General features: G+C 41.6%; 1 protein-coding gene across 1 annotated transcript; it reads left to right on the top strand.

Annotated features, from left to right (window-relative positions):
- Window positions 1-59,841: 59,841 nt before the first annotated feature.
- LOC140197213 (interleukin-6 receptor subunit beta) lies at window positions 59,842-141,852 on the top strand. The gene is made up of 15 exons (XM_072257140.1): window positions 59,842-60,143; window positions 60,234-60,287; window positions 72,195-72,321; window positions 84,087-84,241; window positions 89,496-89,626; window positions 95,650-95,782; window positions 98,800-98,882; window positions 111,072-111,297; window positions 111,393-111,569; window positions 113,824-113,943; window positions 114,034-114,177; window positions 115,478-115,633; window positions 129,717-129,813; window positions 130,365-130,446; window positions 140,593-141,852. The coding sequence occupies exons 1-15, from the start codon at window positions 60,095-60,097 to the stop codon at window positions 141,079-141,081; spliced, it is 2,223 nt and encodes a 740-aa protein (XP_072113241.1). The 5' UTR covers window positions 59,842-60,094; the 3' UTR covers window positions 141,082-141,852.
- Window positions 141,853-144,179: the final 2,327 nt, after the last annotated feature.

Here is a 144,179-nt window from a genome sequence, read left to right as displayed (position 1 = left end):
GAAAGCATATACTTCAGGCTCAAAGATGGCTTGTATCTGCTATTATAAGATTATTGGACATACCTGTTGTATGATAAGATAGACCCTTGACCTCAATCTACCTCGTCATCTTATTTGTCTGCCTGCGCTGCAATCTCTCTGTAAATTTAACACTGTATTCTGCATTCCGCCATCGATTTCCCTTGTACCACCTCAATGTAATGATGTGATTAAATCATCTGTAATGGACGGCATACAAAACAAAGTTTTTCACTCTACCTCAGTATCTGTGACAATAATAAACCTACATGTCAATTTGGAGCTCACTCACTCACTTATTCATAGTCCTACACTGTCAAAAAGAAAAGTCAGAAGTCAAACTGTTGTCTACGGTTGAAACCTAGACAGTGAGAGGTGACTTGACACAGGTGTACAAGATGATAAGAGGCATCAATAGAGTGGACCGTCAGTAACTTTTTCGCAGGGTGGAAATGGCTGATGTGAGTGGGCATAATTTTAAGGATAGTTTAGGGGGATGTCAAAGGTAGTCAGAGAGAGTAGCGGGTGTTTGGAATGCCCTGCTGGGGTGTTGGTAGAGGCAGACGTTGTACAAACCTTTAAGATAGGCTCATTAATCATAGGAAAATGGAACATTATATGGGAGGGAAGGTTAGATTGATATTGGAGTAGGTTAAAAGCTCGGCACAACATCGTAGGCTGAAGGTTCTGTACTGTGCAGCAATCTTCTATGTTTTAATCCAAAAAATCTCTCTCAGGCTGCACTAATTGAATGCTTAATTTTATGTTCAAATGAAACAGTGAAATTTACTCCAGTTTAGATAGATCAAGGATCAAAATTCAAAGTTACCACGTGCATACATTTACACGTATTAGGAATTTGCTGTGGTATGCAATAAAGAAGAACATTCAACAATTCTAAGCAGTAAAAAGTATATAAAAGTAAGTTAGAATTTAAAGTACAGATATGGAATAAATTGTGCATAAATACCAGCATGTATTTACAACGTAATCAACATTATAAAAAGTGGTTTAAGCTGCTTACAGTGCAGTGCAGATGGTGGTAATAGATAGAGGGGGTGGGGGGGCTAGAAGAATGGTTGATTATATCAACTGCCTGGGGGAAAAACTTCTACACTGTGCAAATAAGGAAAAACGAAACAAAGGTAATTTCTCACTATAACAAAATTAAGACAATTTTCTTTTTACCATGTGCAGATACCACCGTAGTGGGCTGAATCTCAGATAACACTGAACCTGAATACAGGAAGGAGATAGAGAACCTGGTGGGATGGTGTCAAAACAAGAACCTCTTGCTCAATGTCGGCAAAGCAAAAGAGCTGATCATTGACTTCAGGAATCAGGGCAGAGCATACAGCTCTGTTATCTATATCAATGCTGCTAAGGTGGAGATGGTTGTGAATTTCAAGGTCCTATGTGTAACTGTCACCAACAGCTTGTTCTGGTCCAGCCACGTAAACACTATGCCCAAGAAAGCACAACCGCACCTCTACATTCTTCAGAAATTCGGCACATCCCCAATGACCTCTCAAGTACAGATGCATCCTATCCAGATACTTCAGAACTTGGTATAGCGACTGTTCTGCTCAAAACAGCAAGAAATTGCAGCAGAGAGTTGAGAACACAGCCCAGTCTATCACAAAGGCCAGCCTCCTTCCACTGAATTTGTTTGTTTGAGTTGCCTTGGGAAAACAGTCACCATAGTCAAGCACCACCCACCCACCACCCAAACCCTGGTCATTCTTTCCTTTCCCACCTTCCATGAGGCAGAAGATACAAAAGGTTGAGAACATGTACCACTAGGCTTCTACCCAACTGTTATAAGACTTCTGAATGGACACCTTATACAATAAAGATCAACACTTGATCTCTCAATATACCTCATCATGACCCTAGCATCTTATTTGTTTACCTGCAAGGCACTTTCTCTGAAACAGTAACAAAGATCAAAATAAATTTAATATTGAAATATCTATACCATATACGACCTTGAGATTCATCTTCTTGTCGGCTCCCACAAAACAAAGAAACCACACACACCAAAGACTGTCAACCATCCAATATGCAAAAGAGGATAAATAATAAAAAAAGTAAACAAATAACACATAGTATATGAGCTGTAGAGGCGCCAAAAGAGAGCCCATAGGTGTGGAGTCAGTTCAGCACTGATATGTGTGAAGCCTGATAGCGGCAGGGCAACAACCTCTCCCGAACCTGACGGCATGGGACCTGAGACTCCTGCACCTTCCACCTGATGGTAATAGTGAGAAGAGGGGGAGATGATCAAACACAGGCAGATGGCACTGAACACAGGCTCATTTTCCGCTTGCAGGCCTTGAAGCTTTAACCTGGCTCGAAGCTTTAATCAGCACTGAGTAATGGGGCTGAGCATTGGTTTCGTTTTACACTCTTGGGCCTAGACTCTTTAATCTAGCTTGAAGTCCACACCAGTGACGGCCGCCCTTCATCCTCAAGGCACTGTGCTTGTATTATTGAGCTTCAAGTTCGCCAAATCCCTCAGGTGAACGTAAAATCACTTTTTCATTTAGCAGGTTCAAAAGTATATTTCTTAAAGGGAAATTACAGATTGCAGATTGCTGTGATCGTAGTTCAGAAGAAAAATATCTATTAGTTCTGTGAGCTGCCCACAAACCATCGCCATATATTGTCACAGAGTTACAGAGTCTCTGCATTCTGTTACTGATTTCTCTTTTGTACCGTTCTGATATACTTGTGTATGGATTGGCCTGCCTAGATGGCATACAAATAAAAACTTTTCAATGTATCTTCTTGCATGTGACATTAATAAACCAATTAACAATTGAGTTTTCAGGTCAAAGCTACATCTAATGTTTAATTCTCTTCCTCTCTATTCCACAAGAGATCAAATACTAACACTCCATCCTCAACAGTTCTCATCCAAAATCTATCAATTTGTATCCTTTCACATCCAACTTAAAATTTGCCAAGTCTTATGCAACATTTAGCTGCATCAATTCTGGTGCAGGAACTGCAAGGCATCTGACCGCCAATCCCTACAAAGAATTGCGAGGACTGCTGAGATGATTATCGGGGTCTCTTTTCCACCGAGATATTTATCAGGAGCGCCGCAAATGCAGGTCCCTTGGCATCGTCAATGGTCCCTCCCACCTGTCCAACAATCTGCCTGACCCCCTCCCATCAGGCAGGAGGTACCACAGCATTAGGGCAAGGACTGTTATGATGGGAAACAGCTTCTTCCCCCAGGACATGAGACTACTGAACTCTCTGCCACCACCCAGGTTTCATCACTTATTGAAGTGCCATTAGCGTTTAACTTGTTCACTTCTGTCGTACATGCACATTATGCTAAATGTCAATCTTCTGGAATACATGTTATTATTTGTGGTAATACTAGTTCCTGTGTTGTGAGAGAGCTTTGTATACTGTGTTGTGCACCTTGATCCAGAGGAATGTTGTTTCTTTTGTCGGAATACATGTACAGCGTTGACTGACAATAAACTTCAACTTGACATGGACATAGAACCATAGAAACTACAGCACAGAAACAGGCCTTTTGGCCCTTCTTGGCTGTGCCGAACCATCTTCTGCCTAGTCTCACTGACCTGCACACGGACCATATCCCTCCATACACCTCCTATCCATGTATCTGTCCAATTTATTTTTAAATGTTAAAAAGGAACCCGCATTTACCACCTCATCTGGCAGCTCATTCCATACTCCCACCACTCTCTGTGTGAAGAAGCCCCCCCAATGTTCCCTTTAAACTTTTCCCCCCTCACCCTTAACACATGTCCTCTGGTTTTCTTCTCCCCTTGCCTCAGTGGTAAAAGCCTGCTTGCATTCACTCTATCTATACCCATCATAATTTCATATACCTCTGTCAAATCTCCCCTCATTCTTCTACGCTGCAGGGAATAAAATCCTAACCTAGTCAACCTTTCTCTGTAACTGAGTTTCTCAAGTCCCGGCAACATCCTTGTAAACCTTCTCTGCACTCTTTCAACCTTATTTATATCCTTCCTGTAATTTGGTGACCAAAACTGAACACAATACTCCAGATTCGACCTCACCAATGCCTTATACAACCTCATCATAACATTCCAGCTCTTATACTCAATACTTCGATTAATAAAGGCCAATGTACCAAAAGCTCTCTTTACGACCCTATCTACCTGTGACGCCACTTTTAGGGAATTTTGTATCTGTATTCCCAGATCCCTCTGTTCCACTGCACTCCTCAGTGCCTTATCATTAACCCTGTATGTTCTACCTTGGTTTGTCCTTCCAACATGCAATACTTCACACTTGTCTGCATTAAACTCCATCTGCCATTTTTCAGCCCATTTTTCCAGCTGGTCCAAGTCCCTCTGCAGGTTCTGAAAACCTTCCTCGCTGTCTACTACACCTCCAATCTTTGTATCATCAGCAAATTTGCTGATCCAATTTACCACATTATCATCCAGATCATTGATATAGATGACAAATAACAATGGACCCAGCACTGATCCCTGTGGCACACCACTAGTCACAGGCCTCCACTCAGAGAAGCAATTCTCTACTACCACTCTTTGGCTTCTTCCATTGAGCCAATGTCTGATCCAATTTACCACCTCTCCATGTATACCTAGCGACTGAATTTTCCTAACTAACCTCTCATGCAGGACCTTGTCAAAGACCTTACTGAAGTCTATGTAGACAATATCCACTGCCTTCCCATCATCCACTTTCCTGGTAACCTCCTCGAAAAACTCCAATAGATTTGGTCAAACATGACCTGCCACGCACAAAGCCATGTTGACTCTCCCTATTAAGTCCCTGTCTATCCAAATGCTTGTAGGTTCTGCCTCTTAGTACTCCCTCCGATAACTTACCTACTACTGACGTTAAACTTACTGGCCTATAATTTCCCGGATTACCTTTCGATCCTTTTTTAAACAACGGAACAACATGAGCCACTCTCCAATCCTCCGGCACGTCACCTGTAGACAGCCACTTTTTAAATATTTCAGCCAGGGCCCCTGCAATTTCAACACCAGTCTCCTTCAAGGTCCGAGGGAACACCCTGTCAGGTCATGGGGATTTATCCACTTTAAATCCACATGACTCAGAAGTCTTTGGGAGTTCTATACCGGAAGGATATTCACAATAACCAAGTGCTGTTTGTCTATATCCCAGTGCGTTCAGGCCTGCTCTGCTCCCCAACAAGTTTGATTCTCACCTTTGCTTTTCAGGCCTTCCATGGGCTCATCCTCTTTGTTTGCAGTCTCCCCCAGTATGAATGACCTTCAACACCAGCTTTTGCTGCATCCTCATGCATGCCCTCTGGTTTGGAATTCCCTCCTTAAACCTCTTTACCTCTCACAGCATTACCTTGCTGATGCCCAAAGTGTCCATATATGCTGAAGTTCTTGCGACATCTGTGCCTCCTGCCTCTTGCTTATCCACAAATTTAACAGGTTTCTGCTAACATCGTCAAGGTAATCTTCTGCAAACCATATGCATTCTGATCTCCCTTCTCCACAACACACTATGCTTCTTCTGCATAGTCTGCAATTATTCTTATGTTCAATAATTTCAAGATGAGTGTTGGCTAAACCAGAAATTAACACATTCTGTAGATTGGTTAGGGTTACTGTAATGAGGTGACATCCAGCACCATCTTTTCTCACTCATAGCACAAAACTGATGTCATGTCACCCTGCTAGCAAGTTACTTAAACAGCACCCACGTGCTTCTTGGAACGTTATCAAGTGGATCAGTTCCATCAAATATTAAAATGTTGCATTTAGTTTAAACCTTACTTGTTAGAGTTGAGACAAAGCTCATTCAATAAACTTTCAAATCTATTATCAGGCACTGGGGTCATGACATGCAGTCAGCAGCATCCTCTAATACTGTTGCTCAATTCACCACACCTCAATTGCTCCCTTATGAATAGCCAAAGTTGAGTTTATTGTCAAATGCACAGTATAGGTATGTGCTGGTACAATTATGCCTTACTTGCAGCAGCATCACAGGAACGGAGCATCATATAAGCAGCATTTGCAAGAAAAACAAACTAAACGTAGTATCTTCAATATTCAGAGGCCAGCACCTCTCTCCCCTCCAAATGCAGTTGGCATTGCAGCATTTTGAACAAACTGATAGATATTCAGTCATGGGAGGTACTCTTTAAGATTAATATTAGCTTTATTTGTCACATGTACACCAAAACATAACAGAGAAATTTATCATTTGCATCAGATCAAATCAGCAAGGATTGTTCTAGACAGACTGCAAGTGTCACCACACCTCTGGCACCAACACGGCATGCCCAAAACTTACCAACTCTAAACACAAATCTTTGGAACGTGGGTGGAAGCTGGAATGCCTGGTAGAAACCCTTGCGGCCACAAAAACATATAAGCTCCTGCCAGATGGCAGCACGAACTGAATCCCGATCAGTGTTTGGTGGTCCTGTAAAGCAATGCATTAACTTGCTACGCTACAGTGTAACTTCACTCAGACATACTGCATAACACTCAAAGACATACTTCACTCTCTCCAGTAGGAAAACGACCATTGGGAAGCGAGCACCGCTACATGACAGAGTCTCATTGGAGAATATGGTGCTCACTGCATTGGAGCAGCCATTGCTGCTACTGAAGACAGTGGTACATCTGAAAAGTTGGAAGAATCGGTCTGCTCATGCTTAAACCTCTTGCTCACTTCCCACATCCCAGTGATTTCCAAGACTCAGATGGTTTAACAGTGTGTTTCACCTTCTCATTATGACTACATCTTTGTGCTGTCAGAGGGCTAAGTACTGCAGCTATCACAGAAGACAGCAGTAATGAAGAAAGCATTCACAGCCACAGATCGCATGCTGATATTGCACATAATTTAGAGGGTAGCACTGAGCTGACACCGATTGCTAATAGGACACCAGAGGCTTGCAGGAGTAGCCTTCAATTCAGGCAAAGTACCGTGCTAGCCCTTGTACCAGATCTCCAGAAGGCAAGGTCACACTCTGAATCTGGTGCAAAGGAATCCGATGAGAAATCACATAAAGCAGCCCAATGAAGAATGAAGTGACTGGTACATTGCAAAGCCTGTCTTAAAGCAAGCATCACATTTTAAGGAACGTGGAGAAGACTGGCATCATTTCTGCACAGGTTTCGGAGCTCATCCTTTCCTGCATGGAAGTACTTGGCAGCTCCACACACATGCTTGTGGACATCGCTGTGGTCCAGCATTCAATGGTCTCATTTTCCAGTGGAAGTTTGGTCAATTTCCAACATAAGTATGGCAACCAGTGTTAAAAACAGATAGTTTGGAGTAAGAGAAATCTAGTCATGTGTCCTCATACAGGATGACAATATTTATCCTTCCAACACCACCGGGTCACCAGTACCCCTCCTGCACTTTACCATCCTTCCCCTTTCATTGTAATCACCTTCTTCCCAGTTTTGCCTCTGATTGCTTCTCTCATTTCCTCTCCCCTATCTAATCCTTCCTAATCACAGTCCCATCCTTTATGTACACTGTCACCCTTTTTCTATTTTTCTGAGACTCTTAACAGGGCAAAGTGGAATTGGTGTTAAATTGGTGTTAAATCATTTCTGTCTTGCTGTATGTTAATGTGGATTTTATCAATGAAATCATCAGACGAAGTCAGCATGGATTTGTGAAAGGAAAATCATGTCTCACGAATCTCATAGAATTTTTTGAGGATGTAACTAGTAGTGTGGATAGGGGAGAACCAGTGGATGTGGTATATTTGGATTTTCAAAAGGCTTTTGACAAGGTCCCACACAGGAGATTAGTGTGCAAACTTAAAGCACACGGTATTGGGGGTAAGGTAGTGATGTGGATGGGGAATTGGTTGGCAGACAGGAAGCAAAGAGTGGGAATAAACGGGACCTTTTCAGAATGGCAGGCGGTGACTAGTGGGGTACTGCAAGGCTCAGTTCTGGGACCCCAGTTGTTTACAATATATATTAATGACTTGGATGAGGGAATTAAATGCAGCATCTCCAAGTTTGCGGATGACACGAAGCTGGGTGGCAGTGTTAGCTGTGAGGAGGATGCTAAGAGGATGCAGGGTGACTTGGATAGGTTGGGTGAGTGGGCAAATTCATGGCAGATGCAATTTAATGTGGATAAATATGAGGTTATCCACTTTGGTGGCAAGAACAGGAAAACAGATTATTATCTGAATGGTGGCCGATTAGGAAAAGGGGAGGTGCAATGAGACCTGGGTGTCATTGTACACCAGTCATTGAAAGTGGGCACTCAGGTACAGCAGGTGGTGAAAAAGGCAAATGGTAAATTGGCATTCATGGCAAGAGGATTCGAGTACAGGAGCAGTTGTACAAGGCCTTGGTGAGACCACACCTAGAGTATTGTGTGCAGTTTTGGTCCCCTAATCTGAGGAAAGACATTCTTGCCATAGAGGGAGTACAAAGAAGGTTCACCAGATTGATTCCTGGGATGGCAGGACTTTCATATGATGAAAGACTGGATTGGCTAGGCTTATACTCTCTGGAATTTAGAAGATTGAGGGGGGATCTTATTGAAACGTATAAAATTCTAAAGGGATTGGACAGGCTAGATGCAGGAAGATTGTTTCCGATGTTGGGGAAGTCCAGAACGAGGGGTCACAGTTTGAGGATAAAGGGGAAGCTTTTTAGGACTGAGATGAGGAAAAACTTCTTCACATAGAGAGTGGTGAATCTGTGGAATTCTCTGCCACAGGAAACAGTTGAGGCCAGTTCATTGGCTATATTTAAGAGGGAGTTAGATAAGGCCCTTGTGACTAAAGGGATCAGGGGGCATGGAGAGAAGGTAGGTACAGGGTTCTGAGTTGGATGATCAGCCATGATCGTACTGAATGGCGGTGCAGGCTCGAAGGGCCGAAAGGCCTACTCCTGCACCTATTTTCTATGTTTCTATGAAATAAAAATGTGTTTTCTGAAAGAGCTTAAAAATAATGTCCTATTTATGAATAGATTTCTCTGTTATACAAGGCTGTGTACTCATCCCCCTGCTGTACTCACTGTACACCCATGATTGTGTAGACAAGTTTCCATCAAACTCAATATATAAGTTTGTTGATGACACAACAATTGTTGGCCGTATCTTGGGTAATGATAAGTTTGAGTACAGAGAGGAAATTAAGAACTTGGTGGCATGGTGCAAAGACAATAACCTCTCCCTCAACGTCAGCAAGACGAAGGAATTGGTTGTTGACTTCAGAAGGAGTAGCGGACCACACGACCCAATTTACATCAGTGGTGCACAAGTGGAACAGGTCAAAAGCTTTAAGATCCTCGGGGTGAATATCACAAATGACCTGACTTGGACCAACCAAGCAGAGTTCACTGCCAAGAAGGCCCACCAGTGCCTTTACTTCCTGAGAAAACTAAAGAAATTTGGCCTGTCCCCTAAAACCCTCACTAATTTTTATAGATGCACCGTAGAAAGCATTCTTCTAGGGTGCATCACAACCTGGTATGGAAGCTGTCCTGTCCAAGACTGAAAGAAGTTGCAGAAGATCATGAACACGGCACAGCACATCACACAGATGTCACAGTGGCGGAGCATTGGGAGCAAGGGGGGACCCAAATGCAAGACACATCTTGAGAGGTTACTTAGATTTAGTTTATTGTTCAATACCATGAGAGCTAGGCAGGAGCAGGAGTAGCGAACTGGACAAGGACTCAGGACTACTACTAGGCTGGGACTAGGGGTCTGGGCTAGGACACGGAATCGGCTCCCAGAACTAGAGGAGACATGAAGAGGGTAGGGTATGGACTCCGAGCCCGAGACTGGGCAAGGACCCAGTACCTGGGTATTGCCTCGGGCTCGGACCCCAGAACCAGGCATGGATATGACATGGGCTAGGGAGAGGAGGAACATGGAAAACAGAGCCTCGGTCTTGGGAGAGCAGGTACATGGAAGCTTGGACACATACACAGAACAGAGAGCCAGGACCCCTCCTTGGGTACAGGACTTAGGGCCAGGACTCATGACCCTCCGCGGGGCAACGGCAGGACGGCCTGACTTACCCCACGGAGGCAAGGACAAGACAAGACAAGACAAGACCAACACGAATGAACACCGGACAGTACCTATCTAGCTCCGGTGATGGAACTAGACTGAAGTGCAGGCAGGGGCTGCAGACGAGGGCTAGAGGCGAGAGGGGCAGAGAAGGGATTCAGACAAGGGGGTAGGACAGGAATCACAGACTGCCAGGGCCAGGACTTGATTCAGAACTGGGAAGCCACCAGGCCCAGGACTTGATGTGGTACTTGGATGCCACCGGGGCCAGGATGTGGACGTGGTACTTGGATGCCGCCAGAGCCAGGACGTGGACGTGGTACTTGGATGCCGCCAGGGCCAGGACGTGGTGCTTGGGACCTCCGGGTAGTGCCGAGCTCTCGACTCGGCCCACGAACAGTAGACAGCGGCTCTTGATTCTCTCCGGCTTGTTAACTGACGGACCCACCTTGATGAGGAAACTTTACAGGTTCACTTCGGCGAGGTAACTGGACAGGGTTGCTCCGGTGAGGAAAGGTGAATTACCGGCACTCGCTTCGGGCAGAGACAAGGCTTGCTCCACCAGATGACATCGGCACGCCGTGACTTTGCAGACGCTCCCGCGCCGAACGGCTGAAAGCCGGAGACTAAAAATTACCGGTTCAGCCGAGTGTTAATTGCCTCTAATCACCAAAGTCAAGGAACACGGGAAAACAGGGAATCAACGGTCCAGATCGTAACATAAACACTAAATTTAAAGGGACCCCGATCCAGACCATGACAACAAAACAATTTTCCATCCTTGGACTCACTTTACACACCCCATGCTGTTGGAACAGTGCTGCCAGGATAATCAAGGACACGACCCACCCAGCCAACATACTTTTCATCCCTCTTCCCTCCGGGAGAAGGCTCAGGAACTTGAAGACCTATACGGCCAGATTTGGGAACAGCTTCTTTCCAACTGTGATAAGACTGCTGAACAGATCCTGACCCGGATCTGGGCCGTACCCTCCAAATATCTGGACCTGCCTCTCGGTTTTTTTGCACTACCTTACTTTCCATTTTTCTATTTTCTATTTATGATTTATAATTTAAAATTTTAATATTTACTAATTTTTACTATTTTTAATATTTAATATTTGTAATCCAGGGAGTGAGAAGCGCAGAATCAAATATCGCTGCGATGATTGTATGTTCTGGTATCAATTGTTTGGCGACAATAAAGTATAAGTATACAAGTACCTGCTCTTGCCCCAGTGGGATTATTTCTTAATGCTGATGCATTGACAAGGTTATGTGCTCAACTGTTGTCACATTTTGATATTATTTAGAATCAATTTGCACATTAGCTGATTTTACATTTCCTGAAGATAACAAGAAATTTTATTACGTATGTGGGAAATCTGAGGTTTTTATTTCTAAACGAATTGCATTGTGCTTATCACAACTGAATCAAATACTGGTTGCGAATGTAGTTCAAAATCAACACTTTGAATCTGGCACAGCACTCTTTATTTGCTCTCCCTTGTCCCATTTACTCTGCTAAATGCCCTGAGACATAACTGTATTTTGAATCTCACTCCAAAAAATAGCAACCAAGCCAATTTCATTGAATGAAAGATCATCACACAGCACAAGTCAATAATATTAAAAAAGCTGAAGTACAGAGACTCACCCTTACCAAACATCAGCATCATTGGGTGTTTCACAATGTCTTTGTCTCTGGTTGAAATAATGATGATCAGACTATGTGTTTCTGCTGCTGAGATGTTGGATACTCAGGGAAGGGGTAATATGGACTGTTTTATGCCCTCTTCTTTCAGCAACAACATAGACGTTATCTCCCGTGGCAAGAAAGGCAACCACAGCCATCAAGTGGCACACCATATAATAGCCACTGTTGTGCAAAACTGACCAGCCTTTCCCTGTCAATTCAAAACATAGCTCCCTTTTTAGCAAAACGACACCTCTTTGCAATAAACAAATGTTCTGAGATGAACATTTCTGGTTTATGTTGGAAATACCAATCATGTAGCAACCTATTCCTCTAATTCAGAGGATAAATTCAGAGCAAATACTAAGAATTTTGAAAAGTTAATTAAGCAAGGTTAAAAATATTTTACATAATTATTGGTAATTTCTGTCAATGACAATTGGAGGGATACATGCTTAACAAAGAACATAGAACATAGAATAGTATAGCACAGTACAGGCCCTTCGGCCCACAATGTTGTGCCGACCCTCAAATCCTGCCTCCCATATAAGCACCCACCTTAGATTCCTCCATATACCTGTCTAGTAGTCTCTTAAACTTCACTAGTTTATCTGCCTCCACCACTGACTCAGGCAGTGCATTCCACGCACCAACCACTCTCTGAGTAAAAAACCTTCCTCTAATATTCCCCTTGAACTTCTCACCCCTTACCTTAAAGCCATGTCCTCTTGTATTGAGCAGTGGTGCCCTGGGGAAGAGGCGCTGGCTAGCCACTCAATCTATTCCTCTTATTATCTTGTACACCTCTATCATGTCTCCTCTCATCCTCCTCCTCTCCAAAGAGTAAAGCCCTAGCTCCCTTAATCTCCGATCATAATGCATACTTTCTAAACCAGGCAGCATCCTGGTAAATCTCCTCTGTACCCTTTCCAATGCTTCCACATCCTTCCTATAGTGAGGTGACCAGAACTGGGCACAGTACTCCAAGTGTGGCCTAACCAGAGTTTTATAGAGCTGCATCATTACATCGCGACTCTTAAACTCTATCCCTCGACTTATGGAAGCTAACACCCCATAAGCTTTCTTAACTACCTTATCCACCTGTGAGGCAACTTTCAGGGATCTGTGAACATGTACCCCGAGATCCCTCTGCTCCTCCACACTACCAAGTATCCTGCCATTTACTTTGTACTCTGCCTTGGAGTTTGTCCTTCCAAAGTGCACCACCTCACAGTTCTCCAGGTTGAACTCCATCTGCCACTTCTCAGCCCACTTCTGCAACCTATCAATGTCTCTCTGCAATCTTTGACAATCCTCTACACTATCTACAACACCACCAACCTTTGTGTCATCTGCAAAATTGCCAACCCACCCTTCTACCCCCACATCCAGGTTATTAATAAAAATCACGAAAAGTAGAGGTCCCAGAACAGATCCTTGTGGGACACCACTAGTCACAATCCTCCAATCTGAATGTACTCCGTCCACCAGCACGCTCTGTCTTCTGCAGGCAAGCCAATTCTGAATCCACGTGGCCAAACTTCCCTGGATCCCATGCCTTCTGACTTCCTGAATAAGCCTACCATGTGGAACCTTGTCAAATGCCTTACTAAAATCCATATAGATCACATCCACTACACTACCCTCATCTATATGCCTGGTCACCTCCTCAAAGAACTCTATCAGGCTTGTTAGACACCATCTGCCCTTCACAAAGCCATGCTGACTGTCCCTGATCAGACCATGATTCCTATAGATGCCTATAGATCCTATAAATGCCATAAATGCCTATAGATCCTATCTCTAAGAATCTTTTCCAACAGCTTTCCCACCACAGACGTAAGGCTCAGTGGTCTATAATTGCCCGGACTATCCCTACTACCTTTTTTGAACAAGGGAACAACATTCGCCTCCCTCCAATCCTCTGGTACCATTCCCGTGGACAACGAGGACATAAAGATCCTAGCCAGAGGCTCAGCAATCTCTTCTCTCGCCTCGTGGAGCAGCCTGGGGAATATTCCATCAGGCCCCGAGGACTTATCTGTCCTAATGTATTTTAACAACTCCAACACCTCCTCTCCCTTAATATCAACATGCTCCAGAACATCAACCTCACTCATATTGTCCTCAACATCATCAAGTTCCCTCTCATTGGTGAATACCGAAGAGAAGTATTCATTGAGGACCTCGCTCATTTCCACAGCCTCCAGGCACATCTTCCCACCTTTATCTCTAATCGGTCTTACCTTCACTTCTGTCATCCTTTTTTTCTTCACATAATTGAAGAATGCCTTGGGGTTTTCCTTTACCCTACTCGCCAAGGCCTTCTCATGCCCCCTTCTTGCTCTTCTCAGCCCCTTCTTAAGCTCCTTTCTTGCTACCCTATATTTCTCAATAGACCCATCTGATCCTTGCTTCCTAAACCTCATGTATGCTGCCTTCTTCCTCCTGACTAGATTTTCCACCTCACTTGTCACCCATGGTTCCTTCACCCTACCATTCTTTATCTTCCTCATTGGGACAAATTTATCCCTAACATCCCGCAAGAGATCTCTAAACATCGACCACATGCCCATAGTACGTTTCCCTGCAAAAACATCATCCCAATTCACACCAGCAAGTTCTAGCCTTATAGCCTCATAATTTGCCTTTCCCCAATTAAAAATTTTCCTGTCCTCTTTGATTCTATCCTTTTCCATGATAATTATAAAGGCCAGGGAGCAATGGTCACTGTCCCCCAGATGCTCACACACTGAGAGATCTGTGACCTGGTTAATTACCTAGTACTAGATCTAGTATGGCATTCTCCCGGTCGGCTTGTCCACATAGTGTGACAGGAACCCATCCTGGACACACTTAACAAATTCTGCCCCATCTAAACCCTTGGAACTAATCAGGTGCCAATCAATATAAGGGAAGTTAAAGTCACCCATGATAACAACCCTGTTATTTTTGCACCTTTCCAAAATCTGCCTCCCAATCTGCTCCTCTGTATCTCTGCTGCTACCAGGGAGCCTATAGAATACCCCCAGTAGAGTAACTGCTCCCTTCCTGTTCCTGACTTCCACCCATATTGACTCAAAAGAGGATCCTGCTACATTACTCACCCTTTCTGTAGCTGTAATAGTATCCCTTACCAGTAATGCCACCCCTCCTCCCCTTTTTCCACCCTCTCTATCCCTTTTAAAGCACTGAAATCCAGGAATATTGAGAATCCATTCCTACACTGGTGCCAGCCAAGTCTCTGTAATGGCCACTACATCATAATTCCATGTATGTATCCAAGCTCTCAGTTCATCATCTTTGTTCCTGATGCTTCTTGCATTGAGGTACACACATTTCAGCCCTTCTACCTTACTGTCTTTACACTGTTTATTCTGCTTCCCTTTCCTCAAAGCCTCTCTATATGTTAGATCTGGCTTTACTCCATGCACTTTTTTCACTGCTCTATCGCTCTGCGTCCCATCCCCCTTGCAAATTAGCTTAACCTTCCCGAACCATGCTAGCAAACCTACCTGCAAGGATATTGCTCCCCCTCGAGTTCAGGTGCAACCCATCCAATCTGTATAGGTCCCACCTTCCCCAGAAGAGATTCCAATGATCTAAAAATCTAAAACCCTGCTCCCTGCACCAACTCCTCAGCCATGCATTCAACTGCCATCTCCTCCATTTTTTACCATCTCTGTCACGTAGCACTGGCAGCAATCCTGAGAATGTCACCCTTGAGGTCCTGTTCTTCAGCCTTCTGCCTAGTTCCCGAAATTCACACTTCAGGACCTCATCCCTCTTCCTGCCTATGTCGTTGGTCCCAGCATGTATCACAACTTCTGGTTGCTTTCCCTCTCATACCAGGATGTCGTGCACCCAGTCAGAGACATCCCGGACCCTGGCACCCGGGAGGCAACAAACCATGCGGGTGTCCTTCTCACGTCCACAAAATCTCCTGTCTGCTCCCCTGACTATAGAGGTAAGTTGGATGAGCATAGAAAGACGTCACATGCCTGGATGAGCATAGAAAGGCATCACATCACATGGATGATTTGGGCTGAGGGGCCCGATTCTATGCCAGATCTATGTGTCTGTGACTGCAGCAAGACAGAGAAAAACACCAAGATTTTTCTTCTTTTCCATCAGCATATCATGTTTTATTTAACTCAAACTTTCTGAGATGCAACTACAACATTCGAACAAATGTGTAATACACATTAAGAGATATATAGAAGGAACAACTACAGTAAGAATGCAAATTGTTTGGATATTTCTCATCTGTTTCATAAGCTAGCGTTGGAGCTTCTTTTAAAAAGTAGAGTGGTTTCAGATCATTCCAAAATCAAAATCATTTGAGTTCATCTTAGTAACTTCTTAAGATAGGTCACTTTTCAATGAGCCAAAAGAAAAGATTATGTAAAATCCAGCTGCTGCAACTTCCTTCAATGAATGAAAACAAAAATGAAAATAAGTAATCCAGGCAACATTCTAGCACAGTGGCAATTTGATATGCCCCCAAATTTCCTCACCAATATTAACAGCTGCACCATAGAAAAGATCCTACCCAGATATAATATAGCTTGGTAGGGCAACTGGTCTGCAACTGGTCAAATTCAAGAAATGGCAGAAAGCTGTGAACATCAGCCAATCTATCACTCTCCTCAATTTGCACTTATGGCTACATCAGGAACACAGCCAACATAATCAATCTATTCTCTCCCCAGTCATTCTTCTTCTCCCCCCTTCCATTGGACAGAAGGAAGATAGCACCAGCCTCAAGGACAGCTTCTATTTCACTGTTACAAGGCTCTTAAATGAATTTCTTGTAACCGATTTCACAAATGGTATCGTATCTGTTAAATAGGGGCTGTGGACAATTCTGATTTGATGGAGAATGGACGTGAAAGCACAGAGGAACATCTGGAGAAATTTCTGAAACGCTCGTTCACTGCTGTCGTTACTGTGTGGTCGGGAATCTTTTAGAGGGTAGGCCTCAAAATCCCCGGCCTTGCCTGCTTTTGGCGACCGAGAAGGAGGTCGAATCATTTGGACAGAGATGGCGTTCAGTACTCGGTGCCGGAGTGCCGATCAGAGCTCGAAGTTTTCGGATGACTCAGAGTCGGATTGTGGTCGGCATGGCAGGGAGAGTTTTTCTTCCTTCTCCCGTCTGTGTGAGATGTGGGACATTTGAGAGACTTTGAACTTTTACTGTGCTCATGGACTTCTTCATCAAGTTATGGTATTGTTGCACTGTTGTAACCTTATGTTATAATTATGTGGTTTTGTCAGGTTTTTTTAGTCTTGGTCTGTCCTGTGTTTTGTGATATCACACCGGAGGAAATATTGTATTATTTCTTAATGCATGCATTACTAAATGACAACAAAAGAGGACTACGTGTCTTCATAATCTAAAATCTACCTCATCACAGCCCTTACACTTTCTCTGTAACTCTAACAAGATATTTTGCATTATTATTTTTCCTTTTATACTATGTAAATGTACTTACATTTGGAATGATCTGTATTCACCGTATCTCAGTCTATGTGACCACAATAAACCAATTACCAATATCAAAAGGGGCTGCATTGTTGCGGTTAAAAACAGCAAGTGCTGGAAATACTCAGCAAGTTAGGTGAGATTCACGGACAAAGACATTGAGCTAACGTTACAGATCAGTGACCCTTCATCCCAAAGACTATAAGGAGTACCTGACCTTCAGATGAAATATTAAGCTTGCAGTATTTCATACTAATGTACTATAGTTTGTTACTTATGTGTGATTCATCTGTAGGCTTTATTCTTACCTTCATAGCTATTGTGTGTTATGTTTTCTACTGTGTCCTACACTCTCGGTCAGAGAAAAGTTGTCTCATTTATATATACATTATATGGTTATATAGACATATATAGGTACAGTGCCTATAAAGTAATCACTTCCCTTGGAAGTTTTCATGTTTTATTGTTTTACAACATTGAATCAGTCGATATAATTTGGCTTTTTTGACACTGATCAACAGAAAAGACTTTTTCATGTCAAAATGGAAACAAATTTCTACAAAATAATTGATTGCATAATTACTCAACACCTTCAAGTCAGTATTTATTAGATGCAATTACAGCCTTCAGTCTGTGTGGATAGGTCTCCATCAGCTATACACATCTGGACACTGCAATTTTGCCCCATTCTTCTTTACAAAACTGCTCAAGCTCTGTCAGATTGCATGGGGATCATGAGAGACAGCCCTTTTCAAGTCCAGCCACAAAGTCTCACTTGGATTCTGGACTCTGACATGGCCACTTGAGTATATTAATGTTAAGCCATTCCTGTGTAACTTTGGCTTTATGCTTTGGGGGTCATTGTCTTGCTGAAACAAATCTTCTCCCAAGTCGTAGTTCTTTTGCAGACTGCATGAGGTTTTCCTCCAAGATTTCCCTGTATTTTGTTGCATTCATTTTACCCTCTAACTTTACAGTAAAGCATCCCCACAGCATGATGCAGCCACCACCAGGCTTCACAGTAGGGATGGTGTGTTTTTGATGATGTGTGGTGTTTTGCTTATATCAAACATAGCATTTAGTCTGATGACCAAAAAGCTTAATTTTGGTTTCATTAGACCATAGAACCTTCTTCCAGCTGACTTCAGAATCTCCCACGTACCTTCGGGAAAACTCTAGTCAAGACTTCATGTGATTTTTTTTTCCAACAGTGGCTTTCTCTTTGCCACTCTCCCATAAAGCTGTGACTGGTGAAGCACTCGGGCAACAGTTGTATGCGTAGTCTCTCCCATCTCAGCCACTTGTGACTCCTCCAGAGTTGTCACAGGGCTCTTGGCGGCCTCCCTCACTGGTCACCTTCTTGTACAGTCACTCAGTTTTTGAGGACAACTGTGCCATATTCTTTCTATTTCTTGATGATTGACTTAACTGTACTCCAAGGGATATTCAGTGACTTGGAAATTTTCTTGTAACCATCTCCTGTCTTGTGCTTTTCAATAATACTTTTGCAGAGTTGCTTTGAATGTTATTTTTTCATCATAGTGTAGGTTTTGCCAGGATACTGACTCGCCAGATGTTAGACCTTCCAGATACAGGCGTATTTTTACTACTATCAGTTGAAACACCGTGACTGCACACAGGTGATCCCCATTTAACTAATGATGTGACTTCTAAAACCAACTGGCTACACCATTGATGAATTGCTGTGTCATATTAAAGGAGGAGGGTGAAATACTTATGCAATCGATTATTTTGTGTTTTATATTTGTAATTAATTTAGATCACTTTCTAGAGATTTGTTTTCACTTTGACAGGAACGTCTTTTTCCGTTGATCAGTGTCAAAAAAAGCCAAAATAAATCAACTGTGATTCAATGTTGTAAAACAATAAAACATGAAAACTTCATGGGTGGGTGAATACATTTTATAGGCACTGTAAGTGATAATAAACTTAATTTGACTTGACTTGAATCTTTTTGTTAGCATAGTGTTGAAGTCACTGGATCCTGAAGCCTGGCCTGTCAGATGGAAATTTAAAGCAATGGGATTGAAATCTAGCAAATTAAATAAACCTGGGGTCAAAGCCAAATATCAGGAATAATGATTTTGAAGCTACCAGTAATACCCTTTGGGAAAAGTGATTTGCCCTCTTTTCCTCTGTTATACTGGCTATCTCACCTCTTTCTTTCAGTCCAGATGGAGTACCTTGACCCAAGACATCGACTGTACATTTACCTCTACAGATGCTGCCTGACATGCTGAATTCCTCCATCATTTCATGTGTTATTCCAGGTACCAGTATCTGCAGTTTCTCATGTCTGCCTTCTTTATCCCATCTGGTCTGTATCTAACTCCAATGTAGTTGATCATTAACTGCCTATTAAAATGGATTGGCATGCCACTTACTTCAAGGGAATTAAGGAAAAACATTAAATGCCATCTCAACTGATGACACCCATATCCTGAATAATGAACAAACAAAATATTTACAAAAATTCCAAGGCAATTTTTAAAGACAAGGGAGGGAGTTCTCTCTCATTGACATGTTAACAATGATCCCTCATCTATCAACTAAAACAAAAGGCATAAAGCATCATAGAACATGCGGAGCTGAAATTATGAGGAAATTGGAAAGACAAACAGAGGGTATGGAAAGCTGATGGCTCAGTAAACAAAGCATGAGAAAATAAAGGAAAGGGCGTGAGGAGATAAAAGAAAGAGTGTGATCGATTCAAGATTCAATATTTGCTGAATGTTATTTCCTGTACACAAGTGTAAACGAGAACAAGATAATTGTTACCCTGAATCTGATGTGGCAAAAAGCACAAAAGAACACAATAGTAATGAAAAATGAAATAAATATAAAAACATAAGATAGGTTTTCTATATAAATTGATTGTATGTCCATAAAGTGATGCTAGGTATAGGTGTGTCTGTACTTGATAGGAAATAATAAAGTAGTGGTGGTTGGGGGCATGGAGGGGTGTGTTAGTGGGTGTGGGGGTTGATCAGCCTTACTGCTTGGGGAACATAACTGTTTTGGAGACCAAAGAAGGTAACCTAAGCCTGGAGGTGGTAAACATGGTATATTTCTAAACATATGTGACAAATTGGATGTACAAGTTGAGTACGACTTACCTGAAATTCCAAAATCCAAAAACCTCTGAAATCTAGAATTTTTTTGAGCACTGACATGATGTCACAAATGGAAAATTCCACAAGGTGCTGGGACCTGTATTAAAAATATAAAAATTATTAAAGGGACCAAGCATCTTTAAAATAATTCAGTCTAGACATAGTGTATCCTAGACTGCTAAGGGAGGAAATTGAAAAAAGGTTCAAAGGTTCATTTATTACCCATATATTATCCATATGCAACTCTGAAATTCATCTTCTCCAGATAGCCACAAAACAGAGAGAGAATGTGAAAGTTACTCAGAGAGAAACATTAAACCCAACCCACCCCCGCACAAAACAAGGAATGGCATTCCAATGACCCCTCAAAATCCCCCCCCCGCACAAAATGGAATGGGAACATTGATCCCCCCCACCCAAAAAAAATCACTCCCCCACACAAAAAAACTAAAAGAACACAACAGAACATCAACTCCCAAAGACCCTCCCCTCGCACAACAAAATGGAAAAGGAAGGGGTGATAAAAAACTCAGAATACAGGTGTCTCCCGCTTTTCGAACATTCGCTTTACGAAACCTCACTGTTACGAAAGACCTACATTAGTACCCTGTTTTCGCTTTCAGAAGGTGTTTTCACTGTTACGACAAAAAGCAGTGCACGATAAAAGACAGCGCGCCCCGAGCAGCTGCTCTCCCCCGGATTCTAGCTGGCATTGCTTAAACACATGCCTGTGAGCAGTCGTTTGCAAGATGAGTTCTATGGTATCGGAAAAGCTTAAAAGAGCTCGTAAGGGTGTTATACTTAGCGTAAAACTAGACATAATTAAGTGTTTCGACCGTGGTGAACGAAGTAAGGACAAAGTGAGTTTGGCTTGTGGAAGCTGATGAACATGATGTTGAAGAGGTTTTGGCATCCCATGACCAAGATTTGATAGATGAAGAGCTGATGCAATTGGAAGAAAAAAGGATAACAATCGAAACCGAATGAGTAATGATAAAGTACGACTTTAATTTTGAAAGGGTACGTAGGTTTAGGGGATATTTGCAAAATGGTTTGAGTCCTTACAAAGAACTGTGTGATAGAAAAATGCGTGAGGCTCAGTCGTCAAACAAGCCTTCCACATCAGCCACAGCAGACGACGAACCTCGACCTTCGACATCCAGGCGGGCAGATATAGAAGATGACCTGCCTGCCCTAATGGAAACAGACGATGACCAGATGACACTCCAGTGTCCCACCACCCCAACTCCCAGGCCACAGACAGATACCGATTCTCAGAGAATGCAACGGTAACCAGGAGGCACACAGCACATCATTAAGAAAAAAGCCGAAATAAACATGCTAATTAATTAGATGCCGCCGACAATTACGTGCTGGGCAGCACCTAATTAATTAGCATGTTTGTTTCAGCTTTTTTCTTAAAGATGTGCTGTGTGCCTCCCAGCTACCGCTGCATTCCTGCATGCCTCGCGGGAATGTATCGGCCGGCGGCCTGAAGGGTGGGGGCCACTGCACCAGCCAACCTGCGCCGACTCAGTCTAACACACCATCAGTGTGCTCAGCGCTGAACCAATTCCGGTAAGTGATACTACACTGTACATACATTATTTCTACTTTATATGGGCTGTGTATTTTTACGTGTTATTTGATATGATTTGACAGCTTCATAGTTTAAAGGTTACTGGAGAGCGCTCGTGCTGTGTTTTTGCCAACAGCGATTGCGTGAAATTTTCGCTATGGAGAACAGTGCAGTAATGATTGTGGAAAAGTATTTCTACTTTATATAGGCTGTGTATTTATTGTATCATTCCTGCTTTTACTATATGTTACTGTTATTTTAGGTTTTATATGTTATTTGGCATGATTTGGTAGGTTATTTTTGGGGCTGCGAATGCTCACAAAATTTTCCCATATAAATAAATGGTAATTGCTTCTTCGCTTTACAACATTTCGGCTTACGAACTGTTTCATAGGAACGCTCTACCTTCGGATAGCGGGGGAAACCTGTATAAGAACCATAAGTCTGCAAAAGTTCATAGTCCATGAATGCAATAGTCCAATACAGTGTTGGGAAATGTATGATAATGCATTTTGGTAAAAGGAAGAACAGTGCAGACTATTATCTAAATGGTGAGAAGGTTTAAAATTCAGAGGTGCAGAGGGATTTAGGAGATGCAAAGATGGCAAGTGCAATGTCGGCCTTTATTTCAAGGAGAATAAATATAAAAGCAAGGAGATAATGCTGAGCCTTTATAAGACACTAGCTAAAAAGGATGTGTTGTTATTGGACAGAGGTTCACAAGGATGATTCCGGTAATGAAGGGGTTGACATACAAGGAAGGTTTGGCAGCTTTGAGCTTGTACTCGCTGGAATTTAGAAGAATGCGAGAGAGCACATTGAAAGCCAACGAATGTTGAAAGGACAAGATAGGGTGGATATGGAGAGGATGTTTCCTATGGGGGGGCATCCAGAACTAGAGTGCACAGCCTCAAAATTGAGGGGCGACCTTTCAGAATAGAAGTATGGATGATTTTTTTTTTAGCCAGAGAGTAGTGAATCTGTGGAATGCTCTGCCACAGACTGCGGTGGAGGCCAAGTCCATGTGTATACTTAGGGTGGAAGTTGATCATTTCTTGCTCGGTCAGGGCATCAAAGGATATGGCAAGAAGGCAGGTGTAGGGGGTTGAGTGGGATCTGAGATCAGCTATGATGGAATGATGGAGCAGACTCAATGAGCTGAATGGCCTAATCCTGGTCCCATGCCTTATGGTCTTATGGTCCAGTATTTTCTATTCCTCTGGGGCTATAAGCTTTATACCAAAGGACTGGAAGGCTACAAAAATGGTCCTTCATTTAAAGAGGGGAAAGGAACAGTCCTGGAATTTAAAGGCAGTTTGCCCAACATCAGTGGTGGAAGAACTAGCAGAAGCAGTTTCTGAAAGAATCAGTTTTGAAATTAGGCTGAAGGGGCTACCTCTACGCGGCATAACTCTAACACAATTTAAATCATTATTAAAAGAGGAATGGCCAACCAACAGTAGTCATGGCTTTCTTAAAGTGAACATCATATTTGTTTGAGTAATAGCAGCAGAGATACAGAGGAGCAGATTTTGGAAAGGTGCAAAAATAATAGGGTTGTTATCATGGGTGACTTTAACTTCCCTAATATTGATTGGCACCTGATTAGTTCCAAGGGTTTAGATGGGGCAGAGTTTGTTAAGTGTGTCCAGGATGGATTCCTGTCACAGTATGTGGACAGGCCAACCAGGGTGAATGCCATACTAGATCTAGCACTAGGTAATGAACCGGGTCAGGTCCCAGATCTCTCAGTGGGTGAGCATCTGGGGGACAGTGACCACCGCTCCCTGGCCTTTAGCATTATCATGGAAAAGGATAGAATCAGAGAGGACAGGAAAATTTTTAATTGGGGAAAGACAAATTATGAGGCTATAAGGCTAGAACTTGTGGGTGTGAATTGGGATGATGTTTTTGCAGGGAAATGTACTATGGACATGTGATCGATGTTTAGAGATCTCTTGCGGAATGTTAGGGATAAATTTGTCCCAATGAGGAAGATAAAGAATGGTAGGGTGAAGGAACCATGGGTGACAAGTGAGGTGGAAAATCTAGTCAGGAGGAAGAAGGCAGCATACATGAGGTTTAGGAAGCAAGGATCAGATGGATCTATTGAGGAATATAGGGAAGCAAGAAAGGAGCTTAAGAAGGGGCCGAGAAGAGCAAGAAGGGGGGCATGAGAAGGCCTTGGCGAGTAGGGTAAAGGAAAACCCCAAGGCATTCTTCAATTATGTGAAGAAAAAAAAGGATGACAGGAGTGAAGGTAGGACCAATTAGAGATAAAGGTGGGAAGATGTGCCTGGAGGCTGTGAAAGTGAGCGAAGTCCTCAATGAATACTTCTCTTCGGTATTCACCAATGAGAGGGAACTTGATGATGTTGAGGACAATATGAGTGAGGTTGATGTTCTGGAGCATGTTGATATTAAGGGAGAGGAGGTGTTGGAGTTGTTAAAATACATTAGGACAGATAAGTCCCCGGGGCCCGATGGAATATTCCCCAGGATGCTCCACGAGGCGAGAGAAGAGATTGCTGAGCCTCTGGCTAGGATCTTTATGTCCTTGTTGTCCACGGGAATGGTACCAGAGGATTGGAGGGAGGCGAATGTTGTTCCCTTGTTCAAAAAAGGTAGTAGGGATAGTCCGGGCAATTATAGACCAGTGAGCCTTACGTCTGTGGTGGGAAAGCTGTTGGAAAAGATTCTTAGAGATAGGATCTATAGGCATTTAGAGAATCATGGTCTGATCAGGGACAGTCAGCATGGCTTTGTGAAGGGCAGATCGTGTCTAACAAGCCTGATAGAGTTCTTTGAAGAGGTGACCAGGCATATAGATAAGGGTAGTGCAGTGGATGTGATCTATATGGACTTTAGTAAGGCATTCAACACGGTTCCACACGGTAGGCTTATTCAGAAAGTTAGAAGGCATGGGATCCAGGGAAGTTTGGCCAGGTGCATTCAGAATTGGCTTGCCTGCAGAAGGCAGAGGGTGGTGGTGGAGGGAGTACATTCAGATTGGGGGGTTGTGACTAGTGGTGTCCCACAAGGATCTGTTCTGGGACCTCTATTTTTCGTGATTTTTATTAACGACCTGGATGTGGGGGTAGAAGGGTGGGTTGGCAAGTTTGCAGAAGACACAAGGGCTGGTGGTGTTGTAGATAGTGTAGAGGATTGTCAAAGATTGCAGAGAGACATTGATGGGAAGCAGGAGTGGGCTGAGAAGTGGCAGATGGAGTTCAACCCGGAGAACTGTGAGGTGGTACACTTTGGAAGGACAAACTCCAAGGCAGAGTACAAAGCAAACGGCAGGATACTTGGTAGTGTGGAGGAGCAGAGGGATCTTGGGGTACATGTCCACAGATCCCTGAAAGTTGCGTCACAGGTGGATAGGGTAGTTAAGAAAGCTTATGGGGTGTTAGCTTTCATAAGTCGAGGGATAGAGTTTAAGAGACGTGATGTAATGATGCAGCTCTATAAAACTCTGGTTAGGCCACACTTGGAGTACTGTGTCCAGTTCTGGTCACCTCACTATAGGAAGGATGTGGAAGCATTGGAAAGGGTACAGAGGAGATTTACCAGGATGCTGCCTGGTTTAGAAAGTATGCATTATGATCAGAGATTAAGGGAGCTAGGGCTTTACTCTTTGGAGAGGAGGAGGATGAGAGGAGACATGATAGAGGTGTACAAGATAATAAGAGGAATAGATAGAGTGGATAGCCAGCGCCTCTTCCCCAGGGCACCACTGCTCAATACAAGAGGACATGGCTTTAAGGTAAGGGGTGGGAAGTTCAAGGGGAATATTAGAGGAAGGTTTTTTACTCAGAGAGTGGTTGGTGCGTGGAATGCACTGTCTGAGTCAGTGGTGGAGGCCGATACACTAGTGAAATTTAAGAGACTACTAGACAGGTAATATGGAGGAATTTAAGGTGGGTGCTTGTATGGGAGGCAGGGTTTGAGGGTCGGCACAACATTGTGGGCCGAAGGGCCTGTACTGTGCTGTACTATTCTATGTTCTATGTTCTATGTTAATATGACTGAAATTTTTGTGAAAGCATGGAAGATAATTGATGAATTGGAATTTCATCTAATCTAGTTGGATTTTGGAGGATATTTGACTGTCCCACATAGCTGATTAATCAGAAAATCAAAAGACAGTGGGACTGGATCAAAAAATGGCTTAAATGGATTGAAGCAAATAATCAATGGGCCTTTTAGTTATTAAGCTATTTGTAGTTTGTTTTGCAAAGCTTTTCATGATTTATAGATTTAGATATAGGCAGAACAAAAAGGATTAATAATCGGTGATATGCAAGATAGTGAAGAAAGGTACCTAATGTATTATGTAGAATGCTGGTCACCACATTACAGAATAGTTGTGATGTTATTAAAGATGCTTCTGGATAAGTTTACAGGGACATTGCAAGGGATGGAGAAAATAATTATGTGGAAAGCTTAGCTAATGCTGGGATTTTCATCAGAACAGGTGGCTACAAGGGAATTATGTGAGACCTATTTAGGGTCACTCCAAAGGAACTTTTCCTTTGGTAATCAATAATTAGTTGACATGAATTATAGGTAACTGGTGGAAGGAGTAAGAGTGACGTGGTTTCACAGCAGTTAGCGGTGTCCTGAAACAGCATCCAAGACCCAGGCTGCATCCTGATCTCGGTCTCTTATCTGTGTATTCCCCATGATGGCATGGATTTCCAATAGCACCCCTAGTTTCCTCTTGTATGCCAAAGATATTCTGATAGGTTAAGTGGCTGTTGTTGATTAGACATCAGTGTAGCCAAAAAAAAAAACTAAAGGGATGGATATGTGGCACAGTTAAGGAAATATCCTTCCACATAATGAGCAGTGAGACCCAGGCCTACTGCCTGAAAATTCAACAGAGACAGAAATCATCCTCAATTTTGGAGGAAACATGCATGTGCTTGAACTGACTGGTGGACCGGAATTGATCTCAATGGCTCTTTCTCAGCTAGTGATTCTTTATGAAACCAAGTTTCTGTCATTTATATCATTTCTATTCTCTTGAGGAAAGAGTGACAAATGTGACTTGAATTTATTTGAAGAACTTGTGAAGCGTGGTTGATGTGTACAGATGTTCCTTTTCAATGAAATAAGCAATGGTCCCTGATACCAATGTTTGGTAACTTGGTAACAAAACCGTAAACTCACTGAGTACCTTCTCTGTATTAACTGTTTTAAAGATTTTAAAGTAAATCGTTCTTTTTCTCTTCATCCTAGATCATTCTTCTACATCTTCAATAATAGTTAATTGAATTAATCTCGCAACAGAGAAATAATGGGATATCTTGGATAAAGAGAACTGCTATTTGGAAATAGGTCTATTACTTTGTCCTGGGTGGTCTTTTCATTACAACAGAAACAGCTATATTTGCATCTTGCAGAGTTAACCTCAACCTACTTACTTCTGTATAACGTTTCTACAAATGACACAATGTGCTATGATGATCTGATAAGATTAACACCAATGATGCTTTGTAAGGAATATATTTGTCGGACTACGCTAACAGTTACAGCAGGGTGTGATTATATTCATTGCAATGGGTTAAGATTAAACTCTGTGGCAAGCCTCAGAATATCTAAGATGATGCACTTACAAAATGCTACAATGTACCAAAATGCAGCAAGGCATTATTTTCAAAAGGTTACAGGAGCATTTTAATCAATGTTTTCATATTAATAGTCAGCCATTGGAAAATTCCATGGGGATTACCCTGATAGTCTTTCTCATTATATTTTGGGTTGGAGGCACTGACCATAATTGCTCCTGTAAAGGGTGTTTACTCCTCCAAGTTCAAGCTTATTGTCATCTGACTGTTCATATATACCAACAAATGAAACAATGTTCCTCCAGACCATGGTGCACTCCAAAGCACACATCACGCACAGCATATGCAACAAAATATTGCCACAAATAAGTTAATACACAATAATTCAAAGTGCATGCAGTTCACAGCACAGGTAAACAGTAAACAGCCCACTGCCCTAGTGACGAGACCTTGGTGGTGGCAGGGTATTCATTAGTCTCACAGCCTGAGGGAAGAGGCTGTTTACCCAGCCTGGCAGTCCTACTCTTGATGCTCCTGTACCTCCTTCTTGACCATAGTGGGTCGAAGAGATTGTGGGATGGGTGGTAGGGATCCTCAACTATGCTTCAGGCCCTTTGTCTACGATGCTCTTGGCAAATGTCACAAATAAAGGGGAGGGAAACTTTGGTAATCCTCTCAACAGTTTTTACTATCCTATGTAGGGTCCTGGGGTCCAATGCCTTGTAGGCTCCGTACCATACAATGATGCAGCCAGCCAGGACACACCTGATGGTGCTCCTGTAGAAAGTTATTAAAATGGGGCAGGGTGTCTTACAAACTTTAATCTCCTCGGAAAATATCAATGCTGCTGTACCTTCTTGACTAATGAGGAGTGTTGTGGGTCCAGGTTAGATTACCCATTATGTGCACACCAAGGAACTTTGTGCTCTTCATTCTCTCCACGGTAGAACCATTGACGTGCAATGGAGAGTCGTCACCCGCACTTTCCTAAAGTCCGCAATTTTCTGTCTTATCTATGCTGAGCCTCAGGTTGTTCTCACGCCATTTGACAAGCCACTCTACCCGCTCTCTGTGGTTATCGTTATTGTTGATGAGGCCAGCCACTATTGTATCATTGGCAAACTTAATAATGTGGTTTGAGCTGGATCTGGCAGTGCAGTTGTGAGTCAGCACCATGAACAGCAAAAGTCTGAGCACGAGCACCAGTGTACAGCATGATGGAGCTTGAGGTTTTGCTGCCAACTTGAGCTGACTGGGGTCTTTCCATCAAGAAGTCCAAGATCTAGTTACGGAAAGGGGTGTTGAGTTCCAACAAGGACAGTTTACCCACCAGCCTCTGAGGGATGATCTTATTAAACGCCGAGCTGAAGTCGACGAACAGCAACCTTGCATTGTTTTCTAGGTGGAGGGCTGAGGCTATGGCATCATCAGTGAATGTTGGGTGAACTGGAAAGGGTCCAATATAGCTGGAAGGTGGGGTTTTATATGATCCATTAACAGCTGCTCAAAGCACTTCATGATTGCTGAGGTCAGTGGCACTGTGCAGTAATCATTTAGGCCATTTCCCATCACTCTTGGTCATTGGAATGATGGTGGCTACGTTGAAGCCTACAAAGACATTGGACTGTTGCAGAGAGATACAGTCCTGATTTGATGGAGACAGCCGTGAGAAGCATGGAGGAACACCTGGAGAAACTTCTGAAATGCCCGCTTCGCTGCCGCTGCTACTGTGTGATCGAGAATCTCTGGAGGGGAAGGCCCCAAATCCTTAGCTTTTCCAATTGCCTGTTGCCGGGGCCGGGGTTGAAGTGCTCGGCAGAGATGGTGCTTGGTGCTCGGTGTCGGAGGGCTGGTCGGAGGCTCAAAGTTTTTGGACAGACTCAAGAGTTGGCTGTGGTCAGGTGCTTCCAGGGTGCTGCATCGGCAAGTTTGCGGCGCTGGAAGCTCATGGCAGGAAGAGTTTTTTTCTTCCTTCTACTGTCTGCGTGAAATGATGGGACTTTCGAGAGACTTTGAGACTTTTTTTTACCATGCCCACGGTCTGTTCTTCATCAAATTACGGTATTGCTTTGCACTGTTATAACTATACATTATAATTACATGATTTTTGTCAGTTTTTCAGTCGGTTTGTCTTGTGTTTCTGTGATATCATTCTGGAGAAACATTGTATCATTTCTTAATGCATGCATTACTAAATGACAATAAAAGAGGACTGCATGTCCTCATAATCTAATCTAATCTAAGATGTCCGTTAAACTGAGCTGCATGATCCCTCAGCACACGACCAGGTATTTTGTCTGGCCCCACAGCGTTGTGTGGGTTTACACTGGTTAGGATCCTCCTCATGTCGGCTACAGCCAGTCAGGAAGCCCGTTGCTCAGGAGTAGAGGGGGCCTTCCTCGATGTCACATCATTCATTGTATCAAATTCAGGAAGAGAGGTGTCTCTGTCGATGATGAGCAGGGGGGACTTGTAATCTGTTGTGGTTTGTATACCTTGCCACATGCAGCGCCAGCTCCTGGTGTCACAAAGGTGCCAATTAATTTTCTGTGAGTACTCTTGGTTTGGCTTTCCAATGGCATGGGAGAGCATGGCCCCTGTTGACCTTAAATTCATCTTATACCTCGTTCTGAAGGCAGTGTCCTGATCCCTATGCAGTGCATGAACCTCTACAGTCAAACATGGTATATGATTTGCCCTAGTAGTGTAGTGGTTAACTTCAGTTATATCCTCAATCATCAATCACCGATCCCACATATTCATCAATGTTGACATGATGATTGTAGATAGCCACCTCCCTGAATACGCTCCAATCCATGCTTTGGAAACAGTCCTTGCAGTGTTGTGATGGCACCTTCTGGCCAGGTCCTGATCTCCCTATAAATTGGTTTGACTCGTTTAGCCAGGGATTTGCAAAATGGATATGTGGTCTGAGTATCCATGTAGCCTTGTAGGCTCCACAAGCATTGTATGTTCTCTCCTCCAGTTGTGAAATTAGCATGCTGGAAATTGGTATGATTGAAGTCATCAGCAACAATGAAGAAACCATTGGGGTGAGTGGGTCCTGCAATGCTCCCTCGGTACTAGCACAGGAGGGAAGGAGATGTAATCAGCAACAATCTCAATAGCAGTGAACTCACTTGTTAAGTAGAAGAGCCATTAAAAACTATGTGTGGTGAGCAGTGGGTCATTACTGCAGTGGCATTCACCCAGCAGTTCTTATTGATGTAGACACAGAGACCTCCTCCATGAGTCTTGCTGGAGGTCACAGCATTTCAGTCTGCCTGAAAGGAGATTTGGTCCTCTAACTGGATAGCCAAGTCTGGAGTGGTGTCTTGAAGCCACGTTTCTGTCTGGACCACTGAGCAGCAGTCCCTCATCTCTCTCTGGTTCATTCCCAGACACAGGTAATCCACCATATTTTCTAGCAATTGGTTGTTAGCAAGTAGATTCTTCAGGAGGCAAGTCTTGCCTGAATATTAGCGAGCTTACCACACTTCTGTGTCCTCACGCACCGGTCTGATGTCCACTTCCCAGAGTAGCTGTAGTAGGCCATGTAGTGCCATGGTTCGAGGTCTGGTCCATCTGTTAAACCATAACTGCATAGGATTTTCATTATGCCACTCGCTGGTAAGATAGACTTACAGATCTTTCTACCGCTCTTCTGATGAAATTACTCCCAAATAGCTGCTAAATAAGAAGTGCCAGTATTTAAACCCGGTGATGGCAAACAAATAGCACTGTATTTCCCGGCTAGGATGGTGTGTGACTTGAAAGTGGTCGTGTTCCCATGCACCCATTGCACTGGTCCTTCTTGACAGTAGAGATCGTGGGTTTGGGAGGTGCTAAGTAGAATTTCTTGCAGTGCATTTTGTAGATGGAACACACAACAGTCATTCTGAGCTGCTAATGGAGGAAATAACCTCAAGAGTTGGAGATACACTCACCTTGTCAAGTAGTGAATGTTACACCACACTCCTGGCTTATGCTTTGCAGATAGGGCGAAAGAATTTGGGGTGATAGGATGCAAGTTGCTTGCTGCAGAATGCCCAGCCTCTGACCCACACTTGTGGCCATGGTCATTATGTTGGCTGCTCTGGCTGAGTTTCTGGTCAAAGGCAAACCCCCAGGACTTTGAGGGTGTGAGACTTGACAACTGAAGTTCCTTTGAATGTGAAGGTTTGGTGGACTCTCCCAGATGGAAGTGGTCATCACATGGCAATTTTGTGCTGCAGATGTTACTTGCCATTTATCAGCCCATGCCTGACAATTATCTAGGTTTGTTTGCAAGTGAACTGTGAAGGGAACTGAGCATTGTGTAATAATCAGCAAATACTCCCACATATCTTATGATGGAAGGAAGTTTTCTGATGAAACAGCTAAAAATTCTTAAGTCTAGAAAATTGCCCTGAGAATATGTATCCTGAGGCTGGAATGATTGACCTCTACAAATGGAAGCATTTGTGGTTTTTGAAAAATCATTTCTCCATGTTACATACCCCGTAACTGGGTTGCCATACCAGCAGAAATGGATCACTCAGTTGGAGTCTGGATTACCAGAACTAAGAAAGTTTTATTAAAGAAACAAGCAACACAGTAATCGAAAGGATAATAAATGTAACAGTTCAGCAATGATAAACACACATGTGCACAGAATTAAGATAACAGCATCAATCAAGCTCTATCGTTGTCTAGGGGTAAATGACCAATTTCAAAGTGACACAAAAGTCCAGTTCGATTTAGTTCAGTTCGCAGTAATCGTTGCCATGGCGATGGACAACATGGGGGGAGGGAGAGAGAGAACGAGAACGACTGATCATTCAGAAACGGCTTCCACTCACAGACCGGCGATATTGCTCACAAGCAGCTTTCGGGCGGGTCCTTTGTGATGTCACCTGAGGTCACCGACTGTGACCCCTCCTCCAGATGCGGTCGATCCTCTGCAGTGAACCCGGCACCCAAGCGAGGGTGGACACACACCGGGTTCCCGCTGATCGTACCTTTCCACCCTGTGCATTTGTGGTCCGGTACTTCCCACCGACTCGTGAGAGGCGCACCGCTTCCAGGGTCTCGTTACCTCGGGTGTCGTGTGTGTGCCTTAACGAACCTGTCCCTTTTTATCCCCCTGCTGGGGTATCGCCCATCCATCACTTCAAACAGTTCAGGGTTCAAAGGGGGAGCCGCTCTAGACAGCTCTCTCTCCCGTCCCTTTATTACACATCTCCAGATCGCCTGTCCATCACTTCAAACAGTTCAGGGTTCAAAGGGGGAGCTGCTCTAGACAGCTCTCTCTCCCGTCCCTTCATTACACATCTCCAGATCGCCTGTCCATCACTTCAAACAGTTCAGGGTTCAAAGGGGGAGCTGCTCTAGACAGCTCTCTCTCCCGTCCCTTCATTACACATCTCCAGATGCTGCTTCATTGTTCCTTATCTCTCCTTCCCCTGAGGACAGGTGGCAGACCAACTGCTGATGCCACTGGTGCAAGCCCAGGCCAGCAAATATCTTAATTTATGTGTATTCTCGTCACACCAACAATTGGAATGTCTTTCTCTTGATATCCATTGACAGTTTAATCAGGGCTTTTTAGACCACACTCAGTCAAATTCTGTCTTAATGTCAAGACAGTTAACTTTCACCACATCAAATTCAGCTCCTTCGTGCATTTCTGCCAGAACCTCAAAATGACAAATTGATCAAAATATTGGAGATTTGCAAATATTCACAAATCCTCTTCCAAAGCCTTGGGTGAGAGATCAGAAAAACCTTCCAAGAATTCTAATCTAGAAAGACCAGGACAAAGGAGACAATTTTAAAAAGATGAAATCCATTAAGAACAAAAAATAATGTTCATTATTTTTCCACAATTTTCACTCCTAAGAGCATAGAGGCCTCCAACTACAAAGATTTTCACTACAATTTTGATAGCAGCTCTCTAAACATGGTTATGTTGGGATTGTTGATTTTTTTTCTCTCTATTGGAATGAATCGACAGCAACTATGCTGCTCTCATTTCATTGTTGCTCTCAGGCTGAAAATTACTTTGATAATTCTATAATTTGCTGCTCATTCCTGGGACAGATTATTAAAATTTCACTTCAAATTCATACTTCAGCAGCAATTTACACAGTAATCATTATAATGCACGCATTGCTCGACCGTCCAAATGCATACTGGAAATTAAGATCACTGCATCTAGAAGTTTGGTAAAGTGTTTTTTTCACTAAACCTGACCGGATCCTATCAACAGGGTCATTTAAGTCTTATTGACAGGGAGCCAACATTTAGACATTACAACACATACGCACCCAAATTGTTCAACAAGTTATTGGATTGTTTTTCCAATGGGGGATGCCAGAGGTTCACACAGGTCAAACAAAAGACTGTGGAGGAAACTAATCAGTACTGAGAGGAAATTCAACTCTCTCAATGATTCATGCACTGATGCATATTAAATTCATCTGGAAGGCCAAGAACAGAACTTGGGCCTAAAAGTGGCCCACTGAATTTAGGCCGTTTCAGCGCATCCTCAGAAATTCACTGGCAGGAGGAGGTAACTGAAAGCAAATCATTTTCAATGTTGCTCAACTGTGATGGAGACATTCAGGTACAAAATCTGCCAGGAAATCACCTGAGGCCAAGGGTGACCATATGGAGGTATAAATGATCACGCTCACAGTCTTACTCCCAGAGTAGGACAGTCTAAAGGGGTTTGAAGGGGGCACATAGGTAAAAAGACTGGTAGGTATGTGGAATGAACTGCCAGGAGAAGTGGTAGAGGTGGGTACAGTTACCTTTAAAAGACATTTGGATAGGAAAGATTTAGAGCAATATGGAACAAAACGAGGTAAATAGGATAGGGTCAGGAAGGCAACTTGGTCAGCTTGGACGTGTTAGGCTACAGGGCCTGTTTCCATGTTGTATAATTTTATGACTCAATGGCTCTTCCAGTTTGGAACGTTTCTGATTATGGTTTCCAGCATTTGTAGAAGGGTTAAGTAAGCAGTGGGAAACTGCTGGATCCAACCAAATACATTGTTGCCTAATGTTTAAGCAGACTATGCTGGGTGCTAACAATCTATATCATAACAAGGAACCGTTCAAAGAGCAGAGGAATAGGGCACTAACACCAGTACACGGTGAAAGAGAGGGCTGTTCCATTTGGGCAAATTCTCTTGAATCCGAGAAGGTTCCATGAATCAAATAATAGGGCTGCAGATGAAAGTCTAAGCTAAACAGTGGGGAGGAGAGTGACGAGGGGAGACTTAGAAAGTTAAAGGAAAGGGGTTTTGTTGTAGTACACCACAGCAAATAAGTAAACATAAATGCTATCAGGTTAGGACGAACAATACAAACATAACGCATTTGCCATCAATTGGAATAAGTGCACAGAAACATGGTTTAAAAAAAGGGCTAGAACAGTGTACAGCAGTTCTCCCCGTGATTGCATGAGATCCCACCCTCCCCCCCAGGCACTACTGGAAAATGCAAATGCACACGTTGTAGTTTCTATAGTATTACGGTATTTACTCAAATGTATTACAGTATTTACTCAACAGTATTCACTCAAATGCACACATTGTATTTTCTACAATATTTACTATGTAACCACTGTTAGCTCATTAGAAGGTATTCACTATGTAGCCATGACTTTTGACCTGTTCACTGGTAATTCATGAAGAGAACTAGAATGAAATCAAGTAGAAAGATAACGGTGGCCGGTAAGATGATGAAATATGTGGCAGTATGTCGATACAAGACTAATTAAGAAATAACTGTGGTTAGGGATGAAAGACATATGGTCTAAAATGTAAACTAGGACATAATTAAGTTGGGGAGTAAAACAATAGTGGAAAGTCAAGAGCAGATATATTGATGATATGTAATCGCAGGCTGATTGGATATGATAATGTAGCTAAGATAGGAGAATTGCTATAAAAAATGCTATGTACAAGGTTCATCGGGCAGTCAGCGACTAGCTTTCTGATTGTCTCAGCTTTGATTTGCAAATTAAAGTTTAAAACATCTTGAAGCATTTTCTGCATCTCCTTGTCGTTTGTGAGAAACGAGAAACCACGACAAAATTGGCGTCACGAACAGGATCGGATAGAGACCCGCAAGGAAGGGAACAGAAAATTGAGACGCTTCCCGGTCCCTCGGGGACCCTCACGGGGCTAACAGAATTAAGGGTGCACCCAAAAAAAAAGGTGAGTGCTTTTTGCGATAATTCGGACTAATAATTCTATTGGTTTTGGGGGTCTCGGGGACTCAGAAGTGTGAAGCAACTGCCGAAGGGTCTCTCCCGATCTAAAGAATCTGGCAGAATTGGGGATAAAAGGAGGCTCAGAGGATTGGTCAAGAGCACTGCAGTGGGGGTAAGTACGAATAAAGTAATAAGAAGTTAAGTAAGAAAAAATTCCACGTGGTGTTGGTAAGTCCCTGTGGATACCGCTTCGCATGAAACGAAGGTCTGAACAGGCAGGGAAAGAAAGAAAGAGAAAATCCTCGTGAATACCACCTTAAGAAGTATAAGGGTCTGAATAGGCGAGGTGCAAAAGGAAAAGATCTGTGGATACCGCCCTAAGAAGGGGTCTGCACTGGCAGAACGTAATAGGGGATAAAGATAGTTTAATAGATAATTCAGACGCTACTAAGATAAACCATAAGGCTAGGCACAGAAATAGAATTAGAGAAATAGTATTATTAAAAAGGTAAGTCTTGAGATTCTAAGAATACCATAATAGAAAAAGGAAAAAAAGAGGACAACATGACAGAGAAAGGAACGGCAGTAGAAATATTGAGCAGAAAATTCCCAGTAAGTCAGGATGAGATCATAGAAACGTCAGAGAAATGGGAAAAAAGAACCAAAAATTTGGTCACGAAATGGCCAAGAGAAGGAACATTTGATGTAAGCTTATGTGAGGAAATGGAAGCGCTAATTAAAAATCACAAACCCAAAGATAAATCCAAGAAAAGAGAGTAAAAAAGAAAACAAGAAATGGAAGTGTTAAAACTCTTTAGGATGGAGGGAGAAAGGTTAAGAAAGACGGGAAGTATATTAATAGTGAGTAAAAAGGACACTGAGAAACGAAAGGAGCAGTCTGATAAAGAAAAGGAAAAGCATAACAGGGAGCCGGCTTCGGCTCTATACCCAGACCTGAAAGACGTAGAAAAACCTCCTCCCTATTATGAGAAAGAAACCCTTAAGCAGTGTCCGATGATAACCGGAAGAGTGGATCTAAATGGAGAAATTAACGTCTGGGATACCGAGGAGGAAAGAAAGAATCACGAAAAGGATCAGGAGGAACTATGGAAGGTAATAGAAGAAGACCGGGCAAAGACAGAACAAGTAAAAAGGAAAATAGAAGAAGAGATCAAAGGGTTACAGGAATTAAGAGCGAAAAGGGATGAAGAGAAATCTCTGTTATATGAGCACGGAACTGAACAGGCCAGAACAGAAGGTGACTTGTCCGGAGAGCAAGAGTTAAGTGGCGAAAGAGAGGGTGCAAGAGAGTGTAGGCAGAGGATAGGAGATAGGAGCCTTGAAGGGGAAAAAGAGAGAGTGAAAAGGCAGATATTAGAAACAAAGGAAGAGATTAGGAAATTACAGCAGAGAATGAATTTCCAACGGGAGTTTGAGGAATTCGCATGGGCCTGAGCAAATGCTAGCTCAAGGCAGAAAGGAAGAACTCCACGAGGAGGCCAAGGGAGAAAGGAAACCCCGGAAAGAATCATGTGGCAGCCAGTAAAAACATGCTCAGAAACAGATGGGGAGTCAGGCGAGGAGGAGAGTCAGGAGATGTGGGAAAGGAAAGGGAGAATGATGCCGTTGTTAGTAAAAGGATTGGGACAAGTACAGTATATTCCTTGGGGATCCCAGGACCTGGAAGGGCTGAAAAACACCCTGCCCAGCCTACATGAGGGTGCAGGGAAGTAGATTAGGGCCTTTGAGGAAGAAACCGCGTGACGAATGTTGGCTATGGGAGATTTGAAGGCGCTGCTGATAAGGCTGATGGGAACCTCCAAACTACAAGAGTTGATGGAAGTGGCTGGCATACAGAATGCGGACAGCACACTGATTGATGGGGCCAGATTTGACACAGTGAGGCAGAGGGTATGGGGGGCCCTCAGGGAGCTCTATCCACGCAAAATGGACCCCAAAGCCATGAAAGGGGATCCACTGGGAGACACTGAAAATCCAGCAGCCTATATAGAAAATCAGTTGAAAAGTTGGAGACTGGAAACTGAACAAGAAGTGGAAGGCAACCCATTTATGACCTTACTGTTCTGAAATACTGTCTCGGATGCAATGCCTCCCCAAGTTAAGTTTAAACTTGAGGAAGTGGTTGGACTGATGTCAATGACCCCACAGGAGTTCAGGGACCACGCAGTCCATGCCGACTAGAAATATCGAAAAGACAAATGAAAGTTGACTGAGCAGCAAGAAGTGCAAAGAAAGCTGATACAAATGCAGCTTGAAGAACTTAAAAAGAAGGAAAAAGAAAAAGGCAAGAAGATGCTGCCAGTAGTGACCGATTTAAGCACAGCCTTTGAAATGAATGAAATGCCATTACATGGAGGGACCAGTTGTGCCGTAAGACAGGGCCCAGAAAACCCCATGCCAATAATAAACGTCTTTGGGGTGCTTTTCCACAAATGCCCTATCAGGGACAGGATAAATTTAAACAGCAGCCCAGACAGGACTGGAAATCCCAAGGAGGGGGACAGAGAGGTTATGGGCAGAAAGGACCAGTGAGGAAACAAGGGGACAGAGAGATAGAGAGATTGTGCTGGGGATGTAACCAGCCAGGACACATGAGAAGGGACTGCCCACTTAAGCCATGGGCCGTCACGTACCAGGGGGAACCAAAGAGATGGGAACCACAGTCTAGCCAAGGACCAGTCCCCGCAGGGCCGAGTGGACCCATGAACCCCTATGCAAGACATTAGGGGTGTCCAGAGAAGCCAGGTGGGAAGGGACACTACCCAGTGATAACAAGGGAGGCAGAAGAGGAACCCATTGTTCAGGTTGTGTTAGAAGGGCAGCTGACACCAATGATGATAGATACAGGAGCCACATATACTTGCGTACAGCCGCAGTATGCCCTTCACCTTCCCGTGTCAGGAAAATTTATTAAGACTGTAGGGTTCTCGGGAAAAACACAGTTGACACAATGTACAGCTCCAGTGCGATTAAGGATGGGCAGCAAAGGAATAGTTTTGCTGATATTAGTGTCCAAAGGAACTCCGATTAATTTGCTAGGCAGAGATGTCCTATTAAAACTAGAATTAAAATTAGAATGTACCAGAAGTGGGTTGAGTGTGGGAAGAGTAAATGCTCAATTACTAGTGCGGGAAGTCAAGAAAGCTAATGTCTTTTGGATAGGAGACATAGAAGATCAGATCTGGGAAACCTGGGAAAAATGGAAAAAGGGCGTTCAGGCTATATTGCCCCAGGCCGTAGCGCCCAAATCCAAGTTACATTGCACAGTGATTTTTGACGAGACCCAGAACAAAGAGTTAGAGGAGAGATGGCACAAGGAGGCATGTACTCAGCAGCACCTAAGAGGAGAAGCTATAATAATTGGGAGACAAGGGAGACAAGGTGGAATACCTTCTTGGAAAAATGGTACAGGATACTGGAAGCTGAGCTCTGCATAACGCTGCTGGTAAATGAGGGACATCAGTCTGAAGACCTAGGATCCTTAGTAAAGCGCGCTGGAACCGTAGTGGTGTGGAGGAAAATCATGCCAAAGGTGTGGGTATCGGGAGACAACAACTACTTTAAAATAGAGGTAGATATAGATATGGTAGGAACAACAAAGGAGGTCGAAGTGACCCTCAACCACACATGACGTTATTGGGAAAGGAGGAAGGCCAGCAGAAAGATAACGGGCTGGATAGGTTACCATCTATTTTGTGGTCACAACATGACATGGACGTAGGGAGAATAAGAACAGCCAGTCTGGTGGAAATAAAGCTGAAAAAGGGAGCAGTTCCACCCAGGAGACCACAGTATCCCCTGAGACCAGAGGCAGAAGAAGGAATAGCGCCAATGATACAGGGGCTGCTGGAGGCAGGAGTACTTAAAAGGATAGACAGCCCATGTAATACCCCACTGTTACCTGTCCTTAAAGCGGATAAATCTAAATGGAGACTGGTGCATGACTTGCGAGCAGTGAATGAGGTAGTGGCCAGCGGTAGTTCCCAACCCACACACGCTTTTGACTAATGTTCCGCTGGAAGCAGGCTATTTTTCAGTGATTGATTTGTGTCCGGCTTTTTTCAGCGTTCCCCTGGCAGATCAGTGTCAGTACCTATTTGCGTTTACATACAGAGGCAACTAGTATACCTGCACTAGAATGCCGCAAGGATTTAACAGAAGTGTTAAAGGCGGACCTAGAGCACATATCGTTGGAAAGTACGTTGATGCAGTATGTGGATGATTTGTTGATTTGCTCCGAAAGTGAGGGACAGTGTGAACAGGATACCATAACCCTTTTAGAGAGACTGGCGCATGGAGGGCATAAGGTATCTAGAAAGAAGCTGCAATTTTGCAAGCAACAGGTAGAATACCTAGGTACAGTGATATCCAAGGGAGTGAAGGCGATAGCGCCGGATCAAATTGAGGCTATAACTAAAGTTCCCAAGCCCCAGACGGTGGGGCAGATGATGACATTTCTGGGACTAACAGGATATAGTTCAGATTGGATTGGGGAATATGCTGAAATTGTAACGCCACTAAGGAAAATAATGAAGGAAGCGGGACATACAAGCTTGAGGAGTAGACTACGGTGGAATGAGGAGGCGGAAGTTGCTTTCAATACTATTAAACAGGAATTGCAGTCAGCCCCAGCATTAGCTTTGCCTGACTATGAGAAGGCCTTTCATCTGTACGTATCCAACCGACAGGAAGGTTATGTCGCAGCAGACTGGCACAGGTAAAGCAAAACAATTGATAGCATACTACAGTGCGAAACTGGATGAGGTGGCTCAGGGGTACCAACCTTGTTATCGGGGATTGGCAGCACTTTACTATGCATATGAAAAGGCATCATCCATAACCATGGGCTATCCTGTGATTCTGTACACGCAACACAAGGTAGCAGAATTACTGGAAAAAAAGGAAATTCGTGTTGACACCAGCCAGGATAGCAACATATCAGATGCTACTGACATTTCCAGATATAACTATACAGAGATGCACCACCAGTAACATAGCTGATATGTCCCTTTAGGGTATGAAGGAGAACCCCATGATTGTGTAGGGAAAACAATGACATTCGCTAAATTGAGAGCAGATTTACGATCAGAACCGTTAGAGGACGAAGATAAAAAGGTCCTGTTCGTAGATGGCTCTTGTTACAGGGATCACGATGGGAATCACGCAGGGTTCTCAGTAGTGCAACAGGATCAGGCAGACTTCAAGGTCATCAGAATAGAGGCTTGCCCCCAACCGTGCTTTGCCTAGCTAGCGGAAATCAAAACTTTGACAGCAGCGTGTGAAATGATGGAAGGAGAGAAAGTAGATATCTATACAGATTCAGCATATGCTCATGAAGTATGACATTTGTTTGGGGCAGTGTGGAAACAGAGAGGTTTTAAAAAGAGCAATGGAGATCCCATCCAGCACTGTCAGCAGATTTTAGATCTAATAAAAGCACTGATGAAACCTAAAGCACTGGCTATAGTAAAATGCCAGGCACATAGAAAAGGAAACGATATAGTAACAAAGGGAAACCAAGCTGCAGATGAAGCAGCCAGGAAAGCGTCTGGGTGTACATCCGCTGTTATCGCACCGCAGGTAAGTCTAGAGCAGGAACCTATGGTACAGGACCTAATTGAAATACAGGGAAAGGCAAATTTGGCAGAGCAAACACTGTGGAGACAAAGGGGAGCCAATCAGAACCCAGAAGGCCTATGGACCACGGAAGATGGCCTACTGGTAGCTCCCATCCCTTTACTGACTATCCTGATCTCAGAAGCACATGGGATGGATCATTGTGCAAGGGGGGGAAGTAATAAGGAAAATAAAAAAGGATGGATTTTGGTCGCCTTATTTACAGGCTTCAGTAGACCATGTATAGTCACTGTGCAAGGTATGCATGCAGAATAATGTTCAGAAAGGATTTACAACCCCAATAGGTCATATTTCCGTACCTGAAGGGCCTTTTAAACATCTAGTAATTGACTATGTAGACATGATAAAAACAGTAAGAGGGAAAAGATACATGTTGATGGTAATCGACAGATTCAGCAGATGGGTAGAGGCAGTACCCTCGAAAGATCAAGGGGCAGGAACAGTGGTGAAATTCCTGACAAACGAAGTGATCCCAAGATTTGGGATACTGACAGAAATTAGCTCAGACAATGGTTCAGCTTTCATCCAGAAAGTGGTCAAGTTAGTATTGCAAGCACTAAGAATAAAGCAAAGATTTGGATATGTGTATCATCGTCAGTCGCAGGGTATGGTGGAAAGAATTAACAGGACCTTAAAAACCAAACTAAACAAAATCTGTGCAGATATTAAACTCAACTGGGTTGATGCACTACCGTTAGCGTTAATGAGTTACCGCATGCAGACTAATCGGATGACGTGTCTAACACCGCATGAAATGCTAACCGGAAGGCCCATGCCAGTGCCCCAGTGGAGAGGACCATATAAAGGGCCTAGTTTAGAACAACTGGAATTGGAATTAAAACAATACATGTGGCAATTAACTATGATACAATAAGACTATTTATGCACAGGAAAAACAGAAAGAGCCAGAGATCGATCAAGGGGAAGGACCAATCAAGCCAGGCGATCAGGTCTATGTGCGAGCGTTTCGAAGAAAGTGGAATGAACCAAGAAGGGAAGGGCCCTTTACAGTAACCAAAGCATCACCCACTGCAGTTCAAGTGGAAGGACGCTCCACCTGGTATCATCTCAATCACTGCACTAGAGCAATCCCGCAGGTACAATCAGGTGGGCCACCCGAGGTAAGTGGTGAAGAGGAACAAACAGTAGGGGACAGACAGGAGCAACAAGAAGCTGACGCTGAACCGCAGGAACTTGACCAAGTAATAAGGGAAATTTTTGGTCCTGAGAACAGGCCCGAAGACCCTAAGGATGGGGTTATGGGTGGTAGTACTCTTTCAGATAATGGGGACGACTTGGGGGCGACCAGTCTCGCCCCCCGGGATTATACACTCAGGTACTCTTGTGCAGATTTGGAGACCATTAATTTGGCAGATGTGGCATGGGACTGTTAGGATCCCACAAAACCTGAGAGAAAGGAGTAAGAGGAGCACAATGCTTACCTCCATACCATGGTACCAGAACACGTGGTACCAATGGGCAAACTATACAGCAGGGATGATGAAGAGGCAGAATAATTACCTATGCTCAAGGGCAAGCCCTGCGCAGCATGTAGTCCCCATGTCCTACAACTCCTCCACTTGTGCGCAATGGCGAGGGGAGCATAGGGAACGGTGTGAACGGCAGTGCCCGAGTGCGACCAAGGCTTGTTTCATGAGGTTTTGCATTAAGGTAAATCCCTGTTATCAGAAGCGTGTGGCCAACACACCAATGTGCCCTTATTGGTGTATGTTATACCAAGCTTCCTCGCAGTTTGATCAAAACAAGCTTGCCTCTAACTGTAATTACAGCAGACCGTGGGCTATAAATAAAGGAAGCCAGACACCCACATTGGGAAAGCCTAAAATGCAGGAACATTTGAGTTATGAATGTTTCACGCGGATGGGTGATCTCTCGGTTGGGCATTTCAGCAGCAAGACTTGGGATATAACCCCAGGCCGAAGATACAAGACAGGTACCCCTCCGCCCAATGGTGCACTGGATGCCCAGACCATCCCGTTAGCAGATACCTGGTGGCTGTGTGGACAGGAGGGAGGTCTGAGATCCGCGCTCCCCCTCGGTTGGACAGGTACATGCACGCGTGTTATGCTGATTCAAGAAGTTGTAGTATCTCCTGAAATACAGTTTGACACCTCGAAGCAACAGACACTAAAACGGAGGAAGAGAAAATATGAGCCTGACCTGACAATTTGGATCGACAGTATAGGACAGCCGAGGGGTATACCTAATGAGTTTAAGGCAAGAAATGAGATTGCTGCGGGCTGGGAAGCACTTATACCCGTGATAGGGGTTAGCAAAAATGTTGAATGGATAAATTATACATATATATAATGTTCCCTGGGACCTTGAAGGAGACTAGTGTTGAAGTTGCAGGGGCCCTGGCTGAAATATTTAAAATGTCGCTGTCTACAGATGAGGTGCCGGAGGATTGGAGAGTGGCTCATGTTGTTCCGTTGTTTAAAAAAGGATCGAAAAGTAATCCGGGAAATTATAGGCCAGTAAGTTTAACGTCGGTAGTAGGTAAGTTATTGGAGGGAGTACTAAGAGGCAGAATCTACAAGCATTCAGATAGACAGGGACTTATTAGGGAGAGTCAACATGGCTTTGTGCGTGGTAGGTCATGTTTGACCAATCTATTGGAGTTTTTCGAGGAGGTTACCAGGAAAGTGGATGAAGGGAAGGCAGTGGATATTGTCAACATGGACTTCAGTAAGGCCTTTGACAAGGTCCCGCATTCAGTCGCTAGGTATACATGGAGAGGTGATAAATTGGATTAGACATTGGCTCAATGGAAGAAGCCAAAGAGTGGTAGTGCAGGATTGCTTCTCAGAGTGGAGGCCTGTGACTAGTGGTGTGCCACAGGGATCAGTGCTGGGTCCATTGTTATTTGTCATCTATATCAATGATCTGGGTGATAATGTGGTAAATTGGATCAGCAAGTTTGCTGATGATACAAAGATTGGAGGTGTAGTAGACAGTGAGGAAGGTTTTCAGAGCCTGCAGAGGGACTTGGACCAGCTGGAAAAATGGGCGAAAAGTGGCAGATGGAGTTTAATACTGACAAGTGTGAGGTATTGCACATTGGAAGGACAAACCAAGGTAGAACATACAGGGTTAATGGTAAGGCACTGAGGAGTGCAGTGGAACAGAGGGATCTGGGAATACAGATACAAAATATCCTAAAAGTGGCGTCACAGGTAGATAGGGTCGTAAAGAGAGCTTTTGGTACATTGGCCTTTATTAATCAAAGTATTGAGTATAAGAGCTGGAATGTTATGATGAGGTTGTATAAGGCATTGGTGAGGCCGAATCTGGAGTATTGTGTTCAGTTTTGGTCACCAAATTACAGGAAGGGTATAAATAAGGTTGAAAGAGTGCAGAGAAGGTTTACAAGAATGTTGCCAGGACTTGAGAAACTCAGTTACAGAGAAAGGTTGAATAGGTTAGGACTTTATTCCCTGGAGCGTAGAAGAATGAGGGGAGATTTGATAGAGGTATATAAAATTATGATGGGTATAGATAGAGTGAATGCAAGCAGGCTTTTACCACTGAGGCAAGGGGAGAAAAAAACCAGAGAACATGGGTTAAGGGTAAGGGGGGAAAAGTTTAAAGGGAACATTAGTGGGGGCTTCTTCACACAGAGAGTGGTGAGAGTATGGAATGAGCTGCCAGACGAGGTGGTAAATGCGGGTTCTTTTTTAACATTTAAGAATAAATTGGACAGGTACATGGATGGGAGGTGTATGGAGGGATATGGTCCGTGTGCAGGTTGGTGGGACTAGGCAGAAAATGGTTTGGCACAGCCAAGAAGGGCCAAAAGGCCTGTTTCTGTGCTGTAGTTTCTATGGTTTCTATGGTTTCTATTATAATCAACAGAGATTCATTAACTACACCGATGATGCACTAGAGGCCTTGGGGCAGCAGCTAGATGCAACCAGTAGAGTGCCGTGGCAAAATAGACAGGTACTAGACTGGCATTTGGTGGAGAAAGGAGGGGTTTGTGTAATGTTTGGGGAACAGTGCTGTACTTTTATACCGAATAACACTAGTCCGGAGGGATCGTTTACCAGAGCAATGAATAAACTGAAAAATCTAAGAAAGGAAGTTAAACAAAATGCAGGGTTCGGACACCAGTTCTTTGACTGGTTAAATAGTAAACTAGGAGGATGGGGAGCATGGCTGACCAAGATTGCAGTAACCATCGGTATTGTATTGCTAAGCTGTGCGGTCATTCTGTGCTGTTTTCTTCCATGCCTCAAGTCGCTTGTAGTGCGTGCTGCAATGAGACGGTTTCCGATGCTCCTGGAAATTATTGTGTCCAGCCCTACGGAGAAAGAAGCACCGATGATGTATTCGTACAGATTACAAGTCCCGCAAGACGAACAAGAGAGAGATGAAATATGTGAGGCTTAGGCTGTGAAGGCTGCTGAGTCTTTTTCCCTGTCTCAGATACGAAGGGACGGGTTTTTGGCTCAGCGGCCTAAGGAGCTAGGCAGAGAACACTTCCGAGTCCTAAGCGCAGGAAATTATAGTTTAACCCAAATTTGGAAGTAAAATGCTGGGCTTTATTTGAGCTTTTTGTGCATAGACTCTCAGTCCTCTCTCTCTGTATGAAACCCTGTGGGTCTCAGAGGGTGGTTTATATTGGAAAATGCAAATGCACACATTGTATTTTCTACAATATTTACTATGTAACCACTGTTAGCTCATTAGAAGGTATTCACTATGTAGCCATGACTTTTGACCTGTTCACTAGTAATTCATGAAGAGAACTAGAATGAAATCAAGTAGAAAGATAATGGTGGCGGGTAAGATGATGAAATATGTGGCAGTATGTCGATACAAGACTAATTAAGAAATAACTGTGGTTAGGGATGAGAAGACATATGGTCTAAAATGTAAACTAGGACATAATTAAGTTGGGGGAAAAACAATAGTGGAAAGTCAAGAGCGGATATATTGATGGTATGTAATCACAGGCTGATTGGATATGATAACGTAGCTAGGATAGGAGAATTGTTATAAAAATGCTATGTACAAGGTTCATCGGGCAGTCAGCGACTAGCTTTCTGATTGTCTCAGCTTTGATTTGCAAATTAAAGTTTAAAACGTCTTGAAGGATTTTCTGCGTCTCCTTGTCGTTTGTGAGAAACGAGAAACCACAACAGCACCCTCATTGCCTCACACATAATGTGCTAGTTGTAATGTTAACTGGCTACTGTAAATAATGCATTGTCAATGTAGGTGAGTGGTAGGAGAATTCAGGAGGGGGGGGTGTTGAATACCGTTTGAGAGAGAATTGGTTACAGATAATTAAGTGGGGAATGGGACTGATCAGAATACTCCAAAGGCTAGCATAGATTAATGGGGTGAAGAGCCTCCCTCTATGTGCAAGAAAACAAGAAATACAATATCAACATTGAAGAACTGACGACACCCAGCATTCGTATCAAGGAAGGGAAGAAAATTAAATAACATAAGGAGATGCTGGGATGCTGATGCTGGGATCTGGAGCAACAGAAACAAGCTGCTGGAGGAACTCAGCATGTCAGGCATGTCTGTGGAGGCACTGGGATGGTCTAAACTTTCAGCTGAGACCCTGTATTTGAATTGAGAATGTAAAGGGGAGGGATAGCTTATGTAAAGAAGTGAAGGGAAGGGGTGAGATAAGGGCTGGCAAGGAATAGTGGTAACTCCAACAAGGACACAGAAACAGAACATATGGGCCTGGCATAATATGTTGGTATGGATTGATTAATGGACATAAAGTAAGAGTATAAGTAAGTACGTTTCTTTCACCTTGGTAGGTGGTGAATAATAGGGTGTTAAATGAAATACTGCTGAGGTCAGAGTTCCTAACATGGCAATGACATGGATGAGATGACCAAGATCAATATATCCAACTTTTCTGATTATATAAATCTGGGAAGAACCATGGGACAATGTGGATGTGAAGAAAAACTGGGGCGGGGTGGGGGGAAGGGATATAAATAGGCTAAGTAAATGGGCAAGAATTTATCAGATTAAATTTACTGTGGAAAAATGTAAATTCATCCATTTCAGTAGGGAAATATTTTATATACAAGCACTTTTGTTTTACAGTTTCTGCTCTATTGTTCCTGCTATGGAACACTGTTTTTCCTAGCTGGAGTGCCTGGAACAGTCATAACCTGAAAGTAACGAGTCAGTCATTCCATATAACCATATAACAATTACAGCACAGAAACAGGCCATCTCGGCCCTTCTAGTCCGTGCCGAACGCTGACTCTCACCTAGGCCCATCTACCTGCACTCAGCCCATAACGCTCCATTCCTTTCCTGTCCATATACCTATCCAATTTTTTTTTAAATGACAAAATCAAACCTGCCTCTACCACTTCTACTGGAAGTTCGTTCCACACAGCTACCACTCTCTGAGTAAAGAAATTCCCCCTCGCGTTACCCCTAAACTTTTGCCCTTTAATTCTCAACTCATGTCCCCTTGTTTGAATCTGCCCCACTCTCAAAGGAAAAAGCCTATCCACGTCAACTCTATCTATCCTCCTCATATAATGAGACGCGTTTATCAAGTCCCCCCTCAACCTTCTACGCTCCAAAGAATAAAGACCTAACTTGTTCAACCTTTCTCTGTAACTTAGGTGATGAAACCCAGGTAACATTCTAGTAAATCTCCTCTCTACTCTCTCTATTTTGTTGACATCTTTCCTATAATTCAGTGACCAGAACTGTACACAATACTCCAAATTTGGCCTCACCAATGCCTTGTACAATTTTAACATTACATCCCAACTCCTATACTCAATGCTCTGATTTATAAAGGCCAGCATACCAAAAGCATTTTTCACCACCCTATCCACATGAGATTCCACCTTCAGGGGACTATGCACCATTATTCCTAGATCCCTCTGTTCTACAGCATTCTTCAATGCCCTACCATTTACCATGTATGTCCTATTTTGATTAGTCCTACCAAAATGTAGCACCTCACACTTATCAGCATTAAACTCCATCTACCATCTTTCAGCCCGCTCTTCTAACTGGCCTAAATCTCTCTGCAAGCTTTGAAAACCTACTTCATTATCTACAACTCCACCTATCTTAGTATCATCTGCATACTTACTAATCCAATTTACCACCCCATCATCCAGATCATTAATGTATATGACAAACAACATTGGACCCAGTACAGATCCCTGAGGCACACCACTAGTCACCGGCCTCCAACCTGACAAACAGTTATCCACCAGTACTCTCTGGCATCTCCCATCCAGCCACTGTTGAATCCATTTTACTACCTCAATATTAATACCTAACGATTGATCCTTCCTAACTAACCTTCCATGTGGAACCTTGTCAAAGGCCTTACTGAAGTTCATATCCACCGCTTTACCCTCGTCAATTTTCCTCGTAACCTCCTCAAAAAATTCAATAAGATTTGTCAAACATCTTCCACGTACAGGTCCATGTTGACTGTTCCTAATCAGACCCTGTCTATCCAGATAATTATATATACCATCTCTAAGAATACTTTCCATTAATTTACCCACCACTGACATTAAACTTACAGGCCGATAATTGCTAGCTTTACTCTTAGAACCCTTTTTAAACAATGGAACCACATGAGCAATATGCCAATCCTCCGGCACCATCCCCATTTCTAATAACATTTAAAATATTTCTGTCAGAGCCCCTGCTGTTTCTACACTAACTTCCCTCAAGGTCCTAAGGAATATCCTGTCAGGACCCGGAGACCTATCCACTTTTATATTCCTTAAAAGTGCCAGTACTTACTCTTCTTTAATCATCATAGTTCCCATAACTACTCTACTTGTTTCCCTTACCTTACACAATTCAATATCCTTCTCCTTAGTGAATACCGAAGAAAATAAATTGTTCAAAATCTCTCCCATCTCTTTTGGCTCCACACATAGCTGTCCACTCTGATTCTCTAAGGGACCAATTTTATCCCTCACTATCCTTTTGCTATTTATATAATGGTAGAAACCCTTGGGATTTATTTTCACCTTACTTGCCAAAGCAACCTCATATCTTCTTTTAGCTTTTCTGATTTCTTTCTTAAGATTCTTTTTACGTTCTTTATATTCCTTGAGCACCTCATTTACTCCAAGCTGCCTGTATTTATTGTAGATATCTCTCTTTTTCCGAACCAAGTTTCCAATATCCCTTGAAAACCATGGCTCTCTCAAACTTTTAACCTTTCCTTTCAATCTAACAGGAACATAAAGATCCTGTACCCTCAAAATTTCACTTTTAAATGACCTCCATTTTTCTATTACATCCTTCCCATAAAACAAATTGTCCCAATCCACTCCTTCTAAATCCTTTCGCATCTCCTCAATGTTAACCTTTCTCCAATCAAAAATCTCAACCCTGGGTCCAGTCCTATCCTTCTCCATAGTTTTATTGAAACTAATAGCATTGTGATCACTGAACCCGAAGTGCTCCCCAACACATACCTCTGTCACCTGCCCTATCTCAGTCCCTAACAGGAGATCCAACACTGCCCCTTCTCTAGTTGGTACCTCTATGTATTGCTGCAGAAAACTATCTTGCACACATTTTACAAACTCCAAACTATCCAGCCCTTTTACAGAATGAGCTTCCCAGTCTATGTGTAGAAAATTAAAATCTCCCACAATCACAACCTTGTGCTCACTACAAATATCTGCTATCTCCTTACAAATTTGCTTCTCCAATTCTTGCTCCCCATTAGGTGGTCTATAATACACCCCGATAAGTGTTACTACACCTTTCCCATTCTTCAATTCAAGTCACAGATACAAGAGGTTTCTTCACTCTGATGGTAGCTTAACCTTATCATTCCCTGATCAAATGATCTGTGGGAGCTTAGTCACTTTGTGTGTTCAAGATAGATTTTTGGTTGTTGAGGGAGTCGAGGAGTACAAGGAAGTGACACTGAGACAAGGCAACTATCATGAATTCACTTAGTGAGGTGGACACAGCATCCAAAGCCCTATTCTAGCTTCTCTGTCTTATGGTATCTAAAATATAGTATATTTCATTCAGTACAAAAAAAATCAAACCACATTTGCAAATGTGCCCTCTGATCCTAGACTCACCCAATATAGGAAACAGTCACTCCCCATCCACTGTATCTAGGCCTTTCAATATACGTGTTGTGTGGGGCTGTGGCTTATTTGCCAGTCAAAAGCCACTTCCACCATGTTGCCCTTGATTGGTCCTTTTGAAAACTATAGAAGATCTTTCTCATTGGTTGCCTTGTGTGCCAAAGCTCTGGTGACTGGTTTTAAACAACACCCCAGGTATAAAGAATGGCACATTGTGGGGGGAGGGTTCTCTCTTTCCTTTGTCCCTAGGGCATGTTTCACAGAATCATTGGGATGGTATGTTCCGCAAGCACTTTTAGCTAAATATCTTCTTGTTGCATATTTAGTTCTGTAGTTTGTGTAACCTGGGGGAAATTAAATGTTTGGTCAATTTTTTTGCTGTTTGTAAATAAGTGATTAATACGAATAAACTCTTCTTGGGCTTCCAGCCAGGTACAGGTATTGATTTTAATGGACATTTTGATGAAAAACTCTTCTATCTTCATCAGGGATGATGTCTAGGCATGTCTAGTCTGGTGGTATTTATACCCCTGTCGTCTATCCCTCCTGATTGATTAGTCCTCATCCAATCAGATTTCTGCTGTCCTACCTTGTTTACAATCAAATTCCAGTCCTTAAATGATCAACATGCTTATTCGTAGTCAGTGTTTTCTGTCTCACTCACCAAACCCACGAACCTGCTTCCATGTTACACTTGGCGCTACTTTGGCAGAGTTTGCTGAATAGGAATGAAAGTGCATTTCTTTAGAAGGGTATTTAAGAGAGAGAACCTCCTCCCCGCCACCTCCCATATGAGCAAAGCTGAGTCCCAGGGTGGATCGATAACAGTGAGGGCTTTGGAAGTCTCGTTGGCCTTACTGGGTTACAGGACGCCCATAGATTGGTCAGACCAGTTAGATTTCATTGGGGTTGAAATTAGACATCATATTGTGTCCATACTTAAAACACTGGGATTTCCCAAGAGAAAGGATATTTGGAAGGATGCTATCTGGCTGTTTGCAGCCATTGTAAGACACGAGCACAAGCCGATGATGGAACCTTAATAATGAGGTGGAAGAGCTAAATCAGCACTGTTCCATTACAGGAGAAGCACTGTGGCTGACCCAGACATGGGCTGCAAATTTAGAAGTTAAGAATACAGAGATACTGTAGCTTGTTGGCTAATGAATGTACAGCAATTAGATGAAAATGAGGAAGAGAGGGTAGAGTGGACTCCTAGGTTTATTCCTCAAAGTGATTGCCCTTTCCCCTATGTACCTGAAATAGTACAGGCCAGGCCAGTGATCATGTGCTCCCAGACCCGCCATGGGGGATGGGGGGTATCGGCCCACAGCTTCTTCTTCCAGGATGGGGAGGGAGGAGGATCAGAAATGTGTGAGGGATGGTACAATTAGAGACAACAGAGATCAGGGAGTTCTCCGCTAAGGAATTGACAAGCTTAGGGGGTAGGTACAGACAGACCAGTGAGTCTTACTTCAGTGGTAGGTAAGTTGATGGAGATGATTCTGAGTGGCAGGATTGATGAACATTTGGAGAGGCATAATATGATTAGGAATAGTCAGCATGGCTTTGTCAAAGGCAGGTCGTGCCTTATGAGCCTGATTGCATTTTTTGAGGATCTGACTAAACACATTGATGAAGATAGAGTAGTATATATATGGATTTCAGCAAGGCATTTGATAAGGTACCCCATGCCAGGCTTATTGATAAAGTAACGAGGCATGGGACCCAAGGGGACCTTGCTTTGTGGATCCAGAATTGACTTGCCCACAGAAGGCAAAGAGTGGTTGTAGACGCATCATATTCTGCATGGAGACCAGTGACCAGTGGTGTGCCTCAGGGATCTGTTTTGGGACCTCTTCTCTTTGTGATTTTCACAAATGACCTGGATGAGGAAGTGGAGGGATGGATTAGTAAATTTGCTGATGACACAAAGGTTGGGGGTGTTGTGGATAGTGTGGAGGGCTGTCAGAGGTTACAGTGGGACATCAATAGGATGCAAAACTAGGCTGAGAAGTGGCAGATGAGTTCAACCCAGATAAGTGTGAGGTTGTTCATTTTGGTAGGTCAAATATGATGGCAGAATATTGTATTAATGGTAAGACTCTTGGCAGTGTGGAGGATCAGAGGGAACTTGGGTTCCGAGTCCATAGGACACTCAAAGCTGCTGCGCAGGTTGACTCTGTGGTTAAGAAGGCATATGGTGCATTGGCCTTCATCAACCATGGGATTGAGTTTAAGAACTGAGAGGTAATGCTACAGCTATATAAGACACTGATCAGACCCCACTTGGAGTACTGTGCTCAATTGTGGTCACTTCACTGCAGGAAGGATGTGGAAACCATAGAAAGGGTGCAGAGGAGATTTACAAGGATGTTGCCTGGATTGGGGAGCATGCCTTATGAGAATAGGTTGAGTGAACTTGGCCTCTTCTCTTTGGAGCAATGGAGGATGAGAGGTGACCTGACAGAGGTGTATAAGATGATGAGAGGCATTGATAGTATGGATAGTCAGAGGCTTTTTCCCAGGGCTGAAATGGCTAGCAGGAGCTGGCACAGTTTTAAGGTGCTTGGAAGTAGGTACAGAGGAGATGTCAGGGGTAAGTTTTTTTCGCAGAGAGTGGTGAGTGCGTGAAATGGGCTGCCTGTGATGGTGGTGGAGGTAGACACAATAGGGTCTTTTAAGAGACTCCTGGATAGGTACATGGAGCTTAGAAAAATAGAGGGCTATGGGTACCCCGAGGTAATTTCTAAACTAAGTACATGTTCAGCACAGCATTGTGGGCAGAAGGGCCTGTGTTGTGCTGTAGGCTTTCTAAGTTTCTATGTTTCCAGAAACCTAGAGAGTATCTGGCCACAAACTTGCTTAGGATATGGGATGAGGGGGGTACTGGAGTGAGCCTATCTAATAGAGAGATAGGTACATTAGGGAGCCTATTGTCCCAACACGTAACCACTGCTTACTTCCTCTGAGCATAATGCATCATTATGGTATCAAGTGGCAGCAGCAATAAGATTTAAGGAACCTTCTCTCCCTGAATGGGATTTAAAACCCTAAACAGAATACAGTACAGTAAAGGGGAGGCACTAAAGCCCTTCGTCAGTGGGCTCTTATTACATAATTATACAGTGGAAGTAATAACCTGCCAGAGGATGTTGACCTAACTCTGTCATGACAGGACATTTGGTTATGGCAGCGGCTTCCCATTTAAAAGGAGTACAGCTGTCTTTAATAGGACCAGCAGTGGGTCATCCTATAAGTACAGCGATTCAGTTGTTACAGGGTTTGCAGTGTGTAGAAGAAAGTGCGCATAGCCAGGTATAAAAGTTGAATAAGCAGATGGGGAGTGGGAGATCCAGCATGACCCATAAGGAAATGTTTTTGGCGTTGCTCAAAGCTGGGGTCCTGAAGGAGCAAATAAATGGGGGTTCCCACCTCCACCCTCTAGGAAATGTGGAGGGAGTACTGCCAAAGGAAGTGAGGGAAGGAGGCCATTAATGAGGGTGGGTCATTCTTCAAGCCCTCTCCTGATAGGGCTCCTTTTGTCTTCTACTGGATTCATCACATTCCATTCAGGATTCTCTATATCCTGCACTGGAGGCATCACAAAGGGCCATAGCTGACCTCCGAGGAAGTGGGTGACAGGTGGTGGCTCATGTCTTTATGCCTCATTCCCATAGGGCAGGGGTCCCCAACCTTTTTTGCACTGCGGACTGGTTTAATATTGACAATATTCTTGCAGACCGGCCGACCCGGGGTGGGGGGGGGGGGTGTTAATCACGACCGGAATATAGGTGACGTCAACTATAAGTCACTTACAAGTGGCTAATACACTCAATTTCATTTCTAAAAGGGTTTATCTATGAATTTAATATTAAACACACAGCGCATATTTTCCGTGCATGAAAATAGTGATAAGTCACTTATAAGTCAATAGCATCATTACATTTTAAGTACCGTTTGGATATTAAACACACAGCACATATTTTCCCCGTATAAACATATAAAATCATTGCAACACACCAATATCGCCGAATCAATGGGAGCCCTGGGCTGAATACTTGTTCCCTGCAGCAAGATGGTCCCATCGAGGGGTGGTGGGAGACAGCGATACTCGAAGGGGGTTCCTTATGTCCAGTCTATTCCGCAATTTAGTTTTTGTTGCATTCATTGCAGAATACTCCACTTCGCAACGATATGATGTTGGAAATGGAAGCAACGTTTTCAGTGCTTTCGTGGCTATCTCAGGATGTTCAACCTTGACTTTGATCCAGAATGCCAGCAGAGATGTTATGTCAAACATACTTTTCAACCCACCGTCATTTGCAAGCTCGAGGAGTTGATCTTTTTCCCGCGCTGACATGGATGATTCACCGGGGACATTCACAAATGGGGCACGGACCCATTCCTTTGTAGGTCTTGGATCATTTGCATCTTGGGTCACTGATGACCTCGCTTGCGTTCAAGTTCAACAGTGCGTGACAGGGAATGAGGAAAGGTGCAGCTGACTCATATTGTTTCATATTGCCAAATCATATTGTTTCCTCACGGCCCGGTAGCACATGCTTTGCGGCCCGTTACTGGTCTGCGGCCTGGTGGTTGGGGACCACTGCCCTAAGGAAGGGGTCATTTGGCATGCATCACTTTTCCCTGTTGAGTGTGAATGCTTGAATGTGTGTTTTTGTGTGTGTGTGTGTGTGTGTGTGTGTGTGTGTGTGTTTTGTTTTTAACAGACTGTGTGAAGTTGTTGTTTTCTTTTCTTTTGTTCTTTGGTAAGTGTTTTTATTCCCCTGGGAGAATTAACTGTTTGAAGTTTGCAGTTCCATGCAGCTTTTTAAAAAAGTTAAGTGCAAGCCTGGATTTTTTTTTTGTTTGACCTGCCTGTGTTTTCAGTCTGTTATTTATGTGATTCCCGTTCAATTGGTTTTAGGAATAAACCCACATTTCATACTGGCCATGTGAAATTTGGGTTAATGGGGTAGAAAACGGAAATATTTGTTCTCAATATGAAGTGCCCACCTTTATGAGGGACATCGGCATTTAGGGAGCAATTCTAGAAGATGTTTTTGTTGTTGTGTCTAAATACCCCAGTGACTAATCAGGAGTGAGTGTATTTGTATCTCCCTCTATTACAAAATGGCAAGATGGCGGATGCTGACTTGTAGTGGAAGACCCTATAATGTACTCCCGAGGATGGCATTTGAATTTGTACACTTGACCAATGAGTCAGATTGCTGGATTTGTGTGAGGACTCCTTGTACATCGTGGAAGGGATGCCAGTAATATCAATCCATTTGATAACAAGGAAAAAGACTGTTGGTAGAAATTATCTGGCTTCTCAGATTTTGGCATTCTGCTTTGGAGGATCTGGGAGGGAGTATTCTATTCCAGCCAACCTTGACCCACAGTATGGCAGCATTAATAGCCCCCAATAGAGTAAGTGCTTTAGGGCTAGTATTTCCCTACATACCATTTGTTTAACTGGAAGGTCTCAACTCATAAAGTGATTTCCCCACCTGACAGGGAATGTTGGTGTAGGTGGTATGTTGAGTACAGGTACAAGTCAGTGAAATGGCCAGTGTGAGCAGGAACAGTATCCTGGGATGGCTGTGTCTACGCCAAATGGCGAGGTGAAGGTGGGCACCCACTGGATGCAGAATGGCACTTAATGGATATGCAGTTTTTAGGGCTATCAATTGCCCCACAGGGTGGTGCAACTGATATGTGGTGCCATATGTATACCACCCCCTGGACGAGCATCTATCCCTTACCGGTCGGTTTGTAAGAGGGTATTACAGAGGAAGGAATGATAGCCTTTCCCAACATGGTATGGCCAGACTGTCCAGGAACCGCTATCAATGGTCTTCGATTACCTGCTCACAAGGAAAGGAGGCACTTGTGCTGTTATTAGTCAAGAATGCTACACCTACATTCCTGATGAGCTGGGGAACATCACTCACCTGGCTAGTCACATCTGAGATCAGTGCATAAGATTAAGTGGGGGGCCACTCATTGGCTATCACATTTTGGGGAAAGGCTGGTGCCTACTTGAGGCACAGTGAAGCTGGTAGACTAATATAGTACACTAGGAGGGGGTGACTATTGGGTTTACATTATTGGATTTTGTATAGCTTCGTGTTTTATATATATCTTAGTGGGGATTTGCGAGGGTCATTCTAGTTTGAGGGTCAAATTGTCATAGTGTCGCTACTTTTGAAGGGTAGCATGTTGTGTGGAGGTGAGGCTAGTAGAAAGTCGCTATTGACATCTGCATGTAGCTCATTCCCATTGGTTGCCTTGTGTACCACAGATCTGGTGTCTGGTTTCAAATACCCCTGGTATAAAGAATAGCACATTGGGGAGGCATTCTCTCTTTCCTTTGTCCCTATTGAGGGGCAGAGCAAAGTGCTGATGCTGCTAAATGGCCACTCCTTTGCTTGCATCTTTGTAAACAGCTCTATTTCTTTCTTTGATATCTCCGATATCCGGCTTCAGGATGCTGGATTTTCGTTGCTCTGGAGATGGGCTGATCCAAGGCTGGTACCCCTGACTGATGGAACATCAGGGAGCAGCAGGCTAGCTGCCGTGGGCTGTGTGTCCAGAGACTTGAGATCTCTGGGCACAGAGCTCAGAAAAAGCGACGCTACAGTCATAAATGCCATAAATCAGTAAATTGTTTGTTATGCCTTCCCTCTCACTGTGAAACGGAGACATCTCTTTTTCCCTTATTAGGGAGAGAGAGAGAGCCTGTGGTATGTCGAATACCAGGTGAACAAGTTGTCTTTGGGGTACTGCAAGTCTGTTTGTTTATTGATGTTTTGCTGCACGCTTGAGTGCTCGGTGGGGGCGGGGGGTGCATTGATGCTTTCTTGCTGGTGAGGCTTTGAGGTTCTAAGGTTTAACTGCCATTCATTCATTCTTTGGGGCACTCCTCTGTTTTCATGGATGTTTGTGAAGGAAAAGAATTTCAGGATGTATATTGTATAGATTTCTCTGACATTAAATGTACTTATTGAAACCTAGGGCATGCTTCACAGAACCATTGGAAAGGTATGCTCTACGCGCACTTTCAGCTAAGTATCTGTTTGTTGAATATTTAGTTTTGGAGTTTGTGTAACTTGGGAAGACGAATGTTTGGTTGAATTTTTTACCATTTGTTAATAAATTATTAATGTGCTTATTCACAGTCAGTGTCTTCTGTCTCACTCACCAAACCTGCGAATCCACTTCCATGTTACAATAGCACTGGGGTCTCTCTTCCCACCATTACAGACATTTACACCACATGCTGCATCCGTAAAGCAAACAGCATTATGAAGGACCCTACGCACCCCTCATACAAACTCTTCTCCCTTCTGCCATCTGGCAAAAGGCACCTAAGTATTCGGACTCTTATGACCAGACTATGTAACAGTTTCTTCCCCGAAGCCATCAGGCTCCTCAATACCCAGAGCCTGGACTGACACCAGCCTACTGCTCTCTACTGTGCATATTGTCTTGTTTATTATTTATTGTAATGCCTGCACTGTTTTGTGCACTTTATGCAGTCCTGGGTAGATCTGTAGTCTGGTGTAGCTTTGTGTTGTTTTACGTAGTTCAGTGTAGTTTTTGTATCATTCATGCAGCACCATGGTCCTGAAAAACATCTCGTTTTTTACTGTGTACCGTACCCTCAGTTATGGTCGAAATGACAATAAAAAGTGACTTGACTTGACTTGAGATACTCCTCATTCTTCTAAACTCCAGTGAGTACAGACCCAGAGCCATCAAACCCTCCTCCTATGTTAACCCTTTAATTCTCAGAATCATTCTCATGCACCTCTTCTGGACCCTCTCCAATGCCAGCACATCCTTTCTTAGTTAAGGGGCCCAAAACTGCTCACAATATTCCAAGTGCAGTGTGGCAAATGCCTTTTAAAGCCTCAGCATTACATCCTTGTTTTTATATTCTAGTCTCTTGAACTGAATGATAACATTGCAACTGCCTCCCTTGCCACTAACTCAACCTGCAAGTTTACCTCCAGGGAAATCCTGCATGAGGATTCCCAAGTCCCGTTGCACCTCTGTTTTTGAATTCTCTTCCTGTTTAGAAAATACCCTTTATTCCTTCCACTAAAGTGCATGAGCGCACACTTCCCTACCTCATATTGCATCTGCCACTTCCTTGCCCATCCTCCATATCCACCTAAGTCTTTCTGTAGACTCCCTGCTTCCTCAACACTATCTGCTGCACCATCTTTCTTTGAATTGTCCACAGACTTGGCCATAAAACCATCAATTCCACCATCCAAATCATTAATGTATAGTGTGAACAGAAGTGGACCCAACACCAACCACTGCGGAACACAAGTCACCAGCAGTCAACCAGATGACAGAAATGCAATATGTTACATTGTTAGTGGTAAAGTGAGTAGAGGTGCTATTGCTGATGGATGGAAGCCATGACTTGTCATTATTCTCACTTTTTAATCGCACCTCCAGAATCTCTCAAGATTGTGTCCATGTTCTTAATGGCACTGTGTGTGCGTGTGCGTGTGTGTGTGTGTGTGTGTGTGTGTGTGTATGTGTGTGTGCACTGTTACAAACACAGCTGTGTTATACAGTTAGTCACTAATAGGAACATCAGAATTAGAAGTAGGCCATCAGCCCCACAGAGCCGTATCTGCTACTTACCAGGATCATCTTTTACTCAACTCCATCTCCCTGCAGTATACCATGGTCTGTAAAAAGAACAGTTAGATCGCCCCCTCTCAAAACGGGCTGAACCCTGCACACCCAAAGAACACAAGCCTGTTCTGTGCAACTCATCCTTGTAGCTTAACTGTTTTAGCAGGTGTTTTCCTGGTGAATCTGCAGAATGATCATTGACTCTTGTTATGAGACCAATGTTCTGTCACTTTCAAAATAATAATCTTTTTACTGAAAAACACCTAGTAAAATGGCAACCATTCAATACCTGGAATTGTGAGCAAGGACAAGGATGTAATGAGGCCTCAATGGGAGATATATATATTTGCAGGTTGCTGTAGATCTGAATAAGAAACTATTGGAACTACACAGCTGGGCAGATAGTGTCAGATAAGTAAGAATTTTCTTAAGAAACGTGGATAGGCTCACAATATATATTTCTGAAGCTGCATTCTGAAGCAACAATCTGCCGGTGGAACTCAGCGAGTCGAGCCGAGACGTTTTGGGTCTTGTACCTGAAACTTTTCGCAGGATTACAATTTCTGACGGATTCGTGAACGAGCAGTGGAATAAACCCAAGGGCAGAAGACTCGACTAAACGCCGGGAAAGGACTGGGTGGCTAGGAGCGGGGAAGAGCTGGCGGAGTGAATCATGTGTAAAAGGCGAATGGGTTTGGGGGCGTACACACAGACCCCGCCTCCCGGGCCGCGAGGGCAAAGGCGAGTGAAAAACGGCGTCCTCTCTCCACCAGGCGGTCTCGACCCTGAGCGCTGCAGTCAGATGGACCTGTTCTTCGAAGTGTTCGGGGCCAGCATTGCATTGGTGACTGTCTGATTCCCGTTGAATAGCTGAGGGGTAACCGTCTTAAAGCCGCCCGCCGCTCTGTGGAAAACTCAAGGGGCAAGATGGACCGAGTTGTCCTGCTGGTTCTCCTCGCATCTCTTCTCGTTACAGGTGAGATTTTAACCCGCCGAAGACGCTTTCGACGGCGAACCGGTCCCTTCACAGCGCAGTGACCCTCGTTCTTGTTTTATTCTCTTTTAGGATATTCCCAAAGCATGAGAAATTGTGAACACGAGTCGGTGCCCGGATCTAAAGGTAAATTCTGTGAATGACCTTTGTTTATTCCGGAGTCCAGCGTACAGCGCGCCGGCACTTGTCCGTAGCATTTGAACACGCGCCGCATCTTCTGTGCACACTTGGCGCATGGCTTTTTGGAAGCATGTTTGAAGTCTCTTTTTGTCGGACTCGGTCTGCGAAAGTTTCATTGCTAGACAGTGTAATGTTGAACCTGTAACTCACGTTGTTTGCTGAATTCCTAAAAGTTTGCTTACGGGAATCCTTCTGGGGAACACGCGGGAATAGTGGCTGGAGAAAAGCTTGTGTGTGGCTAACGCGCGCTGTTGGCTGACACCAACTAATCACCCCCTGGGTTCGCTACGCTCCATTTAATATGAATTAACTGGTTCGAAATAAAGGGTGAAAGATGATTTTTAAAAACAAATCCTGCGTAACCGACCCCTTTCTGACGATTGGGCCGGGGTAGTTCTAGAGTTACTGGGTAGGAACACGCCAACCCGACAGACGAGCTCCTTCTTTCTCTCAGCACACATTTATAGCATTTTCTAATTTTCGATCATGTTTTTCCGTCGCTCTAGTGACAAAGACAATTCATCTGATTTGCTTCTTGCCCAAGAGCGCTACATTTATTTTCCCTTTCTCGTACAGGTCTACCCGATTTCAGAAAGTTATAGATGCGTCGACTTCCCCCGTCCCACACGCATACATGCCCCTGAGATTACAACAATTTTTAGCGCATAGATAAATCCTTTGCCGATTCTAAACTTTTGGTGTGCTCTGCAAGCTTCCATTCAGTGGAAATGTTTATAGAATACATCCCGCATCAGCATCTTTAGTGATTCCAAACACCACCTTCTCTGCTCAAAGGTTAAACAATCTCAACTTTCATTGGAACAACATTGCTATTTTGTACTTTTATGAAAATATTTGATGCTTACAAATTTGTTCCAGTTCTGTTGTGGCATTGAGCTTCAACTAAAAATTTTGAAACATGCTCCAGGATAACCCATTCATTAAAAGGATGGTGCTCAGCCTATCTATTGGCTGTGTTATTGACCTGTTCTTGTAGCATTCGTGAGGAGCAATGACCCATTAATCAAAAAGTTTGTCAACAAATATTTGTTTGCATTCCTCCAGGACCACTCCAGATTTCAATCGAGTCGTGGTCCAAATGGACAGGGAGCTGAATTCCATGATGTGAGCAAAAACAGTGCTTTCAGCTAATTGGGACATCAAAGAGCCCTAGTGAAACTGAAGTCAGTAGAGATCTGATAGTAACCTCTCTTGGCTGAAGTCATCAAGCACAGAAAGAATTAAACCCAAAATGTTGGAAATACTCACGGGGTTGGGCAGCATCTGTGGAAGAAGAAATTCAGTGAATGTTTCAGATTATTGTCTGCCCATATTGCACAAAGAAACACTGTTGTTGTACAGCAGTACCACCATTGAGTTCTAAGCCATCTTAGCAGATTTTTTGCAGGGAAGTGGCCGTGGGCCAGTTGTCTTTATCAGCTTCATTTAATCAATTTTTTCCTCATCACTGGGTCAGAAGTAGGGTGGGTCAATAACAATTAAACAGTGTCCATTTCCATTTAGATGATGAACTGGTTGGTGTCCACTCAACATTCCATTCAGGGTGGGAAACATTCACACTGCCCTTATGTCAGATGAATACCTTCAAATGGAGAGAGTTTAGTCATCTTTCTTTAGATCTAGTAGTATTTTCTTAGTGACAGTACCAGGATTTTGTTGGAGGATTGGCCTAAAAGAGGAGGAGGAAACTTCATTGACTAGAAATCCAACTGAACCAGCCTGCAGTAGTTTCAAGAAGTGATCAGAGGCAGCATATTCCATGGAGAGCTGACTGTCTCAGTGAAATATAGTGAGGAGTATGAAAGTATATTCTCCTTTTAATCTGATTCAGATTTATTTATCACATGGACTTTGAAATATACAGTGAAATGCGCCAAAGGTTCAAAAGTTCCTTTATTAAGCGTACAGCTTGAAATTCTTCTTCTCCAAGTAGCCATGAAGGCAAGAAAGAAAAGAAAGGAAGCACACTCATCAACCCCAAAAAACCACCCCCTCCGCACAAAATAATGAAATCCCTAAATCCCTCCTTCCACACAAAAAAACAGACAAAATAGAATAGGCACGTTGATCCCCAAATGCCCCTCCCCACATGAAAGAACAAGAAAGATCAGGTGAATAATATAGAATGTATAAAATTATAAGACTGAAAAAAGTCTATAGTCCAAGTCCACATCCAAAACACAGAAAACCTGGGGAATACTCTCTGGTCCCATCAGCAAACATTCCCCTCTCCATGGCAGAGCCATCAGAAGACAGGCAGCTGGTGCTCACCTTCAGAACTTGCCTTGATGCTTCAATCTGTCTCGTCGCTTTAATCAACGCACAATGGAGCGAAATGGAGTGGAACAACGGCTAGCATCCTGTCCCGCAGCCCTCTCGCCACGGAGTTTATTTGTGTTAATAACCAACACTAAGGATATGCTGGGGACAGCCCACAAATGGAGCCACACATTCTGGCACCAACATAGCATGCCCACAAATGCCGACAGAACAATACAGAATACAACAAAATAGAATTTAACAAGCAACAACAACAGCAAAACAAATCCATTTCCTTCCTTGCAACAACCACACAGTCCTCCTACTTCAACATCAAGATGGCTGTAATTGGAATTACACTAAAAATGTCTAGCAGCACCCCTACAACATGTTCATTGGTAGTTTATATGCCACCTCAAACATCAATTCCCTCCTGATAAACACACAACAGCAATAGTGTCTACTATTTAAATGCTTTAAATGGTTCCTCACAAACCTGGGAGAAAGAAACAAGGGCAACATCATCTACAAGTTCCCTACAAGTCACATGGCATCCTGAACATAGGAGATCTGCAGATGCTGGAAATCCAGAGAAACACACAAAATGCTGGAGGAACTTAGTAAGCCAGGCAATAATGGAGGGCAATAAATGGTCAACAGTTTGGGCCAATACCCTTCATCAGGACTGGAAAGGAGGGGGGAAAGCCAGGGACCAGCACCTTACTGGCTTTTATCCCCTTCCTTTCCAGTCCTCATGAAGGGTCTCGATCTGAAACGTTGACTGTTTATTCCCCTCCATAGATGCTACATTGCATACTGATTGGGGTTTTCCTCTCACTTCACATCATTGTATCAAAATTCAGAAAATACAAAGCTAACAACATTTTCAGTGGTGGTTCCAAAATAAAATTCTCCAACTCCCTAAAGACAACTAGATGGTCACTGGGAAGTTCATAAGTGTTTGATTTGTTAATAATGTCCATGTCCCATGTGAATAAATATCTTTAACTACAGTTACAATGATATCCATGTCCCATGTGAATAAATATCTTTAACCTCAGTTACAATGATGTCCATGTCCCATGTGAATAAATATCTTTAACTATAGTTACAATAATGTCCATGCCCCATGAGAATAAATATCTTTAACTACAGTTACAATGATGTCCATATCCCAAGTGAATAAATATCTTTAACTACAGTTACAATGATGTCCATATCCCATGTTAATAAATATCTTTAACTACAGTTACAATGATGTCCTTATCCCATGTGAATAAATATTTTTAACTACAGTTACAATGATGTCCTTATCCCATGTGAATAAGTATCTTTAACTACAGTTACAATGATGTCCATGTCTCGTGAGAATAAATATCTTTAACTACAGTTACAATGATGGGGTGCTCACAAATTTTCAGTCTGCTCTACAGGTCTTGAATCAACAACCTCAGAATACTCACACCAAGAAAAACAACAAGGGCAGAAGGGGAATTAGAACAGTAATTCACAAACCATTATGACTTGGAAATAAATTGATGTTCTTGTATTTTTTATATCACCATCCAGCAGGACTGAGAGAGCCTTCAACAGAATTGCAAGAGTTATATAGTTAGAGTTAAACAGCATGCAAGCAGATAATTCTCTCTACAGATGTTGCCTGAATTATTGAATATTTCGGACTTTTTCTGTTTTCCCCAGATTACTTAACATGGCTATTCTGACAGCAACTCCCGTACACTCTCAGAAAACCTATTGATTTAAAAAATACATACACCAATAAAACTGCATATAATAATATTTTATACAGTCAATGATATATTTTGCTTTCATTTTGTAAATATTTGACTAACTTGCTGATGAATCAGGTTTACCTTACAGACACAGAATAGAGTACAGTTATCAGTGATAATATGGGGTATTCAGGTTTGGGTAAGTGAACCCAGATCTGTAAAAATGAAGGTGGGGTGTGGGAGACTTTGAATAAACAGTTAGCATTCATTGTTACTATCAGTTTACTTACAAATGATTTTAGATAACAAAATCTGATGCATTTGCAAATTTTTTTTCAATAGCCAAAAATTTTGCCAGATGATAATACAATCTAAAAAGAAACTAAAACCTTCAAGTCTAACTCACACATAAATCCAGTAAGCCAGCCTTTATGGTGAATTAACATTTTAATCAGTAATATTAATGATTATTGTATAGTTCATCTTGCTGTAAAAGGTTAAGTGGATTTTCATTACATGTATTAAACTTCTGATTAAAATGTATCACACTAAATGAACTGAATTTCTCATGTTGATGACCAGCTACAACAGGCTGTTATGTACAGCAGAAAAGTACTTGTAACACTGGATTGACATTCCAAGTCCTTTACAATATAATAATTTTCTTAGATTTGTGAATTATACCATATTAAGCATGTTAATTGTGAAATCAGACAAAATACTATTTGTTACTTAATCCACTGCTTCTTCAGTTCAAAAAGGTTTCAAGGAATGAAAGTAGCATTTGCAGTTTTTACACACACACACACACACACACTGTACTTCCTGAGTGTGGCAGTATGTGGTTTTTCAGTTGTCTCTGTTTTATCATCCAGACAATGAATCTTTAATTAACGATAATGCCTTTGGGTTATATTAATGAATTTTTTTCAAGGAGCCCGCCCTTTTGCTGTCTTAAGAATTGCTTAGTTTATATTCAACAGATTTCTAGAATAAATGCAGATATTTTTAATGCCACAAGAAGGGTGAGAGAATTGCGATTTGACTTGAAACTAAAAAGGTAAAAGTAAAAATAAATGAAAGGTCAGTTATATGTGGACCGAGAAATAATGTTCATACACTAACACATTCTCAGCACATTTGCATTAAACTGTGACAAATATTAGTAAAGAGAAAAAAGATATACTTCCTAATGATTTGTAATTAATATTCATTGTCATGCTATAATGTTTTCAATAAGCTGTTTTAACAGTTTCTAATTTGACAGCACAATTTGCAAAATTCACTGTGAGTTTGGTTTTGAGAGGTAGTTCACAACTTAATCCTTGGGTACAGTCATTAGTTACTTTCTGACTTTGACTATACATAACTATCTTCTCTAGTCAATTTACATTATGTTTTTGCACAGCTGCAACTGCTGTGCATGTGGCATCTCACCAATGTTGAATATAATTGAAATAGAATACTGTAGTTCTGGTATTCAGGTCTCGATGGTGATGACTATCTTTTTCCACTCAATTGTTGCTTTAGCTGCAGTGGGTGCAGATCTAATTCTAACAGCTTAATGGCTTCACAGAAAGGATGCTGTATCATCTTTAAATCAATGTTCGAAAAATATTTCACTACTCTGTTGTATCTTATTTACAATTAGATGTCCAAAGGTGAAAGGCAAGATATATGCACAAATCTGGAATTCTGCTATCCCTGGTTTGAATACTTTTAGCAGTTTCATATTGTCTGTCTAATTACATTGCTCTGGAAATGCTACAAACTGGGCTGCAAAAAGTTTGGTCAACTTTTAATTTCTTATTCTAAAGACTTTCCCAACTTGCACTGAACATAACAACACACACAAAATGCTGGACCGACATTCCAAGCCCTTTACAATCTAATAATTTTCTTAAATTTGTGAATTATGTCATATTAAGCATGGTGTGAAATTAGACAGGAACCAGAATGTCGACTGTACTTTTTTCTATAGTTGCTGCCTGGCCTGTTGGGTTCCTCCAGCATTTTGTGTGTGCTGCTTGGATTTCCTGCATCTGCAGATTCTCTCTTGTTTGCTCTGAACATAATTTATTTCCTTTAATTAAGATTTGTTGACGGGTGACAGAATAGTGTCATATTTGCGTCAGTGTGCTCCCAGTAGTGAACTTCCACTGTTGGCGATCCCTTTCAGCATAGTAACATAAACAACTTGAGATCTCTCCACTTAGCAGAGCAGTTTTGAGTAATGGATAAAGTATTTAGAGGGAATGTGAAAATCTTTAAACCCTTCTGTGGATAGAAGCTAGAATGCAGTGCCTGAATCAGTACTGAAGAGGAAGCAGGGGAGCTCCCAGAACATTTAAATATCTGGACAATCATTTTAATGCTATGGCAGAGAGGACAACAGATATGCTGGTGGTAGATGAAATCAGTAACGAAAAATGGAATATTAGCACATGTACTGAGATACATGTGATACAGTGTAAAACTTAGTTTTGCAAGCCATCCACATAGATAACTTTAAACCACAAGTACATCAAAGTAGTATTTCTTCCATTTCTTGCACATCTGCACTCACCCCATTCTCCAGCTGTTATAAAGAATAGGGTTCCCCTTGTCGTTACCTAATACCCCATGGTCCTCCATATCCAGCACATCGTTATCTGTAACTACCACCATCTCCAGTGGGATCGTATCACTAAGCAAATCTCCCAGCCCCCTTCTATTCTCTGTGTAGGGATCACTCTGTACACGACTCCATTGTCTATTCATCCCTGCCCACTGATCACCCTGCTTGCAAGTATGACAAATGCTAAACCTGCTCCTACAACTTATCATTCAGGGCCCCAGAGAGTCCTTCCAGGTGAGGTGGCACTTCACCTGTAAATATTTTAGGATCATCTATTGGCTCTGGTGTGGCCTCTTCAATAATTGGTGAGTCCCAATGCAGGTTGGAGTTTCTTTTGTTCTGTGTGTCACAAATGGCAGGATCTTTCAGTGGTTATCCATTTCAATTTCACTTCCCATTTCCATTCTGACATGATGAGACCAAACTCATGTTGGAGGAGCAACCTCTCATATTCACCCGGGTAACCTCCAACCAGATGGTATGAACTTTGATTTCTCTAACCGAAGGTAATTTATTTCCCTCCACTCCTTACTTCTTCACTTCCCCCCACCTTCTCATTTTGGCTTCTGCCCCCTTCTTTACCAGTTCTTGATGAGGAGGCACAGTCTGAAATGCCAACTGTTTATTCCCCTTCATAGATGCTACCTCACTTGTGGAGTGCCTCCAGCATTTTGCATGTGTTGCAGAATATTGTTTTGTGTTACAGTTATAGAGAAAGTGCTGTGCAGATAGACAATAAGGTGCAAAGGCCATGATAAGGTAGATTGTCAGGTTAGAATTCTTCTTCAACATAAAGCAAGTCCATTCGAGAGTTTTATAACAGTACAACGGAAGCAATCCTTGAATGTGGTAGCATGTGTTTTCTCATTTTTCTATATGTACTCAACAATTGTCAGACTATTCGGGATTTTTGCTTTGTGGCTGCCTGTAAGTAGACTAAACTAGAGTCATATAGTCATATAAGTCCTGACGAAGGGTCTCGGCCTGAAACGTCGACTGCACCTCTTCCTAGAGATGCTGCCTGGCCTGCTGCATTCACCAGCAACTTTTATGTGTGTTGCTAGAGTCATATAGTGTGTGCTATATGACTCTATGACACTAATAAAAATTGATTGCTGGACAACCACAGTCTTCCAAAAGTTAATGTTTTTGATGGGAAATTACAGGCAGCAAGTTATTCCTTCATCAGATTTAAACAAAAAACTACTTTAATTTAAAATTTAATTTAAAATCTAGGTCAGGCAGCTTCAGCGGACAGAGAAATGAAAGAAACAGTATTAATGTTTTGGGTTGAAGACTCTCCATAAGAACTGTGAATGGTTAGATATAAAGATTATAAATTGCACTAAAGGGAAGGAGGGAAGAAACTATTAAAGGGAAAGACTGTGATAGGATGGGAACCAGGGGAGATTGAGTGACAGAAGTGACAGTGATGTCTGAAAGATCATGGTGAAGGCTACAGGATAACAAAGGGTTATGTTTATGAGGCGATGAATGTACTCAAGTTGCCAGAAGTGAATAAGAAAAAAAATCAGTATTGATACTGGGTGACATAAGCCTAGAATGACTCATTACCCTGAATCATTGTAGTCATTGTTGAGTCCTGGAGATAGTAAATACACCAAATACGAAGATGATCTGTTGATCTTTAAGGTTACACTGGACTTCATTAGAACAATATAGAACGTTAAAAAAACAGAGAGGTCACAGTGGGAGGGAGAATTAAAATTTAAAGATATCTGGTAGCTTGATCCTCCTTGGTGAGGGGTTTATCTAATCTAGTGAAGACTGTGTTGTCCATATCAAATGAATGAAATTGGAAAAATGAAGCGAGTAGTTTTGTTACATGGAGATTGCATTTGGGACTCTGGAATTCAGGAGGAGAGGCAGTGAGAAGATGAGTGCTGCATTTCCAGTGGTTGTCTGAAAAGGTGCTTTGAAGAGAGTGGGTGTTGAAGAGATCGAAGAGTGTAACAGGCATTGGTGAGAGGACCATTCTTTTAAGGGCAAGAGAACGAGTATCTGGTGATGCTGTTGTGTTGCTAATGTCAAACATTGCATAGGATGACTGTTTGAATATGGAGGTTGTTGGGGTGGAAGTGATGACAAGGAGAATCCTTGATCTGAATGGGAGGAAAGGAAGTCAGAGCAGGAGCACTGGAATAAAGCCAATGCAATTGACAGACTCATCAAATTTGTAGGAAAGAAGATGTAATGGAGTAGTGGTATGCAAGATAGAGATGGAAAGAAGGCAGAGGAAGTGGAAGAAGGAAATGATTCTTTATGGATGGGAAGACTGTCAGTCACAAAGGCAAGCTAACCTTAGAGGGATTCTGTTCATGAAATGGAAGTCAAGAAAGGGAGGGAATGAGCCAAAGATTGACCAAGTGAATGTGAGAGAAGTTTGAAATAAAAATATTGAAATTTTCTAGTCCTGAGAGCTGACAGGAAGTAACAACTACATCAGTAAGGTTATTATTAAACTGGAAAAAGGAGATGTGAAAGGGAGACCTGAATAAGACCAAATATGCAACAAGCAAGTAACTGACTGAAACTACAACTGCCACTCATGGGTGTTACATGACCAGAAGAGTATTTCCTGCATTTTGAACTTTAATTTTGATATCCAGCTTCTTGGATAAACTGCATCTAAACTGCAGGTGCATATGCAATGTTTTACAGTAAGATTTTTCTTACAGTATATTGCATCAAAATTATGACTGTTTATTCATTTCTTCAGATGCTGCCTAACCGACACAGCAATTTGTGTGTGTTGCTATGGGAAATTGTAATTGTGCAAGACTAAACGGAGCTAGTATTTAAGTTCTGATGCAGGGTCATGACCCAAACAATTGCCATTCCTTCCTCACCCAAACCTCCCCTCGGGCCGCCTCCCACCAAGTAGATGTAGCTCAACCTGCTGAGTTCCTCCCAACATTTTTTTTTGCTAGTATTTAAGTCTTATTCCTAATATTTTAATACTGAATGGACTGTTGAAACCACAGAGCAACATTTTTATATGGGTATATAAGTGAAAAATGAGGGAAGCAGTCTGTTGGGTCTGGATTCACTTGGGAGGTGCTGGGATCGGGGTTCTGGCAAACCAAATTACCAGGGTTTATGGTTAAGACTTTAAATTAACTGAGGGAGATTTCAAATTAAATGAAATTTAAAACATTGGAAAGGAGATACTGATAGTACAGGACATCACAACTCCACCAAGTTGTTGACTGAATAATGCTTTTGGCTCTGAGTTACAGGTATCGAAAATGCAGCAGATATGCAACCGGCAAACATCAAAATTCAGAAGTAACTGAGTAATCAGAGGCTGTGTAAAGGAAACAGGTGGTGTATGAAGAGAAAATTAAGTCCATAAATAAACCAAGGATTGTGCAGGAACAGGACTGGATGAGAAGAAGGGGTTCAGGCCAAAATGTCGACTGTACTCTTTTCCATAGATGCTGCCTGGCCTGCTAAGTTTCTCCAGCATTTTGTGTGTGTTGCTTGGATTTCCAGCATTTGCAGATTTTCTCTTGTTTGTGATTAGATGGGAAGAACAAACTTGCTTTGGAAGAAATTATATAAAAGGAAAGTCAAAGAATTCAGGAGCAACAGCTTGAGCGCAAACATTGCAAGGAATAAGTAACACATACAAAACGCTGGAAGAACTCTGCAGGCCAGGCAGCATCTGTGGAAAAGAATGGAGAATTAATATTTCCCACTGCTGCCTGACCTGCTGAGTTCATCCAACATTTTATGTGTGTTACTCTGGATGTCCGGCATCTGCAGAATTTCTTGTGTTTTTGATTGCAAGGAGGAAGTAGTCCCTCACATCTGGGATGGAGAGTGAAACTGAATTCTGTTAAGTGTGATTATTTGCCTGGAAGTATTGCTGCCTAGTGACTGAGAATACCAATTTGCCATGTGGAATGGAAAGAAAGAAATTGCTTAAAGAAGCACTTTAAAAAGAGGGATGTGACGTCGTCGTAGGAGAAACCTAGAGAGCTAACATGGAGGTAATCAAGCAATTAGGAAAGTGATGGAAATGGTGGCCATTATTGCAAAGGAGGATGCAATGTAGAAATAGAGAAGTCTTGCTGCGATATGACAGCTGTTGTGCTGTTTACAGTTTTGTTCATTTAAGGAGGGATATGTTTGCAATGTATGTAGATCAGGGAGCATTAATTCTGGACTGAAGGATTGTTTCGCAAGGAATGATTGAGTGGTTGATCCGATAACATTGGGCACTTAACAAAGTGAGAGATGATATTGCAGTACACTAGAATGTGAAAGAGACTGATGTGCAGATGCTTTTTATGAGGCAATCCAGATTCAAGGAAAATATTTTCAAGGTCAGGAATCACACATTTAAATTGAAGCACCCGAGGATTTTTTGTCTTAGGGGATTATGATTCTTTTGAATTCTCTACCTCCTATAAGTATAGGGGCCTAGTCATTGAATGTATTGAAGGCTGAAATAGGAAGATTTATTTACAGGGAAGTCAGGTATAGGCAGTGAAGATGAGTTCAGGCCATGATTAGAATAGAAGAGTCTTCAAACAATGCTTTTGATGATTGGATCTTCCAAATCTTCATTTTCTTTGTAGCATTAAAGATGATTGTTGTTACCTTCAAATTCCTTCTAGTTCTGAAATAGAAGTAGTAAAATCGGTTCATTTTCACCCCTGGCCATTTCTGACATGACCAAGCCTGAATGCTTGAAACCACAGTGAGCAAAACAGTTTAAAATTATCTTACTGTTTATTTCTCAAACAGAATTCCAGATATTTTCTTGATTAGTTTTTGTTTTTTAAGCATAGTGGCTGCCTCGATTCATTGATGGCCCAATTAACAATACACTGTATTGTAGTAGTATTAGTAGTGTTCTAATTTGTTCTGTATTTTATTTAACTACATAATTCATTACGCAGTTAAATGGTACTTTGTCTTTCTTGTACCTTTTTAACTATTTCCATGAAACTTCAGCTAATTGGGGCAGCCACTTAAATGGGCCAAAATGTATTGGTCCAGATGTGTCCCAATTAACTGGGATCCACTATATTGGCATAATGAATACAACCATTCTCACACCATAACAGTTTCCTATATTCTGACAATATTGACTTCTCAGAAGCATTTCAAAGTCTACAAAGAGCTTTGGCATGTCACGGACAATCCAAAACGGTTGCTACATAAATACCTGCCATTTCTTTCTCATTTCAGATGGACCTCATGATCTGGTATGCTACTTCACAGGAAATATTATAGATGGCTTTAACTGCTCGTGGATTGCTGGAACTCATCACACAAACGCTACCCTCTACAAACTAAATATACATTGGAAGCATATGTGAGTTGAATTAGATATTGTCTGTGAATGTACTGGTGCCTGGATGAAATGAAATAATGCAAATTCTATGAATTTAAAACAAACACTGACTGAGAAACTGAGAAACAATGTAAAAAAAAAGGGAAGAGTTCTGGGCTATGAGGTGGGATAAAAGATCACAATATCACTAAGTTTGGAATGGTCATGTGAAAACTGAAGAAACCTAAATATGAATTCACTTAGCTCCAGGTGAGTTGATTCCAAGAGTAAAGAGTGGAACTTTATCAGTGATTGGCAGATAAAGCAGGTAAATGAGCAAGACAAGCCTTTCAATGAGGAGATTGTTCATCTAGAAACTTGACTCATTCTCAAGTGAAGGAAGGACATTCAATAAAGAAGTCCCTAAAGGCACTGATATAGAAAATGAACTAATCTGAAAGTCAGGTTTATAATTTAGCACAGAAGAAAATGAAATAAGAGTTACAAAGAAAATGTATGACAACACATTTGTGGGCAAAATTACTAAAAATCATAAACAAATAATAAAAGCATTGTCAGAAGGGCAAAGCCAATTAGAGATTTTTTAAAAAAGAGACAGCTCATACCTATTGAGTAACTCTGTAATCCATTTCAATGACGAGGTGATGCCTATACTTCACCATAGTACTGAGCTATAGAGATTTTAAAAAAAGGATATACGGACATACTTTAGAAGCTAGCAGTGCTCTGAGTGATAAACTCACCCAGTTGCCGATAGAAGTAAAGATGGCATTCACAGGTGATGAAGTGTTACCTTTGAACTCTGTGAGGCCCTTCATTGGTCAAGGTTGACCATGGATGTGACATCTCAGCTTTCTATGTGATATGCAAGCCATATCTGTACAATATGGAGAGCAAACTGTTGCCCTTATATAAAGCTGCCCCCTCCATGCAGCTGACAATCCAAAGGAACGGCAGAGGTCGACATACGTTGTTTGGCACCAGCGGAGTCACAGGAGTTGCCAGCTAGCACTGAACTCAGTGTAGTACTGCCTTAGGGACTCCAGCTGTGGATTTTTCCTCAGGGTTTACTCCTGAAGTCTTCCCCATGAGTGGGTATAGCTGCAATGCACCGGAGGTTTGAGGTCTGAGCTTTCCTCCTCTAGGTGAGCTGCCAACCACGGCTGATGAGCCCCATTTGGTTTTAAAGTGCCAGTAACCTACCTTTGCCCCTTCTGTCAATAGAAACAGTTCTGCAGGATAGTAGCTAAGCCACATGTGAAGGCCAGGAGTTGGAAGGTTGTCAGAGGCTATTAGAGATGCACACCATTGGGAACATTTAAAAGGCAGAGGGAGCTTATTCCCACTACAACCCCTGGCTATAACAATCTTAAAAAAACACCTTTGAACTAAAAAATTGCAATTATGAAATCTAAGGAATGGAATTAATACATCTACAGGTCTGTTTAACACTGGTGAGGAGGACATTGTAGATAAAATAAAGTAGAATAAACTGAATTAGCACATGAAAAATGTGGATTAACAAATGAAAGCCAGTTTGCATTTGTTAAAAGCAAATTGTGTTTGATTACCAATTCAAAATTTTTGATGAAATAACTAAGAGAATTAATGAGTATAGTACAGTTGTTGGCACCAAGTTTGCAGTCAATGGTTAGTCACTTCCACCCAGTGCTGAGCATCTTAGCCTATGCGGATCTCCCAACCAAACATACGACAGAGGTGACTCAATCCTCAGTGATAAGGCTCTGCACTGAGGCATGGTGCTGTGAGCATAAACTTTGCCACATTTTGCTGATGAAACTTTGACAGTCAGATAATCTGAGATAACTCAGGGACCATCAAAGAATTCCAAATATTTAATGTTCTCATTACAAAAAAACTAACACTTAAGTATATCAAAGATACAAAGCAATTAAAACCAGTATGCTGAAACACTAATAATTAAAGATCAAATTAACTAAAATTTATCTTAATCCCTCAGAGCTGCTCCTCTCTAAATACCAAATGAGAGTAGGAAGTTGATGGACTGCTTTTTATACTCACAGAAAGGAACTAACTACAAAATCTTGATCCTTACAGGAATAGGATTACAGTTGCTCATAATCAGTGGGAGAAGTTTCAATTTGTGGAATCAGAAAAATCCTAAAATCCCTGAGTACATATCCTCTAAGTTATTGAAGAAACTATTATCTGTGCTCTCTAATCCAGTTAATGCTTACCTATCCAGATCTCTTGCTTAGACCTGCAATCATTTATTCCATATCTCCATATCTCTCCACACTGAGTTGACTGACACCTTTGGGCACTGATGCAGAGGAAGGATTTCAAATTCCTATGTAACTAACACTTTGACCCCTTTGCAACAAAGTTATCCCATCTCGAATTATTTCAGACAGCAGAGAGGTGGGCTTCATTGCTACCAAAGCTATCTACTTACTGTGCATTTGTTGCCATGTTAGCTTCATAACCGAACTGCTACGATCATTATCTGTCTATATTAGGCTGCACTTCTAGATTAACCCTTATACTCTATGTCAGGTATTTGATTATATGAATTGTACCATCTCAAATTCCCCGGGTCAAGGGAGTGTTTGAAGAATAGTGTGAGTGAGTAGTCACCAGTGTTTTCAAAGGTAATGAGGTCTGCAGCTGCAAAAGGCTGAGAGAACTTTGCAGTGGTAGGGTGATCCAATGAACTTAATGACAATTGATCACACTTTAATGAGTTGCAGGTATTTGATTGATCGCCCTGAAATAGTTCAGTACACTTAATACAATGCAAGTGGTGCCTTTGCAAGTGACACTCCTGATAAAGACAAATGCCTACTGCCGTTTATAAACAGAGCATCTGGGTAAGCTGCAATGGAATAAGTTGTGATGATCATATTAGCTGTTGTAAGGGAAAATACCCAGGTGAAAAATTCAATGTGCTGTCCAGGAAGTAAGACATTTGACATTTGTGCAAGTTGCTTCCGATTTAATAAGAATAGTAATTGTGTGCTAGTGAAAGCCTGTTGTGATGTGGCTATCTGTCCAAATCAGTGTGAAATTTCCAGACAATTTAACCATAATCTTCTGAAATTGTCATAGATCAAGAATTATCATATTACATTGGAAAACTGATAATGTACATCCATTATTAAGAAGAATGTGAGAGAAACAAGCTGCAAACTACTTAATCAGATAAAAGCTGAGTGTTTAGGGAAATTTAAGGTGATTATAGTTTACACAATTACAACTGAATTTGTTAAATTTACATAAGTATTTGATGCAGGATATAATTTATATGGGGTCCTGGATGGCACGTTATTGGAGACACTATAAGTTAAAAGCCATGGCAAATTGTTGGGCTGATTCAAAATTTGATTTGGTGATGAGATTAAGAGAACAGAGTGAATCAAAAAGGAAGTGAACAGAGAACAGAATCTGTGTTGAACCTCAACAATTTACTCTATTTATTATTGACAGTTTAGATCGGAGGTAGGAATTTAATGAAAGTTGTCACACCACATGTGTGGACAGATAGATAGGTGACAGCCATGAAGGGCAGGTAGGCAATGCAGGAGTCCTCTTGACAAATGCACCCTTTGGGATACTGGGTAGGGTGGGGTGGAGAGCCTTACAGGGTAAAGGAGCAGAAGCCAGATGGTGATGGGTTCTGTCGTGCAGCAGGGAGGGTCAAAGACAGTGAGCAGGCGCGTACATTCCGTAAGGGGAGGATAAGCAGCTGTGTTGTGATCATTGTTGATATATATGATGTAAGCGAGGAGAGGGATGAGGATGAGGTCCGGCACAGGGAATTTAGAGAGCGGAGTAGAAATTGGGAAGTAGGACATCTAGAGTAGTAATCGCAGTATTACTCCCTGTGCCACGGGGTAGGGAGCTTAGAAATAGAGTTAGTCACGGCATTAAAGTTTACAGAGAGAAAGCAGGGTAATGGGGTTGAGAGGGATAGTAAAGCAGTCATGATAGAACTGTGGAGCAGACTCGATGGGCCAAATGGCCTAATTCTGCTGTGCTATCTTGTAGTCTTAAGATCTGACTAATCAGGAACCTATCTACCTCTGCTTTAAATATACTCAATGACTTGGCCTCCACAGCCATTCGTGGCAATGAATTCCACAGTTTCACTCCCCTCTGGCTAAAGAAATTCCTCCACATCTCTATTCTAAATGGACATCCATATATTCTGAGGCTGTGCCCTATGGTTCTAGACTCGCCTGCTATAGGAAACATCCTTTCTACGTTCACACTTTCTAGGACTTACAATGTTTAATAGGTTTCAATGAGATGCCTCCTCATTCTTCTAAACTCTAGCGAGTACAGGCCCAGGGCCATCAAATGCTGCTCATTCGTTGAGCGGAAACAGGAATATTTCCTGCTTCCGATGGGATAATCCCAAAAATTGCTGTAAGTAAATTAGATTGTAAATCCAGATCCAAGACTTTTGATAGCATTTTTAAAACATCTCTAGCTTTATTAATCTAGTTATCTAGCTTTATACAAGACCAAAACATGAGTTAAAGTGGCCACCCCAATATTACATCTGTCACAAACAGGATTAATATTGGAAAAAATACGCGCTAGTTTATCCTTTGACATATGGTCCCGATGCACTACCTTGAACTGTATAAAGGAATGACGGGCACAAATAGATGAGTTATTAACCAAATGAAAAAATTTACTCCATTCATTATATGAAAAAGACTCTTGAAATTCCGATTCCCAAGCATGTTTAGTTTTATCATTAGATATTATTCGTGAATTCAATAACCATTCAAAGATTATAGCTATCAACCCTTTTTTGAAATGGTTTAAGCTGAAAGAGAGCATCTGTCCTATTAGGTGGATAAACAGAAGGGTAATTTGGCAATAAACCACGTAAAAAAATCCTAATTTGTAAATATCTAAAAAAGTGTACATTAGATAAATCATATTTATCCAGTAACTGAAAAAAAGACACTAAACAATCCCCTAAAAACAAATCTGAAAAAGTTATTATTCCCTTGGTTTTCCAAATTAAAAAGGCCTTATCCAAAATTGATGGTTTAAAAAAATAATTGAGATGGATATTACTAGAAAGAATAAAATTATTTAACTCAAAAAATCTACAAAACTGAAACCAAATTCTTAATACGTGTTTAATAATGGGATTAAAATCTTGTCTACTAATCTTAGAAAATAAAAAGGGAAGAGGAGCTCCCAGTAAAGAGGCCAAAGAGAACCCCTTCACTGCGTTTTCCTCCAAATCCAACCATGAAGGACATTCATGTATATCTGAATAGTGAATCCAAAAAGTAATATATCGAATATTAATTGCCCAGTAGTACATTCTAAAATTTGGCAAAGCCATACCACCATCCTTTTTTAATTTCTGCAATAAGGGTTTACTCAATCTAGCATTTTTATTGTTCCAAATATAAGAAAAGATTATAGAATCTATTCTGTCAAAGAACATTTTAGGAACAAAGGAAGGAACTGCCTGAAATATATATAAGAATTTTGGTAAAACTATCGTTTAAATAGCATTAATTCAATCTATTAATGATAATGTCATAGGCGACTATTTAGAAAGCTTTTGTTTGGTGTATTCAATTAATGAAAAAAAGTTATATTTATAGAGGTCCTTAAAATTTTTAGTAATTTTAATACCAAGATAAGTAAAGTAGTTTTTAGTAATACTAAAAGTTACTTGATAATTTGGATCCGAGTAATTATTAATAGGAAATAACTCACTTTTATGTAAATTTAATTTATACCCAGAAAAACTCCTGAATTCAGAAAATATAGATAACATAGAAGGAATAGATTTCCTAGGATCTGAAATGTAAACTAACAGGCCATCTGCATATAACAAAACCTTGTGTATTTTGTCCCCTCTCTTAATACCCTGAACAGTATTAGAATCTCTAAGAGCAATAGCAAGGGTTTCTGAAGCCAAGTTAAATACTAAAGGGCTAAGAGGACATCCCTGCCAAGTACCTCTATATAATCTAAAATAGGGAGAATTTTGATTATTAGTTATAACCGCAGCCATAGGGGCATGATAGATCAATTTGATCCAGGAAATAAATCCCAGGCCAAAATTAAATCTTTCCAATGCCTCAAGTAAGTAAGACCACTCCACCCTATCAAAAGCTTTCTCTGCATCAAGAGAAACAACACATTCAGATTCTTTAGATGGAAAAGAGTGAATAATGTTTAATAATCTTCGAATGTTAAAAAATGAATATCTAACATAGAAACATAGAAACATAGAAAATAGATGCAGGAGTAGGCCATTTGTCCCTTCGAGCCTGCACCGCCATTCAGTATGATCATGGCTGATCATCCAACTCAGAACCCTCTACCAGCCTTCCCTCCATACTCCCTGATCCCTTTAGCCACAAGAGCCATATCTAACTCCCTCTTAAATATAGCCAATGAACTGGCCTCAACTGTTTCCTGTGGCAGAGAATTCCACAGATTCACCACTCTCTGTGTGAAGAAGTTGCTCCTAATCTCGGTCCTAGAAGGCTTCCCCTTTATCCTCAAACTGTGACCCCTCGTTCTGGACTTCCCCAACATCAGGAACAATCTTCCTGCATCTAACCTGTCCAATCCCTTTAGGATTTTATATGTTTCAATAAGATCACCCCTCCTTGCATCTGCCATGAATTTGCCCACTCACCTAACCTATCCAAGTCACCCTGCATCCTCTTAGCATCCTCCTCACAGCTAACACTGCCGCCCAGTTTCATGTCATCTGCAGACTTGGAGATGCTGCATTTAATTCCCTCATCTAAGTCATTAATATATTTTGTAAACAACTGGGGTCCCAGCACTGAGCCTTGCAGTACCCCACTAGTCACTGCCTGCCATTCTGAAAAGGTCTCGTTTATACCCAATCTTTGTTTCCTGTCTGCCAACCAATTCTCTATCCACATCAATACCTTACCCCCAATACCGTGTGCTTTAAGTTTGCACACTAATCTCCTGTGTGGGACCTTGTCAAAAGCCTTTTGAAAATCCAAATATACCACATCCACTGGTTCTCCCCTATCCACTCTACTAGTTACATCCTCAAAAAATTCTATGAGGTTTGTCAGACATGATTTTCCTTTCACAAATCCATGTTGACTTTGTCCGATGTTTTCACCACTTTCCAAATGTGCTGTTATCACATCTTTGATAACTGACTCTAGCATTTTCCCCACCACCGATGTTAGGCTAACCGGTCTATAATTCCCCGGTTTCTCTCTCCCTCCTTTTTTAAAAAGTGGGGTTACATTAGCCACCTTCCAATCCTCAGGAACTAGTCCAGAATCTAAAGAATTTTGAAAAATTATCACTAATGCATCCACTATTTCTTGGGCTACTTCCTTAAGCACTCTGGGATGCAGACCATCTGGCCCTGGGGATTTATCTGCCTTTAATCCCTTCAATTTACCTAACACCACTTCCCTACTAACATGTATTTCCCTCAGTTCCTCCATCTCACTGGACCCTCTGTCCCCTACTATTTCCGGAAGATTATTTATGTCCTCCTTAGTGAAGACAGAACCAAAGTAGTTATTCAATTGGTCTGCCATGTCCTTGCTCCCCATAATCAATTCACCTATTTCTGTCTGTAGGGGACCTACACTTGTCTTAACCAATCTTTTTCTTTTCACATATCTATTTTTAGTAAATCCGGTTTGGTCATTGGAAATAACAGTAGGTAAACTACTCTCAAGTCTATTAGCCAAGATCTTAGAAAGAATTCTAAAATCCACATTCAATAAAAAAATTGGTCTATAGGAAGCACATTCAGATAAATCTTTATCTCTTTTAGGAATTAAAGAGATTGAAGCTTCATAAAAAGTTTTCGGGAGAGCCCCAGAGGAAATAGAATCAGTGAAATTTGACATAAATGAGGTGAGAGTGTATCGGTGAAAGTCTTATAAAATTCCACTGGTCCCGGAGCCTTAGCTGATTGGAAAGAGGATATAGCCCTTGCTATTTCCTCTTGTTTAATGGGTGCATCTAATGTATTCATATCTTGAATAGAAATTTTAGGTATATTCAATTTTTGCAAAAATCTATTCATAGAAGTAATACTGTCTGAAAATTCAGATTTATAAAGATTAGAGTAGAAATCCATAAATATCTTATTAATTTCATAAGGATCTACCATTTCAGTTCTATCAGGTCTTCGTATTTTCAGGATCTGTCTTCCAGCAATATTTGGATTTAAGAAGTTGCTGCTCAATGGGAAAAGTCAAAAGCAAATCATGCTGAGTTTGGAGTTCCACCCTTTCCTTAAAGAGACCTTCACTAGGCATTACTGAATAAACTTTATCTATTTCTTTAATCATATTAGTAATCAGTAAAAGTTCCACCTTAGTTTTCCTTCTTAAACCTACTGAGTATGAAATTATCTGTCCCCTAAGAAAAGCTTTCATTGAATCCCAAATAACCAAATTTGACATTCCTTCAGTTGTATTTACCTCAAAAAATAGAGAAATTTGCTCCTTAATAAAATTTACAAAGGTTGAATCTTGTAACAATGAAACATTAAGTCTCCACTGAGGTGTCTGAATATTATCAGAAAACTTCAAAGTTAGTTTATAGGTGCATGATCAGACAACGCAATCACGTCATACGTACACTCAGCAACAGAGGGCACCAATTGTGTGTCCAGCAAAAAATAATGAATTCTTGAATATTTATGGTATGCATGTGGAAAAAAAAATGTTTTTCTGTGGGATGTTTAAATCTCCAAATATCCACCAAACCGTATTCTAATAAAAAAGAATTAATACAAGTCGCAGCTTTATTAGGAAGCGAGGGATTGGTGGACGATCTGTCAATCGACAGATTGAGACAGCGGTTAAAGTCACCACCCATAATCAACTTATATTCATTTAAATTCAGCCATACAGAAAATAGCTTCTTAAAAAATTCAGGGCTATCTATACTAGGTGCATATACACACACCAAAGCCACCTTTTGACCGCATGACAGACCAATGAGAATTAAATATCTTCCAATTGGATCAGTAACAGTGTTAAGATGAACAAAAGGGATTTTAGAATTGATAAAAATAGATACCCTGCTTATTTTATTTACTGATAAAGAATGAAATAAGGGTCCTTTCCAAGATTTAAAAAAGTGATTTTCATCCTGCCTACGGATATGAGTCTCCTGTGCAAAAATAATATCTGCATGAAGTGCTTTTAATTTCTTAAAAATCTTTCTGCGCTTAATAGGTTGGTTCAAACCATTTAAATTCCAAGATATTATATTAATTTTATTAAGATCCATATTTTAAGTTTAATTTAAAAATTTCATAAAGTAAACTAATGCACAGGCACAAGCTAAATCTGAAAAAAGGGCGAAGCATGACTCGATCAGAAAGAAAAGCAAAATAATTGACAAAAAAAACCCCTTAGGATTGCCCAGTTGGAAAAGAAAAACTAATTTAATAGACCCACGCTCCTCCCCCAGAAACTCAGAAACCGTCCAATAGGTGAATGGCATGCTATTTTAATAACCTTTAACCCCTGTCTCCAGATAGCAGCCCCTGCTTCAAAGAAAACGTTATTATCACCAGAGACATAACAAGATCTAAGTAAGTCAACCAAATCAATGTCTATGCACTCATAAAGCCTGCAGTGGATTTTCATCGAAGCCGTAGCAAACAACTCCCAACTAAAGATGAGCTCAAATCGAAGAAAAAAAATAAGTAAATCTATATATATTAAATCCAAAGCTATATTAACTATAAAAGCAAACAACAGATCTAAGTGAGTCAACCAGGTCCGTGCCTAGGCACTCATAAAACGTGGAGCGGTCTTTCATCGAAACTGTTACAAACCGCTTCCCGCTAAGGATCGACTTTTCAAATTGCTTAGGAAACGGGCTTAAACTCCTTTATAAATTTCCAACCGTCTTCTGGAGGTCCGTTTTAGATGAGCATTGGATGGAGTAATCATCAGACAAGCCAGATAACACAACGAAGGGCTACAGTTAATTTTACAAAGTTCAGCCATAACTTCCTGATATTTAATTCTTTCAGCATAAATCTCTGGAGTAAAATCTTCAACTATACAAATCTTAACTTCGTTGTAAATTAGCTTATCCCTTTTCCTTGCATCTCAAAGAATAGCTTCTTTGGTTGTAAAATACTGCAAACACAGAATTACAGGAAGTGGTTTAATTTCGGCTGAAAGTTTAAGACGTCGAATTCAGTAGGCTTTGTCCAATATCGGACAGGCTTCGAGAATGTCAGTAAAGAGTGAGTATAACATGTTCGAGAAAACTTTAATGGCTCACCGGCTTCCGTATTTTCAGGCAAGCACAGTAAACGTAAATTCAACCTGCGACCTCTGCTTTACAGATCAATCGTTTTCCTCTTAATTCTTGATAATTCCAAAGTAGTCTTGTTAATTTTCTTTTCCATAACGGACATCTTCAAATCCTGCTCTTTAATAGTTTGACTCATTAATTCCTGTTCTCTTTCAATTCTATGAGTGCTCTGCTTAAACGTCAGATATCGATCTTCCAAATTCTTCAAAGATTCCTGAACAGCGAGAATGGTTTTTTCAAGCATTTCATTAGCATTCGTCAATTTATCAATTTTGGTACCAACCATACCGATCTTCTCAGTAATAGCTCCTATTAAAGAGAGCATTCTTTCTGAAGTAGAAACTTCCTCTAATTTCTTTGTTTGTTGAGCTTCGGGAAGAGTTTCGATTCGGTTCCAGATTGAATATCAGCCATCGTAAATCCTTCAGCAAAAATAATAAATCTTCAAACTTGAAACAAATCTAGCAGTGGAAAGTAATTTGTGAAAAATGGAGCTACGACAAAAACGTCTTACTGCATGAGCTGCCAAGTGGAGACTGCCTCCTTCTCCTTAGTAACAACAACTACACTCACTTCTGCCCCCTGACACTCTCAAATTTCTTGTTTATAGTTGCTTTTATAGTTGCCTTCTGTTGGTTTTTAAAAGCTTCCCAATCTTCTAACTTCCCACTATGGTTTGCTGTATCATATGCCCTCTCTTTTGCTTTTGTGCTGTCTTTGACTTCCCTCATCAGCAACAGTTGCCTTATCCTCGCATTAGAATACTTCGCCATCTTTGTGATGTATGTGTCCTGCACCCCCATAATTGCCCCAGAAGTTCCAGCCATTACTGTTTGCCGTCATCCCTGCTGGTGTTCCTTTCCAATCAACTTTGGCCAGCTCCTCTCTCATGCCTCTGTAATTCCCCTTGCTCCTCAGTAATACTAATGTATCTGACTTTATCTTCTCCCTCTCAACTGCTGAGTGATTTCTATCATATTATGATCACAATCTCCCAAGGGTTCCTTTTCTCTTGCATGAACTTGTAATTAAAAGATAGTCCATATTTCCTGTTACATCTCCTGTCCCTTGAGTTCTTTTATCTGTATCTGAACTCTACCATGTTCAGTTCTGCGTTTGGGAATATTCTGAGCCATGAGGAAGACTACTTTATAAACTGTTGGCTAGATATGTCTCTCAAATATTTCAGTAGAAAAATGCTCAATATTACTGAATGGTATTTTTCTGACTCTATTTATAAAAATAAATGAATTAATCATGATTAAAACAATGAAGGGCCATCAAGTAATTCAAGTATTCATCACTTTCCTGTTGAGTATTTGTTACAGTGCTTGTTTCTTCTTCTGCCGATAATTAAGTCTATAACTGATGTTTTAAATTATCACACAGGTATTTAACAAGATCATTACTTTTGCATACAATGAATGAAATTTGCAATTACCCTGTTTTGTTTTCAGGGGGAGAAACGTTACAATTTTTTCTGATATCACTGGTGTTTTATACACAATTCCACGAAAAAAACTTTACATTTCATCTAATGCAACAATATGGGTGGAAACGATGAATATGTGTCAAGAATCAAAGTCCATAACATTGATACCTGAGAAGTCAGGTAATACTTTCAAGAAACTAATTCATGTTGATTATTACCTGTAAGAACATACATTTAAAGTATAAATTGTTTATAAATGTTTATAGGATACAAGTTTTATCAATTTATGAATCATACAGATCAAAAACCATCAGAGTAGTTATAAGTAAAAGTTGCAGGTTATGACTATTTTCCCTGAAAAGCCATGATATATTTTAAACACAGCTATCGATGCAAATGTTGAATAAACTCTGAACTCTGATCACTGTGGGGTGCGTGAGTCACTGCATGAATGAGAAGTTTCTCTTTCTAGTGAATGAGTAAAGCATTACTTAGAAAGATCTTGGCTAAAAACTCCTGGAACATTTTCATTATTCCAGGAAACTTCGATTGGTACTCCTATCCGACTTGTCCAGATGAATGAAGATGGTTTAACATTACTTGAAAATTCGAAGTACACTTGTGACACTGAGGTTTATTTCAATAAATGTTTTCCACTCAATACTAGTTACATTCAGAATGTTACTTTGAGCAGGGCATGCATGTCCTTTGGCTGAGAGTAAGTTAGAGGCGGCACAGTGGTGCAGCTAATAGAATTACTGCCTCACACCCCAATGAACCATCTTTTATGCAATCTGTGTGGAGCTTGCATGTTTATTCTATCATTACTCAGATTTCCTCCGAGTGCTTTAGATAGCTCCTGTATCACAAAGACGTCTGTAAATTAATTGGCTACTATAAGTTGCCCTAATATGAGGGTGAGTGGTAGAATCTGATTGGAGATAATGAACATGCAAAAGGAATGCAGTGGAATGAGTGGAGGACAGCATAATTGGGTGTTTGACAGTCAATGCAGATCCAATAGCACAAGACTTTCTGTGCTGTATGATTTAATGAGCCCATGCAGAAACGTAACTAAGTCAAAGACCAGTTGGTCAAAGTTCAAAGTAAGCAACACACACAGAATGCTGGTGAATGCAGCAGGCCAGGCAGCATCTATAGGAAGAAGTACAGTCAACGTTTCTCAGCCTGAAACGTCAACTGTACTTCTTCCTATAGATGCTGCCTGGCCTGCTGCGTTCCACCAGCATTTTGTGTGTGTTGCTTGAATTTCCAGCATCTGCAGATCCTCGTGTTAAAATTCAAAGTAAAATGTGTTCAAAATTCAAAGTAAACTTATTATCCAAGCACATACTGTATGTTATCAGTTATATGATAATTCCCTGAAATTTATATTCTTGCAGGTACTTTGAGGGAAAAAAGAAGCATTATTTAATTTTATGAAATACTGTACATACACAGACAAAGAATGACAAACAACCAGTGTGCAAAAGAAGACAAAATGGGCTGATAAAAATTATACTGAGAACAGGAGCTGTAAGGAGTCCTTGAAAGTGAGTTTGTAGGTTGTAGAATCAGTTCATAGTAGCGGTGAATGACATTATCATGCCAGTTCAGGGACCTGATGGTTGTAGGGTAATTATTGTTCTGAACTTGGTGTTGCAGGAACTAAGGCTTCTATACCTCCTGCCGAATGGTGGTAGGCAGAATAGGACATGACCTGGATAGTGGGGGTCTTTGATAATGTTTTGCTGCTTTGTGTGGCAGTGCTCAATGTAAGTATGCTCAATAGTGAAAGTACTTTGTTTGTGATGGACTGGGCTATATCCACTTCTTTCTTTAGCCCTTTCCATTGCTGGGCATTGGTGCTTCCACACCAGGCTGGGCTGCAACCAGTTATGATACTCCCCACTGCATCTGTAGAAGTTTGTTGAAGTTTTTGGCGACGTGCCAAATCTACCAAAGTTCTGAGAAAGTTGAGACACTGTCCTGCCATCTTTGTGATGGCACTTAAGTGCTGGTCCCAGGACAGGCCTTCTGATGCGTTAACAGAAAAGACTTTAAAGCTACTGATCCTCTCCACCTCCATTTTAGTTCTGTCCTTTAAGCAGCTCAGTTTTTTTTGCATTCTTACCTGTGTGTCCTTACCTTTATACAGTTCTTCACTACTACTCTCAACTGAGGTCAATGACTTCATGTCAGAAACAGAAGCCAAAGCAGGCCATTCAACCTGCTTCATCATTTAATAGTTATCTCAGAGTCACTTCCCTGCACTAATCCTACATTCCTTAATATCTTTAATACTGAAAAATTAATCAATCTTTGTCTTGAAATATACCTAACAACTGAGCCCCCACAACTGTTGGGAATGAGAGAATTCCCACCTTTTAGGTGAAGATATTTCTTCTCATTTCAGCCTTGAATGATGAGTCATTTTGATACTGTGACCTCTGGTTCGAGACATCCCAGTCATAGAACTCTTCAAATCTGCATTAACTCTGTCAAACCTCGTCAGAGTTTTGCATGATCCAATAAGATCATGCCTCAGTCTTCTGAACTGAAATGATTATGGGCCAGGTTTACTTAATGTCTCCTCAATTGATAAAATCACCATTCCACTAATGGTTCTGGTGAATCTTTACTACTACTATTACTACTACTGCTAGTACAGTTACACATTTCTTTAGCGAGGCATACCAAAGTTTAGATTTTTCTCATTGGGAATTGGTTTATTATCATCACATGTACGAAGGAAAACTTTGTTTTGCATGCCAACTATACAGGTCATTTCACAAAATAGTACGTCAAGGTGGCACAAGGGAAAAGAAATAGCAGAATGCTGAATATAGTATTATATTTACGAAGAAAGTGCAGTGCAAGGTAGACAGTAAGTTCTTGGTGAGGTAGATTGTGAGGTCAGGAATCCACCTTATCATACCAGCGGTCCTTTCAAGAGTCTCAGAACAGCAGGATGGAAACATAGAAACATAGAAAGCCTACAGCATAATACAGGCCCTTCAGCCCACAAAGCTCTGCCGAACAAGTCCTTACCTTAGAAATTACCTAGGGTTACCCATAGCCCTTTATTTTTCTGAGCTCCATGTACCTGTCCAGGAGTCTCTTAAAAGACCCTATCGTGAGCACTGACAACACCTAGCACAGGGAAGAGACTCAAGTCAGCCTGTTGCAGAAGTTGGATCCAGCGCACCCAGGAGCAGGCGATTAAAGTTTTAAAAAAAAGGAAAAAAAAAACCCTATCGTATCCACCTCCACCACTGTCGCCGGCAGCCCATTCCACGCACTCACCACTCTCTGCCTAAAATCTTACCCCTGACATCTCCTCCATACCTACTTTCAAGCACCTTAAAATTGTGCCCTCTCGTGCTAGCCACTTCAGCCCTGGAAGAAAGCATCTGACTATCCACACAATCAATGCCTCTCATCATCTTACACACCTCTGACAGGTCACCTCTCATCCTCCATCACTCCAAGGAAAAAAGGCTGAGTACACTCAATCTATTCTCATAAAGCATGCTCCCCAATCCAGGCAACATCTTTGTAAATCTCCTCTGCACCCTTTCTATGGTTTCCACATCCTTCCTATAGTGAGGCGACCAGAACTGAGCACAGTACTCCAAGTGGGGTCTGACCAGGGTCCTATATAGCTGCAACATTACCTCTCGGCTCCTAAACTTAATCCCATGATTAATGAAGGCCAATACACCGTATGCTTTCTTAGCAGCAACTTTGAGTGTCCTTGAACCTGGTGATGTATATTTTCAGGCTTTCGTATCATCTACTCAATGGAAGGGGAAGAAAAGAGACTGTCCGGGGTGGGAGAGATCTTTGTTTATAATAGATGCATTTCCAAGGCAATAAGAAATGTAGTCATCAGTTATAATAAATTTTTCTCAAATGAAAAGAATATACCTCCTATGACTACAATTTTATATATTAATTTTAAGGCAAAAATAAACTTATTTCACTTTCCTGGAAGAATGTAGTCACCTTTCTGTTTCTAAACATATGTTCAAGGTACTGGTGGAGTGCCTTTTAGTTCATAGCAGTAATTTTGCTGATTTTTTTTACCACAGACCATTAGTTTCAAGATTCAAGATTCAAAAAACTTTATTGTCATTCTAACCGTACATCAGCTCTGCAGGGCAGAATGAGACAGCGTTTCTCAGGAGCAGTGCAATCATAACATAACAAATGCAACACTAAATAATAAACATAACAATAAATAGTAAGACACAACAGCCACATGTCAGTTTAAATCAAGTTATAAGTGTCCAGTGCAAGTTAAAAGTGTCCAAAGCAGAGTCAGGTAGAGCAGCTATTTAGCAGTCTGACTGCCTGTGGGAGGAAGCTGATTAGTAGTCTTGTGGTTTCTTGTGATGGCAGAAGAACAAACAGTTCATGGAGAGGGTGTGAGGGGTCTTTAATGATGTACCGTGTCTTCCGGAGGCATCAACTCTGAAAGAGGTCTTGGACAGAAGGATGGGAGACCCCAATAACCTTCTCTGCTCCCCTAATCACCCTCTGCAAGGCTTTTTTGTTGACAGCACTGCAGCTGGAGTAGCAGGTTGTGATGCAAAAGGTCAGCACACTCTCAACCACGCCTCTGTAGAATGTAGTTAAGATGTTAGTGGGGAGTGATGCTTGTTTAAGCTTCCTCAGAAAGTGCAATCTCTGCTAGGCCCGTTTCACAATCCCAGTGGTGTTCCTGCACCAGGTGAGATTGTCCGAGATCTGCACCCCAAGGAATTTGATGTTTTCCACTCTCTCCACTGTGGAGCCGCTGATGCTGAGGGGTTTGTGCTCAGGCTGAGACCATCTGAAATCGACGATCATCTCCTTGGTTTTGGTGACATTAAGCATCAAGTTGTTATCCCTGCACCAGCTCTCTAGGTGTTTGACCTCCTCCCTGTATATTGTTTCATCATTTTTGCTGATGAGCCCCACCACTGTGGTATCATCTGCAAATTTAATGATCAGGTTCTCCTTGAATCTGGCTGCATAGTCATGTGTTAGCAGTGTAAACAGCAATGGGCTAAGCACACAGCCTTGTGGGGATCCTGTGCTCAGTGTGATGGAGTCAGAGATGTTCCTGCCAACATGGACTGACTGTGGTCTCTCTGTCAAGAAATCCAGAATCCAGCGACACATGGCAGTGCTAAGGCCAAGCAGCGACAGTTTCTCCACTAGTCTCTGCGGGATGATGGTATTGAACGCTGAACTGAAATCAATGTATAGGATTGTACATTGTACAATGTACAGTTTAAATTAATCTTAATTATTAAAGCCAATGATTTTTTTTGTCACAAAGTTGAGGACCTTGTCTGAACCATTAGGCAACCCTGGCTGTGTAAAATAATCAAAGTTACAAATTTGCATTTGCTGTTCAAAACCTATTTTGCTTTGATTGTTTCAGAGAGACCAGAAGCACCGTCGAACTTAAACTATTCTTGGAAATCTGGACAGCTACTTCTGAAAAGGAAAGCTTCACAAAGATATCTGTATCAGATAGCGATCGCAAAAGCTGGGTCTACAGAGTGGCAACGGGTGAGTCAAGAAAATCCTTGGAATGACATACTAAATATAGATGTGTAAATTATGGGTCTCTCAAAAGAGAATGAGAAGGAAACCATAAATGTATAAAACCATGACTCTGTTCAGTTGGTACATTTTAGTCCTTGAAATATCTCAGAACACTTTGCAAATAGATGTGGTATGTTACATTTAAAAGACTCTGCAAACAATATTGAGGTGAGAATCTACTGAAGATGATCTATCTTCATGCCTTTTGCTAGTGTGGAAGTTGTATCAAGGCAAGGGTTAAGATAATGTCCAGACAAGGATACTGTCAGGCAAGAAAGGTCTTTTAAGAAAATTTTTGAAGAGGAGAGCTTCCCTTTCTACAGTAGTGTACTGGAACCATTTGGCAAAGAGAGGCAGAATAAGGATGTAATCACAGGATGAAAGCGACAGAAGCCAAGAAAGGGACAATTACTTTACTAACTTCAAAATATTATCAGTTGTTATCTTCGGCTGTCCATCGATTTTGATGTTGACTGAGCCCTGGGCAAGGTTGTATGGAAGACCGGCAGTTGCCCATGCTGCAAGCCTCCCCTCTCCATGCCACCGATGTTGTCCAAGGGAGGGACACTAGGACCCATACAGCTTGGCACTGGTGTCGTCACAGAGCAATGTCTGGTTAAGTGCCTTGCTCAAGGATACAACACGCTGCCTCAGCTGAGGCTCAAACTAGCGACCTTCAGATCACTAGACTGACACCTTAACCACTTGGCCACGCGCCAACTCATCAGTTGTTATAGAAACATGGAAAACCTGCAGCACAATACAGGTCCTTTGGCCCACAAAGCTGTGTGGAACATGTCCTTACCTTAGAAATTGCCTAGGGTTACCCATAGCCCTCTGTTTTTCTAAGCTCCATGTACCTATCCAGGAGTCTTTTAAAAGACCCTATCGTATCTGCGTCCACCACCGTCGCTGGCAGCCCATTCCACGCACTCACCACTCTCTGTGTAAAATCTGTACCTACTTCCAAGCACCATAAAACTGTGCCCTCTCGTGCTAGCCATTTCAGCTCTGGGAAAAAGCCTCTGACTATCCACATGATCAATGCCTCTCCTCATCTTGTACACCTCTATCAGGTCACCTCTCATCCTACATCGCTCCAAGGAAAATAGGCCGAGTTCACTCAACCTTATTCTCATTAGGCATGCTCCCCAATCCAGGCAACATCCTTGTAATCTTGTAGTTTCTGGAGACTTTTAACACTTGTGTTGTGATTTATCTTGCAAGTAAGGAATTTGAACATGCACAAGGTTGCCAATTGTTCAAAATCTGTAACTGTTAGTCAATTCTGTATAAAAATGGCACTTTGTTCAGACTTCAGAACAGTGTGGTGGCTGGGTCTATGCTGTTTTCTTTGTGCACGTTAAATAAAGTGTGATTGTGGGGTGAGTACAAGTTTTCAGAGCCCAGGTAGTTGGGAACAACAATTGGATACAGCCCATTCATCACAGGAAATGCCCTCCCCACCATTAATCACATCCACAAAGAGCAGCATCCATCATCAAGGACCCCCACCATCCAGGCCATGCACTCTTCTGTTTGCTACTATCAGGAAGAAGGTACAGGAGCCTTGGGTCCCATACCAACAGGTCCAGGAACAGTTATTATCCTTCAGCCATCAGGATCCTGATCCCAGCGTGGGTATCTTCACTCACCACAACACTGAACTGATCATTACACACAACCCATGGACTCAATTTTGAGGACTCTACAACTCATGTCTCTAGTATGTGTGTATGTATGTAATTATCTAGTTATTTATTGTTGTTCCATTGGTGTTTGTCAGTCTTTGTGTGTAATTTTGCATTGATTCTATTGTATTTCTTTATTCTACCGTGAATTCCTGCAAGAAAATTAATCTCAGTGTAGTATTTGCTGACATCAATGTACATACTTAAATAATAAGTTTGCTTTGAACTTTGAATGACACTAACAGGGAGATGATGATCCAGACAGAAGGAGCACATGCTCCTGTTTTGTGATGAGAGCTTTGTAGACATTAAAGGTAAATTTTCAGCTGGAAAGGTAGGTCCAATCTTAATTTAGTATTTGATTCCAAGCAAATATGCTTGTTCAACTGAGATTACGAGCTCAGAATTCCAAATATGGAATTTTAAACCACATTCATTTCATTAAAAAAATGAACTGCTACAAACTAGAATATTTATGTGCAGAGCAAATGCGCATGTGAATTTTAAATACATAGCAATGGTTGAGCAAGATGGGGCTTTTCTCTGAGCGAAGGAAGATGAGAGGTGACTTGATAGAGATGTACAAGATGATAAGAGGCATAGATAGAGTGGACAGCCAGAGACTTTTCCTAGGGCAGAAATTGCTGATATGAGGAGATATAACTTTAAAGTGTTTGGAGAAAAGTATATGGGGGATGTCAGAGGTACAGTAGGTATTTTACAAAGGGAGTAGTACGTGCATTGAACTTATTGCCAGGGGTGGTGATAGAGGCAGCTATATTAGAGACACTTAAGCAACTTTTATAGAGGCATATGGATGAAAGAAAACTGAAGGGCTCTTTGGGAGGGAAGAGTTAGATTGATCTTGTAGTAGGTTAAAGAGCTGGCATAACATTGTGGGCAGAAGCGTCTGTATTGTGCTGTACTGTTCTACACTCATTGGTTACTTTGTAAGGTACATCTCTACATCTGTTCATTAATGCAAATATCTAATCAGCCAATCATGTGGAAGCAACTTGGTGCATAAAAACATCGAGGCATGGTCAAGAGGTTCAGTTGTTGTTGAAACCAAGCATCAGAATGGGGAAGAAATATGATCTAACCTAACTTTGACTGTCTAATGATTGTTGGTGCCAGACAGGGTGGTTTGAGTACCTCAGTAACTGCTGAACTGCTGGGATTTTCATGCCCAACGTTCTCTAAAGTTTACAGAGAATTGTGAGAAAAACAAAAAACATCCAGTGAGCAACAGTTCTGTGGGCAAAAATGCCTTGTTAATGAGAGAGGTCAGAGGAATACGGCTAGACTGGTTCAAGCTGACAGGAAGGCAACATTAACTCAAAGAACCATGCTTTACAACAGTGGTGTACAGAAGAGAATCTCTGAATGCATAAAACATCGAACCTTGAAGTGGATAGGCTACCGCAGCAGGATAGCACACCCGATTTCACTCCTGTACCTAATAAAGTGGCCACTGAGAGTATGTTCCATGTTAAAAACAATAAGATGATATGTCTCAAAAAATCCTCATGTACTTGGTTTCACGTTTCATTTTTCTGGCAGGTGATAAGTTGATGGCCTGTTTTACAATCCATCTGATTTTCAGCTTCATTTGAGCTAGTGAAAGCATATTATCAAACAGAGTGCATGACAACTCTCAGTCTAACAGAGTTCTGACTTCTTGTGTCAGCATGCAATTGAATGGGGATAATTACATAATAATACCCCAACAATGTTAAATCAAATGCTGGGATTTATTGTTAGTAAGACAGGATGCAAATAGTAAAGTTCATAATATCATGTCCACAGAGGCCTCATTCTCCTTCAGTTTTGATCCTTCATACAAATAAAGATATGAATCAGGAGGAAATGTAGGCCAATCAGCCCCATGGGTTTGATTCATCAATAGGGTCATGGCTGATTGATTATAACGGCGGTCCCCAACCATCGGGCCGTGAGGAAATGATTTAAGTCAGCTGCACCTTTCCTCATTCCCTGTCATGCACTGTTGAACTTGAACATAGGGTTGCCAACTGTCCCATATTTGCCGGGACATCTCGTATATTGGGCTAAATTGGTTTGTCCCGTATTTCCCCCGCTAAGGTAGAACATTCCTATGAAACCGTTCGTGCCGAAATGGCGTGAAGCGAAGAAGCAATTACCTTTAATTTATATGGGAAAAATTTTTTGAGCATTCCCAGACCCAAAAAATAACCTACCAAATCATACCAAATAACACATAAAACCGAACATAAATAACACTGACATATAGTAAAAGCAGAAATGATATGATAAATACACAGCCTATATAAAGTAGAAATAATGTATGTACAGTATAGTCGGGAAGATGAAGGCAAAATCAATTTGTGGGGGGAAAAATCGGCACGTACGCACATATGCACATCACATGCGCACACAGGTGCCCCTGCAAGGCTTCATGGTCATGGTAGTTTTTCCTGGGGTAAAGTGTCCCAGGATTTGACTGCTACTTTTGTCCCTTATTTGGGAGTGAGAAAGTTGGCATCCCTAACTGTAAAAGACATGTTGATGTGAGTTTAACCCTACTTGAACACACCCCTCCCCAGTCGGCCGGTCCACAAGAATATTATCAATGTTAAACTGGTCTGCGGTGCAAAAAAGGTTGGGGACCCCTGGATTATAATATCAATTCTACATTTGCGGTTACGTCATGTAATCTATTACCCTTAAGTTATCAAGAATTTGCTGAGTTCTGCCCTAAAAATATTCAAGGCTGTGCTTCTACTGCAATTTGAGAGAGTTCCAAAGTCTCCACCTATAGGCAACACCCATGTTGGAGGCATGTCGTCAGGGACACCAGCATTTTGTGTGTCTGTGTGTGTGTTGCTGTGGATTTCCAGCACCTGCAGAACCTCTTGTGTTTCCAAAATTTCGCAACTCACTGAAGAGAGAAAAAAATAATGTCATAAATGGATGAAATCTTATTTTAACCAGTGGTCCTAGTTCTAGATTTTTCTATGTTAAAACATCATGACACATCCACTATTCTAGATCTCATACATCCGACTACTTGCAAGCATATTTTGTGTGGTTGTATCTTTTTTTGCCTGATTTTCTATATGGGCTTGCAGCGTTGTATATGTGTGGACTGGGCCTCAAGCCGCAGTGCCTGGGGGGGGAGGGGGTGGAACACAGCATCCTGGCTGGAGGAGTAAGGCTCGATTGTAGTTGACCATGGATTGGTGGCATGAGTTTTTAAAAATTTTTTATTGATATTACTTTTGTGTATCTAATGTGTGCTTTGTGCAGTACGTGATTGTACTTTGTTTTGCACCTTGACCTGTTTTAATGCTGTTTCATTTGGCTGTATTCATATATGGTTGCAATGACAATTAAATTTGAATTGAATTGAATTTAGTAAAGTTACCTCACACTCTTCAAATTTCCAGTAGATTTAAGTGCAGTCTGTTCAAACTTCCTTCGTAAGACATCAAGCCATTCCAGATATTATTCCAGTGGACCTTCTCCGAACCACTTCCAAGACATTAATGAATATCCATTTTCATATTTCATTCAACATAGAGGGAGCCCTTTTCATCCATTAAGTCAATGCTCAGTATTCCCCCCAGTGATTTTCCTGTACTCTATCCTATCTCAAGTATTGTGCACATCACTGCAGATGCTTTCATCCCTACCCTACACGTCCTTGCAGTGGAAACGGTGAGGAGCTTCGAGTTTGTGGGTGTCAACATATCAGAAGACCCATCCTGGGTCCACAGATGCAGCCATGCCAGCTTCTCTACTTCTCTCTGCCAGGGAAGATGATATGAGCAGATAAATAGGAAGGTTGTAGCATCAATGGAGCAATGTATTTTCATTTCATTTTTAAAATCTTTTTATTGATATATATTTTAATCTACAGCTATAAAATACAGAAGTTCAACAAATTAGTATATATATAATTAATAAAGCTGAAGAAAAAAACTTATATAAGCTAATGAAAAAGAAATATTTTATATAAGAAAATGAAGGAAAAAAGAGAACCCCAACTAACTGAAAAAAAAACCCACTAACTACAAAACAAAAAAAAGGAAAAAAAAACATTAGGAACCAACTCCCCTTGACATCAATGGAGCAATGTAAAGCTGAACATATCCTTATGTTCCTTATCCTATGTTACTTAGCAAGAATGGGCTCCAAGCACAGGGAATTCATCATCACAAGTGAAATGCAGCCATTAAAATCCTTAAAAAGACAAAAAAATATAATCATGAATTTTGGAGCAAGGACACATTAATTATGCCAATATTTCCAAAGTTAAATTTTACAGATTCCGAAGCACTTCGTGGATTGGAACCACAGTCTGCCTATGATTTTCAGGTACGCTGCAAAACCATGGCAACCAGCAGCATTTGGAGTCTGTGGAGCAAAACGTACCACGTTCCTCCAGGTATGTAAATACGACATCTGAAATGCATATTTAAATATTTAGCCCATTTTTTTTGTGCAGATTGATAGACTATTACTTGATAACAACATCAAGGCATACGAGTGAAAGGTAGTTAGATGGTTTTGCAGTATAAATCAGCAATTTAAAGGTTAACTTCATTTGTCGACAGAAAAATGCATTGTCTGTGTCAAATCAATTCAGCAAGGATTGTGCTGAGTAGCACGCAATTGTAGCCACGTTTCCAGCGCCAACATAGCATGCTCACATTTATGAACCCTAACCATACTACTTTAGAACCGGAGCACCTGGAGGAAACACACAGTTGTGGAGGGGGCATATAAAATCCTTACAGACAGCAGCAAGAATTAAACCCCGGTCTTGTAGATATCACTGTAATAGCATTGCACTAACCGCTAAGCTGCATCTTTATTTTAATTCTATGGGCTATAATAACCCATTGAAGAAGAGAGGGCAAGCTCCTGTCTCTTTGCTCTACCAATTCTCGTGCTTCCCCAAAATAAGTCAAGTGTGTCTGCGTTGATTTTAATATATAAGCTGGTGCTTTCGGGGCGTTTTGTGACAGAGATGAATGAAAGAACACCCACTGATGAACATACGAAGCACAGTCTTTTGCTAATTCACTGTTCATGCTTTCAACCCTTAACTGTGCAGTTTGAATGACATAGACCTTGTGTTATGTCGTACTATCATGTGGGATGGGTGGGGAGCAGAATGGGGACAGAATACCACCACCCAAGGTACAACTGGAAAAGCTTTGATAGCTTTGGATACAATAGGGTCTCTTAAGAGCCGCTTAGACAGGTACACAGAACGTAGAATAGTACAGCACAGTACTGGACCTTTGGCCCACAACGTTGTGCCGACCCTCAAACCCTACCTCTCATATAACCCCCCACCTTAAATTCCTCCAAATAGCTGTCTAGCAGTTTTTTAAATTTCACTAGTGTATCTGCTTCCACCACTGACTCAGGCAGTGCATTCCACGCACCAACCACTCTCTGAGTAAAAAACCTTCCTCTAATATCCCCCTTGAACTTCCCACCCCTTACCTTAAAGCCATGTCCTCTTGTATTGAGCGGTGGTGCCCTGGGGAAGAGGTGCTGGTTGTCCACTCTATCTATTCCTCTTAATATCTTGTACACCTCTATTATGTCTCCTCTCATCCTCCTTCTCTCCAAAGAGTAAAGCCCTAGCTCCCTTAATCTCTGATCATAATGCATACTCTCTAAACCAGGCAGTATCCTGGTAAATCTCCTCTGTACCCTTTCCAATGTTTCCACATCCTTCCTATAGTGAGGCGACCAGAACTGGACACAGTACTCCAAGTGTGGCCTAACCAGAGTTTCATAGAGTTGCATCATTACATCGCGACTCTTAAACTCTATCCCTTGACTTATGAAAACTAACACCCCATAAGCTTTCTTAACTACCCTATCCACCTGTGAGGCAACTTTCAGGGATCTGTGGACATGTACCCCGAGATCCCTCTGTTCCTCCACACTACCAAGTATCCTGCCATTTACTTTGTACTCTGCTTTGGAGTTTGTCCTTCCAAAGTGTACCACCTCACACTTCTCCAGGTTGAACTCCATCTGCCACTTCTCAGCCCACTTCTGCATCCTATCAATGTCTCTCTGCAATCTTCGACAATCCTCTACACCATCCACAACACCATCAACCTTTGTGTCATCTGCAAACTTGCCAACCCACCCTTCTATCCCCACATCCAGGTCGTTAATAAAAATCACGAAAAGTAGAGGTCCCAGATCCGATCCTTTTGGGACACCACTAGTCACATGAAACTTAGAGATGGAGCTTAGGAAAATACTATGTGCTAGGGAAATTCTAGGCAGTCTCTGGAGTAGGTTACATGGTTGGCAGAATATTGTGGGCAGAAGGGCCTGTAATATGCTGTAAATTTCTATGTTCTATCTAAGCCCACACCCTGGTTTGGCCAACTGTCAAACTAATTGATAAGATTGAATATTTCTCAGTAACAGATATTCAAAACTTTGATGTTGGGGTTTAAACAAAGACATTAATGAATTTTCCATGCATTTTAATTCGCTAAACAGAAAGTAATCAGAGGGAGGGTCACTGCATGGTTAAGAATAACCTGCAGCTAGATCTTGGCAACATTACTTTCTGTCAAATAAATGAGCACAAACACAATGTGCATTTCACCTGACATAATGTAGCAATGCGTTTCATTGGCATGGGTTCACACCTGTAAGTCTGTGTAATGACATAGAATCAAACTATGAGAAATATGAAGTGCCAAGCTATAGGGTGGGCTGTAAAAATATGCTGAAATAATAGTTAATGTTGATATTAAATTATACTCACTCTGCTAGGAAAAACTGTAGTGACAATCAGCCATTTATAATTAATTGCAAATAAAGTTGTTTAGATTTTGTGAAATATACCTGAATTAATATTATTTATGTAATTCAGCTACAAGGGAATTGCAGTTTTTTTTTACTACTGTGCAGTTTCTGTTCAAAATGGAAATATTTACTGTATCTTCAACTATTCTTAAAGCTTTGAGCAAAACTAGTGGCCAATAGCACACGGAAGAACAAAGTACACGCAGAAAATGAAAGCTATTTTTCATCACGGGCTGTATCTTTCATCTATTCCAGTGTGAAATGTATGTAGTTTAGCAATCTGGAGGAAAAAAGTAATGAAAAACATTTTTATATATATCAAATCACCAACCACAAAGTTTAAACAAATGTGATTTTTGATATTTCATGGAAGGGGTATCTTGGAGCTGTTTTTAGCCAGAGATTATCCTTGAACCTTTGAACCTTGAACCACCTGTAGCAAAAGGACCATAGGGACTTCCCCTGTTTGGTTCAGCATTGGAGGATAGCCAAATATTTAACGGGGGTTAGACTCGAAGATATCCTGAGTGGCACAGTGGCACAAATCATTAATGAGGATTTCTTTCATTGGGACATTTTTTAAAAAAGTTTTCTTTTGCTTTATCACAGATCTAAACAAGCCACAGATTTATCCACCAGTCACAAAGCCATTACAGAAAACAGGGATACGTTCGGTTCTCTTACGTTGGAAGGTACGTATATTCGTTTCAATGTTTCTGTTCAGGTCAATGTAATTATTAGCTCGTGGAGCTACTAAGCTCAGTTGCCCTGTTAATTAGTTATACTGTAGTATATGTGGGGAAGTAAATGCTTATGAGGTGTTTAGTACAGAACATCTTCACCCCAAAACAGGAATGACAAAGAAAGAGCAGTCAGCATCCAATGAGTTTTGATTTGTGCAGTGTTTAATAACTGGTGATGAACTAAAATCTCAGGAACAAAGAACACAAGTCATAAATGAATCAGAATCAAGTTTATTATCACTGTCTTGTATTCCACCAAATCTTGGAGCATGAGGTTACAATGGGGTAAAAGCTTGGTCCATTTTCCCTGGAGTGTCAGAGGCTGAGGGGCAAACTGATAGAAGTATCTAAAACTCTGAGAGGCATAGATAGGGGAGATAGAATTTTTTTCCCCAAGGCTGCAGATATTAAATACTAGAGGATATAGATTTAAAGTGAGAGAGGGAAAGTTTAAAGCAGGTATGTGAGGCAAGTTTTTTACACTGGGAGTAATAGGTGCCTGGAACAAGGAAGAGGCATTTAGCGGATACCTGAACAGGAGTGAATCTGAGTCTGCTGGAGACTGGATAAAGCAGCTTGCCTTGGGGATAGAGGACTATGTACGTTTCTAGGGAGGAATAAGTCTGGTATTGCTGTTGTTGTTATGTTCTGTTTTGCTGTGTTCTACGGAGCATTATGGGCATGCTAAGTTGGCATTGAAATGTGTGGCAACTCTTGCAGACTTTTGCCAACCCCTCCCCTCCCCCCACCCCAGCACACTCTTGGGTTGTTGGTTATTAGCTCAAATGACACATTTCACTCAATGTTTCAGCGTACGTGTGATATATAAGCTTGAATCGTCAATCTTGGATCTTGGAATAGAGAAAAGCAGATCATGTACAGATGAATGGAATTAGTTAGATTGGCATCATGATCTGGAGGGTTGAAGGAAATCATCCTGTGATGACTGGAGCTGCTGGAATCTGGAAGAAAAAGCAGGCTGCTTTAGAAGTGCAAACAAGAGGAATTCTGCAGATGCTGGAAATTCGAGCAACACACATCAAAGTTGCTGGTGAACGCAGCAGGCCAGGCAGCATCTCTAGGAAGAGGTACAGTTGACGTTTCGGCCAGGTCCTGACAAAGGGTCTCGGCCTGAAACGTTGACTGTACCTCTTCCTAGAGATGCTGCCTGGCCTGCTGCGTTCACCAGCAACTTTGATGTGTGTTGCTGCTTTAGAAGTCAATGGGTCAGGCAACATCTGTGGAGGCAAAGGGATAGATGAGGTTTCAGGTCTTCAGATGCTGTTTGACTCATTGAGTTCCTCCAGCAGCTTGTATTTTACTCCTATATTTTATTGTTCAATGTTCTTTCTAAAATAATGATGCAAAGAACAAATAGTTTTCCTCTGCAGGTGGCAGTGCTGAATGGCATTTTGCTTTCCCAGTGTTAGGATAAAGGACAGGACAGGGTGGGGCAAAAACCTCTGGTAAAGGAAGGTAACAGAGCATAAGTAACAAATGACATCAGAAGAAATAAGAAAAAAATAAATTTCAGACTGAATCAGAATCAGATTTATTATCACTGACTTATGTATGTCGTGAAATTTGTTGTTTTGTGGCAGCAAGAGAGAAAAGTTACTGTAGATTATAATAAATATATAAATAATGCTAAAGAGGAACGGCAAGGTAGTGTTCATGGATTTATGGACCATTCAGAAATCTGATAGTGGAGGGGAAGAAGCTGTTCCTTACTCCTCAATGGTAGTAATGAGAAGAATGCTTATCCCAGATTGTCTGTATCCTTACTGATGGATGTGGCTTCCTTGAGGCACCAACATTTACTCATACAGTGTCTTGCCAGTTCACAGCCAAAGTTTAGTTACAAACAACTTTCCTTTCATTTATTTATCAAGTTGTTTGCAAAGCAGGCTACTTTTTCACTAAGAATGTGCTTGTGTAATGTTATCAACAGCACAAGGCTCCACACAATAGGTGTGATTTGCATTTTCAGTTGCGTATTTAAGGTTAGTGTGAAAATTGCTTGCAGTTCCATTCTTTCTATAAAATGCAAACAGCACTCCCTTTAGTGTCAAGTGCAGCTTGGTTACATGTAGGGTACTGCTTTGTCATATTCCACTCCACGGGCTGAAGGCATCCATTACAGTATTTTTTCATGTGGCACAGCGTGTGACTTCAAATCTTTGTCTAGATTGTCTTTGTGACTGGTCTCAGACAACATACAGTTTGTGTTTGAGATGGGCTTCCTTTAATTTATTTTTAAATCTTAAAATTTGTAGCATTTGATGTGATCATAATTCATAGAAGTTTGGTTTTATTGCTAAGACATCTACTAAATGATGGCTTATTACACCATGCTGTCATTCAAATATGTATCAGGGTGTAATATTGTACGTATTTTGAAATAAGGCTGCTGTTGAAGTTCACTTCAACTTAATTAGTTTGCTTTGACTAAGTTGGAGAAGAACACTAAACTGCACAACCAGTGAAGGAGGACTGGATCACATGGATTGCCATATCAAATTAGGGCCATGGATGGTATCTTGGGGTTGCTGTCAATTTCATGCTTTAAATAACAGAGAATGCTGACATCATCACAACCTGAAAATCTGAGCCAGTACTCCAGGAGGTTTTCTTCCCCGTCTTTGTCTGTCTAAATGCTGTACTTTGAAGTATGAAAAGTAATGGTGTACACCCAAGGGTTCTGAAGGAGGTGACTGAAGAGATTGTGGAGGCATTAGTAAAGATCTTTCAAGAATCACTAGATTCTGGAACACTCCAAAGTGGAAAATTGCAAATGTCACTCAACTCTTCTAGAAGGGAGAGACGCAGAAGAACGGAGACTAAGGACCAGTTAGTCTGACCTCTGCGGTTGGGAAGATGTTGGAGCCGATCATTAAGGATGACGTCGCAGGGTACTTTGAGGCACTGGATAAAATAGGCCATAGTCAGCATGGGAAAAACTTGCCTTACTAATCTGTTGGAATTCTTTGAAGAAATAACAAGCAGCATAGACAAAGGAGAATTGGTTGATATTGTGTACTTGGATTTTCAGAAGGCTTTTGACAAGGTGCTGCACATGGGACTGCTTAACAAATTACGAGCCCATGTTATTACAGGAAAGATTCTAGCATGGAAAAACCAGTGGCTGATTGGCAAGAGGCAAAGGATGGGGATAAAGGGAGCCTTTTCTGGTTGGCTGTCAGTGTCTAGTGGTGTTCCACAGGGGTCTGTGATGGGACTGATTCCTTTTACGTTATAAGTCAATGATTTGGATGATGGAATTGATGGCTTTATTGCAAAGTTTACAGACAATATAGAGATAAGTGAAGGGGCAGGTAGTTTTGAGGAAGTGGAGAGGCTACAGAGGGGCTTAGAAAGATTAGGAGAATGGGCAAAGAAATAGCAGGTGGAATGCAGTGTTGGGAAATGTATCGTCATGCACTTTGGTAGGAGAAATGAAAGGGTTGACTATTTTCTGGATGGAGAGTAAAATATAAAAAACTGTGGTGCAAAAGGACTTGGGAATCCTTGTGCAGGATTCCCTTTATATCAAGAGGACTAGAAAATAGAAACAAGGATGTAATGTTGAAACTTCATAAGGCACTGGTGAGGCTTCACTTGGAGTATTGTGAGCAGATTTGGGCCCCTTATCTCAGAAAAGATGTGCTGAAAGTGGAGAGGGTTCAAAGGAGGTTCACAAAAATGATTCCAGGATTGAATGGCTCGTCATATGAAGAGTGTTTGATGGCTCTGGGGCTGTACTCATTAGAATTCAGAAGAATGAGCGGTGACGTCATTGAAACCTATCGCCTGGTGAAAGGCCTTGATAGAGTGGATGTGGAGAGGATGTTTCCTATGGTGGAAGAGTCAAAGACCAGAGGACACAAGCTCAGAAGAGAGGGGTTTACTTTTAGAGTGAAAATGAGGAATTTCTTTAGCCAGGGAATGGTGTATCTGTGGAATTTGTTGCCACAGGCAGCTGTGGAGGCTAAATCTTTATATATATTTAAGGCAGAGTTTGAGAGATTCTTGATCAGTCAGAGCATGAAGGGATACGGGAGAAGGCAAGAGACTGGGGCTGAGAGGAATAAAGGATCAGCCATGATGAAATGGCAGAGCAGTCTCGATGGGCCAAATAGCCTAATTCTGCTCTATATCTTTTGTTCTTTCTTATTGCATCAACGTGCTGAACACAGGGTAGATCCTCTGAGATATTGATGTTGACTCCAGGAACTTGAAACTGCTCACTCTTTCCACAGCTGATCGCTCAATGAGGACCAGCATGTGTGTGGTCCCACCTTCCCCTACAATCAATTTGCTGAATGTGAGATTGTTGTTGTGACACCACTCAATCAGCCGACCTATCTCACGTTCCTGTACGCCTCCTCGCTGAGGGCTCTCATATCACATGAGACAAATTAGGCACAAGCATCAACATGTGACTATGGGGTGGTTTACAAGAAATATCTTTTGATTCCAACAGCAAAATTCAGCATGAAGTGAGAAGTACAAGTCACCTGGTTAAGAGTACAACTGGTTTGTCATTTGGAAGTACAATTATATTAAATTTGGGGAGAAAAATAAAAACAGTGGCCAAAACAAATTGAAATTAGATTCAGATGGAATAAATAAAGAGAGAATTGACGTAAAAGACTAGCTGACATCTTAAAAACCACAAACGAGAGAAAATCTACAGATGCAGGAAATCCAAGCAACCCACAAAATGCTGGAGGAACTCAGTAGGCCAGGCAGCGTCTATGGAAAACAGTTCAGTCGATGTTTCAGGTCAAGACCCTTCGTCAGGACTGGAGAAAAAAGATGAGGAGTCAGAGTAAGAAGTATGGGGAAGGGGAGGAAGAAACACAAGGTGATGGGTGAAACTGGGAGGAGGGATGGGTGCTAGAAAGCTGCTTGGTGAAAGAGATACGGGGCTGGAGAAGAGGGAATCTTATGGGAGAGGCATGGAAGAAAGAAAAGGGGGAGGAGCACCAGAGGGAGGTGATAGGCAGATAAGGATATATGGTGAGAGAGGGAAATAGGAATAGTGAAGGAGAGCGGGGTGTCATCACGACAGTGGAGGAAGCCATGGGCCCACATGTCGGAATGGAATGGAATGGAGAAGTGGAATTAAAATGAGTGGCCACTGGGAGATCCCGCTTTTTCTGGCAGATGAAGCATAGGTGCTCGGCAAAACGGTCTCCCAACCTAGGTCAAGTCTTACCAATAATACACGTTGACACACCGGCTACAGTAGATGACCAAAACACACGCACAGGTGAAGTGTCGCTTCACCTGGAAGGACTGCTTGGGGCGCTGAATGGTAGTGAGGGAGGAGGTGTAGGGGCAGGTGTAGCATTTGTTCTGCTTGCAAGGATAAGTGCTAGGTGAGAGATCGGTGGGGAGGGACGAATGGACAAAGGAGTCGTATAGGGAGCAACCCCTGTGGAAAGCAGGAAGTGGAAGTGGTGGAGGGGATGTGCCTGGTGGTGGGATCCTGTTGGAGATGGTGGAAGTTGTCCTTTGTGACAGATATAGCTCACTTCTATTTCCTTTCTGCCTATCTTGCCAAAATGTCAAAAAATAAAAGTAATCCCTGAATGTCTGCTTCTTAGTTTTGGTCACCATGCTGCCCCATCTCTGGGTGGTTCCTCGGTGCCTTGTAATGGTTATAAGCTCCCAGATCGTAACTGCCTATTTCTAAATGTACAGTCAACTCATCTGTCTTGTTTTGAATGGTGTCAGCATTCAGATAAAGATCCTTTAATTTTATCTTACCATCTTTTCCTTCCTCTTGCTCTACTTTCTTGATCTACTTTTATGTATGTATGCTCTGTTTCTTCCCTGCTTATTGCTGTCCCTTTATTGCCCTGTTCCACTACTTGTTCCTTTCTCTTAATCCGGCACCAGTTCCAAGCACACTCCTGGTTGTCACCTTTCACCCTGCCTGTCTGTGAAGGGTTGTCTTCATGACCAAAAAAAAATCACTGAACTAGATGGGAGAATATCCCAACTTCATTCAATTAAGGATGATGAGCAGCTCCTCATCTCCTGAGTCACTACCACCACTGGAGGAGAGCTTGACTCCAACGTCCCCTGGATTGGGCTCAATTCCAACACACTTTGTTCAGAGGCCACCCTAGCTAAGCCAAATGGACCCTGGATTTAAATGCCAGCTCAACTCCACGCTTAGCAGGGTCTTGGACACTTGTAGGAAGGCACAAGCACTCCACTCCTCCACCCACATGACAAGAAATCCAGCTACAGGATAGATTCAAGATCTTGCAAGAGCAGAAGTTTTCCCCATTGGCTGGCTTGTCTTAACCTCCATCGCTAGGGGCATCAGAAACTCAATAGTGAGTGGTATGGCACTCAGCACCATCAGCTGCTCTGGACCGCCAGTAGCTACATTCCCACCTCCACTGTGCTTTTAGCAGGGTAGCTTTTGGGCTACCTCCCAGGTTGCCAGACCTCTGTAGATTACACTGTCTTCTCCCCCACCTCCAACAATGCTGATAATCAGCGATTCCATCAGTAGGAACATCAAGCCAAGGCTAAGTGTGACTGTTAATTTTCCCGATGGTAAAGTCCCTGATATAATGTGCTAACTGACTATTCCTCTGTAAGAAGGATCATTGTCCACGTTGGCATGAATGACATTATTCAACAACAATTTGATCTGCTCAAAAGTGACTTTAGTGTTCTCTTTGAATTTTGAAAAATCAGTGGCAAGGACATTTTCATTTCCCACACTGGGTCGCAGCTCTGGATGTTTTAGCAGGCTCTTCAATCTGCATGATTGGCTTCTGACACAATGTAGAGCACTGTACTTTGGCTTCATCGACAATTTTCATCTATTTTGGGAACATGTCACATTTTTCAAACTGTTGCTCTTTACCCAAACATTCTGGGTTCACGGATGCGGTCTGCAAACATATTCCACCGCACTCCATTCAATGGCATGTGTGATCATTCTCTAACCTCTTCACAATCCAACACTTATGTCAATGTTTCCCATCCTATCCAGACAATTGTCACTGGAAGGGCCCCCAGCTTGAACTATTTTATTAAAGGTATTAACAGAAATAACTTTCTATGCTTAAAATCCATCTCCCTTGTTGCTCCACTCCAGGCTACTTTGTTTAAGCTAGCTCTTCTAAATATGAGATCACTTTCAAATAAGACTTTTATTTTAAATGATTTTATTACCTCCACAGACTTTGATTTTATGTTAACTGAGACCTGGTTGAAACCAAATGAATACAACCAGGGAACTATGTATCCCTGACTACGACAGTTTCAGTTAAAAAGGCCTAGTGGACGAGGTGGCGGGTTTGCCACTGTGTTCACAGAGCATTTTAGGTGCAATCTTCTCTGTCAACAATTTTTCAAGTTTTGAGGTACATGTGTTTAAAATTTGTGGTACGGATCCTGTCCTCTGCACTGTCATTTATCACAGTCCTAAATCCAGGGCCTAACTTCTTTTGGAACTCCCAGAATTTGTTTACTGTATGACTGGATTCTCATCTCTGGTGATTTTAATGTTCACATTAATAAGCTCTCAAATGCAGACTCTGTGACAGCCTAGATCACTGAGCATGTCATGGAGACTACCCATCAACTTGGAAATGCATTTGATTTAGTAATGACAAAAGAGTTGGCTATTATTAATATTTCCTGTCTGATACCATTATCTCCGATCGTTTTTGTGAAATTTTTGGTGCAGTCCTGTCTAGAACCAAGACCATAAAAGAAATTACAGTTAATAAATGATTTATTGATGCTGCAACACAACTTAAATTCTCTGAGCTGGCTAGTTTATCTGACTCGTGTGTCCTAAACTTCTCAGTAAATGACATAGTTGATTCTTACAACAATAACTTGACAAATATATTAAACACAGTTGCCCACTTAGGGTTAAAAAGACTCACTTCATTAAACATCACCATGGTTAAACAGTTCTGTCTGTCAACGAGAGGTTGTACAGAGTAGCCGAGAGAAAACGGAGGAAACCTGGACCTGAAGTCCACCGTAATATTTTCAAGGAAAAACCAGGCTCCTTCAGAGCTGCTATATGCTCTAGAAGAAGGGCCCATCTTCCCAACATTATTACAGAGAATAGTGGCGACTCAAGAATATTGTTCTCACCTGTAAATCAACTGTTGAAACCTGCTCCAAACTGTCAAGCATCTGCCACAAAATGTGAGGAATTCGCAATATTTTTTATTAATAAAATTACTTCAATGAAGGAGAATTATAGCTACAAATACTGGTAACATCTACAGACCACCTCGTAGAAAGACGGCAACGATGTCAAAAATTTACTAATTTTTCCAATTCTGAATGCTAAAAGATTCTTAAAAAAAGCAAACCATCTACTTGCTGTTTTGGCCTTGTGCCTCACATACTTTTTAAGGACTCCTCTAAGAGTATTTTCAATTCTAATAGGAAAATTAACACTTCCTTTAAAACCGGAGTTTTTCCAGATGCCTCCAAAACCCTACTTAAAAAGCCAACCCTTGATAGAGCGGCAATAGCTAACTACAAATCTTCCCTTCCAGGGCAAGATTGTTGAGAAAGTCACTTTCAACCAACTCAACAACTTTATGTATGAGAACAGTATTCTAGAAAAGTCTCAGTCAGGTTTTAGAGCAAACCACAGCACGGAGAAGGCCCTTACCAAAATTGGCAGTGACCTTCGTCTCAGCACCAATGCCAAAAGAGTCTCAGTTCTAATTCTTCTAGATCCAAGTGCTGCCTTTGACACAATTGACCACAACATTCTCCTATATCGCCTTGAGAATTGGGTTGGCCGATCTTATGGTGCCCTTAATTAGTTTTGTTCATATGTATTCTGTTTATATTTGCTCCCCTTCTGAAACATCATTAGAGAGCATAAACATGATTTTCACAGTTATACTGATGACACACAGCTGTATATCTTGGTTGAGTCTGACAAGCCACCCTATCTCTCTGACTTCTGGTTTGGCTGCAATAAACAAATGGAAGAGCGATAATTTCCTAAAAGTAGGAAAAGGAAAGGTACGTCGCATCCGGAGTTTCTCCGGTTAGTGGACGATTTCCCTCCACGCCTCTCTGACGTAGTGGGGAATCGTGTACGAGGCAAGTTACAGCAGTGGTTTGCCATTGCCTTCTGCCGGGTGAGTTTCCAAAGAGATCACCAGCTCGTAACCCAGCACGGATGGAAAGCGTGCAGGGGAGCCGGCTGGATTTGAACTCGGGACCTTTGGTCAGACGCTGATGCCACTACGCCACCAGCTGGGTCTTCCTAAAAGTAAATGAAGATAACATAAACATTCATACGAGGAAATCTGCAGATGCTGGAAATTCAAGCAACACGCACAAAAAATGCTGGTGATGAAAAGCCATACAGGAGCAAGATATACCAGTTAGTTGAGTGGTGTCACAGTAACAACCTTGCACTCAAAGACAGCAAGACCAAAGAGCTGATTGTGTACTTCAGGAAGGCTAAGATGAGGGAACACAAACTAATCATCATTGAGGGATCAGAAGTGGAGAGAGTGAGTGATTTTGTTTCTAGGTGTCAATATCTCAGAGGACCTAACTTGGGTGTAACATATTGATGCAGCTATAAAGAAAGCAAGACAGCGGCTATATTTCATTAGTTTGATGAAGCTTGGCTTAAACAATAACACCATGAGATATAGGAGCAGAATTAGGTCATTTGGTCCATCAAGTCTGCCCGCCATTTCATCATGGCTGATCCATTTTTCCTCTCAGCTCCAATCTCTGGTCTTCTCCCTGTATCCCTTCATGCCCCGATCAATCAAGAATCTATCAACCTCTGCCTTAAATATATATATATTTATATATGTGGACCGTCCCATTCCCATTCTGATATGTCTATCCACGGCTTCCTCTACTGTCAAGATGAAGCCACACTCAGGTTGGAGGAACAACACCTTATATTCCGTCTGGGTAACCTCCAAACTGATGGCATGAACATTGACTTCTCTAACTTCCGTTAATGCCCCACCTCCCCTTCGTACCCCATCCCTTATTTATTTTTTATTATTATATTTTTTCTCTCTTTTTTCCCCTCTGTCCCTCTCACTATAACTCCTTGCCCATCCTCTGGTGCTCCCCTCCCCTTTTCTTTCTCCCTAGGCCTCCTGTCCCATGATCCTCTCCCTTCTCCAGTCTCGTATCCCTTTTGCCAATCAACTTTCCAGCTCTTAGCTCCATCCCTCCCCCTCCTGTCTTCTCCTATCATTTTGGATCTCCCGCTCCCCCTCCCACTTTCAAATCTCTTACTATCTCTTCTTTTAGTTAGTCCTGACGAAGGGTCTCGGCCCGGAACATCGACTGTACCTCTTCCTCTAGATGCTGCCTGGCCTGCTGTGTTCACCAGCATTTTTTGTATGTGTTGATAACATAAACATTCTTTGGTTAGTTCCAAAGCCAGTTGAGATAAACCCCTTGATAAATGTGGGAACTTCACTCCCTTTGTAAAATCAGAAGTAATTAGATTTGAATTTTAAACCCACATAAAGAAAGTAACTAGAGCAACATTTCTACACTTAAGAGATATTGCAAAGTTATGGTCATTTCACTCACGTAATAATGCTGAAAAACTAATTCACACCTTTATATCAAATAAGCTAGATTACTGCAGTGCACTTTTTACTGGCCTTCCAAAGCAATCTATTGACAAACTTAAATTCATTCAGTATGCAAGATTTTAAACTAAAACTCGGATGAGGAGACATATCACTTCCATTCTAGCTACTGTGCATTGGCTTTCTGTATCTTTTAGAATTAATTTTAACGTTCTCTTATGTGTTTTTAAAGCTCTCAGTGGTCTAGGACTGGAGTACATCACAGAAATATTTTCATTTTATAATCCTGCTTGAGCTCTCAGGTCTTCTTCATCCGTCCTCTTAAATTTAAACGATCTCCCTCAAAAAGTAATTGGCAGGTCAGCTTTATTGAACTACACTCCTAAACTGTTGCATTCAATACCTAAAACTGTAAGGAATGCAGACTTCATTGACCATTTTATTCATCAGCTCAAAACTTATTTATTTAACCTTGCTTTTAACTCACATTATTTTGTCTTTTATTTTCTTCCTTTTTGCGTGTGCCTGCGTGTGTGTGAGTCTGTGTGTGCATGCACGTCTGTGCGTGTGCGTCTGCGTGTCCATGCGTGCGTCCGTGATGATGTCTTTTTCATGGCTTTTACAAGGCACAAAGCGAGAGAGAGACAGTGTGGCGCGCCACTCCTCACACAGACATTATTGCAGTATTTTCCTTTTATTTTTATGAGGTCGAGTTGTGATCTCGACACTCAACCCAGCACGGATGGAAAGCGTACTCGAGAGCAGACCTGACTAGTTTCGAACCCGGGAACCTCCACTCCCGGGTCTGGCACCGATGTCGTTGCACCACCAGCCGGCCCTTGTCTTTTATTTTCATGATTATTTTTAAGTTTATTTTCATGTGTATACTGTTATGGCATTGTAAAGCATTTTGAACTGTATAAAATGTATAAAACTGCTCTATAAATAAAGTTATTATTAATTTTCTTCGAGCCCTGAACTCCTGCCATCTACCTCCTGTCTTTTGATTCTATCCTCTGATCCCCATCCCCTTCAATTTGAGAACATCACTGTTGCTGGGCAGCAGGGGGATATTGTTCAACAAACAATTGATAACAATATTAGGATGCAGAAGTCTATGCCATGGGTATTACTAAACCATTGCAATGAAAAAACCACAGAGTACTTTGACCTGCTGAAATTAGAACTGGGAGTGTCAAAGCAAGCATTTCAAAATCAAATGCTGAACTGTTCCATAGTTATGTCCAAAGATCTCTTTTAAATTGTTTTCTAATTGTGTGATAACTTAAATTCATAATTTATACATTAAGAAGTATTAGAAGGTGAGATAAAATTTAAATGTCCCACTGGGAACAGTTGAATCTGGGTGCTAATGGGACTTGCAAATGAAAATGACGGTCTATATTGACCCAACAGATATTTCTGCTCTTCATGTTCTTTTCTCCAACGGGCTGCTGCTGTTATTTAGTTTGTTTAACTTGTCGTTTATTTGTTCAACTTGGTGCTGTTAACCTTTTTGAAAAAGAGAGTCTTCTTTCAGAAGTCAGACGACATCTTCGATGCTTCAAAATATGGAAGCACAAAATACAACATCACCGTCGAAAGGCTACCTCGAGACCCAATAAATAAAATCTGCAGTTTTGAAACAACCAATGGAGAGTATTATCTCAATGTTTCACATGCTGCTTTTAAAGTCCAAGTTAAAGCTTTAAATTCAGCTGCCTCTTCTACAAGTGAAATAGATATCGCACCTTATGTCCAAATGGGTAAGTGGATCTTTGAATTAATGATCATCTTCTCATGTTCAGATTGTCAAATGCTTTATTACTTTCACCTAAACTGTAACATCATATTCATGTAGAGCTGAGGAAGAAGATAAATGCCACTTTACTTGGGAATGACAGCATTTTTATTAGCTGGAATTCAAAGAAGACAAAAAAGACAAAATATGTTGTTGATTGGGGTCCAGTCATTGGAAATGAAACACATATTATGCACTCAAAATTAATACATAATCTTCAGAACTACACTCTGAAGGGTGAGTTTTTCTTCTTTTTCCTGAAGTTTTATTAATACAGTGATCATTTTTAGAACCAGAACAATTATGCATCCTTCCTAATATTTACACAGATTCATTTCTGTTGTTCTTACTGTAATAGATGTATAAATTAACGCAAAAACCTTGAACATCATTAAATGACATTGAAAATTGCAGATCTCTTGCTAATTATAAGAGATAACACAGTGCTTTAGTTTGCAAGATATAATCTCAGAAAATGAAACTTTGCCTCAGCAGGATATTATTGCCTGTCACATTCATTTTCCCCTTTCAGTTTAAGACCATAAGATATACTACTGGTACAAGACTTGGGTTTCCGATTGAAGAAGTTCTCAGGTTGTAATTTGGGAAGGGGTTAAGTACATTCACTCCTGACCACCTGTCTTTGAGAATTATAGCATTAGAAAAGACTAGAGGTTGGTGGATGAGTAGATGCAGGAAGTAAGATAACTATGTTCAGTGATACTGTTCTGCTGTTGGACACCATCTCTACTGCAATAATGACCACAGGCAACAATATTGACTAGGAACACTTTAAGAGAACTGGTTCCCTCTGTTCATCAACATTTCTTAATGCCCTGCCATTTACTGTATATCTCCCACCATTATTTTACTTCCCAAAATACTTGTCAGGATTAAATTCCATTTGTTAGTGCTCTATGGATCTTTGCATCTGATCTATATCCAACACCATAAATTCTTGTTTCATCTGCAGACTTACCAATCATATCTCCCACATTCACTTGCATTATTGATTGTAATTCTTATGTTTCACAAACAGTAAAGATTGTGATTGCATTAATCTTTGTGGTGTAGCACTAGTCACAAATGCTGTTGTTTATTGGATAGGAAAGGTTTTGAGGGTTCTGGGGCAAACAGGCAAACAGGATGAGATTAGGCGGTAATCTCGGTTGACATGAACCATTTGGGCCAAAAGGCCCTTTTCTGTGCTTCATGACTGTATGACCTTCCACCAAGCCAAATTTAGACCCATCTTACCTTAGAATCAATGTAGCTTAACTTTCTTGACCAGCCTACCATGTGAGACCTTGTCAAATGCCTGACCAAAGTCCATATGGACACGTACTGCCTTTCCATCACCAATCTGCTACCCCCCCAGAAAACTCAATTGAATTGGTGAAACAGGGCTTGCCGCTGACTGTTCCTAATTAGTCACTGCCTTTCCAAATGTGCATAAATATTCCTACCATTTAGGTTATGGATGGTAGGGGTATGGAGGGCTATGGTCCCGGTGCAGGTCGATGGGAGTAGGCAGTTTAAGTGTTTTCATGCTGTACTTCTCTATGACTATGACAGTAGTGTAACACTTACTGGCCTGTTGTGACACTAATCTGGTTTCATCCTTCCTGAACTTGATGGTTCATTTTTGTGTCTGCTAGTGAAGAGTGTCACCAACACATAGAGATAAAGAAACACGAGAAGAGAGAAAGATTTGATTCCCGTAGCTGTCATTGTGCTCATCTCCATTCATTTGATTATTTTGGCTTCCTGAACTAAATGTGTAAAGTACAATAAACAGCCAAGCCCTTTGTACCTGTTCTTTCCCCGAGCCTTGACAATCAGAAACAAAAACTAAACCTGTTCCATTAAAGTTGATGCAAAAAAGATTGATCAGTACTTGAAAACTAAAGTTAGGTTGATGAATTAAGTATTTTCATCCTTTCACGGAGCCTTGCAGGAGCCAAGCTGCTTAACTGTCAGAATCTTTCAAGTACTGACCACCTTATTAACGTCATGTGTACTGATATACATTTACAATGAAAATATAGTGCACGTAGCCAAAATAGACTGTCCAATCTGAGGCAAAATGGCAACTTGCTTCTGGAGACTTCCCTTTTGATACTTCAAAAGAGTATTCTCGCTTACAGATTTGTTTCCATTAAGTACCATTACATGCAATATCTTAGCTGTACCCTTTAATGTAAATACTGAATTTCAGAATAGAGTACAATATGCTGCCCAGACTTAAAAACATATTGAGTTCTGCTGTGTAAATTTGTTGACATTCATAGTTTTCCAGTCTGATTCTTTCTCCATGCTGGTGGAAGTGTCCCTTTTGCATTTATCACATTCCATATAAGACTGGGAAACTTATTATTCGCCAATTAAAAGGAAGCGATTATCCTCTTGCTTTAATGTTATCATACTGCATTTAATTTTTGTTGTTTGATTTCTGTGAAATTACTGTCTATTCAATTTGTTTATGGTTTAGGGCAATTCAAGCCCAAGCAGCGATACCGAATAATGTTACATAGAAGATATACGAAATGGAAACGACCGGCAATTTCCGAGGTTACAGTTGGGGTCGTTGATATGTATACAGTAGAAGGAAGTATGTGCATCTGAATCTTTTACACTTTTGTAATAATTTTCATTTTAAAAAGGTAAATTCTAAACAATTGTATATATTTTTTTACCCCAGCACCAAGTATTGGTCCCACCAATGTTAAGGTTATCAGTGTTTGGAAATCCTCTGCAACAATAAAATGGGATCACATACCTGAAGATAAATGCCAAGGCTTTCTTCAAGGCTACAAGATTTTTTATTATTCAAAGAACGTAACAAGTAAGGTTAAACTATAGGTGATACTTCATTTTTAATTTTGTCCTTAATATGGATGACCTGGTGTTAAATTATTTAAAATATTTGATTCAAGCAATGCTGTCAAAATTGGTCTGTGGTAAAAGTTATGTATTAATAGGGAGGTGCCCTGGATAACCATTGGGTCGTGTTTGTCAGATGGTTTGAAAGCAGCTGTTCTTCTTGGAAGAAAGCATCTTCACATTGCTCTCGCTGTGTGGAGCAAGAAGTTTGAGAATGCTAAGGAGGTTACCAGCATTCAGAAGAGTCACCCGGCTTTGGCCTCCTGGTTTGGCATCAGCCAAACTTAGGGTAATGTTCTGACATGGTTTGAAAATGGGAGCTGACCCACAGGAATCAGGAAGTTAAAAGAAATAACTCATTCTGCCCTGCTGGGCAGTGACTGTGGGATACATGTTAGGATCCCAAAGATTTGCAATACATGTCAAAGATTTGGATGAGGAACTCAAATGTAATATGATGATACAAAACTGAGTGGGGTTGCAAGTTAGGAGGGACAATTGAGTAGGCAAATAGGTGGAAGATACAGGTGCAGTAAACTATCATTAAACTGATCCCTAGTTTTGAGCCTAGGGCCACATTGAGGAGCTCAAGAAATAGCTTGTCGAACTCCTCTGGTGTAAGCTTGTTCAAAATGCCTCTGATTTTCCTGAAGACAAATGTGAAGGTATCAGCATCAGTAGGGAAAAACAAAAAGAAATATTTAGATTGTGATAGAGTGAGAAATGCTAAGGGATAAAGGTGAGTGGATATCCTTTTATACTTGTTATTGAAAGTGAACATGAAGGTGCAACATACAGAAATCAGTTAAGAAGTCCTGTGGTATTTTGACCTCCACTGCAAAAGGTGTACCCTTTATCTTACTACAATTGTAAGGTGAGACTACACCTGGAGTACTCGATGCCTTCTTGGTCCCCTTACTGAACAAGGGATCAATTTTGCATTAAGAGAGTGTAACTAAAGGTCATTGATGATCCCTGGGATGGATTTCAACTTCTAGACACAAAAGGCATTGAAGGGTAGCGGTTGGTGGCCGCAGATTATGTTGTAGATTTCAAAGACCAGACATAATGATATTGAATGGCAAATCAGTGTCAAAGAACTTACTCCACCTCTTAATCTCCTGTTGTCTGTGTTTGCACCCAAGACAAAATGCACAAGATTTCCACTTGCTGTTCAGGCAGCTCTGATTTCTGGCGAATGTATTACACAGCCAGTGACACTGTTCGACGTTTTATATTCTGCCAATGTGTTGGTTTTTCAGACTCTTCAAAAGTTGTTTCAGTGAACTCCTCCACAACAAATTACACCCTCAGAGGGCTTTTGCAAAAGACATTCTATACCCTAGAGATCTCGGGATTTACCAAGGCTGGAGAAGGAGCCAAAAGTCAACCGGAGTTTTTCAAAACAAAGTACTCTGGTAATGTTGCTACAATCTCTTGTTATTAGTACACAAATCAGCAGTTTGAAATATCAATGGACAAAACAACTTATTCCAAAAATACTTATTAAAAATTATAATTGCAATCCTTTACCTCACCTCCTCCCTTTCTCCCATGATCCACTCTCCTCTCCTATCAGATTCCTTCTTCTTCAGCCCTTTACCTTTTCCACCTATCACCTCCCAGCTTCTCACTTCATTGCACCACTTACACACACCAACCTACTGCCTCATCTGGCTTTACCTATCACCTTCTTGCTTGTACGGCTTCCCCTCCCTCCAGAATCAGAATCAGGTTTAATAACACCGCCATATGTCATGAAATTCATTAACTTTATGGCAGCAGTACAATGAAATACATGATAAATAAATATAGAGAAAAAAACTGAGTTACATTAAGTATATATATGTCTATTAAATAGTTAAGATAAAATAAGAAGTGCAAAAAAGCAGAAATAAAAAAAGTAGTGAGGTAGTGTTCGTGGCGGAGGGGAAGAAATTGTTCTTGAATCATTGAGTGTGTGCCTTCAGTTTTCTTTACTTCCTTCCTGATGGTCTCAATGAGACAAGGGCATGCCCTAGGTGATGGGGGTCCTTAATAATGGACGCTGGCTTCCTGAGGCACTGCTCCTTGAAGATCTCTCTGATCCTCAGAGGCTAGTACCCATAATGGAGCTGACTAATTTAAAAAGTTTCTGCAACTTACTTCAATCTTGTGCAGTAGCTTCCACCACCCTACCAGACAGTGATGCATCCACTCTCCGCGGTACATTTGTAGATGCCTTCGAGTATTTTAGTTGGAATTGATGGCTCTGTACCAAAGTCTGCAGATGATATGAAGATAGGTGGAGGGGCAGGTAGTTTTGAGGAAATGAGAAGGACTTAGACACATTAGGAGAATGTGCAATGAAGTGGCAGATGGAATACAATGTTGGGAAGTGTATCATCATGCGCTGGTAGAAGAAACGAAAGGGTTGACTATTTTCTAAATGGAGAGGAAATACAAAAAAAATCTGGGGTGCAAAGGGACTTGGGAGTCCTTGTGCAAGATTCCCTGAAGGTTAATTTGCAAGTTGAGTCTGTGATGAGGAAGGCAAATACGATCTTAGCATTCATTTCAAGAAGACTAGAGTATAAAAGCAAGGATGTAATGTTGAGACTTTGTAGAGCATTGGTGAGGCCTCACTTGGAGTAATGTGAGCAGCTTTGAGCCCCTTATCTTTGAAAGAACTGCTGAAACTGGAGAAGGTTCAAAGGCAATTTATGAAAATGATTCCAGAATTTAACAGCTTGTCATATGAAGAGCATTTGATGGCTCTGAGCCTGTATTCACTGGAATTCAGAAGAATGAGGAGTCACCTGATTAAAACCTATTGAATGGTGAAAGGCCTTGATAGAGTGGATGTGGAGAGGATGATATTTCCCATGGTGGGAGTGTCTAAGACTAGAAGACATAGCCACAGAATAGAAGGGTGTCCTTTTAGAACAGAGATGAGGGAAAATTTCTTTAGCCAGAGTGTAGTGAATCTGTGGAATTCATTGCAACAGGGAGCTGTGGAGGCCAAGTTTTTCTATGTATTTAAGGCAGAGGTTGATAGATTCTTGATTGGTCAGGGCATGAAGGGATACAGGGAGAAGCCCAGAGATTGGGGCTGAGAGGAAAAATGGAACAGCCATGATGAAATGGCGGGCAGACTTGATGGACCAAATGACCTAATTCTGCCCCTATATCTCATGGTCTTATCGTCTAAGCCAAGCTTCATCAAACTAATGAAATATAGCCACTGTCTTGCCTTCTTTACAGCTGCATCAATATGTTGTGTCCAAGTTAGGTCCTCTGAGATATTGACACCTAGAAACTTGAAATCGCTCACTCTCTCCATTTCTGATCCCTCAGTGAGGATTAGTTTGTGTTCCCTCATCGTAGCCTTCCTGAAGTCCACAATCAGCTCTTTGGTCTTGCTGTCTTTGAGTGCAAGGTTGTTACTGTGACACCACTCAACTAACTGGTATATCTTGCTCCTGTATGGCCTTTCATCACCATCTGAAATTCTGCCAACACTGCCTCTCTGACACTCTGGTATTCTGACTTTAACCCCCTTCCTTTCAAGTACTGATGAAGAGTCTCGCCCCGAAACATTAGCTCTTTAACCCTTTCCATAGATGCTGCCTGACCTGCCGCTCTACTCCAGCATTCTGTGTGTATAATTACGTTTGATTGATTTTTTGGACTAATACCTTGCTGTAAAATTCCAGACATTCACTAGTGACCATTTGGAAATCCCAAGTGGTTTAGCTTCTCAGGATGAGACTCAGAATCGGGTCTAGTATCAATGGCATCTATCATTGTTTTGCAGCAGCAGTACATCACGATACATAATAGTAATTAATTTTTTTTTTAAATATATAAATGACAATAAGAAGTATATATTAAAAATGTAATTAAGTAGTGTGAAAAGAGGGGAAAAAAATACTGTGTTAGTGCTCATGGATTCATTGTCCATTCAGAAATCTGATGACAGAGGGGAAGAATGTGTTCCTGAAATATTGAGTGTGTGTCTTCAAGCTTCTGGACCTCTTCCTTGAGGATGGCAAAGAGAGAAGGGCATGTCCTGGGTGATGGGGATCCCAACGATGGATACTGCCTTTATGAAGCATCGCCTTTTGAAGGTGTCCTCGATGCTGAAAGCTCCAATCTTGTGCAGTAGTCCTCCCAAACCTTTTTTTGAAAGGTTTTGGTGACATACCAAGTCTCTTCAGACTCCTAACGAAATATAGCTGCTGTCAAGCCTTCTTTGTAATTTCATTAGTATGTTGGGCCCAGGATGGATTGTCAGAGACGTTGACACCTATGGCTCACTCTTTCCACTGCTGATCCTTCAAAGAGGGCTGGTGTGTGTGTTCCCAAGACTTCAACTTCCTGAAGTGCACAGTACATTCCTTGGTCTTACTGATGTGAGTGCAAGGTTTTTATTGTGACACCTCTATAGACCTCACCAGTACTTGATAAAGTCTTAACATTAAGTCCTTGCTTTTATATTCTAGTCCTCTTGAAATGAATGCTAGCATCAAGATGCAGGGCGAAGGTGACTGGGTGACCATCAGGAGGGGAAAGGGAATAGGTAGCGAGTGCAAAGAGCCTCTGTGGCCTTTCCCCTCAACAACAGGTGTACCACTGTGGATACTGTTGGGGGAGGGGTGCTACGGGATGACCTAGCAGAGGAAAGCCACAGCGGTCAAGTCTCTGGTACTGAGTCTGGCTCTGTTGCTCAGGAGGGAACGGGAGAAAGAGGTGAGCTGTAGTGAAAGGGGATTCATTGGTTAGCGAAACAGAAAGGAGGTTCTGTGGACAAGAATGAGATTCCAGGATGGGTTCCCATGTGCCAGGGTGAGGGAGATCTCGGAGGATGAGCAGCCAGAGGTCATGGTCCACGTCAATACCAATAACGTGGATAAATGCTACCCCGTGCCACGTGCTAGTGAGGCCAGAAATGGGAGGATTATACAGTTTAACACATGGCTAAGGAATTCGTTCAGGAGGGAGGGCTTCGGATTTTTGGGTCATTGGGCTCTCTTCCAAGGAAACTGAGACTTGTACAGAAAGGACGATTTTCACCCGAACTGGAGGGGGGCTAATATCCTAGCGGGAAGGCTTGTTAGTGCCGCATGGGGGGGGGGGGGTTTAAACTGGAGTTGCAGGGGATGGAAACCAGAGCAACAGGACATACATTGAAATGGTTCTGGAGAAAGTTGTTAAGTCTACATATGAAGTCAGGAATCAAAAGGGCGAGCATGGAGAAACGAATGTTTTGAGCTGCGTATATTTCAATGCAATGGCCTTAGGACATGGATCAGCACATAGAATTATGATATTTTAGCCATTAGTGAGACTTAGTTGCAGGAAGGGCAGGACAGTTAAATATGAAAAAGGATAGTTCTAGCCCTCAGGTTGAGATTTTAAATTGGAGACAGGACACTTTTGATGGTATATTGAAGTATCTGCTCAGTGTGGATTGGGAGCAATTGTTTCCTGGCAAAGCTGTTCTTGGTAAGTGGGAGGCCTTCAAGAGTGAAATTTTGTGAGTACAGAGTTTGTATGTTTCTGTCAGAATAAAAGACAAGGATAACAAGTTTAGGTAACCTTAGTTTTCAAGAGATATTGAGGCGCTGGTTAAGAAAAAAGAGGTGCAATGCAGATATAGGCAGGCAGGAATAAATGAGGTGCTTGAGTTTATGAAACACAAAGGAACACAAGGAAATTAGGAGAGCTAAAAGGGGGTATGAGGTTGCTCCATCAGACAAAGTGAAGGAGATTCCTAATGGCTACTGTATATTATTTAAAACAAGATGATAGCTGTTGTGTTCTTTATACGTACCGTGGGTTACTAAGAACAAACCATATTCTGGAAGAATAAGAACTAGAACTTTTATTTACAACAGCAACCGGCAACCATGTTTCTTACAGCCATGCTATCTAGATCATTCCCTCATTTCTGCGCATGCTCAGAACTCATTCCAATCACGTTCTAACACGTGACACGTGATATCACCACAATAGCAAGGGACAAAATTGGTCCTCTGGAAGATCAGAGTGGTAATCTATGCATGGAGAAGAAAGTGATGGGGGAAATCTTAAAAGGACTTTTTGCAGCTGTATTTACTTGGGAGATGGACACAGAGTCTGTAGATGTGAGACAATGCAGCAGTGAGGTGATGGACCTTATACAGATTTCGGAGGAGGAGGCGTTTGCTGTCTTGAGGCAGATTAGGGTGGATAAATCCCCAAGTCCTGACAATGTGTTCCCTAGGACCCCGTGGGGAGCTGGTGTGAAATTGCAGGGACCCTAGCAGAGATAATTAAAACATCCTTTGCCATGGGTGAGAGGATTGGAGGGTAGCTAATGTTGTTCAATTGTTTACAATAAACTCTAAGAATAAGCCAAGAAATTATAGGCCGGTGAGCCTGACATCTGTAGTGGGAAAGTTACTGGAAGGTATTCTAAGGGATCAGATATATAAATATTTAGAAAGGCAGGGGCTGATAGACAGTTAGAAAGGGTAGTAAAGAAAGCTTTTGACATATTGACCTTCATAAATCAATGTATTGGGCACAGGAATTGGGATATTATGTTGAAATTGTATAAGATGATGGTGGGCCTAATTTGGAGTATTGTATACAGTTTTGGTCACCTACTTACAGGAAAGATGCCAATGAAAGAGTGCAGATAAAGTTTACAAGGATGTGTTGCAGGGACTTGAAGACCTGAATTATAGGGAAAGGTTGAAGAGGTTAGGGCTTTATTCCGCACAACGTAGAAGATTGAGGGGAAATTTGATAGAGGTGTACAAAATCATGGGCGGAATAGATAGTGTAAATTCAAGTGGGGTTTTTCCACGGGGGTTGGGTGAGACTAGAACTGGTGGACATGTGTTAAGGGGGAAAGGGAAAAAGTTTAAGGGAAACTTCTTCACTCAGAGGGTGGTGAGAGTGTGGAATGAGCTGCCAGCGCAAGTGGTGGGTGTGAGTTCGATTTGAATATTTAAGAGAAGTTTGGAGGGATACGTGGATGAGAGGGATATGCTCTGGGTGTAGGTTGATTAGGCAGATTAATGGTTTGGCACAGACTAGATGTGCTGACGGGAATGTGACTGTGGATTCTATGACCGAGCAGCATAGGAAAGAGAGATGAGGACAGCAAATGAGAGGCAAGGTGGAGGTAAATGGATGGGAAGGAGGGAGGAAAATGTGGAGGTTGGTGTGGAAGCGTAGGAGGAAAGGACGAATAAAGGGTGAGGTCGAAGATAAAGGAGTGGAAAGTATACAGAGCACATAGAAGTGGTAGGGAAGTAAGTGAGAAAAGGGTAGAGGAGAGGGAGAGGAGGAATAGAATGCAACTGGAGAGAGAGGGGAGAGAGAGAGAGAGAGAGGTGAAATGATGGGGAAAGAGGATAGGACTAAGTACTAGTATAGGGAAAGGAGCCTGTACTGTACTGAATCTGATGTTTTATATCTCAGTTAGAAATTAGCATGCCTATTTTACTGCATAATTCTGCCATTCTGGCAGCCCTGTCTATAACAATACTGCAGCTTGAACACCACTCTAGCATAATTGGCTTCCAAGAATGTTAATTCACGATACTTCACTGCTTCTGAATAATTAAATCCTTCCATATAGCAGAGCGAATAGTGCGACGCTATTACAACTATTACAGTGTTGTTCTGAAAATAAAAGCTTTATCCTGAGAGCAGGATCCCACCCAAAGTCCAAGACTTACTGGTTAGTAGGTTAATTGGTCATTGTAAATAGTCTCGTGATTAGGATAGGTTTAAGTGAGAGGCTGCTGGGTGGTTCGGATGGAAAGGTCTATCCTACGCTGTTACTCTAAATAAGCAAATCTGAGTTGTTTTGGTAAGCAATGTGTGTTTTCCCCCTGGTGTTATAGAGCTTAGAACTGTACAGCACAGTATGGGCACTTCGGCCCACCATGTTGTGCTAACCTGTATCTAAACACCTCCCGCCCCCCCCCCAAGTCATACCCCATCTCCCTCCATTTTCTTTCTTCCATGTGCCTATCTACAAGTCTCTTTAATGTGTCAGCATCAACCACTGTGTCGGGCTATATACTGCCTCTGTAAATTACCTCTGATGTCTCCCCTAAATTTTCCTCCACTCACCTTAAAAGTATGTCCTTTAGAAAAACTCAGTGGCTGCCCACTCTTATGTCTTTTATTATTTTCTACACCTTCATTGCTCCAAAGAGACAAGCCTTAGCTTGCTCAGCTTTTCCAACCGTATTATTGAGTCATAGAAATGTACAGCATGGAAATAGGCCTTTTGGCCCATCTAGTCCATGCCAAACCATTTAAACTACCTACTCTCATTGACCTGTACTTGGACCATCGCCCTCCATACCCCTCCCTTCCATGTACCTATCCAAACTTCTGTTAAACATTGAAATCAAGCTCACGCCACGTGCCGGCAGCTCATTCCACACACTCACAACCCTCTGAGTGGAGAGGTTTCCCCTCGTGTTCCCTTTAAACTGTTCACCTTTCATCCTTAACCCATGACTATTAGTTGTAGTCCCACCCAACCTCAGTGGAAAAAGCCTGTTTGCATTTATCCCTAATAATTTTGTATACCTCTATCAAATCTCCCCTCAATTTTTTACATTCCAAGGAATAAAGTCCTAACCTATTCAATGATTCCTTATAACTCAGGTCCTCCAGTCCCAGAATCACAATTGGGTTTATTATCACCGGTGTGTCGTGAAATTTGTCAACTTAGCAACAGCAGTTCAATGCAATACATAATCTAGAAGAAAAAATATAAAATAATGTATACTGCAATTGAATTACTTACTTATTCAATTACAGTGTACATATATCGAATAGATTAAAAATTGTGCGAAAAAACAAATATATATTAAAAAAGTGAGGTAGCATTCACGGATTCAATGTCCATTTAGGAATCAGGTGGCAGAGGGGAAGAAGCTATTCCTGAATTGCTGAGTGTGTGCCTTCAGGCTTCTGTACCTCCTACCTGATGGTAACAGTGAGAAAAGGGCATGCCCTGGGTGCAGGAGGTCCTTAATAATGGACGCTGCCTTTCTGAGACACCGCTCCTTGAAGATGTCCTAGGGTGTAAGCTAGTACCCAAGATGGAGCTGACTAAATTTACAACTTTCTGCAGCTTCTTTTGGTCCTGTGCAGTAGCACCCCCCGCCCCATACCAGACAGTGATGCAGCCTGTCAGAATGCTCTCCATGGTACTTCTATAGAAGTTTTTGAGTGCTTTTGTTGACATACCAAATCTCTTCAAACTCCAAATGAAGTATAGTCGCTGTCTTGCCTTCTTTATAACTGCATTGATATGTTGGACTCAAGAACTTGAAGCTGCTCACTCTCTCCACTTCTGATCCCTCTATTAGGATTGGTATGTGTTCCTTTGTCTTACCCTTCTGGAAGTCCACAATCATCTCTTTCGTCTTACTGACGTTGAGTGCCAGGTTGTTGCTGGGACACCACTCCACTAGTTGGCATATCTCGCTCCTGTATGCCCTCTTGTCACTATCTAAGATTCTACAGCAACATCCTTGTAAATTTTCTGTGTATTCTTTCAATGTTACTTACAACTTTCTTGTAGTTTGGTAACCAAAACTGGACGTAATACTCCAAATTAGGCCTCACCAACATCTTATAAAACTTCAGTGTAAGATCCCATCTCCTTTACTTGGTACTTCAGTTTATGAAGGCCAGTATGCCAAAAGCTTTCTTTACGACCCAAGCAACGCACACAAAATGCTGGAGGAACTCCACAGGCCAGGCAGTATCAATGGAAAAGAGTACAGTCGACATTTTGGGCCAAGACCCTTCAGTAGGACCCTATCTACCAGTACTACCACATTCAATGAATTATGGACCTGTATTCCCAGATCTCTTTGTTCTACCACGCTCCTCAGTGCCCAGCTGTTCACTGTGTAAGACGTATCCTAGTGGTCCTACGGCAGTGCAACCAACACCTTGCATTAAATTCCATCTTTCATTTTTCCAGCTGATTCAGACCCCACTGTAAGCTCTGATGGTCTTCCTCACTGTCTACTACACCCCGAGTCTTGGTGTTGTCCACAGATTTGCTGATCCTGATAACTACATTATCATCCAGATCATTGATATAGATGAGAAACCACAACTGGCCCAGCACTGATCCCTGCAGCGCTCCACTAGTCACAGGCCTTCAGTGAGAGAGGCAACCATCTATTACCACTCTCTGGCATCTCCCACAAAGTCTAATCTAATTTACTACCTCATCCTGAATGCCAATCATCTGCACTGCTTGACCAGCCTCCCATGTGGGACCTTGTCAGACACATTACTAAATTCCATGTAGACAACATCCACTGCCTTGCCTTCATCAACTTTCCTGGTAACTTACTCGAAAAATTTTTTAAAATTGTTTAGACACGATTTACACATAATTCCATGTGTTGCTGCATGCCCTGAGCTCATCGGCCTTCCCAACAAAACTTCTTGCATTGAAATGTATGCAGCTCAGAACATTAGTCACACCATACTTAACCTTTCGATTCTTGACTCTGTCTGAGGTCTTAACAACATCTGTCTTCACAACCTCTCCACTATCTATTCTGGCACTCTGGTTCCCATCACACTGTGACTCTAGTTTAAACCCCACCCTCACCTCCCACAGCATTCACAAACCTTCATATTACGATATTAGTGCTCCTCTAGTTCAGGTTCAAACTATCTTTTCTGTACAGGTCTCATCTTCTCTAGAGGAGAGCACAATGGTCCAAAAATTTGAACACCTCCCTCCTACACCGACTCCTTAGCCATGTGTTAAACTGTATGATCTTCCTACTTCAGCAGTCCTGAGATCATAACCCTAGAGGTCCTGTCCTTTAACTTAGCACCTAACTCCCTGAACTCACTTTGCAGAACTTAATCACTCTTCCTACCCACGTCATTGGTACTTACATGGACCATGACCACTGGTCTACTTGGATTATTTTCGTGAATAGGAGTCTGCAAATTTCCAGCTTGATGATAATAACTTTATATAGTATATAGACCACTTATCATACAGATAATGCATTTGAAACTGCTTTACAATAGGATAAAGGTACAAATATGAAAATAAAAATAAACATGAAAATAAAAGACAAAAATATGTTAGTTAAGAGTGTCATCTGAGTCTGCATCCCTTACAGTTTTAGATATTGAATTCCGCAGTTTAGGAGCGTAGTTCAAAAAGGCTGACCTACCAATTATGTTCTGAGGGATATTGTTTAAATTTAAGAGACCAGCAGAAGAAGACCTGAGAGCTCGAGCAGGATTATAAAATGAAAATGATTCAGTGATGTACTCTGGCCGCAGACCACTGAGAGATTTTAAATGAAGTAAGAGAACTTCAAAATTAATTCTAAAAGATACAAGAAGCCAATACAGAGTAGCTAGTACAGGAGTGATATGTTCCCTCATCCTGGGTTTGGTTAAAAATCTAGCAGCAACGTTCTGAATGAGTTGAAGTTTGTCAGTAGATTGCTTTGGAATGCCTGTAAAATGGCATTGCTTTAATCTAGTCTATTCAATTTAAAGGCATGAATTAGTTCTTCGGCATCATTATCTGACTGAAACCAAATTACCTTTACAATATTTCTGAGGTGTAGAAATGCTGCTGTGGTCACTTTCATTACGTGGGATTTAAAATTATATCTGAGTCAGGGACAACACCCAGGCTTGTTACTTCTGATTTTACAAGGGGAGCCAAGTTCCCAAGATTATCATGTCTTTTGGCTTTGAGACCAAAGAAAAGTATTTTGGCAGGGGGATGGAAATGGGAGTGAAGGGACTCAGAAAGGGATGGTTGGTTAAAAAAAAGCAATGATGGCAGGCAGTCAGGAAGGGCAGGCAGATAATAGGACAAAATTGCAGCCAGCAGGGTGAGTATCAGTGCATTAGGGATGCAGAATCAAAAAGGGTAGCAAATACAGTGCTCATTGTTATATCTCAATGCAAGGAGTTTAAGAAATAAGGTGGATGATCTTGTTGCACTTTTACAGATTGTCAGGTATGATGCTGTGGCAATCACTGAATTGTGGTTGAAGGATAGTTGTAGTTGGGAGTTGAATGTCCAAGGTTATACATTGTATCGGAAGGATAGGAAGGTAGGCAGAGGGGATAGCAAGGCTCTGCTGGTAAAGAATGGCATCAGATCATTAGAAAGATGTGACATAAGATCAGAAGATGTTGAGTCCTTGTGGTTTGATTAACAAATTGCAAGGATAAAAGAACCCTGATGGCAGTTACATACAGGCCTCCAAACAGTAGCTGGGATGTGGACCACAGATTACAAATAGAAATAGAAAAGGTGTGTCAAAAGGGCAATGTTTGGGAAATTTTAACATGCAAATAGATTGGGAAAATCAGGTTGTAATGGATCCCAAGACAGTGTATTTGGCTTTTTAGAGCAGTTTGTTGTTGACCCTGCTAGCGGATTAGCTATACTGGATCGGGTGTTTATGTAGCGAACTGGAGATGATTAGGGAGCTTAAGGTAAAGGAACCCTTAAGAGACAATGATCACAATATGATTGAGTTCAACTTGAAATTTGATATGGAGAAAGTAAAGTCTGACGCAGCAGTATTTCAGTGCAGTAAGGTTAATTACAGTGGTATAAGAGATATTGGCCAAAATAAATTGGAAGGTGATGCAGGCAGGGCAGCAATGGCATGAGTTTCTGGGAAAAATGAGGAAGGTGCAGGTTAGATGTATTCCATGAACAAAGAAATACTCAAATGGCAAAATAGTACAACTGTGGCTGACAAGGGAAGTCAAAGCTAATGTAAAAGCAAAATGAGGGCGTACAACAAAGCAAAAATTACCAGGAAGATGGAGGATTGGGTAGTTTTTTAAAAATCTAAAGAAAACAACTAAAAGAATCATCAGCAGAGAAAAGATGAAATATGAAAGCAAGCAAGCAAACAATGTCAAGCTGGAGAGAAAATGCTTTCTTAAGTATATAAAAAAAATGAGAGTAGACACAGGACCGCTTAAGATGAGTCAGGAGAAATAATAACGGGGGACAAGGAGATGGCAGATGAACTAAATGAGTATTTTGCATCAGTCTTCACTGTGGAAGAAACTACAGTGTGCCAGGTATTGAAGGGTGTTTGTGAGAGAAGAGAAGTGAGTGCAGTTACAATTACAAGGGAAAAGGTGCTCAAAAAGTTGAAAGACCTGAGGGTGCATAAGTCATCCAGACCAGATGAACTGCATTCTAGGTTTCTGAAAAAGATAGCACTTGAGATTGTGGAGGCATTAGTAATGCTCCTTCAAGAATCATTGGACTCTGGCCTGGAAAATTTGAAATGTTTACCACTCAGAAAGGAGGAAAGCAACAGAAAGGAAAGTATAGACCAGTTAGCCTGTCCTCAGTGGTTGGGAAGATGTTACAGTCAATTGTTAAGAATGAGGTTATGGTGTAGTTGGTGGCGGACGATAAGATAGAACAAAGTCAGCATGGTTTCCTTAAGGAATTCCTTGAGGAGATTACAAGTAGGATAGATAAAGGGGATGCAGTCGATGTTATATATTTGGACTTTCAGAAGGCATATGACAAGGTGCTACACATGAGGCTGCTTACCAAATTAAGAGCCCATGGTATTACAGGACAGTTATTAGCATGGTTAAAGCATTGGCTGACTGGTAGGTGGCAGTGAGTGGGAATAAAAGGACTTTGGTAGACAATAAATGTGCAGACTATTTTCTAAATGGGGGGAGTATCCAAAAATCTGAGTTGAAAAGCGACTTGGGAGTCCTTGTGCAGACCACCCCGAAAGTTAACTTGCAGGCTGTGTCAGTGGTAAGGAAGGCAAATGCAATGTTAGCATTCACTTTAAGTGGTCTAGAATACAAAAGCAGGGATGTGATGCCGAAACTTTATAAAGCACAGGTGAGACCTCGCCTTGAGTATTGTGAACAGTTTGGCATTCTTAACTAAGAAAATATGTGCTAGCATTAAAGAGGGTCCAGAGGAGGTTCACAAGGATGATTCCAGGAATGAAAGGGTTATCTTATGAGGAATTGTTGATGGCTCTGGGCCTCTACTCGCTGGAATTTAGAAAAACGAGGGAGGATCTCATTGAAACTTTTTGCATGTGAAAGGCCTAGACAGAGTATGTCATGCATAATCTGGTAACTTGGTGAAAAAAAGTGAATTTTTTTTTAAGAGATTGAAAGTTGTTGGTGCTCAGAAGCATTTGAATGTCCTTGTACAAGAATCCACTGAAAGTGAAGTGAAAATAAAGTAAACAGTCAGAACGGCCTGTAATTATATCAAATCTTTTTGCAAGATAATAGATGCCTAGCTCCAGTTATATAGAGCAACAAACAATCCGCTGGAAGAACTCAGCTGATCAAGTGGGAGGAAAGGAATTGCTGATGCTTCTGGTTGAAACCCTGATGATTCCTGCCCAGTTCTTCCAGCAAAATCTTTTCCCCGATTCCAGCAGCTGCAGGCTGTTGTGTCTCCAGATGTATAATCCCTGATGAGAGAGTATATGGAAAAGTGCCCCTGTATTCAGACTTCCTTCCTAAGGAAGTTGTGCAAGGATTCACCAGATGGATTCCCAGATTACTCTTTTATTTTATGAGGAAAGATTAAGCAGAGTGAGGCCACTGATGTCTAGGCTTCATCTGAATGAGAGATAATCTCATTGTAATGAACAAGATTCCCAAAGGACTGGACAAGATAGGTGCAGAGTTGATGTCTTTTCTTGAATACGCAGAACTGGGCATCAGAACCTCAAAATAAAACATTAGGACCAAGATATATAGATATTTCTTCGCCTTTATTTCATCAGAGTCGTGAATCTTTGGAACTCATGGACCAGCGAGCTGTAGAATTTAGAGATTTTTAGGTACAATGTGAAATCAAGATATGGATTGAGCAAGCGTGAAGGACCAAGTGGTTCTTTTCCTGTTTTTATGACCTGTGTTCTTGTGTTTCAATTGTTAATAAATAATTAAAAGAACAGTAGTTCAAGAGAGTCATTTGTACAAATTACTGGATATTTTTTGTGCTTCATTCTTAGAGATTCTGAAGGGGGATTCCAGTGGTTTGAAAACAATCCCATGGAATCTTTCTTTTAGAAACACCACAAGGTGGTGGTCGGGTGTTCAATACTGTAACAGAAGCAACCCACAAAAGAGAATGGTGATTGCAAAATGAACGAAAGGTGGCAATGGGCTAAACCACAAGTATCATTATTAATATGTAATACTTTCACTTTACAGGCTGTTGCAGCTACATACTTCTGACCAATAATAGTTTAGATAAATAACAAACGGATTTTATATATCATTTTTTTCATTATTTCAAATATTTGTTGTATAAATGAGTGGTTTATATAAGAAGATTAGTAATTCTGAAGATTGAAGTCAACCAAATCGGGACATAGCATAGACAGATCCATGTGAAATAAATTACATATACATAGAACATAAATATCTGAAATTGAAATGTTTGGATATTTGCTATAGGTGATGATGCACTGGCAGCAATTGCTGTTGGAGTTTGTCTTGCAATTATCGTCTTTGTGTTTCTGGTGACATGGATCTGCTCGCTTCTTGTTAAAAGGTAAGAAGCTTTATAATGATAGTGGCAGTATCAACAATTTGTAGTTCTGTGGCAAGATAATAATAGGTGCAACGTGGAGCGAATTTCTCTGCAACTCAGTTAATTAACTGTGTACTACAGAACCATGTGTAATAGCAAACCACAGAAGTGAATTGTGACAACAGTCAGTTGCATGGTCATGTAGTGGTTAGCTTTAGAAGACCAGCAACCTGGGTTCAATTCCTGCCACTGTCTAGAGGGACTTCGTACCTTCAGGTGTTCCTGTTCCCTCCCACATCCCAGAGACATACGAGCTAGTGGGTTAATTGGTCACATGGGTGTAATTGAGCTCTGGTGCTCAAGGGCCTGTGAGTGTGCTGTATCTCTAAGTAAATAAAAATAAATAAACATCTTTGTAAATTATTCCTAAATAAAAATAGCAGAAGGTGCTAACCCTTGGTGAGCAAGGAGTCTTCCCACTGGATTAGATTAGACACTCACATTTAGCCAACTCAAACAACACTATATTTTCATAATTGTGAGAATCTAACTATTCAAAACTTTACTTTCAGAATAAAGAAGCAATTTTGGCCGGCTATACCGAATCCTGGAAACAGTAATGCCATCCAGATTATAGAAAGGGTTTCATCATTGGTATGTACTGCTGTGTTCTTTGCAATACAAAATGCTGGAGGAACTCAGCATCTATGAAAATGAATATACAGTCAACGTTTCGGGCAGAGTTCCCTTATAAGAACCGGAAAGGAAGATGCCAGATTTAAAAGGTGGGGGAGGGGAAGGAGGACAAGTTAGAAGGTGATAGGCAAATAAAAGAAGAGGGAAGGAGAGGGGAAAAGAAAAAAATTATCGGAAGGAGAAACCAACGTTCATGCCATCAGGTTGAGGCTACCTGGACAGAATATGAGACTTGCTCCTTCACCCTGAGAGTAGCCTCGTCATGGTAGAGGAGGCCGTGGACATGTCAGAATAGGAAAGGGTATAGGAAATAAATTAGTTGGCCACAGGGAAATTCCGCTTTTGGCAGATGGAGCGGGGTGCTCGACAAAGCAGTCCCCCAATTTACGATGGGACTCACCAATGTAGAGGAGGCTGCATTGGGAGCGCTGGACACCATAGACAACTCCAGTTGATTCACAGGTGAAGTGTTTCCTCAACTGGAAGGACTCTTTCGGGCTCTGAATGGAGATGAGGGAGGGGATGAATGGGCAACTGTAACACTTTCTCCCCTTGCAGAGGCAAGTATGGGAGGGACGAGTGGAGAAGGGAATCACAGAAGGAGTTATCCCTGCAGAAAGCGGGGCGGGAGGGGTGGGCACGTAGGATGCCTTCGGGGATGACGGAAGTTGTAGAGAATGATGTGTTGGATGTGGAGGCTCATGGGGTGGTAGGTGCGGACAAGAGGAACTCTGTCCCTGTTAAGGCAGTGGAAAGATGGGTGAGTGTGATGTCTGGGAGATAGAAATTTGCATTAGGGCAGCATCAGTGGTGGAGGAAGGGAAATCTCAGTCTTTGAAGAAGGAGGCATCCCCGATGTCCTGTAACCTGGGAACAGATGCAGCAGAGATGAGGGAACTGAGAAAAGGGAATAGCATTTTTACAGGAGACAGGTGGGAAGAGGTATTGTCAAGATAACTCTGAGAATTGGTAGGCTTATAAAGGATGTCAATATTCAATAGAACGCAGTGTTCTTTATTTGGTAACCTCTGGAGAAAAACCTTCCATCTCTACATTTGGTTAATAATTTTGGTGGTATTAAACAACCCCCTCTGGGGAAGGAGGAAAATGCTTGAGGAGTTCAGAAGTGTGCAGCTCCTCCACACCCCCATACCATTTTATTGTATTAGTAGGTGTGGTGATTTTGATCTAGATGCAAGTAAGCATTGTACCACAGCAGTTAGTGCATATGTTTTACAATGCCAGTGATCATGGGCAGGTGTTCAGCTCCCTCCACTGTCCGTCAGGAGTTTGTACATTCTCCCTGCGATCGCATGGGTGTTCTGGTTTTCTCTCACATTTCAAAGACATGGTTAGAGTTATTGAGTTGTGGGCAGGCTGTGTTGACATTAGAATTGTGGTGACAGTTGCAGGCTGCCCAGCACAATCTTCGGACACAGAATGATGCATTTCACTGTATGTTTTAATGCACATGTGACAAACAAAGCAAATAAAGCCAATGGTAATAAAACTAATGGTATTCATTCACCAAAGTGTAGCCAACAATAATAAATTTAACATAAGAGTGCCACGGGGTGGAGGATTGTTGTAAACCTTTAAGTTGGGGCTCAATTTCCCATCCTCTTCCCATTTAGGATCAGAAACTTGGTGTTACATAGAGGAACAGATGGAGGACATTTGGCTCTTAAATTCCATGTTAGTTCCAGTACAGCAAGTGAAGCAGTCCTATGCATTTGCCATTTCCCCATAACCCTGTGATTGTTTTTTTTCCAATCCAATTTCTTCTTGAAAGTCTTGCCGCATCACCCTCACAGGTAGAGTGTTCTGGATCATAATTACTCTGTACAAAATGAGTTTTAGATCTCCCGTGTATCTGTTGTTCATCATTTGAATCTAGCATTTTCTGCTTTTATTTCAGATTTTCAGCATCTGCAATGTTTTAATTTTCTTTCATTCTATTTTTTTCTTTTTATACCTTTCATGGTCTTCTCTGAATTTTCATTGATCTAAATGGGAGCAAACATAAATAATCCATTAAAACTCGTTAGCTTTAAGTTCTCGCCCTGGGACTGTACTCATAAATCTCTTTGTGCCCACTCCATGACCAAAACATCCCTCTTAAAGTGAAACTCCATGACAGGACATAAACCCTTACTTGTGACCAAAGCAGTCTATTCAGATTCTACACAAGCTTACTCCTGTTATATTTTTATGTTTCTATTTATGAATCCTAGGATCATCTCATTTGCTTTATTAACAACTCTCTCAATATGTCTTGTCATTCCCAAAGGTTTCCAAAATATTAATCTAAAGTAAAACATTTTAATCTTCCTGTTCCTCAGGTCTAGGGGTTTGATTCAAATAACTGGGGTCCCCCATCCTTTGTCAAATCTGAGCTGGCATTGGATCAAAGAGCGAACCCCTTGAAGAATACCTATAGTCCCAGCAGGACTGGTCATCAACATCAGACTCTAGTGACACCTAGTCATGGAGTGTGAAGATAGATGTTGTAGGACTTGTAGTTGGGCCCTCTCATCCACTGCCAGCAAATTTCAACCCAATAATGCACCAGGAAGAGAACTATCTCCAATAGCAACCTTAGCTTGACAACACATTTCTCTGCCCCCTCTTTCCAATTTTGTGGAAACGTCCCTCCTTTGAACAACTGACATTTGAAGTTGGCCAGTTTGGAGAACTTTGTGTATAAACCAACATTCTGACACTGATAGTGAAGCAGATAGCTCCTCCCTCTGCCACCTGGCTTTTTAGTCAGGGCTCCTGTCACATGACAGATAAACCAGTGGTGCTGGCTTGCAGAAAGCCAACAGGTTTGGAGAGTTGTCAAGGAGGATTTGGGCTGCTCCCTTTGCCTGATTCATGCATCAGGTTATTCTGGATTTTGACCCATGAGTTGGATGAGATTGTTATTAATACCTATAAAATACAATCATAACTTACTGGTTTAGCTGGGAATTATATGAAGCAAATGAAACACCTGGAAATCTATTTTGTTTTTGGTCTTAAGGGTGGATTTTTATTTTACAATTTGCTTTAAACTCATTATTGATTGAAGCATATTGTAGGTTCTTCGAGGTTGTCTGTAGACCTGTGCATATTTAATTAACAATTTAATTACACAGAAAATCAAGCAAACACCAAATTTATTCCCATCTGTTGGTTTTGAACTGAGTTGTAGACTGCAATGAGATGTGATCAGATGATTAAAGTGTAGCAACTCTCTATCCACAGTAGCTAACAGATATTACCTCAATCAGAGAATAATCTGGGGGATGTAATAAATTGGATTCATAATTGGCTCAGTGTAGGAAGCTGAGGGTGATAGTCAAGGGTTGTTTCTCAGACTGGGAGCCTGTGTCAAGTGGAGTGCCACAGGGGTCAACGCTGGAAAAATTTAGTCTTATAAGCACATTGTTTGTAATTTATATAAATGATTTGAATGTAACTCAGCAAGGCATAGTAAGTTTGCAAATGATACTAAATTGGGTGGATGTGTAGATGGTCATAGATTCATAGAGCACTACAGCTCAGAAGCAGGCCTTTGGCCCAGCTAGTCCATGCTAAACTATTATTCTGCTCAGTCCCATCAATGCGCACCTGAACCACTCCTCTCCCATTCATGTACCTATCCAAACCTCACCTAAATGTTAAAATCAAACCTGCACCCACAATTTCCATAGAACCATAGAAACTACAGCACAAAAACAGGCCCTTTGGCCCTTCTTGGCTGTGCCGAACCATTTTCTGCCTAGTCCCACTGACCTGCACACGGACCATATCCCTCCATACACCTCCCACCCATGTATCTGTCCAATTTATTCTTAAATGTTAAAAAAGAACCCGCATTTACCACCTCGTCTGGCAGCTCATTCCATACTCCCACCACTCTCTGTGTGAAGAAGCCCCCCCTAATGTTCCCTTTAAACTTTTCCCCCCTCACCCTTAACCCATGTCCTCTGGTTTTTTTCTCCCCCTGCCTCAGTGGAAAAAGCCTGCTTGCATTCACTCTATCTATACCCATCATAATTTTATATACCTCTATCAAATCTCCCCTCATTCTTCTACGGTCCAGGGAATAAAGTCCTAACCTATTCAACCTTTCTCTGTAACTGAGTTTCTCAAGTCCCGGCAACATCCTTGTAAACCTTCTCTGCACTCTTTCAACCTTATTTATATCCTTCCTGTAATTTGGTGACCAAAACTGAACACAATACTCCAGATTCGGCCTCACCAATGCCTTATACAACCTCATCATAACATTCCAGCTCTTATACTCAATACTTCGATTAATAAAGGCCAATGTACCAAAAGCTCTCTTTACGACCCTATCTACCTGTGACGAGACTTTTAGGGAATTTTGTATCTGTATTCCCAGGTCCCTCTGTTCCACTGCACAGTGCCTTACCATTAACCCTGTATGTTCTATGTTGGTTTGTCCTTCCAACGTGCAATACCTCACACTTGTCAGTATTAAACTCCATCTGCCATTTTTCAGCCCATATTTCCAGCTGGTCCAAGTCCCTCTGCAGGCTCTGAAAACCTTCCTCACTGTTTACTACACCTCCAATCTTTGTATCATCAGCAAACTTGCTGATCCAATTTACCACATTATCATCCAGATCATTGATATAGATGACAAATAACAATGGACCCAGCACTGTGGCGCACCACTAGTCACAGGCCTCCACTCAGAGAAGCAATTCTCTACCACCACTCTCTGGCTTCTTCCATCGAGCCAATACCTAATCCAATTTACTACCTCTCCATGTATACCTAGCGACTGAATTTTCCTAACTAACCTCCCATGCAGGACTTTGTCAAAGGCCTTACTGAAGTCCATGTAGACAATATCCACTGCCTTCCCTTCATCCACTTTCCTGGTAACCTCCTCGAAAAACTCCAACAGATTGATCAAACATGACCTACCACGCACAAAGCCATGTGGACTCTCCCTAATAAGCCCCTGTCTATCCAAATGCTTGTAGATTCTATCTCTTAGTACTCCCTCCAATAACTTACCTACTACTGACGTTAAACTCACCGGCCTATAATTTCCCGGATTACTTTTCGATCCTTTTTTAAACAACGAAACAACATGAGCCACTCTCCAATCCTCCGGCACTTCACCCGTAGACAGCGACATTTTAAATATTTCTGCCAGGGCCCCCGCAATTTCAACACTAGTCTCCTTCAAGGTCCGAGGGAACACTCTGTCAGGTCCCAGGGATTTATCCACTTTAATTTTCCTCAAGACAGCAAGCACCTCCTCCTTTTTAATCTGTACAGTTTCCATGGTCTCACTACTTGATTCCCTCAATTCCATAGATTTCATGCCAGCTTCCTTAGTAAATACAGACGCAAAAAACCTATTTAAGATCTCCCCCATTTCCTTTGGTTCCGCACAAAGCCGACCACTCTGATCTTCAAGAGGACCAATTTTATCCCTTACAATCCTTTTGCTCTTAATATACTTGTAAAAGCTCTTTGGATTATCCTTCACTTTGACTGCCAAGGCAACCTCATGTCTTCTTTTAGCCCTCCTGATTTCTTTCTTAAGTATTTTCTTGCACTTCTTATACTCCTCAAGCACCTGATTTACCCCCTGTTTCCTATACATTTCATACAACTCCCTCTTCTTCTTTATCAGAGTTGCAATATCCCTTGAGAACCAAGGTTCCTTATTCCTATTCAATTTGCCTTTAATCCTGACAGGAACATACAAACTCTGCACTCTCAAAATTCCCCCTTTGAAGGCTTCCCACCTACCAATCACATCTTTGCCAGAGAACAACCTGTCCCAATCCACGCTTTTTAGATCCTTTCTCATTTCTTCAAATTTGGCCTTCTTCCAGTTCAGAACCTCAACCCTAGGACCAGATCTATCCTTGTCCATGATCAAATTGAAACTAATGGTGTTATGATCACTGGAACCAAAGTGCTCCCCTACACAGACTTCTGTCACTTGCCCTAACTCGTTTCCTAACAGGAGATCCAATATTGCATCCCCTCTGGTTGGTCCCTCTATATATTGATTTAGAAAACTTTCCTGAACACATTTTACAAACTCTAAACCATCTAGACCCTTAACAGTATGGGAGTCCCAATCAATGTATGGAAAATTAAAATCCCCTACCACCACAGCTTTATGTTTCCTGCAGTTGCCTGCTATCACTCTGCAGATTTGCTCTTCCAAGTCTCATTGACTATTGGGTGGTCTGTAATACAATCCCACTAATGTGGCCATACCTTTCCTGTTTCTCAGCTCCACCCATAAGGACCCATTAGACAAGCCCTCTAATCTGTCCTGCCTGAGCACTGCTGTAATACTTTCCCTAACAAGCAATGCTACTCCCCCACCTTTCATTCCTCTGCCTCGATCACATCTGAAACATCGGAACCCTGGAATATTAAGCTGCCAGTCCTGCCCCTCCTGTAGCCAAGTTTCACTAATTGCTACAACATCATAATTCCACGTGTCAATCCATGCCCTCAACTCATCTGCCTTCCCCGCAATACTCCTAGCATTGAAATATATACACCTCAGAAGATTTTTACCACCACTCACAACCTTTCTATCAGCAGATTTGCTTAAACTTTCAACATCATTTATTTTCACCCCAGCCACACTGTCAGCTCTGGCACTCTGGTTCCCACCCCCCTGCAAATCTAGTTTAAAGCCTCCCCAATAGCACTAACAAACCTCCCTGAAAGGATATTGGTCCCCCTGTGGTTCAAGTATAGCCCGTCTCTCTTGTACAGGTCCCACCTGCCCCAGAAGAGGTCCACACTCTGTTCCGTTCCACACTCTGAATGAAAAAGATCCCCCTCATGTTCCCCTTGGACATTTCACTTTTCACCCTTCAACCATGACCTTTAGTGGTCACCTCACACAACTGCAATGGAAAAAGTCTGCTTGCATTTACTTCATCTGTACCCCTCATAATTTCACAGACCACTGTCGAAACTCCCCTCATTTTCCTGCAGGGAATAAAGTCCTAACTATTCAACCTTTCCCTGTAACTCAGATCCTTAAATCCATAAGAACATAAGACACAGGAGACCAAATATGGCCATCTGGCCCATTGAGTCTGCTCCTTCATTCTGTCATGGCTGATTTATTATCCTTCTCAACCCCATTCTCCTGCCTTCTCCCCTTAACCTTTGATGCCCTGACTAATCAAAAACCTATCAACCTCCACTCTAAATATACTCAATGCCTCGGCCACCACAACTGCCTGTGGCAATGAATTCTACAGATTATTACCCCTCTGACTAATGAAATTTCTCCTCATCACTTTTCTAACTGGATGTTCCTCTAATCTGAGACTGTGCTCTTTGGTCCTACACTCACTCACAAAAGGAAACATCCTTCCTACATCCACTCTATCTAAACCTTTCAATGTTTGATTGGTCTCAGTGAGATTCCCACTTTCTTCTAAACTCCAGCGAGTACTGGCCCAGAGCCATCAAACGCTCCTCACACGATAACCCTTTCATGCCTGGAATCATTCTTGTGAACCTCCTTGAACCCTCTCCAATGTCAGCTTATCCTGTCTTAGATAAGTGGCCCATAACTGCTCACAGTACTCCAAGTGCAGTCTGACCAATACCTTATAAAGCATCAGCATTACATCCTTACTCTTACAATCTAGTCTTCTCAAAATGAATACTGATGTTGCATTTGCTTTCCTCATCACCAACTCAACCTGCAAATTAACCTTTAGGAAATCTTGCACAAGGCTACCAAGTCCCCTTGCACTTCTGATTTTTGAATTTTCTCCCCATTCAGAAAATAGTCCACGCCTTTATTTCTTCTACCAAAGTGCATGACCATACACTCCCCTACACTATATTCCCTCTGACACTTCTTTGCTCATTCTCCCAATCTATCTAAGCCCTTCTGCAGGCCCCCTGCTTCCTCAACACCAACTTGTCCCCTCACTTAGCTTCATATGATCTACAAATTTGGCCACAAAGCCATCAATTACAGCATACAAATCACTTACTTACAACATGAAAGGAAGTGGTCCCAAAACCGATCCCTGTGGAACATCACTAGTTACTGGCAGTCGACCAGAAAAGGCCTCCTATATTCCCACTCCTTGTCTCCAGCCAGTCAGCCAATCTTCTGTCTGGGCAATATCCTTGCAAATGTTCTCTGTACTCTTTCAATCTTATTAATATAGTGTGGAAGGTTATGAAAAATTAAGGGGGATTTTAATTAGCCAGGTATGTGGACTGAGGATTAGCAAATGACTTTCAATCCATGTAAATGTGAGGTATTGCAATTTGGGAGATCAAACCAGGGTAGGGCTTATAGAGTGAATGGTATGGCCCTGGGAAGTGTTAATGGAACAGAGGGACCTAGGAATGCAAGTTCTTAGTTCGCTGAAGGCAGTGTCTCAGGTGAAGAAGGCATTTGGCACGCTGACCTTCATCAGTCAGGGCACAGAGCACAGAAGTTTGGGAGTTACTTTGCAGTTATGTATGTTGTCAGTGGGGATTCACTTGGAATATTGAGTATAGTTGTGGTCACCCTGTAATGGGAAAGATGGTACTAAATTAGAAAGAGTGTAGAAAAGATTTACCAACATGTTGCCTAAACTTCAGTGCCTGAATTACAGGAGAGATTGTACAGGCTGGAACTTTGTTCCCAGAAATGTAGGAGATTGAGCGATGACCTAATAGAGTATATGGAAGATGAGGGGCATTGTCAGGGTGAAAGCAATAGTCATTTCCCAGGGAAGAGGTGCTAAAAACAAAAGGGCATTTGTTGAATACCTGTGGTGACAGATTGAGGAATCAGGGGCAGGTTGAGGCAGATGCATTAGCAACCTTGAAAAGCCATCTAAATACTGCAAGTCCATGGATAGGAGGTGTTTACAGGGCAATGGATCAAGCATGGTAGACATGGTCGAGTTGGGCTGAACAGCCTGTTTCCATGCAGTAAGACTCTATAATCAGCTAAGCTTCTATCACAGAGACTTGTGTGCACTGCCGCTTCAGAATGAGTCATTTTAAATTCATATATTAATCATATTCATGATAGAAACTTGTATTAACTGATTAGAATCAAGAACCTACATGCATGGCAAGTTAAGATGTTCAGGATAATAAGACCAGAAGTAGGCATCTGGCCCTTTCTGCCTCCTCTGCCATTCATTATGAGCCTCTCCTCCACATTTCCTTTTTGGACTTTTGATTTGCACTGTTCTTCCTCATCTGATTTCTCCTTTTGGATCGCGTCAGTTCTGGCTAGAATATTCTGTCACTGTCTTGCCTTGTTGCAGCTACATTATACCAATCAGATATCATTAGCATAGCAGCTGCCTCCGTATCTGCAGCAGGATCTGACTCGAGCTTGAGGTTTGACTGTGTCTGCTTTCTGTAGCTCGTCCAACTCTAAATGCAGTTGTTCAGCAGCTAGAGTCTCATACACCACAGGATCTTCTTCAGACAATATGCAGACTCAGCTTTTCGATTTGTATTCTCAGTCCTTTGCAGTTTGCCCCCATGGATTACATTGGCATCAAAATGAGTTCCACCTCACTTGAACTACTGTAAAGCACATTGTCCAATTCATTTATTATAACAATACGTGACAAAACTGTACTCCTTTTTACAACTTCCTATGGATAGTAATCACCTCAAGTCTAAGAATGGACCATCAATAGAGACCTTAGTGAAATGAAGGGAATTTGAGGGTTATGGAACACAAGCAAAAAATGCAGCTGAGGCCAAGATCAAATAGGTTGCAGTCTTACTTCATAGTGGTGCAGGCTTGAGAGAGCATTTGATGCACTTTTGCTCCTATTTCTCATCAGTTGTAAGCATGAAAAAATGTAAAATATTTTATTAAAAGTTTGTGGAGTAAATTAACACTGACACTTGTATAGATGTCTTCTAAGGAGCTTGTATGTCATTCGGTAATTAATGCTTATTTTCTCCCTGGTCTGCTCTAAATCTAAGATTAAATACTTCCTTTGTCTCAGCTTCTCCTATTCTTTCTCCATTTTATGCCACCTAGTCTACTGTCTGACAATATAGATTTTATAATTGTGAATACATATCATTCTCTCCCTTCAGCCTCACCTGGACAGTGAATCGTCAGAACTGAATTCAAACTTGCTTGACATAAAAAGAGAAGAGGAACTTGAAAACCTTCACACTATTGAAGAGATCACCAGTTCATTCATAGATTATGGGCTGCAAGAGAATGAACCAAAAAATGTACCAGACCAGAAACCCAAAAATGAGGTCACACAAAAGCCAACTGTTGTACAGTTCACTGACTACACAACGATGGAGAACTTCCAACAAATAATGTCGATCATTCCAAGCAATAATATACAGCCTACTAGAAGTGAAACAGAGTATAATGCTGAAACAGAGTATCAGCAGAGTGACAACTTTATTCTGAATTACACAAAGCAAGGATTCCATCATATGAGCACAAACACAACAGAAGGAAATCCATTAGTTGCTACGGAATGCTCCGCATTGCTTGTAAATCCTGATAACATTACAGATGCACAGGCCTTTCAGTCACAAGGGTTATTAGAAACAAATTCATGAATACCGTTGGTGGAAAATGCTCAAACAGATGATTCAAAGGCTGTTCCTACAAATGCATCTTTTCAGCCACATTCAAGCAGTGCAATGCGGTGAAATTAAAGTTATGCAACCTGCTAAATGTACTGTACTGAAAGTATAAAACATACCAATTGTATGACTGTGCAGATGCACTACTTCAGATATGGTACCTTTCGGGCCAAGGGCTCTCACATGTGGCATGAGAAATGTGGTGGAGAACGTTGGCGGTGGAAGTTTAAATAAAATTGTTAATAGTTGTCTGAAGTGAGGCATGGTGGTGGTGGAAGTGCCAGAGTTTGTCTGAGTTAGTCAGAATGCCAGAAAAAGGTGGTGGTGTTGGTAGTAGTCACTAAACTTCAGGGATGTCATTTATATTCCTTCCACTTACGTGAAGGCACCTTTGTCTTTAACAATCCAACGCTCAGACAGAGCAAATGACAAAAGGGCAGTGATTACAACGTTATGGTAGAGCAAGTTACAACTTGCCTGATCCTCTCTGCAACCAGACTGTCACAAGTTGGTGAAGATTAGCAAAACCTCATCTGCTTTGCACCATGGTTTGGGGGAGAAGTTGGGGAGCCCACACAGTGAGAAAGTCAAGGACTTCAAAGGACACCCAGCATGCAAGCAATGATCCAGAACCAGAGAACATGGATACATAAAACTGCAACTGAACTGAGGGCATGAAGGAATTAATGTAATAAAATTCTCCATTATACTGTAAGTATGAACACTGGTGTTGTAATGTGTCATATTTTGCTTGTGCTGAACAAAATATTATCACTGAGGTATTGCACATTGGAAGGACAAACCAACGTAGAACATACAGGGTTAATGGTAAGGCACTGAGGAGTGCAGTGGAAAAGAGGGATCTGGGAATACAGATACAAAATTCCCTAAAAGTGGTGTCACAGGTAGATAGGGTCGTAAAGAGAGCTTTTGGTACATTGGCCTTTATTAATCAAAGTATTGAGTATAAGAGCTGGAATGTTATGATGAGGTTGTATAAGGCATTGGTGAGGCCGAATCTGGAGTATTGTGTTCAGTTTTGGTCACCAAATTACAGGAAGGATATAAATAAGGTTGGAAGAGTGCAGAGAAGGTTTACAAGGATGTTGCTGGGTCTTGAGAAACTCAGTTACAGAGAAAGATTGAATAGGTTAGGACTTTATTCCCTGGACCGTAGAAGAATGAGGGGAGATTTGATAGAGGTATATAAAATTATGATGGGTATAGATAGAGTGAATGCAAGCAGGCTTTTACCACTGAGGCAAGGGGAGAAAAAAACCAGAGGACATGGGTTAAGGATGAGGGGGCAAAAGTTTAAAGGGAACATTAGGGGGGGCTTCTTCACACAGAGAGTGGTGGGAGTATGGAATGAGCTGCCAGACGAGGTGGTAAATGCGGGTTCTTTTTTAACATTTAAGAATAAATTGGACAGCTACATGGATGGGAGGTGTATGGAGGGATATGGTCCGTGTGCAGGTCAGTGGGACTAGGCAGAAAATGGTTCGGCACAGCCAAGAAGGGCCAAAAGGCCTGTTTCTGTGCTGTAGTTTCTATGGTTTCTATGGTTTCTACCAATTTGGATCAACATTGAACTATTGGATAATAGATTCCATTAAAATTTTCATCCCAATGTGGAAGTGAAAAAGAGTATAACAAAAAATGCAAGAGCTAATAAGCTAAGCAATCTTAAGTCCTGCCTTATGCCCAACATTGAGACGCTCAACTACTGTTGAGTTTTTTTAATAAATTGCAAGTGTCAAAGGAAAGGCTGCAGACTTCCCAACATCCTTGCACCCAGTTGTCACAGTTGCTCATTCAACACTATCAGCCAAGGCTTTTTCCAAAATCTACAAGCTTGCAGACGATACCACTGTAGTGGGCCACATCTCAAATAATGATGTCAGAGTACAGGAAGGAGATAGAGAGCTTAGTGACATGATCTCATGACAACAAACCTTTCCCTCAATGTCAATGAAACAGCTGGTCACTGACTTCAGTCAGGGGGCACAGTGCACATGCTTCTGTCTACATCAAGGGTACTGAGGTTGAGAGGTTTAAGTTCCTAGGTTTGAACACCACCAGTAGCCTGTCCTGATCCAAACACATGATGTCATGGCCAGGAAAGCTCACTAACACCTCTACTTGCTTAGGAAGCTGAACAATTTCAGCAAGTCCCTGTTGACTTTTACCAATTATTATTGATGCACCATAAAAAGCATTCCGTCTGGATGTATAATGGCTTGATATGGCAACTACTCTGTATGTGACCACAGGAAACTGCAGAGTTGTGAACACAGCTCAGCCCGTCACAGGAATTACCTTCCCCCTCTCTGGACTCTGTCTATACCTCTCTCTGCCTCAGTAAAGCAGCCAGCATAATCAAAGACCCCACCCACACAGGACAATCTCTGTTCTTCGCTCTCCTATCGGGCATAGATATAAAAGCCTGAAAGCGTGTACCACGAAGCTCGAGGACAAGTTATATGCCATATTCTTGAACAGATTTCTGCTATGAAAAGATGGACTATTGGCCTCATAATTTACTTTACGATCATACATGAAGGGCCAAATTACCTAATTCTACTCCCATATCTTATGGGCTTTATTATTCACCTGGACTGCACTGTTTTGGTAGTGTTTACATTTTATTCTGCATTGTTATTGTTTTACCTTATTCTCGCTCAATCCACTGTAATGATTTGATCTGTATAAAGAGTATGCAAGGTGAACTTTTCACTCTGTCTTGGTACACGTGACAATAGTAAACAAACAACAATAGCAAAAAATAAATAAGGTGATTGAAGTCGGATCTGAGCCATGACTGGGAGTCTTAGCGGCCAGATTGCCTGCCTGGTGTTAGGGGATCCTGCCTGGTGTCCTCCTTGGTGGAGAAGAATGTGGAGGTGTGGTGAGGATGATCCAGTTGCTGTAGACAACAATTGAACAATGACATACGTAGAACCAGAAATGTGATTCCACAGAAAGAGCTGTGGACACAAAGGTAAATGCAGGATGTCTGGTTGGTTACTGAAGTTGCATGCAAATTGACATAAGGGGAAACACAGAAGGTT

This window comes from Mobula birostris, chromosome 5, assembly GCF_030028105.1.
Source record: "Mobula birostris isolate sMobBir1 chromosome 5, sMobBir1.hap1, whole genome shotgun sequence".
Taxonomy (NCBI): domain Eukaryota; kingdom Metazoa; phylum Chordata; class Chondrichthyes; order Myliobatiformes; family Myliobatidae; genus Mobula; species Mobula birostris.
This window is presented reverse-complemented; position numbering and strand designations above follow the sequence as displayed.

Bases quoted from the DNA above. Each gene is read 5' to 3' on its own strand.
- LOC140197213 (XM_072257140.1), top strand. From the start codon at position 60,095: ATGGACCGAGTTGTCCTGCTGGTTCTCCTCGCATCTCTTCTCGTTACA. The intron at 89,627-95,649 runs GTGAGTCAAGAA...ATATTTCCAAAG, and splicing joins GGTCTACAGAGTGGCAACGG to TTAAATTTTACAGATTCCGA. The intron at 115,634-129,716 runs GTAATGTTGCTA...TATTTGCTATAG, and splicing joins TTTCAAAACAAAGTACTCTG to GTGATGATGCACTGGCAGCA.